This window comes from Melozone crissalis, unplaced genomic scaffold, assembly GCF_028551555.1.
Source record: "Melozone crissalis strain CALT ecotype California unplaced genomic scaffold, PUWL_Pcris_2 ptg000231l_1, whole genome shotgun sequence".
Lineage (NCBI taxonomy): Eukaryota > Metazoa > Chordata > Aves > Passeriformes > Passerellidae > Melozone > Melozone crissalis.
The window spans coordinates 917,742-1,060,356 of NW_026535993.1; the positions used below are offsets into that span (position 1 = coordinate 917,742).

The window sequence follows — 142,615 nt, forward strand, 5'->3', positions numbered from 1 at the left end:
CAGTGCAGGACCCCATGGAACCAAAGGTCCATGGGGACATTGTGGGGCCTCATGGAATCCTGGAGGCCGTGATGACACTTGGAGGCCTCGTTGAATCAAGGGGCTCTGCAGGGCCTCATGGAACCAAGGGGACCTTTCTGACACTGTGAGTCCCCATGGAACCAAGGGTCCATTGTGACACTGCAGCACCAAGGAGACCCCTGTGACACTGCCAGGCCTCTTGGAAGCAAGTGACCATTGTGACACTGGAGCCCCATGGAAACAAGAGGCCAGTGTGACACATCTTGGCCTGATGGAACCAAGGATCCAATATGACACCACCATCGTGATACTGCAGGGCCCCATGAATCCTAAAGAACAGGGAACAGGTCTGGTTGGCTTGGCCTGACTTGTCCAACTGCCCTTGGCATGTCGAGGGTCTCTTCTCATGTAGCCCTGAAACCCTGGGGTCTGAGCTGACTTTCAAATGGAAAAGAGCTGCATTTCTCATTCAAGCATCTACAGCCAGAACAGGATTCCCTCTCCAAAATTCCCAATATCCAGGGATTGCTGCCAGAGAAAAGCTTCCATTACCAACGAATCTGGCAGCCCTTGGTCTCCTCAGGGCCAGCTCTCACCTGCCTTCCAAACACAAGGGCTCTGTGCTTTCCTTTCTGTGGAAAAGGACTGACCTTCTTCTCCTCCAGGCAAAAAGGACTGAAATTGGGATTCCACATATAAAATTTCAAATATCCAAGAGTTGCTCCCAGAGAAACCAGCCAGGACAAACAGGTCTGCCTGTCCTAGGCTTCTAGTGACTGCAGTTCAACAGACCCTGAAATACTGGGGCTCTGTGGTTTCCTTCCTGGGGTGAAACTGTAGGAACCTGTGGAATCATGGACACCATTGTGACACTGTGGGGCCTGGTGAAATGAAGGGGCCACTGTGACACTGTGAGGACCCCGTGGCACCAAGGCCATCACTGTGGCTCTGCTGGGCCGCATGGTCCCAAGGGCCCAGCGTGAAGCAGCAGGGCTTTGTGGAACCAAGAGGCCATTGCTGCATTTCAGGGCCTTGTGGAACAAAAGGGCCGTTGTGTTCCTGCAGGGCACCGTGGATCCATGGAGAGCACTGTGGAATTTCAAGGCCCCATGGAATCATGGAGACCATTGTGACACTGTGGGGCCCCAGGGAACCAAAGGGCCACTGTGACCCTGCAGGGCCTCATGGAAGCACGGGGCCATTGTGACATTGCAGAAGCAAGGAGAACATTGTGACACTGCAGGGCTTCATGGAACCAAGGGGAGATGGAACAGGTCTGGCTGGTTTGGCCTCCCAGGAGCCACCTGACAGGTCCAGCTGATCTTGGCATGCTGAGGGCTGCCTCTCATCAGCCCCTGGAGAACTGGGGCTCTGTGCTTCCCTTCCCATGGAAAAGACCATCGCTCTTTCCAGGTGTCCATGGACAAAACTGATATTCCCTCTGAAAAATTCCCCATATGCAAGGGCTCTCCCAGACAAAAGCTGCCAGAACAGAGAGCTCTGGTCGGCCTTGGCCTCTGGTGGTCACCTCTCATCTCGAGGAAGTCCTGAGAAAAGAATTTGAACAGGTTTGGCTACGGGAACATCAATGAGTGTCTCCTCCTCTGAAAAACTCAGATGATCTTCTGATCATGTGTCTCTTTTTTTCTCATTGTGTATTTCGCATGAAACATTATTTTCAGCTAAATAATATTATTCTTCTCACTGTACCTAACACTCTACCAGTGTTATATGACACAAAACACCTCCTCTACATATGGATTCAGGTCACCTGTATAAGCAGATACACAAAAGAATGCAGCAGGAATGATTTGTCTGTGCTCCCATCTGTCCCATCTCCTCTGGAGCTGGAGGTGCAGCCCCAGCCCTTGGCAGGGCTCAAGGGCTCCCAAGCTCAGCTCCTACCCAGAGAACGTGCAGGCCCTGGCCTGCTCTTCTTGGCCCCTGCACGCTCAGCCAGGCTGAGATGGACACTGATGGTTTCTGGACCAGGCACGCTGAGCCCAGCCCAGCTCCCTGCAAGCTCTGTCAGCTGCCCTGAGCTCTGGGCAGCACCAAGGGCCTCTCCCCAGCCCAGCCCAGCCGGCTCTGGCCCCACAGCTCTGCTCAGGCCAGGCTGCTCTGGGCACTGCCCCACGGCCTCAGCCCCTGGCAAGGGCACAGCAGCAGCTGCAGCTGCCACAGGACTCAGCCCCAGCATGGGGGAATGTGCCTGGCCAAAGGAAAGGAGGCTCCCTGGGTGCCCTGCTCTCCTCTGCAGGAGATGCTGAGAGCTCTGCAGCCCCTGCTGCCATCCCATCTGCCCAGGGCAGCACAAGAGCCCCGGCCTTGGGGCCCTCAAGAGCTGCTCCTGCTCCAGGCCCAGGGCCCATCCCAAAGCTGGGGCAGCCACAAAGCTGTGCCCATTTCTGTTCATTCCTGCTCTGATGGGGATGGATCCTCGCCACTTGCAGGTTGGTGATGAATTTTACTTTGCCAGAGGCCTCATCTTTCTTTATCTCTTCAGTTCAGAAATTCAGTGACAAAGGCTCATAAAAATTTGTTCAAAACACCCAAACAAGACAAGCCCATGGGAATAATTCAAATCTTCCCTTCTTCTGTGGTTAATTAGACAGATTTCAGAAGTGTATTCAAACTGAATCTACGATACTGAAAACAATGCAGGCAGAATTATTTGTCCTGTTAAGTTCTCTTTTCCTGTTTATAGATTGCTATTAGCAATCCCCAGTTGATATTGATCCCCAGCACCTCCTCATGCAGACTGAACACATACGAAAGTCAAGACCCTTCATGGCTGACAATCAATCAAACTTTGTCCCTACCCCCTCCCCACCATTTCCCCCATCCAACCCCTGGCACTGAGAGCAGCTGAGGAATGGAGTCACATCCAGGGGTGTCCCCAGGGCTCAGGATTGGGGCCAGGTCAGTGAAATCTCTTTATTGCTGATGTGGATGATATCGCCAGCTGGGGGCTATGTACAAATCACAAATGGGAAGGGACTGCTGTGGAACGTGCCTTGAGCTGTTTTATTTTTCAGCATCAGTCTCATTTACATGGTTATGACAATGGGAAGATGCCAGCAGCTCACATCCCAAGCAGCAGACCAAGAACGTAATGTTACAACTTACTTTATAAGTTTTTTGACCAATCAAAAAAGGAAAAGCATATTGACAGTAGTTCTGTCCAACAACTATAAGCACATGTATCTTTGGTTAAAACAATGATTGCTTTTTTTGAATACAATACCTGCTTGTAAGCCTTAAAACACAATGCACAGAGCCCCATTATTGAGCTTCAAACTTCCTAATATCTCGCTAGATATACTTTTCTTTAGCTTAGGGAGTTATTCTAGACAAGCGTTAATACACACACCATTGTTCTGTTTGTCCTTGTTTTCTACTTTTTAAATAATTTTTCTGCTGACCTATCTCACGGCTGCTGCTTAGCCTTGCTCACAGTTTGACTGTCTCTGAGGCCTGCCTTTTGCAGCTTTCCCAAAACCCTCTGATTTTGTGGATTCCCCCAGATGAGGCCATCGAGGGCACCCTCAGTCAGTTCTCAGGTGAGCCCAAGCTGGGTGGCAGTGTGGCTGTGCTGGAGGGCAGGAAGCTCTGCAGAGGGATCTGGCCAGGCTGAAGCCATGGGACCAGGACAATGGGATGAGGTTCCCCAAGGCCAAGGGCCACGTCCTGCCCTGGGCTCACAACCACCCCAAATCCCTGGCTGTGCCCTGCCCCTGATCCCTACAGCCTGTCCTGTTTCCTTCATCCCTGCATTGCCAGGGACTCTCTGGGACAAGGGAGCTCTGCTCTGGGGATGGAGCGATGTGCAGGTGCCCCCATTGGATTGGGAACCAGAACTCACCAGGTTTGTGTCCTTTGGGGGTCAGGAACTGGTGGGACTCAGAGGCACAGGAAGTTTCTCTTCATGGCCAACAGACCATGGCTGAACAGGATACAATTCAATAACAACCACGCTCTTCCCTGAGCCATGTGCAATGTCTATGCAGCATCTGACATGTCCACCATCCACAAGTGATTTCCATACTAAAATTAACTTGAGAAAAATATGGTTCTGTGATAGATGTAAATAGAATTAAGTTGTTGTATCAGGATGCCCATCCTGGAGTTGCGGCAAAGCAGCCTGAACAGTTCCTGATTTGCAAAGCTGTCAGTGGTGGATGGAGAAGGGGCTCAGGCTGCTTTTGGTGTTGAGGAAATGCTGAAACCAGCCTGACTCATTTCATCTCCTCCTGTCCTGGCTGATCTCCCCTCTTTCCCCTTCCACCCATTGGCTTTTGTCTCCCCCCAGGCCCCCCGATGAAGAGCCTGGCTCTGTGTTCTCCATCCCCTCCTGGCTGGCACTGCCAGGCTGGGATGAGGAGCCCCTCAGCCTTCCCTGCTCCAGGCGGGACAAGCCCAGCTCCCTCAGCCTCTGTTCACAGCCCAAGGGCTCCAGCCCCACCTTGGAGGCCCTTCCCAGGCCCTGCTCCAGCTGCCAGACATCTTTCCTGCCTTGAGGACCCCAAACCAGGCCCCAGTGACCTGGATAATCCCCGTCCTTGATGTCCTGGTCATACAACCCAGCCCCTTGTCCCCGTGTCAGGTTATGGGGTTGATCCTGTGGAACATCCTTGAGGGAGGCTCTGGCTCCAGGTGGGCTGGGGGGATCCCAGGTTAATGAAGCCTTAATTGGTCTTATCCTAAAGCAAGCTATCACAGTTCCAGAGCTCATCCCCACAAGCGGACGGAGTGCCAGAGGCCAGCTCGCTCAGACCAAGGCTGCAGGTCAGCCCCTAGCAAGCAGGGGGATATTCAGCTCTTATAGTGATTAGCCAGCTCTTATGATTTCAGCTTTGCTTGCTAGGCAGCTTCCCTTGGCTTGAGGCTTCAGCAGATGGAGAGAGAGGAGAAGGAAGAAGACTCTGGCTGTTCCACAAAGATGGCTTTATTGGAGGGGTCCGTGAAGGGTCTCAGCTCTTCTTCTTTTAAGTTATTAGGGGTAAAGTATGCTACTTTTATAGCCTTGGCCCCAATCCAATCTTGACCAATGGCAAAGGTTACAGGGACCATAAGTGACCAATAGTAGGGTTAACAAGATATTGACTTACATGGCTATAGGGATAGGTTATAGGGCAGATGTCCATGGAGTCAGGAAGCTTCTTTGCTGCTGTGTCTGCATTCCTATTGTTCAGATCCTTCCATGGCGCCTTTGCTAAACCTGTGGTGTTCACTACACCGGGGGACAGGGACCCTGCTGGGCATGAGCAGCATTGGACTTCTGGGGGGAAACTGTGAGGGGGAGCTGGGGCAGAGCAACCAAACCAGTGACATCACACAGCACTCCTGTGATGTCACAGCCTGCTCTGTGATGTCACACTGCCAACCCCCGTGATGTCACAGCCTGCTCTGTGATGTCACAACTCATTATCAATGTCACACAGATGGTCTCTGATGTCACAGCCAACTCTGTGTTGTCATTATCGCCTCTATGATGTCAGACCTCTGCCTTGTGATTTCAGAGCCGGCTCTGTGATGTCACAGAGGCAGTCTATGATGTCACAGCTGCTTGATGACCTCACATAACCCACTCTGTGATGTCATAGCCCACTCTGTGACCTCATGTTACCAGATGATAAATTGTCTACACCAGGTGAGCACACACAATGCTGGTTCTCCAAAACCCCAGACCTATGGAAACCACAGAATGCCCATTGTGTGAGAAGGAGAACTGAAATTCACCAGCCTCAGTGTCCTGCCATCTCAGCCAGGCCCACTGGAACATTGGGGTCCACAAGCACCAGGGACCACCAGAGACCCCCAGGACAGGAGAATGCATGGGTAAAGTGGAGAGGAAATATGTTAATGATTTGGGGGAAATGATTATCATATGTGTGTTTAGTTCAGGACAATCAATGAATATGTGTGCAAAATACCGAATATAAACAGAAACCTTCCAGCACTCAGCATGCACAGCTTTGGGAGGAGCTCTCCCCCTGTGCATCTGGCCAAATAAAGAATGCTGCTTCTTAATGCTACATTGGGATTATGGGTTTTTCTATTTTACTGAATTTTTGGTAACAGTCCCACTCCCAAGGAAAGCTCAGTCTCCTGCTGGTCACAAACAGAGAAGGGCTGGTGGGAGATGTGGTGGTTGGAGGCTGCCTGGGGCACAGTGGCCAGGAAATAACAGAGTTTTCAACATCCTGTGAAAGAAGGAGTGGCATCAACAAAATGTCTACACTGGAATGAGAGAGGGCAGACCTTGGCCTGCTTGGGATGCAGATTTGGAGAGTACTCAGTCAGGTACTGATTTTTAAAGAGAAAACAGCCTTTAAAAACAAAGGTGTCCAGGAAAGATGGACACACTTAAAGAATCTAATTATTAAGGGGAAGGAGCAGCCTGTCCCTCTGTGCCAAATGATGAGCAAGCGAGGAAAATGACTGTCCTGGCTGGGCATGGAGCTTTTGTGGAAACTCAGTGGAAAAAAGAGGGGGCATCACCTTTGGAAAAAAGGTCTGGCAACTCAGGGTGCGTTTTAGAATGTTGTTAGGCCAAGCAGAAAGAAAAGCGGAGATGTGAAACGTCAATTAGAGGTTAACCTGAACACTTTGGTGAAAAATAATAAAAAATATTTGTATAAATAAATTAATAGCGAAAGGAAGTGTAAGGAGAACCTCTATTCATTGTTGGATGCAGTGGGGAATAGAGCAACTAAAGACAAGGGAAAGGCTGTGGTACTTGAACCCCTTCTTAGCCTCAATTTTCAACAATAAGTGAAGTTGTCCTCAGGACAAGTGCACCCTGAGCTGCTAGAAGGGCACAGGGAGCAGAACAGCCCCCCTGTAAGCCAGGAGGAAGCAGGTGGGGACCTGCTGAGTCACTCCGATGCTCACAGGTGTCTCTGGGAGCAGATGGGATCCATCCCAGGGGGATGAGGGAGCTGGTGGATGAGCTCCCCAAGCTGCTCTCCATCATTCACCATCAGTGCTGGCTCAGCAGGGAGGTCCCAGAGGACTGGAGGTGCCAATGTTATGGCAAGGTTATGGAGCAGATCACCTTGAGTGCTATCATACAGTGCTCACAGGATGGCCAAGGGATCCTGACCAAGCTGATCTCTTGTATGACTAGGTGACCCATCTGGTGGAAGACGAAAAGGCTGTGGATGTTGCGTACCAGGAATTCAGCACTGTGAGCCACAGAATTCCCTGGAAAAGCTGCAGCCCACAGCTTGGACAGAGTCACCCTTCCCAGGATTATGAGGTTGCTGGAGGCCAGGCCCAGAGAATGGAGGGAATGGTGCTGCATCCAGTCACCAATGGTGTCCCCCAGGGATCAGAGTTTGGTCCAGTCCTGTTTAACATCATCACTAATGGTCTGCATGAGGGGACTGAGTCCAGCATCAGCAAATTTGCAGCTGACACCAAGCTGGGTGTGAGTGTGGATCTGCTGGAGGGTAGGAGGGCTCTGCAGAGGGACCTGGACAGGCTGGATCCAGGGCCCAACTCCAACAAGATGAGGTTGAACAAGACCAAGTGCCGGGTCCTGCACTTTGGCCACAACAACCCTGGCAGTGCTACAGGCTGGGGACAGAGTGGCTGGACAGCGGCCAGGCAGAAAGGGACCTGGGGACACTGATGGACAGCAGGCTGGACATGAGGCAGCAGTGTGCCCGGGTGGGCAAGAAGGCCAATGGCTGCTGGCCTGGATCAGGAATGGTGTGGCCAGCAGGAGCAGGGCTTCTGTACCAGCATTGATCTGCCCCCAGCTCTGCACACAGGCATTGTTCCTGCAGCTCCAGAGCAGGGAACAAAACAAGGGTCTCTGGTGAAAACTTTGCTAGGAGATCCTTTACTTCATTGAAAGCCACTGGAGCTCAGCTCCTCATTGACACAGCTTGGGGCCACAGCAAAGGTGAAAAGAAACAAAATGAGAAATGGCAAAAGGAATGGACTTTCTTTCTGGACAATATTGAAAGACTAAAACACAGGAAAATAAACGTCACAACCAAATCAACAGGAACAATCAAAGATTACTTTTATTACAAATGATTTGTGCAAACTGGCCAGCCTTTTAATGTTTCTGAAAGCGTCCAGTCATCAGTGTCCGCACTGCAGCCGTGAACTCCGGGTTCCTCAGGCTGTAGATGAGGGGGCTCAGGGCTGGAGGCACCACCGAGTACAGAACTGACACTGCCAGATCCAGGGATGGGGAGGAGATGGAGGGGGGCTTCAGGTAGGCAAAAAATGAGGTGCTGACAAACAGGGAGACCACGGCCAGGTGAGGGAGGCAGGTGGAAAAGGCTTTGTGCCGTCCTTGCCCAGAGGGGATCCTCAGCACAGCCCTGAAGATCTGCACATAGGAGAAAACCATGAACACAAAACAGCCAAAAGCTAAAGAGGCACCAACCACAATGACCCCAAGTTCCCTGAGGTTGGAGTGTGGGCAGGAGAGCTTGAGGATCTAAAGAACTTCACAGAAGAACTGGCTCAGGGCATTGCCATGGCACAGGGGCAGGGAAAATGTATTGGCTGTGTGCAGCAGAGCATAGGGAAAGGCACTGGCCCAGGCAGCTGCTGCCATGTGGGCACAAGCTCTGCTGCCCAGGAGGGTCCCGTAGCGCAGGGGTTTGCAGATGGACACGTAGCGATCGTAGCACATGACGGTCAGGAGAGAAAATTCTGCTGAAATGAAAAATACATACAGAAAGAGCTGTGCAGCACATCCTTTGTAGGAGATGTCCCTGGTGTCCCAGAGGGAATTGTGCATGGCTTTGGGGACAGTGGTGCAGATGGAGCCCAGGTCGCTGAGGGCCAGGTTGAGCAGGAAGAAGAACATGGGCGTGTGCAGGTGGTGGCCGCAGGCTACGGCGCTGATGATGAGGCCGTTGCCCAGGAGGGCAGCCAGGGAGATGCCCAGCAAGAGGCAGAAGTGCAGGAGCTGCAGCTGCCGTGTGTCTGTCAATGCTAGCAGGAGGAAGTGCCTGATGGAGCTGCTGTTGGACATTTGCAGCCCTATGTATGGTAATTTATAAAGGATTAACACCTGTCAGAGAAGGAAATGGCAGTGCCAGATTGGAAATTTTTTTACTCTGGGAATCATGGACTGTTAAATGAAGACTTGAATAACTGGACCAATTTTTTGAGTCAATCCTATGTGTTTTGTTTGGAATTCCCTCAAAATTACTTCTCTTCCTGTGGGAGAATTTTCCTTAACTTTATTTGAGTTTGGGTTTGTGCTGCTTAGTTACTGCCTCCTGTTAAGCATTGCTCTCAGCCTGAACAATGCGGAGCTCAGAGGGAAAAAAGGGCTCCCTGTGCCCCAGTGCAGTCAGACCTGCTGGAAACACACAGGTTCACTTTGTTCCTTTTACCACTCTCTATTTCAGCATAATCACACTTAAAACTTTCTTGAAAAGTAAAGTGGACTTAGTAAATTCTGTGGTTGAAAACTAATTTTCTCCAAACCCTTTCCTCTTTCCCTGTGCAGCTGGACAGGATGGGATACAAAAGGCTGACGTGGCTCTCTGCTGCCTGGAGTTGTGCCTATTGGGAGCTGTTTTTCTTTACCCAAGCCTTGTTCTGCCACTGCTGCCAGAGCCCAGCCCAGCCCTGGGGTCTCAGCTCTGCCCTGCAGACCCCTCCCAGCACAGGGCACTGCCCAGGGGCATCTCCCTGGCAGCAGGGCCTTAAGGGCAGGCCAGACAAACAGAGATGCTGCAAGCCAAGGTGCTGCTGCTGCTGTCTGTAGGGAGAGGAGGCTGAGGAGGCACTTTCTGAGGGAGATCTGAGACCCATCTGCTGATGCCCAGGGTGACAGTGCAGGAGTCTCAGTGACACAGCCAAAGCTGACAGCCCCTTTCCCTTCCCTTGAGGAGGAAGCTGAGAGCAGCCCTGGCCATGCAGCACCATCTCCAGAGCAGGAGGAATCTGCCCTGATGGGGGTGGCTCCTTCCACCTCCAATTTCTTCCCTGCAGCATCCATGGGGAGCTGGCAGGCAGGCTGAGAGCTGCCCCTTGCAGGTAGCCCATGCCCTGGGCTGGCCAAGAGCCCTGAGGGCTGCAGGAGCTGCTCTGCAGGACAGCCCTGGGCAGCCCTGGCTGCATCCCCAGCTTCAGCCCCTGCAGCCATCCCTGGCAGCAGGAGCCATCCTGCCCTGTCCCTCTGACAGTGCCCAGGGCAGCCCCGCTCTGCAGCACATCCTCCTCCTCCTCCTGCTCCTGTGTCACAGAGAAACTGGGAGGGTCCTCCTGACACATCCCCCAGGCTGTGGGGTGTGCTGGCTTCAGGAGATCCCCCCAGGAGCACAGGGGACATTGCCCTGCACCCACACACTCACCATGCACAGGGCTGTGAAGATCTTTCCCCAAGTGAAGTCTCAGCTCAATGTCTTCCCAATCCTGATTGCCTTCAGCCTGTCTCTGCCTGGCTCCTGTCCCCTCAGTGCCTGCAGGCAGAGCCCTCAGCCCTGCTGGGCTGGGAGAGGAGATGGGCCTGGGAAGAGCTGTTCCTTTAAAGCTCAGCAGCACAAACACAGCACAAGGAATTTAATGAGCCCCTCAGTGATTTGGTGTTGTTTACATCAGACTCAATCTCTGAGAGAGTGTTCAAAAAACTTCTCAAGAACTCTAAGTTAAATTGAAACTCTGAAGTTTCTAAAAGTTTTATAAGTCTCCCTGAGAATGTGTCCCCAGGTTCCAGGTAGAGCAGAACACTGGAGGCAGTGATGACAGCTGGGCACAAACAAGGCAAAGGTGTCTCTGGTGCTGAGCAAAGCTGGATGTGTTTGAGGAATGCAAAGGGCCAAGGCCTGAGCCCCAGCCCCTGGCCAGGCAGATGCTGTCCCTCCCTCCTTGCTCAGGGCTCTTGCCGGGATGGGCACTGGCATGTGGGAATGTGCAATGGCAAGGGCAGGAGCATGGGGCGGTCCCTGCCAGGCTGCTGAGCAGGGACAAGGAGGCAATGAGGCCCCAGGCCTGCAAGGGTCACTTGTCTCCTGCTCCTGGCTTAGTGCTTTCCTTTTTATGGAAAAGAATCCTCCCTCCTTCCCAGGCAAACAGGGCTCCCATACTACTAACCAGTATGATTAAGCAGAAGCCATTTATTGTTTACATTATGCACCTATTTATACATTCTAACCCTACTGCATACACTGATCACGCTCTTCTTCATTGGAGCCTCTCTCTTGTCCTTGTGTTCTGCACTCGCTTCTCAGAGTATGTGACTGGTTACAGTTCAGGTGGTTCACAGCCTTCTGTTATCGAGTTCTTGTGGTCTTGGTATTCTGTTTCTCAGCCTTTTCTTTCTTCATTTAGCACAGTTTCTGTCTTAGTAACCTTGATGAAATCCAGAGGGCTCTGATAAGAACGACTACCAGCAACATGGCTCATGCACAGTGTGGCCCAAGTTGTTCAGATACATTGCTACAATTCCCCCTTCTTCTTCTTCTTCTTCTTCTTCTTGCACCAGCCAAATCCTTTTCACTGTTTTTTCTACCAAGCAGGTCACCAATTTCACTATGAATGGAATAATACAAAGCAATATAATAATAACTACTAGTAATAACAAAGCTCCCTTTAAGGTATCTTTCAATCACCCAGTTATTCCCCATCCTTCAAACCATTCATCCAAGCCCAAATCATTCACAGTTAATTTCTTCATGTTGTCTTCTAGTTGTTTGAGTTTCCTGTGAGTGGAAGAGAATAGGTTCATAAAACACATTCCTTCAAAATTCTCACACCTGTGTCCATGTGCTAACAGCAAAAAATCTGTAGCAGCTCTATTTTGCAGTGTGCCATGTCTAATACTATCTGCATCAGTGAGCATTTGATTTAAAATAGCTGAACTTGTGTTCAGTGTGGGAATCCACAAAATCAGAGGGTTTTGGGGAAGCTGCAAAAGGCAGGCCTCAGAGACAGCAGAACTGTGGTTGGAGCTAAGCAGTAGCCATGAGATAGGTCAGCAGAAAAATTATTTAAAAAGTAGAAAAGCAAGGAGATATAGAACAATGGTCTATGTCTTAACGCTTGTCTAGAATAACTCCCTAAGATACAGAAAAGTTTATCTAGCAACATATTAGGAAGTTTGAAGCTTAATAATGGAGCTCTGTGCATTGTGTTTTAAAGCTTACAAGCAGGTATTGTATTCAAAATAAGCAAGCATTGGTTTTACCAGAGGTACATGTGCTTATAGTGGTTGGATAGAACTGCTGTCAATATGCTTTTGCTTTGTGGGATTGGTTAAAAAACTTATAAATTAAGTTGTACTATTAAGTTCTTGGTCTGCTGTTTGGGATGTGAGCTGCTGGCTTCTTCACATTGTCGTAACCATGTAATGAGACTGATGCTGAAAAATAAAACAGCTCAAGGCACGTTCCACAGCAGTGCCTTTCCCGTTTGTGATTTGTACATAGCCCCTGGCTCTCTCCATACAAGAGACTCTGCAAAGTACTTTACATTATTCAAATTTCATTAATTCTAATGTCATATACCTTTCATGAATTGCTCTCAAAAAGAACCAACCCCCCCTGTCTTAAGGCACTTTCATAACAACATGTACACACACCTCAAAGAAGGACCACCAGTACTTGACCAGAATCAGGAATCTGAAATTGTTGAAGGGCCATAGCCTCTCATTATGTGGGTGACAGAATATGCTTGTGTTTCTACAGATACAGGACCCCAGTGGATTCCCAGAAGATTTATCAGTCCCTATGTAGAACACAGATCTGAAGACAATCCCTTGAATGAACACAAAGTCAGCTCCCTCTCCCACCATGCCACAGAAGCAGCTTTGTCTTGGAGATGAAGAAAAAAGAAATTCACATATCCAAACATTGTGGCAAGGACACTCATCACACGTAGATATATCCCACTGATTATGTCCATGTCAATCTCTAATGCAGACACACCCCTCCCTTTTCCATCCCTCTACCAGTGACCCTTTATCCCTACCCCTCCCTCTTTCCCCTCTTGAAACTACTCCTTTTTCCCTGCCTCAAACTTCCCTTAAAAAAGAGAAGGGAGTGATTGGGAGGAGTTGGTAAGAACTATAGAGGGAACTTAAGAATATTTAAGAATGTCTTAAAATAAGTCAACTAATGTGTGGTTTTACCATCCACAAGTGAAAACTACCCAGTGGGAAAGAAGAAGTATGATTCTTCCTGCGTTACCCTCCAGGGCACCCCGCAGCAGTACCAGTGCCACCGTTGCCATCGTCTTTAACAGCGCCCTCATCCATATCCAAGTGACCACCAGCTGGATCATCCCTCAGCCAAATCAAAACATCTGGGTCACTTTGGCAAAGTCATTAAAGCCAGACAATCTTTGCATGCCCATGGAAAGCGTAGACGATACGCTCTTAACATTCTAGGTGGGAGTACCCCTGTCACCAAATGACTGCCTGGACGTAGGTAAGAAACCCAACTCCATGGACATCTGGACAAATGGACAAAGATCCTCCCACACCAAGTCTCCACAAAACTTGCTTTTCAAGGCCCAGGATTGTGTTCCGGGCCGTAGCATGAGACACAGGGTAGGTTTCCAACCATCCAGTGGTGGCTTCCACCATGGTCAGCACGTAGCGCTTGCCGTGGCGTGTCTGGGGCAGTGTGATGGAGTCAATCTGCCAGGCCTCCCCATACTTGTACTTGGACCACCACCCACCATACCAGAGGGGCTTCACTCGCTTGGCCTGCTTGATTGCAGCACAGGTCTCACAGTCATGGATAACCTGAGAAATACTGTCCATGGTTAGATCCACCCCTCAATCTCGTGCCCACTTATAGGTGGCATCCCTGCCCTGATGGCCTGAGGCATCATGGGCCCATCGAGCTAGGAACAACTCTCCTTTATGTTGCCAATCTAAGTCTTTCTTTGACACCTCTATCTTTGCAGCCTGACCTACCTGCTCATTGTTTCAGTGTTCTGCATTAGCCTGACTCTTGGGGACATGGGCATCTACATGGCGGACATTCAGAGATAGATTTTCTACCCAAGAGGCAATGTCTTTCCACTCACCAGCAGCCCAGATTGATTTTTCTCTACACTGCCAGTTGGCCTCTTTCCACCTAACCTGACAGAGCATTTGCAACCATCCAGAAATCAGTATAAAGGTAGAGCTTTGGCCACTTCTCTCTTTCAGCAATGTCCAGGGACAGCTGAACAGCCCTGAGTTCCTCAAGTTGACTTGATCCACCTTCTCCTTCAGTAGCTTGTGCAACCTGGCATTTGGGGCTCCATATGGCTGCTTTCCACCTCCAGTTCATCCCTACGATGTGATAGGAACCATCAGTGAAAAGAGCATGGTGCGCTTCCTCTGCTGGTAGCTAATTGTATGGTGGAGCTTCTTTAGCCTTCTCACTTACTCCTGATTCTCTTCATCAGTGAGACCAAAATTTTCACCTTTCAGCCAGTTTGTAATTATCTCCAAAATTCCAGGGTGATTCAGCTTTCCAATACGGGTGCGCTGTGTGATCAGACCAATCCATTTGCTCCATGTGGGGTCAGTGGCGTGATGGGTGGTGGGAACCCTTCCTTTAAACATCTGCCCCAGCACCAGTAGTTGCGGTGCCAGGAGGAGTTGTGCTTCTGTGCACATCACCTCTGAGGCCCCTTGGACTCCTTCATAGGCAGCCAAGACTTCCTTTTCTGTGGGAGTGTAGTTGGCTTCGGATCCTCTGTAGAATCCCAGTAGTTGGCCTTGAGCATCCCCAGGCACCTTCTGCTCCAGGGATGCAGGCTCCAGGACAAGCCATGGTTCCCAGCTGCAGAGGAGAGCACGTTCTTCACCTCTGGTCCTGTCCTGACTGGGCCAAGGGCTACTGCATGAGTGATCTCCTGCTTGATCTGGGCCAAGGCTTGTTTCTGCTCAGGGCCCCAGTGGAAATTGTTCTTCTTGCAGGTGACGAGGTGGAGAGGGCTCACAATCTGGCTGTGCTTGGGAATGTGCATTCTTCAAAAACCTTTGGCATGCAGGAAAACTTGTGTTTCCTTCTTGTTTGTTGGTGGAGACTTTGCGGTGCTCCTGTTGATGACCTCAGTGGGAATCTGATGCTATCTGTCTTGCCACTTTACACCCAGGAACTGGATCTTTCGGGAAGGTCCTGTGATTTTGCTCTTCTTGATGGTGAAGCCAGCTTCCAGTAGAATCTGGATGATTTTCTCTCCTTTCTCAAACACTTCCATTGCTGTGTTCCCTCACACAATGATGTCCTCAATGCACTGCAGGTGTTCTGGAGCTTCACCCTTTTCCAGTGCAGCCTGGGTCAGTCCATGGCAGATGGTGGGGCTGTGCTTCCACCCCTGGGGCAGTCAGTTCCAGGTGGACTGCACGGCCCTCCAGGTGAAGGCAAACTGAGGCCTGCATTCTGCTGCCAAAGGAATGGAGAAAAACGCATTGGCAATATCTATAGTGGTAAAGCACGTTGCTGCCTTGGACTCCAGCTCGTACTGGCGTTCCAGCATGTCTGGAATGGCAGTGCTCAGCAGTGGAGTCACTTCATTCAATGCACGATAGCCCACAGTCAATCTCACTTCTCTGTCAGATTTGTGCACAGGCCAGATGGGGCTGTTGAAGGGTGAGTGGGTTTTGCTGACCATCCCTTGGCTCTCCAGCTCATGCATCATTCTGTGGATGGGGATCAAGGCATCTCAATTTGTTCAATACTGCTGGCGGTGCACGGCCAGGGTGGCAATTGGCACTCATTGCTCTTCCACCCCTCAGGAGTCCTACTGCAGATGGACTTTCTGATAGTCCAGGCAAGGTGTTCAGCTGCTTTATGTTCTCTGCCTCTACAGCAGCTATTCCAAACGCCCACCTGAGTCCCTTTGGGTCTTTGTAAAGTTGTTCCAGAGGAAATCCCTGCCCAGAATTCACGGGGCCTCTGGGCCAGTCACAATAGGATGTTTCTGCCACTCCTTCCCAGTCAGGCTCACCTGGGCTCCCCACAGGGTCAATTGCTGTGATCGCCCCATCACCCCAGCAACGGAAACAGGTTCTGCCCCCACATGTCCCGATGGTATCAGGGTACACTGCACACCTGTATCAACAAAGGCGTTGTGTTTTTGTGGCTCTGATGTGCCAGGCCATTGGATCCACACCGTCCAGAAAATCCCATTTTCCTGTGCCTCTTCCTGACTAGATGTCGCTGCGGAGGCAGTCATGACACAAAGCAGAGACCACAAGCAGTCTCAGGTGGCAACTCTTAATTATTGAACAGGGCTGACCTTCTATACATTTTCCAATTTTTTATGCTTCTTCTATCCTAACTATTGGCCACAATAAGTCAACATAACACTATTGGTGAAAAGTTACAGTGATTTCAACTAACTTTCTAAAAATACTTCGTCCAGCTGCAAAGTTCTCTTATCTTTCTTCCATTCCTCACTTCTCTTGGTCCCCTTGGTTACAGCCTTGGAGAGAGCTCCTTATCAGCTTCTTCTTGCTTCTCAGCTTCTTCTCGCTCCTTTAGCTAACAGGCCTGCTGTTAGCCCCTTCCACAGCTAGAGGCAGGACACCCCTAGCCCTTGTTATTATTTCTTTCCTGGGCATACATGGTAGAGGTTCCTTCAAGGGGATCTGACAGATCACACCTGGCAGCTCGGTCACGGGAGGTTGAGGCTACTTTCACTTTAGAGGAACTCCCTCAGTTAGTGTTTCCCTCCTTGAGTTGATGCACCCATGCTGCCAGGACAGAAGTGGGTTTCCCACCCCACCTTCCCATGTCTTCCCCATGGTCATGCCAGAAGAACCACAGGTCAGTCCATGGGGTGTACCCTCTCTCTCTGGCTGGGGGATGTTGGGCTCTGACTTCGGGGCCTGTGACTTGCACTGGTGCCATATGGGAACTGTTCTTCCTCCCTCCACCCTCATCTCTTCTTGTAGGCTCTTAATCACAGCAGAGACATGAGCCTGCATTGGGCCATTGATCACACTCTCACAATTTCTAAGCTTGTTGGTGACAGAACCCACTGTCTCTCGGTTGTTATCAGCATTAATCATTGCAATGAAGGTGGTGTATTGAGATGGCCCCAGATTTGCCAGACTCCACAGCATTTACCCTGTGCACCTGACCTTGTCTGGGTCATTATCATGCTGTCCATCCCTCCCAAAGAGTACCTCCAACATTGCCAATTCTCTCAGTTCTTGGATCCCTTCCTTGAGGGTCTTCCAGAATATTCTATGGTGGTGCTCCTGCATTCTCTCCCTGTGGACAAACCTCTCTCTGACACTCATTAAAAGCCGCTCCCAGAGAGAAAGGGACCCTGACTCCCTTACAAAAATCTGATTCACACCTGACTCCTGGGTCAAGGGTCCCAAATTTCTTGCCTCATCACCATCCAGTTGCACACCTGTACCCATAAGGTCCCAGACACGGAGTAACCAGGTTGTATAAGCCTCACGTCCCCATTGTACAATGTCTTTGTGCAGATTACAGAGACTTTTGTACATCAGGGACTCGGTGATGATCTCAACCATTGGCTCCCCTGTGGCAACCATTGGCTCCCCTGTGGGTTATGGGGCCCTCCTTTCTTATCCTTATCTGGGTGCTCTGATTTCATCTTAGAACTCCTTGTTTCCACAGGGGCGACTGCTGCTGGCTGTGACTGCCCTTGCAGTTCAGCTGGAACCTGGACGGTTGTAACATCTGTGGGTTCCACTGCTGCACCATCAGACTCTCCCTCTTTGGGGCAGGGGGAGGGTTTCTCACCAGCTGGGGAAATGTGCTCCTTCAGCATCTGGCCCATCTCCTTCACCAGAACCCCCACCCAGTCTGGGTGGTTCATTTCTGAGGTGGGCTGTGGGGCAGGGTCAGGCTCTGGGGCAGCAGCATCCCTTGTCTCTGGGGTAGGTGCCAGCATGGTTTTATCCAGGTCAATCTTCCCTTATCTCTGAATACTAAATAGAACAGACCTATCAGCAACACCAACCACTGTATGATATCATTAGCATTTAGAGTGGGTCTGAACCCTTTGAAAACTGGTGGGGCAGACCCAAAGAGCTGGGTGAAGGGTTGGGAGAAAAGTTCCCCAGTGTCATTTCCTCACAGCAAGTACCATTATTAAAGTAAGCCCAAAAACACACTAGTAGTGTGTGATAGCTCTGAATCCATGTGCCTGCCTTCCAGCAGAAGTTAAAGATCCATTAATTCCTCACCTTATTGTGATATATGTTATGGAATAATTCGTGCCTGTGTAAAATATATGTGAAATAAGTTGTGCTTGTACAAAAAAATTCTTAAAGATTTAAAACCACAAGCTGCAGCCGCTGACGAGATTGCTTCACAAATTGAGAAATCACAGATGGCAGTGGAGAGAAAAAACTAATTAGCAAACAAAAAGACATGGCTCTGTGCAGAGATGGGCCCTTTCCCAGGACAGTCCAGAGACACCCAAGCAATGAATCCTCAGTAAGTATCTATGATCAAGATAGTCAGAGTCTTCAAGGGTGTGAATCCCAATGCCATGTTCCCGTAACTCGACGATCAGCATTCATCACTACCCAGAAACAGTTCTGTCCAGCCCAGCACACAGAAAAGGAAACTACATAAATATGGGAAGCGACAAGAAGAATAAGAGAAACTCTGCCCTAGGTGGAAAAAGCTGTACAAAACCAACCTGAAGGAGACAACATTTGTAAGCAGAGGGGATCCAAAGCGATAGAGTTTAGATCAGTGTTCACCCAGCGCCAGTCCTGGGCTCGAAGCTGTCCCTTTGATTGTGGCTATCGGAGACCGAATCTTGGTTGCGAAATTAAAAAAAAAAAATTTATTGATTATTGATTTGCTTTATAATTTACTACGTATAACATTATTAAGCCATAAAACAAACTGAATTGCTGATGGGGAAGATGAAACAGGAAAGCCTTATAAATATGATTGCCTTTCAAAAGATTTTGAGGATATAGAAACTATAAGCAAGATTGAAATGAAAGCAAGCTTTGAGATACCTCAGTTACTGAACAACTGGAAAACAATGGTATGGCCAACTGAAGGTAATCCCCTTTTGATAAAACAATTCCCCCTGCTTGCAGACAGCTCCAAGGGTCAGAGCAGACCCCACTAGCTTGGCAGAAGGGGTCCAAAGAGGAGTTTTTAGGGTTTAAAATGTAACACAGTATGGTGATGTAATGATTCTTATAGGCTGTATGTAAATGCTATAGGATTTGTATCTTGTACTAGATTGGTTAGTGAGAATTAGAATATTCAACACAGAAGATGATTTATTGTATTGTAACGAGAATCTCGCTCTCTCATCCTCTCTCTCTCTCTCTCTCTCTCATCTCTTTACCACGCTCTTGCCTTCTCTCTTTACCACTCTCTTTACTTCTCTCAGGCCTGCTCCAGCTGCATCTGGCAGCTCCAAGCAGGGCCCAGGCCCCACACACTTTGCAATAAACTGCAAGTTCCACAGCCTGGCTTCAGAGGTCTCTCCAGATCCCTTGGAAGGTGAGACCACCTGGAGACCAGAGGACACCAGCTGGAGCTCCAGGCACAGCTGATGATTGGCACAGCTGAGTCTGTGGGAAGCTCCCATAGCTCCTGCCTTCTCCCTGCCTGTTGACAGCTCCCTCCCTCCAGCCCTAGAACCCTACCTGTGGTAGTTGGTGTTCTACAGGTATTTTAACGTAAAAGTTAGATTTCCTATGTTAGTCAGTTATAATGGTTTCTCCCATGTACCCCAATGGTTTCTCCCATGTACCCCATTTTGTTCTCCCTAATGGTTCAGTCCCAACTTGTTTACCACAAAGTTTTCCCACCACTTGTCTGCCCATCAGTGTGTCAGTCTCCCTGCTCCTCCCCTCATTCCCTTATAAGCCTTGTCAATCTCAGTTCTACTACCCCTTACTCTTGTCAGTCTCTGTAGTCACTCCCCTTGTATTCTCGAATGTTCTGTGTCAGTTAGCTATGTCTCGATGGTTGATTGCTTTGTGAGGCTTCTTCCCTCCCCTGAATGATCCTTATTGGAGTTGCTATGTGATCTGCTCCGCCCCTAAGATCCCCTCATTGGGTGAGAGTAGTATCCACCCCTTGCACCATCCCCTCTTGAAAAATGCTAGTCAGACCCATTTTCTTTGTGACTTGCACCTGACCCCTTTAAGGAATAAAGCCTCCTTGGAAACTCAGACAAAGCCTCCTTGGAAACTCAGACAAGTGATCCTTCCTTGTTTCCTTGACCTCTGATTTCTGCTGTGTCACCCACGCTGTAGAGATTACCGCCACCCTAGACAATCTCGGCAGAGATCAGGGGGCGGCCGCTCTCGTGTGTGCCCTCGGCCACCAAGGGTGTGCCAGCCAGAGAAACTCCATCCCGTGGCTGCAGAGCATTTCCACACCTGCCCATCCCCTTTCTTCCCTTCCAACTTATCCCTTTGCTTTGCCTTCCATTAATAAACAGTTTGGCTTCTTCACCTTACCTGCATCTCTGTGGAGCTGGAGCGATGCAAATCTGGGGCCCCGGGACACACAGGCTCCTCCTGCTGTTCTCTTCCACGCCGTGTTTTGTGCACAGACACAGAGGAACGAGGACAGATCAGGCTGGAAAGGTCGCTGTGCTGAAGGTCCAGTTCCACAACACTGTGCAGTTACAGATCTTGCTGAGCACTCTGGAGCCCCTGGACATTGGAAGAGCCAAGCTGAGAATGGATGCTCTGAACCCAGCTGTGAGGGATTCCATGGCAAGCATCCACGGAGGGCAAAGAGCTTGGAGTGCTGGAAGAATTCAAGAACAGCTGCCTGAAAGCACAGCAGTGCTCCATCCCTGCACAGGATCAGGAAGAGGGCAGAACCAGAGAACATTCTGGTTTAACAGAGAGCTTTGGCTGTGCCTAAGAGCAAATGAAGCAGCAGCATTGTGCCCGAGACTCAGACGCGCGACCGTGCCAGTGCCCGGAGCGCTGTCAGGCAGTGCCGGGATCCCGGCTGTTCTTCTGGTCCCCACAAGCGAGGAATGGCAGCCCCAGGCTCAGACCCAGCCAGAAAGCCAAGTGAGACCAGAGGGAGGGCACCCTTCCAGTTTCTCTTGGGCATGGCCGCAAAACAGCCCCTGCTGCTTCTTCCTCTGCCTGTGTTTGGGCTGTGCTGGTGGCAGAGCCAGCCAGGTTGTCCCAAAGCCTGTTGGTAGCGGGCGTGAAAAGCTCTGAGTGCACAGCAGAGTCCTGGAAGGCGCTGGCAAGAGCGTCCTGTGGGGACAGGGCTCTGGGCTCTGGCTGGGAACAGCCTGGTTTTGCTGCTGTGAGCGCAGGCAGGAGTTGAGGCAAGTGAAGAGGCAGCGGGCAGGTTGTGTTTGTAGAGGGCCTGGGGCTGCACCTCTGAACCTCCACCTGGAAACACACTTGGGGGAATATGAGCTGGAGCTGGAGTGCCTGTCCTGAAAGGACCTGGAGTCATTCAGCCTTGCCAGGTTTTCTTAAGGGTGTGTTGGTGTTTCCCTGGAAAGCCACACATTTGGGGAAATGCCTTTGGAGGAAAGGGGCTTGCTTCTCAAGGAAAGTGCTCCACAGGGAGCTCCAGTGAGGTAGGTGCAAGTGTCCCCCTTTGGCTCGCTGTGCTCCTTTCAGTCCTTGAGGCCTGTTGCACTTGGCAGAGGGGCAGGGCAAGGGAGAAGGCTGTGAAGAGCAGGTTTGGCATCCACCTGGACCTGCAGAGACCAACCCAAGCACCTGCAGTAGGGTGTGTTCCCCTCTTTGGACAGAGGTGTGAGCAGGAGCATCTCTGTCCAGCCATGAGCCCCAAAGCTCTCCTTGAGAGCTGTGAATTAAAAGGCCTTTACACACACACTTTTCACATTTTCCCTGTCTGTTGTGCTTCAACTCTTGGCAATATGCATTTGCCTCCTACCTGGTGGAAGCTGCTGTGGCCCAGGGCCAGCACAGAGCTGGGCTGTGTGAGCCAGGCAGCGTGGAGAGCCTTGGCTGATCTTGGTGTGTCCCTGGCCTCAGAAAAGGCTTGGAAGGATTGCCTCCCAAGGCATCCTGCTCATTGGCTCTCCCTGTGCATCTTGGAGAGAACAAGGTGGGCATTTCTGGCAGCTGGGCATCAGCAGGCCGTAAAATGGGGGCGTGTTGTGTAGCAAGGCCAGCTGAGATACCCTGACAGGAAGCCAGTGCTCCTTGCTCCCCTTTGCTGACACGTGAGTGTTTGTCTGGTTTTGGGATGGCCCTGGCTGTGTCAGGGGTGCTACATGGACACGAGACAGCCGGTCCTGTCCCTCTGGGTCCCAGCAGTGCCTCGCAGCAGCCCTGCATCCACGTCAGGATGCTGGCCAAGAGAGGTCCTGGTAGCTGAGGCAGCTGATTTTAAGTTTGTGCAGGTGCCTACAGGTCAAGGCCAAGGGTGTTCCCTCAGGATACAGCAGTCCTGAGGGCTCTCCCTTATTCAAAGAAATCAGCAGACAAATGCATTGTCTGCAAGAAGCCCTTTTATTGACCTGGCAGGAGTGCAGGAGTCTGCACCCCACTAAAATGTTTTTCCACCATGTATACATTTCAGTGGGTTAATGTAGGAATTGTATCAAAAATACCATCTATCTTTACACTGCTGAGGTGATTCGATAGGCAGGGGGTTAGAAATACATTGTGTCAGATTCCTAGACTTGAAGCTGATGTCCAGGCACTGGCCAGGAGCGGTCTCCATGCCCTAAAGCAGCACAAAGTCTTCCTCAGGGCTTCCCTGCACTGGGCTGATTCCCTGCTTGCCCTTAGTTCTTCTGGCAGACTATATCTAAAGGTTTTTGTCAAGTCACTGTCATGTCAAGTTAGGCCAGCCAGGTTTTTCTTATGCTAACTGGTGCTTAGCACTTACGTCTGTCTGCACTAAGCACTTGCATACTATTGTGAATTGCTTGTGCTTACTAATGTAAAACAAAGGCCTTGTTCCATTGCCAAAGGTGCCTGAGGCCCCCTGCTCCTTGTGGCACCAGTTGCTTTCCTGTGGGATGTTCTACCTGCCCGGAGAGTAAAGAGGGAGCTGGAGAAAGAGCTGGCCAGGCTGCTCTGGATCCTTTACCAGCAGCCCTGGCTGAGTGGAGCAGTCCGAGCTGAGCGCAGAGGTGCCAATGGAACAGCCGTGCCCAGGAAGGCTCAGTGGGAAGGGTGATCCAGGAAACACCAGCCTGAGCTGCCCCCGGGGAAGGCCTTGGAGCAGATCCTCCTGAGTGCCATCCCACGGCATGTGCAGGGAACCAGGGCATCTGCTGGAGGGGGGAAAGCTCTGCGGAGGGACAGGGACAGCTGGGGGTCCTGGTGGGGTGTTGAGGGCTTCTGTGGGGGAGTTTGGGGAGGTTGGTGTTGGTGGGCTGTTGGAGGAGGAGTTGTCTGGAAGGTGAGAGGTCTAGGCTGGAATTTGAGTCAGTTTGAAGGCAGCATCTGTGGTTTGGCACAGCTTTGATTACGGAGGGCAGAAAGAATATCTGTGATTTTTCCTGTTCATGGTCCTGATTCTTCTAAAGGTCATAAGAGAGGAGAGCTGTACTTTACTGGCCACTTGGATATCTGTACCAGGGGGAGGATTAGCCCCTTCACCATCTACTCATTTGTTTGGGCTACTTTTGTAACACTGAGTGGACTTTCATTTCTTGAGAGCTTTTATCCTTAAGAGAATTAGGATATTATCATCCCTTCACAGAAAACCATTTGCAAACCAAAGAATGGCCTTTTCTTGCCTCTGTGCAGTGTTATGTTCTGTAAAGTGACTCTCAGAGGATGACATTAAGGCAAATGAGTTGCTGCTTTGAGAAGGGAAGCAAAATTCCAACTCTTCACCTTCCCCATCCCAATGAATTTGGGAAGTTTGCAACTTTTTGGAACTATGTGAGTTGACCAATGGGAAGTAAAACTTCCCTGAATTGAGGAGTGTTAAATGACAGGTCCTTCTGTGCCTTTGCAACTAAGGTGTTTTTGTGCTGCAGGAAATTACTTCAATGAGAAAATAATTTCAGCATGGAGTAAGAGCTTCTGACAGAAACCAAGCGTTGCCAGCAGTTGCTCCAGGTGCTGCTGCCAACAGCCCCTGCAGGAAGGAGCACAGCCCCCAATGCACGTGGGCTTTGGCTCCCTGTGGCACAGAAGCCCCCCGGGGGCACAGGCCTCTGGGGCAGGAGATGGGCACCAGCGCCGCCAGGGCTCGGGGGTGGCCGCTCTGCTTGGGCAGGGACTCTGCCACACCTGCTGATGTGAGTGCTCCCCAGGCCCCAAAGGGTCAGAGCACCGTTGGTGCCCTGGCCCACACGTTCCCTGTCTGTGTCACACCCGTGGGTTTAGGATGTTCGCCAGCTGGGACGTGTCCCAAGGAGGCCATGCCAGCTTCTGTAGAAGGTCCTGTGCCCTTCCCAGTGCGGCTGCGTCGGCAACCCTGGGGCTCCTTCTGCTGCACTGAGCCCACAGAGCAGGGCAGCATTTGCTGATGGACTGAGCCATTCCTAAAGACCCTGTTGGGCTGTCTTAGACACTTGGGGTGAGAGATTCCTTCCAAGCTGGGCCATTTTGGGTTGGCTGGGGGCAGCCCCAGGGCAGGGCAGGGTGTGTGCAGGGGCCCTTTGTGACATGGTGCAGCACGGTCACTGTGGCATGGAACGGGTGTCCAAGGGCCCTTTGTGACACATAGGAGCTGGTGGTGACAAGACCACGCCACAGCGCTTGGATCACACGACGGGGCAGAATGGGACAGAGCGGTGCCGTGAGGAGGCCCCGCACAGCGCACTCGTTCCTGTCTGACCCGGAGCCTTTCCGAGGCGTCATTCCTGCAGCTGACCTCGAGGACAGACCACAGAACTTGGTGCCCCAGAGGCATCTCCCATCCCTGCCTCCAGTGCCCTCGAGGCCAGACCACAATCCTTGACAGGAGTCTCCTGTCCTTGTGGCAGGAGCCCTCGAGACCACAGTGCAGGACTTTGTGTCCTGTAGCCTTTCCAAGGCTTCTGTCTTGAAGGTGCCTTCCAGGCAGGACTGCAGGACTTGCTAACTTGGAGCTTTTCCGAGGCATCTCTCCTGCAAGTAGCCACAAATCCAGTCAGTGACATGGAGCAAAGACCCCCAAGAGTGCCCAAGCTGGCCTGGCTGGAAGAGGAGGAAGAAGGCCCTGGAGTTGCCCCAGCACATCAAACCAAAGAGGTGGTGCCACTTGAGCTGCCGCAGGAGGGTGAGTGCCAGAGCTGGGCCACAGGGTTGGTGCCTGCACCAGCTTGGCGCCTTTGCATCCCATCCCATCCCATCCCATCCCATCCCATCCCATCCCATCCCATCGCATCCCATCCCATTCCCTGGGGACATGCCCATGGACAGGACAGAAGAGGGGCCAGGCAGACACCCCACAGGGGCCTTGCTCCATCCCCTGAGCCATCCAGGGGCTGTCCCTGCCTGGGGAGTGCAGGGCTGGGCTGTGTTCTCCGGCCTCTCCCGCAGCCCCTCAGCTCTGGCTGCGCTCGCTCTTTGCCAGGTGCAGCCCTGCAGCGCACACAAGAGCAGGACCCCGCCCGCGGCCTCTTCCGCAGAACAGCCCAGGTACCTGCAGCCATTCCCACCTGGGCTGGGCCTGCTGGCACCGTGCTTGGAGCATTCCCTGCAACATCCATGGCTTCTTGCTCTTCTCCTACAGCTGGTTTGCCAATTCATGAGGAGAATTCGGGAGGAAGAGGCCAGCCCCATGGGCACTGGGCTCAGAGCATATTCGCACATCTTCAAAACCAAGACCAGTGCTGCCCTGCTGGATATGCTCGTAGAGGAGGGCTTTACCAATCCAAAGCAAGTAAGCCACCTGTGGCCAGGGTTTGATCCTCCCAGCAATTGCTTGACCACACCTGCAAGTTACTGGAAGCCTTTGAGGCCATGGCAGTGTGGTGGGAAGGGAAGCATTTCGCTGGGGACATTCCTCCCTCTGGCAGCTTTCCAAGTCTCCCCGTGCCTTCTCCAGGTTCCTGCCCTGGTCAGGTACATCCACCAGTGGCTCCTGGCCAATCAGTTTGCTGAGCACAGGCTGAACAGGACCCTGCTGGATCTCACCGAAGCACAGCCCGCTGACGTGGTCATGACGCTCCTGCGTGTGGCCCCGTCCTGTGACAGGTATGGGCCCCACCTGCCCAGAGGGCTCAGGGCTCACCAGCCCATCAGCCTGTACAGCCTGGCCCAGGTGTCTGACCAACAGAGAGTTCCAGGGCCCTCTAGCTGCTCCTTTAGCCAGCCCTAGCACGTCAGTCCCCGAGCCTGCTGCCGTGCTCCCTCGCTGCCCCTCAGGGGCCTGTCCCCACAGGGCTGGGCTGCCTGGGTGCTGCTGGTGAGTGGCAATGGGCAGAGGCAGAGCTAGCAGCCAGCTCAGGCCCCCACTGCTGCCCAGGCCATGGTGCTATGTCTGAGACCCCCCTGAGACAGAGCTCTAACCCCACAGAGCTGCTTTGACCATGTGGAAGAGCATCATGTGCTCGCCCAGGACTGCAGAGCCGGCACTGCTCATACTCCTGGATGTCCTGGGGAGCTGGCCAGAGCACAGCACGTGCACCTCTGATGGGGACAAAACGGGTGTCTTTGTCCTGGCTGTGAGTTTCTGTAACGGCCTTTGCTGGCCCCAAGGCTGCCTCTCCAGCAGCTCTCCATCCTCCTTCCCCCAGTGCATCTCCCTGCCTCAGGCGCTGGGTTGAAACCCGGCCCAGGGGCAGCTTCAGGCCCACCAGGCCCCGTGCTCCCCCTGCATGTCTCTGGGCCTCTCCCTCCCCTGCTCAGGCCCTGCCACACGGACACCTCGGCACTGAGCCCTGTCTCGGGGTCTTTGTCCTTTGCAGGCAACTGTGGTGATGTGGAAGATCCTCCAGGTGCCCTGTGTCCCACATATGGTGACGGTGTATTTCCCTCGCTTCTTTGTACATCTGCTCTCCCAAGTGTTCTTGAGCACTCTGGATATTCCAGAGGAAGTTGATGCATTCTGGAAGGAATGCCAGGAGGAATACGGCCTTGCCACCAGCCCCAACAGGTGCTCCATCCTACTCCTCCTGTCTCTGCCATGTCCCTGGCCAAGAGCCAGTGTTCCCAGCATGACCTGGGCTTTGCTGTGCACACAGATTTGCAGTGAGGACCCTGAAGTCCCTGCTCTGCCGAATGCAGCACGAGGATGTGGTGGTGGCAATGGAACGCAATTGTGGCTGGGACACGCTGCTGTGTGCTGACACCCACCACTATGCCGTGGCTCTGCTGGCCAGGTGAGACCCCCTTCTCCCCACTGCCTCTGACATTTGTGCTCCGTGCCCGGGGAGCTCCACACAGTCCCCGAGGTTGTGGGCCAGAGGGCCTTGTCACCGAGGGATGGCCAAGCAGACTGGAAAAGGCTGGGAGAGGAGGGTGCCCACCAGGAGCTGCCTCCCAAATAGCCCAGGGCCCCTTGCAGGATGCTGGGGAAACACCAGACCTCTGTGTATCAGTCCTGGCAGAGGCTTGTCCCTCTGGCCCACAGTCTTGGTTCCTTTTCCTCCTGCCAGGGAGATGTGCTGTGTCTCCATCCCCTTGTGTTCCCGGATCGCTCGCTACCTGCTCCGGCTGCTCAGCACACAGGAGCCACGCTGGGAGCTGCCTGCCCTGGCGTTCCTTGTGGAGGTGAGCCTGATGGCCAGCGCTGCCTGGCTGAGCTGCCTCCCAGCTCTCTGCCCTCTCGGAGCCGCAGCTGCCTGGCACGGTGCCCGCGCCCTGTGCTGCTGCCTGGGCCCAGCCCCGTGTGGCTCTGGGCTCCTGCCGGCCGGGTCCCTGTCACTGCCCTGTGCCTTTCAGGTCCTCGAGTTCCTGGACTTGAGTGAACATGGTGCTAACAAAGTCCTGCAAATCTTGTCAAGGCAGCTGCAGAGCAAGTACAGGGAGAGGCGTCGCCTGGCGCTCAGGGCCCTTCTCGAGCTCATTGAGGAGCCCTCAATGGTGAGAAGGGGGCAGCGGCTGAGGCTGAGCTGGGGAATGCACTCGCTTGGGCTTGGCAGGGCTTTGAGTGCTGGGGCAGCTGCTCCCAGCTCTCCTGGCTTCCAGTTCAGCTGCCCGAGTGCTTCGGGACAGGCCTTTGGCCTCTGGGCCCTGCGGCAGCAGGATGGCGTTTCTCAAACTTGTGTTCCACACAGACCGAAAAAATGTGGAGCCTGACTGAAGGTCTTGTGGAGTTCCTGTGGGATGCAGATGGAGAGATAGTTTTCATGACAGTCATGCTACTCAGCTTTATCATCTTGGACAATGACATGCTGATGCCCAGCCCCATCACACTGCAGCTGCTTGAGGCGCTCCTGCCACTCTTTGACCATGTAAGGCTCACTGCTTCCAGCCACAGCCACTGGGTGTTGCCCGGACACTTTGTGCCCTGTGGATTTGCAGGCCTGCGCCAAGCTGAGCCCCGTGCAGCCTCAATGCTGAGGTCTTTCTTTCTTCCTTCCATACAGAACAATAGCCAGGTGCAGCTGCTCTCCATACTGCTCTTCCGAACACTGGTGACTCTTCCAGAAAGGGAAAAGGAAAAAAAGGCCCTGATGACACTCCTGCGCAAGAGCCTGCTGCCCCTCTTCTTCCACTGCCATGATGAGAATCGGCTTGTGGCACAGGTGAGGATTCGTGGGCTGCTGCTGTCCCCATGGCAGGAGGCTCGGCTGCCTCCTGCCCTGGCACCTGCCGGGCTGCAGCCTCCTCCAGGCCTTGGCACAGGGACACAGGTTCTGCGCCATGGGCTGTGGGGCCATCTCTGCCTTTCTGCTCTTCTCCAGGCTTCTCAGGAAACGCTGCTATGTGTGGCCGAGTTCCTGAAGAGAAGGGATCTTGAAAGACTGGTGAAGAACCAGAATCTGTGGAAGTTCAGCGAGTGCCTGGTAAGGACAGCATGCAAGCCCCAGCCTCAGCCCGGAGAAGCTCCCTAAGCGCGGCGCTCAGTGTGCGGGCCGGGCAGCTGTGCCCCTGCACCCAGAGGCCCTGCGGGCTCTTCTCCAGGCTCCCGATGGAGCCCCGGCCCGGCGGGGCTGCGGAGCTGCGGGCCGGCACCGCGGCTCCCCGGGCAGCAGCCGGCCCTCTGCCCCTCCCTTTCGGGAGCCCGGCGCCGGCGGCTGCTGGACGCGCCTCAGGGCTCTGCGGGCAGGGGAGGCCGGGGCTGGATGCAGGCAGCGCCCGGCCTAGGAGCTGAGCCCGCGCCAACCCTTCCCTCCTGCCGCTCTCTCCAGCTGGCAGAGAACAGGAGCAGAGCGGCCGAGCACCTGCGCCAGGCCCTGCCCTACCTGCAGAGCCCACAGGAACCCCTGCGAGAGGCGGCCATCAGGTTCATCGGTGAGCAACGAGCCCGGGCTCCCTCCCCGGCCCGCCGCAGCTCCGTCTCAGCCCCGCCTGCTGCCCCGGCAGCGCCAGCCGGGCCCGGCGCCGTGGAGCGGAGCCCCGCCTGGCCTGGGCATTGCTGCTTCTGCCCTCTGGCAGCCGTGCCCTGGGGCAGCAGCGTGCGGCAAGGGCCAGGATGAACCCTACCGGGCCAGCAGCCCGTGTGGCCACAGCGCCGGCAGCGCCGCTGGCAGGGAGCTGTGCCGCTGGTGCCGTGACAGGCTCTGTGTTCACAGGGATGGCCGCGCAGCACCTGAGGGGGAAGAAGGTAGAGCTCTGGCTCATCTGCAACGGTGAGTGAGGGCAGCGGGCTGGCAACTGGGGCTGCCGGGGCAGCTGCAAGCCCTGCCCCGGCTGCGGAGGGCTCTGCTCCCTGTGCGGACCAGGGGCGGCGTGGGCAGAGCACACAGAGATCTCAGGGCCACCTGGGCGATTCATGGCCAGCAGCTTCGGGCTGCTCCCGTTGGTCCCTGCTCCCTCCTGGCCATGGCTAGAGCCGGCTGGGATGGCCCTGGCAGGGGGCCCTCCTCGGCTCCGCGCAGATCCGGGATCTGACCATGGCTCTGTTCCTTTCTCTTTCAGCCCTTGAACACCTGACAGAGGACACCAGCAGTGCCGTGTCAGATCTGGCACTTGAAACATTGTATGTCCTCCAGGCGCTGCAGAGTGAGCGTTATTCCATCTTCCAGAGGGTGCAAGATCAGCTCTGCTGGGCATGGAGGACACGGCCTCGTCTGTCCGGGCTCAGCTGGCTGCGCTGCTGGAGCTCTGCAGAGAGCTGATACCTCTGTCTGCTGAGGCCACCTGAGCCAGCGGGAATTTTCCATTTCTTAAAGATTTTTCTTTTTGTTTTCTTCTATTTGTTTTTTCTTTAGTATATGAATATAGAGTGTGTTATAATACACAGACCCCCAGGAGCTTTCTTTTGCTGCTCAGGGTCTGCAGGGCATAGGGGAAGAGGGGGAAAAGGGTCCTTGTGCTCAGAAAGCTGCCCAGGCATGCAGTGTTGAAGGGAAAATGGCCAGAAGCCCCTTAGCCTGTGGTGGTTCTGCTGAAGCCTTTGTGCTGGTGACAGAGCGGCTGGGCAGGGGCCAGGGCTGCGGGGATCCCTGTGAGAGCAGTGCCTGGAGATGGCCACAAGCCCTGTGCCAGGCAGGAAGCGCCATCCGTGTCCTCCTGCCCGTGTGCTGCTGGCTGGATTGCTGAGGGCTCCCAGGTGCCTCTGGATGGGGCTGCTCTGGAGCTGCTGTGGGGCTGCGGCGCTGCTGCCGGGCAGCTTGGCCGGGCTGGGGCAGAGCCTGAGGGGACGGGGCCAGGAAGGGAAGAGGGGCTGGGAAGCCCTGACAGGACACGGCAGAGGGAAGGCACGGGGGGGATGTGTGAGGGAGTGGGTGGCTGTAACATTGGCTGGGGGGCAGTGGGTTGGAGACAGAGAGAGCACTCACCCCATTGTTCATGTGGCAAACAGAGAGCGTTTATTCTCAAGCCCTTCCTTCTAAAGGGCTTTTGAAAAACCCAGTCTGGAGAATTTCATTGCTCTGATCTCTATGCCTTGTCAGATTCTGGCCAGTGAAATGCTGCAGCCCTGGGAGAGATGTGACTGGGCAAGGCCCCTGGCAGTCAAACCAGGGCTGGTACATTCACACAGCATGAGCCAGCCTGCACTGTGACACATGGCCACAGAGTGCAAGGCACAGCTCCGGGTGCTGCCCAGAAACCTCAGCTCTGGGAGCACTGTCTGCCCCAAGCTCCAGGGGCTGCAGTGGGAGCCCGGCTGGGCTCTGCCCTGGGGCCATCCTGCAGGGACAGCTGGAAACAAGGAGCATTCCCTTGCCACAAACAGCCAAGCCAGGGCTGCAGGGCAGCTGCTCCAGCCCGGACTGCACTGTTGTGTGCTGTGCTCTGGGGCTGGGGCTCCCTGCACAGGGCACTGGACTGATGTGCCACAGGAGACAGAGAAGCTTCAGCTTCACCCTAACTGAGGGAGGTGCATGGGCTGGGAAGAGTGGGGAGGCTCAAGGGGATTCACAGAGCTCATCCTGCTGCAAGGATGAGGAAAAGGGAGTGGGAGCTCAGCAGTGAGGAGAGCTGAGGGCTGGAGAGTGGCTCTGAGTGACACTAAAATCCCACTAAAATCCCACTGGACCTCTGAGACATTGCTGCTCCTCAGCCAGTGACAGGATGAGTCCCTAAGCCTGGGGCTCTGCCTTCCTCGTGGAGAGGGGCACCAAGGAAGGCAACAGTGTGATGGAGACTGCAATGGGCTGGGGAACTCACTGCTGGAAAAGAGGGAGCAGTTGGGAAGTAAAAGGCAGGTGGGGGGTAGAGAACTGTTCAGAGAAGGGCTGAGCTACAGCTTCAGCAAGCTGAAAAATGTCATTTGGGGTCCTCCCAGATTGATTTCATTTCAGAAGTTACTGAACAAGTTTATTTTTTGAGGGGTGTCATGTTTTCCCTTGGAGGTGTACACTCTGCAGACTTGAGCTGTGCTGCCAAAATGCTCAAGCAAGTCTGTGCTGCAGGTCACACCATTTCTTCTTTGGCTGATTCCGGCCCGGTGCTGAGCTCCAGCAGAGCCCTGGCAGAGCCCAGAGCAGCCTCAGCACCCACAGAGCCCGGCTGCAAGGAGAGAAAGCAGAAACTGCCCATCAGCTGAAGGCTCCTGTGCCCTTGTCCCAGCCACCCGCGGTGCCCAGACCGTGCTGGCCGTGCTCAGAGCGGTGCCCAGAGCTGCCCATCCCTGCTGCCTTTGGCACCGAGCAGGAGGGCAGGACATGTGCCCAGCCTGCAGCCAGCCAGGGCACATGTGACGGTGGTCAAAGGGGTCTTTGCATGCAGGAAGAGATGAGGATTTGACTCCATATTTCAGAAGGCTTGATTTATTATTTTATTATATATATATGTCATGGTTTGACATTGGCACAAAGCCAGTGCCCCCATGAAAATACACTCTCCCTGGTTTCTGCTGTGAGATGTGACCAGGAATAAGCAAAGCAGGGCCGCACTTAGAAATAAAGAAAAGAAAACTTTATTAACGACACTACAAGTAAAAAGAAACACACAGGGAAAATGAAAACCTTCCAAAAACATTTCCTCCTCCCCCCACCAAATTTCCAATACATCCATCCCTCAGATCACCAACTCTCGGTCCATCACCACCCTTTAGATAATCAATTCTCTGTTCATCAAGAGGAGAGGAGTCCTTCTTGTGCCATAAGTTTCCCCAGGAAACACCGTCAAAACCTCATGTTTGGTACGCTGGCAGTTTATATACAGACGCAAACAGGATGGGGCTGCTTTGATCAGTGTCTAGAGCTTTTTATGTTTTCAGCATCAGTCTCATTACATAGTTATGACAATGGAAAGATGCGTACAGCTCGCTGACCAGGCAGCAGGCCAAAGAAACTTAATGTTATAACATACCATAAATGCGTCTCAGCCAATTACATAGAGCAAAAGCATACCAACAGTAGTTCTATCCAATCATCTTAAACACACGTAGCTTTGCTTAAAACGATAGGGGCAAATTCTCCAGAACAATGGCTTGTTTATAAGAGACAACAAATAAAGCTGTATTCATAAGCACAACCTTCTAGATATATACTAAATAAACTTGTTGCAACTTATCAGGCCCATTACACAGCCCTGTTGTCTTCGCTACAGCTTATATATCTTTTTCTGCTGCTTTAGCACTTCACAATTCTTGCTGTTTCTGCAGCCTGTCCTTTTTACAACCTTCCTAAAACTCTCCGATTTTTATGGATTCCCACACATGTGTTTCCATGTCACTGGTGGCACCACCAGGAGAACATCTGCCATCGTGACCTCTTCCTTCCATGTCCAGTGCTCTCACCACTGCACATGGACCAGAGCTGCTTCTAGAGTTTTCCTTTTAAGGATGCTTTGTCCCGGTCCAAAAAGAGCACAATCTCTCACTTTCGGGACACCTGTCCCCCCCAAATTTCACCCCCTGGGGCCAAGGTATCTCATCACTTAACCCTCTTGGCTTTGAGCCATTGCCTCCCCCTGGATGCAGTCTCTGTGTCACAAGAAACATGGTTCTGTCCAGGGCTATAAAAGAAAAGTCCAGCTAAGGCCACTGCATCATCTCTTCTCACCTAAGATTCTTCCCCACTCTTCTGACATCTTTCACTTGCAGGAACTTTCATCACACTTGCCCATTTCTTCCTCTGTTTCATCTCTATCTCTCTTCTAGGAAGGTTACTGTTCTGCAAAGTTTTCATTGTCCAAAATAAGGGTTAAAATCTCGGGCTCTGCCTGCCCGGAACTCCCATAGCAGCCGGACACCTTTTGCTGCACCCCCTGCTCCCTCCCTTCTCCTTCTCATCTGTGCTGCGGGCACACGTTATCAAGTTTCAAGGTAGCACAGGCACAGACACAGGCTGGCGTGCTCTCTCGCTCTCTCTCTCTCTCTCTCTCTCTCTCCTGGGGGTGGGTGGCTGCCCGATGCCTCTCGGTGCTCTTCCACTCTTCCACCCTTCCATCCTTGGGGCCAGACCTTCCTCACCTGGCTGCATGGCTTCCCCTACCCCGCCCAGCAGGAAGCTGGGCATGGGAGCTCAGACCTGCTTCCCTCGCCGGAACCCAAGAGAGCTTCCCCTGGGAGTTCTCTCTCTGCTTTTAACTCCTGTGTTCTCAGAGATGTATCCATGTCCACAGTGGCCACACCAGGTGCCAATATTCAATCTGAGCACCCATTGGTTTGACCACAGCATCCCAAAAACCTCACTTCCTCTCAAACCACGACCACGACGTATGACTTAAAGTTTGTAAAAACTATATTTTAGCATTGATCTATGATCCTTCTAATAAGCTGTGTTCACACCCTTGGCATACAGAAGAGAAAGTTTAGTGGGACCAGAACTTACGTTTCTCCTTCTAATGTCTTTATCTGTTCACTTTTAGGCCACCCAAGCCTCCAGATACTACATCAGCTCAAGTCAGAGGATGCTGCCGTTTGTTGCCGCTGCCGCGGGAATCTGGATGCTCCTCCCTGAGCCGCGTGCCTTCAGCTGGGTGCTTCCACAGTCAAGCCCTAATTTCTTGTCCATGGCCATGGCTGTCAGGCATTTGAAGGCATGTGTTTTTTCAACCTGCTGTCACAGAGGGAGTCAATATACCAGAGCATCCAGCTGATAGAAGATCAAGGAAACAAGATCCAGATGGAAAGCAACAACGACTGGTTCAGTGGACTTTTCAAACACTGGGGGATCAAAAGCTGGCTCTCATCTCTAGTTAAGACTGTTTTGTGGGCTTTCATTATTGTATTCATTGCGCTGGTTATTGTATTCATTTTTGCTAAATGCCTGCAAAACTCTATGGCAGAAGCCTTCTTGATAGAAAACAAAAAGGAGGGAGAGGTGAGGGCCCAGGGGCCTGCCATTGGAACTGTAATACCTCAGGGGAAAGTGACCAAGGTAAAAGAGAGACACCGCTCTGAATGCAATGGTGACACCCATGGGCATTTGCAGGCTCATGCTGATGCCGCACGTTTTGCTGGTATCACCCAGTTCAACTGCTGAATTTTCCTTATATGTACTCCCTCTAGAATGTTCCCCACTCTCTTATACCCTATTGGTCCTGGCTTACTGTAATGCTCTGCTGCCGTTCCCCTCCCCCATATAAAACGCTGTGACCCCAGCCCCATTTTGTCTCCCTGGACCCTCTTCATCGCAATACACAATGTTTGGAGTTCCACACAAAGATCCCTTTAGATCCTCATTCACCAGAAGTTTGAGCAAGCGTGCTCCCAGCTCTGGGAGTGCAGGTCACTCACTGAGGCTGGCTGTGGGCAGGCCACCACACAGGAACTGAGTGCACCAGGGAACATGGCCTCCAATAAAAGGCATGAATCCCACAGCCCACCCAAATCAATGCCTTGCATGTGTCTACTTTTTCCTCCTACTCTCATCTCTCTTGTCACGGGAAAGAGAGATTTTCTCTGAGTGGGAGCTTGGCTTCTCTCTCCTGTCTGCAGGTTCAGCCACACGTGTGACCCTGCAGGAACAGCCTGACCCACAGGGAAGTGGGAGAGGACTCTTTGTCAGGAACTGTAGTGACAGGACACGGGGGAATGGAATCAAACTGCAAGAGGTGGAAGAGATTTGATGATGGGAAGAAGTTCTTTCCTCTCAGGGTGCTTGTCCCGGACACCGGGACCAGTGCAGAGAGGCTGTGGATGCCCCATCCCCAGCAACATCCAAGGCCAGGTGGGACAGGGGCCACAGAAACCTGGTGTGCTGGGAGGTTGCTCAGCTTGGAACCAGATGATCTTTAGAGTCCCTTGCAAGCCAAACCATTGAAGGATTGGATCATTCTGCCATCCCCATCTCCCACTGCGCAGCAGCCCTGAAATTTCAGTGACATCACAGCTCCCAGAGGGTTCCAGGTGGAACGTCCAGGACCTGGAAACGAGCAGAGCAGGCACTTCACTGGCTGCCAAGCGTCAGTTGCCACTCGCTGTGTGCTCTGCCCCTGACTGCTGAGCTGTTGCTGCTGACTGGGCTTTTCCCACTGCCTGCTCAGGAGCATCGATCCAAGCAGGATGTGCACTGCTGGGACAGTGGAGGTACAGTGCCATTCCCGGCAGGGGGGCACCCGGCTTGGGCAGGCTGCAGCCATGTGGGAATGGATGGTGTGGGACAGGAAGCCCACTGGGAGATTGTGCTGCCCCTTGCAGAGTGCCAGAGACTCTGTGGAGGAGATGGAAGTGGACATGGTGCTGGAGAGGGAAGAGAAGATGGAGGTGGACGAGGAAGACCCTATTGAGGAGATGGAAGTAGAGGAGGAGGACAACATGGAAGACATGCAGGTTGATGAGGAGGATAACACCGAGGAAATGGAGGTCAATGAGGATGATGAGGAGGAGCCCATGGTCCTTGGATGAAGATGGAGCCCCACAGGTAAGACAGGCAGCTGCTTCCCATGCCCTGCCCACAGGCACACTGGGTCCCCTGGCGCCAGGCTGGGGCTGGGCTGGATGGCCCCGCTCAGGGACACGGTGCCCGCAGGGGGCCTGGATTGTGGGGGCACAAGCACCAGTCCTGGCCTGCCCTGCGCTTGCCTGGGGCCACGCCAGCCCTGCCAGCCCCGGCCCAGCCCCTGGGGCCCAGCTCCCAGCCCTGCTGGGCCCCGTGCTGGCAGCTGAGTCCAGCTCTGCTGCTTCCTTTCTTCCAGGACTGATGCAGACGATGGCACAGATGCCACGCCTTTGTAAATATGTTTGAAAGCTTCAAGTTTCTTGTAGATATGTTCACTGCCTTTAAGATTTCTGTAAATATGTTTTGAAGATTGTTAGTCCATCGGATCCCATGTAAATATCTTCTGTACATTGTTGTGGTTATAAGGATTTTTAAAATGAAACAGGTTCCATAAATTTGACCGTTTGCCAATCTTTGGCAAATAAATACTGCTTCTTTTTAAGACCTCACTTCTCTTTGCCATTCCTTTGAGCGCAGGCAGGGTTTGCACACTTGTGGGTTCCTCTTGACCCGAGTTCGCAGGGCTGGAGGTCCCTGGGGGTGCTGGCACAGCCACCCTGGGGCTGGGGGTCCTGTGCACAGGGGCTCCCACTGATATCACTACTGGCACTGGGCACTGCTGCTCTTCCAGGCCTGGGGCACAGCGCTGTCCCCAAGAGCTCAGCTGTCACCAGCTCTCACCCAGGGGGCTCTCACAGCACTGGCCCCTGCAGCCATGCCACCAAAGCAGGCAGCAAACCTTCAGCCACCCTTCCTGCTGGAGCCACTGGGAATCCTGGGCCCAGAGCCGGCAGCAGCCCACAGCCATGTAAAATCCCCCCGCAAACTCTGAAGGCCACCACAGCCTTGGCAACTGGGGCACCTGCATCTGGGCTGCTGCAGGGGCTGATCTTTAAGGCTTGCAGCCTCCAAATGCTCTGGCCTCTGCTTCCCAGCCTGCTCTGCACTGCCCTGAGCTTGCATTGTTCAAGAGACAAAAGCCAAGCCAGGGCATCCTCACCCTGCCCGCATTCCTGCTGCTGGCAGCGGCCACTGGTCCTGGGCCCCACTCGGGTGACAGCTGCAGGGACAGGGCAGGCTGTGCCGGGCAGGGGGCACGGGGCTTTGGGCCCCGGGGCTGCTGCTGCTGCTGCTGGGGACCATGGGCCCAACAGGGGCCCGGGCTCAGCCCCTGCGTGGGCAGCTGCCCCCAAAGCCCCACACTCCCCAAGCATCCCCATCACAGCTGCCAGGGGGAAATCCCACGCGCTTCAGGAAAGAAATTCCCCATACTGACTAAACCAAGGGGTCCAAGGGGAAAGTCAGCACCAGCTGATGTTTACAGCACATTTATAAAGGTGGGTGCAGAGCAGGCAAGATCTCCAGGGCGTCTGGCAGTGCCTGCTCTGCAGGTGAGGCTGTGGGGCTGCTCCCAGTGGGACACAGCACTGTGCTCAGGCCAGCCCTCAGCCCCTTGCAGCTGATCCCAAGGAGCAGGCTCAGAAAGCAGTTTCAGACCACTTGCTGCAGATATTTCAAAGGACTAAATGTCATTCAAAGAAGCCACCTTGCACATTTAGTTTTGGTGTTGTGGCATGAGAAGCCATGTAGGTACATCTGAATGTGTACTCAGCGCACTTCCACTGCCATCCCAAAGGGAACAAAAAGGACAGGCCTCTGCTTTCAGCACTGCTGAGCTCCTCCCCCAGCAATGAAATCTAAAGAAGAGGCAGGAATTGAGTGCACCAGGGAACCTGGACTCTAATAAAAGGCATAAATCCCACATGCCACTAAACCAAAGCCTTGCATGTCGATACGTTTTTCTCCTTCTCTCATCCCTCATGTCACTTTCCCCAAAACCTACCATTGCACAAATAGTTGAGGCATGCACCCTTAGGGCATCCTAACACCTTTATGCCAGCCTAGATAAGCCTATCAGTCAGAGTGTATTTGTGGTGCTAGTAGCCTCCCAAGTTATTTCCCAACCTATACATGAAAAATGACCTTGCATAAAACGTGGGGAAATGAGGCATTTTCAACAGAATTGTAAAAATACAGGCTATTACCAGGGACCTTCTAGGTGTCACAACCACTGTCCTCACTGCCCCCCGCATCCACATGCTTTCCAAAACCAGCAAAACCAGTGGTCTGCAGGAAACCCCACACAGACGTGGAAAGGCCCCGCGCAGTGACACCAAATGCGAGGCTGTTCAGCCCTACTCTCCCCAACATCGTGGAGAACCAGCCCAGTGACCTTCTCAGATCCATCGGGACAGCTCAATTGCTGCAGAAACTCGACAGAAGACAGCTCTGCCCTGGAACCCAAAGGCAGCTGGTTAGAGCCTTTTCAATTCCAATCCACAATATTTATGTTCAACATATTCCAACAGGCAAATACGGGCCTGAAGAACGGTGCAGAGACATTTTGATTTAAACCAACACCAGGGAAGAGATGGGGACACTCACTATATTATCTGATATAGTCGCCTTTACATCTTTGCAGGAGATAACTCTCCAGGCTCTATGCTTAGATCCTCCCCTTTTCATTCCAAAAGGAACAGTTATAGGCAGAGCCTACCTCCTACTGGACAAGATCACTACACCAGCTCATCCAATGGTGATGTGGGCACAGATTACAGGCTGAAATAGACCCGTTCTAAAGCGTGCTTTGTCGTGTAAGGGGAGAAAGAGATGTCTTTCAGGATTATTAGATACAGGACCTGACATCATGATAATTTCCCGCTCTGATTGGCTAAAGGATGGCCCCTGGTTCCAGCTGCTGGGGAAATTTTAGCCATCGCGAGAGCCACTACCAGCTTCTGGAGTCAAGACACCATCTGCATGGAAAGTCCTGAGGGCACAGTTGCTGCAGTAAGATCATTCATCACCTGGGCAATAATAACACTTTGGGGAAGAGACCTCTTGTCCCAGTGAGGGACAAGGCTAGAGATCCTATCAACACCTCAGGGTTTCTAGACGGGGCCACTGAGCAGGGCGCCACCCTACAGTTAACCAGGAAGACCAACGACCACACATGGGTGGATCAGTGGCCCCTCCCAGGCAGAAAGTTAAAGGCCCTGCAGTCCCTCGTGCAGGAGCAGCTTTCTGTGGGCCACATTATACCGTCTACTAGCCCATGCAATGTGCCTGTCCTTGTCATACCAAAGCCTGGCAAAGACAAGAAGCGGCTCCTGCAGGACCTTAGGAAAATCAATGAGGTCATTGAGGACATGGGTCCCTTCCAGCCCAGCCTGCCTTCAGCCTGCATGACACCCCAAGATTGATAGACGGTTGTTATAGGACTAAATGATTGATTTGTTGACTACCCCTTGCACCCTAATGACAAATCTGGTTTGCCTTTTCCATCCCTCAACCGACAAGCACCTTTACAGAGGTACCAGTGGACCGTATTTCCTCAAAAAAGGAAGCAGAGCCCTGCTATTTGTCAATGGCTTGGAGCCCAAATTCCCTCGCCCATCCGGAAAAGACATCCTCACACTATCATTTTTCATTATATGGACGATACACTCATTTGTGCAGAGGCTCAAATAATTTTGGACATTGCAGTAGATGACGTCATCGCTGCAGTACAGGAGAAAGGTTTTGAGATTGCAGCAGATAAATTCCAATAGACAGCCCCCTGAAAGTACCTCGGTCTAAAGACCACAGAGAGACCCCTCTCACCCCAAACACTGCACCTCAAGACAGCCCAAGGACTTTGCGAGAACTACACCAACGCTGTGGAAGCAGTTTTGTTATCGTGGCATGGGAAGCCATGAAGGTTCCTCTGAATGTGCACTCAGGACACTTCCACTGCCATCCCAAATGGAACACAAAGGACAGGCCTCTGCTTTCAGCACTGCTGAGCTCCTCACCCAGCAATGGAGTCTCAGGAAGAGGAAGGAATTGAGAGCACCAGGGAACCTGGCCTCTAATAAAAGGCATGAATCCCACAGCCCACATAACCCAATGCCTTGCATGTCTGTACCTTTTCCTTCTTCTCTCTTCTCTTGTGCCACTTTTCCCATTTTCTCTGTCTGGGAGCTTGGCTTCTCTCTCTCCTGTCTGCAGGTTCAGCCGCATGTGTGACCCTGCAGGAACAGCCTGACCTGCAAGCAAAGTTACATTGTTTCAGAGCACTGAGCGGCTCCTGCTTGAGGAGGAGCTGGGAGCTGGAGACACATGCTCCTCCTTGGGAGGAGCTCCTCCCCATCCCACACAGTGAGGAGTGGGATATCCACCACTGACCCCCCTCCCATCCAGCAGCACCCCTAAAGTGCTGCTTTTCCCTGCCAGAAATGCCACCCTGAGCTACAAAAGGTGTCCCTCTGCTGCCCGGCTGGCTCTGATCCACAGTGGAGGTGTAACCCTGAGCCCAGCTGACACTGGTTCCTTCCTCCCTTCTGGCCCAGATCCTAGCAGAGCACTAAAACTCCACACCAGGAGTGGATTTGGAAGCTACATGGAGAAAGGGGAATTGTTGTTGATTGGGGCAGACAGAATAAAATGCAGCTGCCAAAGAGAAATCAAAGCATCCCACAGGGTACAGCCAGGTATGCTGCACATCAAGGCTGTGTTGGTGTGGAAATACTGTATTAAAAGGAATTTAAGATCACTACTATCTGCCAACAAAAATACACAGAATACATTAAGCTTCCGTTTTAAGTGCAGAAAAGATAAGAAATTCAGAGTGGTTTTCATCAGTTCACCACAAACACATCTCAGTGGCCAGCCCAGCACTGGGGTGAAGGGGAGGCAATATTTGGTTGCTACCTCTTTATGGCCTTTCTTCTTCTCCTAATGCAGGAATTTTGCCTGCCCAGGACAGTGAGTCTGCAGGTGAACGGCCACAGAGCTGCTCACAGATGGACAGACAGACCAAAGCTGCTCACCCTCCCCCCTTATGTGGAGGATTCCTTATTTAGCTTTTCCTATCTCTCTTCCTTTTACCTAAAAAGATACCTGGGATAGAGTAACAGCTTGCAGGAGACAGGGAGCATCTCCTACCAAAGGGAAGTGAAGGCAAGGGTAATTATTTTATAGAATAAATACATGTACTCAGAGATAAAAACTCTGGTCTTGGGAACAAATGGATCGATCCCTCCCTGTTCAAGACCAAAGAGACATTTCCCTGATCAACGGACCTGGTCCTTCCTGTGTAAGACTGGGATGTTTGTCACAATTCAGACAGAAACATTTCAAAGTCTGTAGTTATCCAATAGGTATAAATGCATTTGGAAAGTGCAGGAAAATCCATCTTGGAGGATTTCCTATTAAAACAAGGTTTGCATTTCTGGAAGACTCTCTTTCTCGCCATCAGTCCTGTCCATTGGAAGTTGCATTGGTTGGATATGTGAGAGGACAGGTGTGATTATCTCCCTATTTTAGGGGAGAATAGGCTACATGTGCCTCCTCCACACTTGGAATGCTTTCCATGGACAGATCCCAACCTCCTCCTGCTCTTTACATTTGTGATACACAGGACCTTTAATCTCTGTCTATCTATGGGAGCATCCTCCCATGCTGAGAAGCTTGGCTCTGCAGGAATATGGTGCCATCACCAATCTGTGCCCCTTGCTGGTGGTGGAGTGCTGGTCAGAAAGGAGTTTGTAGGATCTCCATGAAAAGAGCAACATCACATCTCCTGTCCCTGGCTCGGGCAACACGAGGACAGGGCTCTGCCAGCAAGGAAAACACGGCCAATGCCAAACCTGCTCTAGTGGGAGACGTCCCTGCCCACGGCAGGGAGGTGGAACAAGGTCAGCTGTGAGGTCCCTTCCAGGCGAGGCTCTGTAGGATGAAATGCCATCGCGGGCTGAACGGGAGGCGGGAGGACGATCCCCTCCTCTGCAGACACCGCCGGGGCTGGGCTGCCTCCCCCTAAAGCCCAAAGCTTTCCTGACTGTGCCACCAGCGCTGGGCAGGCCAGGTCACAGCCCCAGCAGTGGCTGTGGCAGCTCTGGGCTGTCACGCAGCCGGGAATGGCCCCTGACAGGGAGCACAGCACAGCTCCAGCTGCATCCTGCCAGGGGAGAGGAAGGAGGGGGATGGAATCCCATCGAGGGAATCACCCAAAGGGAAAGCACAGGAGCAGGCTCCAGAAGGGTGGGGGGCTTGGGGGCCCAGCCCTCTATTCTCAGTGCGAGAAATGCTACTCACTTCCAAAAACTTTAAAAGGTTTATTAAAACCCTATCAAAAATACAACGGAAGACTGAATAGAGAAAATATGACAGTGCTGGGAGCAGAGGATTTTCCCCATCATGTGCTCACCCACACCATGGAGGTTTCACCTTTTAACCCTTTAGCCCCCCCAAAGTTCTGTCCATCGACTCCTCCTTCCCTGCCCAGGGGTGGAGATCCCTTCCTGACACCTTGAGTGGGGGTCAGGTGCTGCCACAGCAACAAGTGACCCTCCCAAATGTCCCAAACCCAGGGCACCCCTGATAACAACACAAGGGGGTAAAACACAACTATAAAACTTCTCTTAATATTTTCCTTTTAATTGTGAGAGTCAACCATGGCATTACTCATCCTTCTCATCAGCATGCAGGAAACAAAATGAAATCCAGGCCTGGTGCTCATGAGCTGCACCCCCAGCACAGCCAAATCCCCAAGGCTGCATCAGCCAAGGCACAAACCCTTCCTGCTCCTCCTTTGCACACTAAATGGGATTTAACCAGGAGCATCCAAACCCCAGAGCAAAACTCACAGCCCTGATGTGTTTAAGCAGCTCTTGGTGCTCCAGGGATTTCCCCTCTCCACCCAGCACAGCAGCCCAGGTTCATTGCACAGCAGGACAAATATGCTGCTTTAATAAATAAACCATGAAAAACATCTCTGTTTTCAACAAAAAGATTGACACTGACACTTAAAAATGTTATAGCTGTTCAAGGAAGGTCTTCTGTCTTATTTAGTTTGGGGTATTTTGAAATCAAAAGTGTGTTTTAGGGTGGGTTGGCTTGAATAATGTGATTAAAATTGCTGATTTAGACGAGTAAGCTGGAAATCTTGAATTTTATTCATGTTTCAGTATGTAGCTTCTAGACATTTCCCTTAAAAATAGTTGATTCTCTTTGATTCCTATAATTTGATACTATTCAACAACTGGGAGCACACACTGGAGCAATACATGTGTAAACAATTACACAGCTTCACATGCTGCTAAAACAGAGCTATTCTGTTAATAGCTCTTTCCCGAGAGAAATTATTTTTTACTTATTGTTTGCATTAAGTTGCATTTGGGAAATGAAACTCAATTAAAAAAGTACGAAACCACTTTTTCATTTAAGCCATTTCGTAACATTTTTTCTCCTTGACACCTCAGACAAATAAAATATGTGTATCCACAGGTAGGTACTGCATAGATGTGTTACTGAATCATCCCTCTTCCCTGAGAGCTGCAAATCCTACAGCTGCCAGACCTCATCCCTTGCTCCTCATAAAGGGAAAGAAGAGTTTCCATTCTAGTTAATTTCCCAGCTCTAAATCAACTACCCAGTGAGCAGAAATAGCTGTGAAATCCCCTCCACAAACCTGCGAGAAGGGTTCCAGCTGTGGAGGGGGAAGCAGCAAACTCCTGCTCCCACAATTGGTTTGGAATCCTTACCAATTAAAAAATATCCCACTCTTGGGATTTTTTTAACCACAACTAAAATAAATTAAAATCAATTAAAAATAAGATCACAGAATCACAGAATGGCTTGGGTGGAAAGGAACCTTAAAGCTAATCCAGTGCCACCCCCTGCCATGGCAGGGACACCTCCCACTGTCCCGGGCTGCTCCAAGCCCCATCCAGCCTGGCCTTGGGCACTGCCAGGGATCCAGGGGCAGCCACAGCTGCTCTGGGCACCCTGTGCCAGGGCCTGCCCACCCTCCCAGGGAACAATTCCTCCCTAATATCCAATCTGAACCTGCTCTCTGTTTGAATAGGTGTTATTGCATTGCCTTGGGATGATGGATCAGGAGAAAGCCCCAGGGCGTGAGCAGAGCTCCCAATGCTTTTGCTGGGGACGTGCCACCCACCTGCCCCTCAGTCACTCAGCTGCCTCACAGCCAAAAAGACAGTGTCCAACAGGAAAAGTACTCCCAGAGGATGAAACCCTTGTCACTGCACAAATGACAGGTCTTTATTGGAAATAAATGTCAAAGCAGAGCGACAGCGTTTATTTTCCAAGCAGGAGACACTGATCCTTTGGCGACACTGCAGGGATGGTGTTATTCCTGTTCCTGGTTTAATCCCTTTATCAGCTGCAGAAGCACCAGGACAGGCTTTGGTCTCCCATGCCAGCTCTGACTGACTGTCCCCACAGGCTGTCCCCACCCCTGGGTGCTGCCTCTGCAGCCCAAAGCACCTGGAGGTCCCTCTGAGCACCGGCACGTCTTCATTTGGATGCGCGCTGTCCATAAAGATCCTTAAAGAGACGCTGAGGAAGACTTTAATTTATAGCCCCATTCTTTTAATCTCAGTCAGCCAGATTTTTTCAGACATCTGTTTTATATCTCCTTATAATATATTGGCTGGAGCAGCAGCACCAGGGAGCAGCTCCCTCGCAGGGGCTCTGCTGGTATTTATAAACCAAAGCGATTTCTATCATGTGCTTTATGTTATCAGCTAAACCTGTCCACTTAAATTATTGCCTTGTAACCAAATCACAACTGTTACTCTGCTCTGTGCACCTTTCCCAGGCCCTATACCAATATCAAGCTTTGCAGAGGCTGAAAACAAGATGATAAATTAATGAACAAATGGAAAACAGGACATGTTTTCACTAGGCTCACAACTGAGGGAGGATCGGGCACGTTGTGCACCACATTAGTAAAAGCAGAGGGCTGCTGTGTGGAATATGCAGCACGCAGTGATAACCAAAGAACCCCATCTCTCTTCTCCTAGAGCAACCAAATGACCAGCTGTGTTTCCTCACTAAAGGAGAAAGGGCTCATCCTGGGCTCCTTTCTAGCACATCATTCCACATTCCACAAGTGGGTTTGTGTTCCAGCATGGGGACAGGGCTGAGCCCCAACTCACTGCACAGCTACAGGCTGGCAAGTTGTACATCACACACTGACCTGCAAACCTCCCACCAAGATTGTGCAGTAACTCACTGCACTCCTGGCAGTGGCTTCCCCATGCCATGCCATGCCATGCCATGCCATGCCATGCTATGCCATCCCATCCCATCCCATCCCATCCCATCCCATCCCATCCCATGCAATCCCCACCCCTTAACAAAGCTGCCAGCCACTGACTGCCCATCAAGAGGAGCCCAAGAGGGACAGCAGACTCTCCCCTGCAGCACCACCCTGTCCCCCTTGGCACAGAAATGTCCCCTGGGAAGGCTGGAGCAAGCAGAACAAAGGTGATCCAGCTCACTGAGGCAGATTCCTGGCTCGTCCCCAAGTGTGCATCCTTGTTTGCCATTGTAAAAGAATTCAAAATCTATCAAGGGTTTGAAAACAAGCCCCAGTTATGAGTCAGCAAGTGGCTCTGCAGCTCTCAAAAATTATCTCAGTGTGTGAGCAAGCCTCAGATAACATCTACCTTCCTTTACTCTTTTTTTCTCTCCACGCAGGGAGTGAGGGAAAAGCGACTTTCTTTCTAGTACCGGCAACAAAGGAATTTGGAATCAATATGTGAATGTTCCAGAAAAACACACTGGCAGTGCTGCAGTACTGAAATAATCACACTGCCAGAGCATCCATAATAAGTTCTCTGACGGCACCACACCTTCTCCCTTAATAAAATAATTATTAAAAACTACCAGGAGACAAATCCCAGCAAGCAGCGGAGCTCCCCACAGCTGCATCCCCAGCTCCAGGAGCCACCAGTGCCAGGGCTGGGGACCTGGCTGAGGCTGGGGCATCCTGTGCTGGTGGCACACAGGGGACACTGTGCCTGACTCCAGCACTGTGCCTGGGTGGAGGGGATGTCCCACACCAGCGTGCTCAGAGGAAAACAGAGGAGCCAGGCCCAGTCTGGGGGGCTCAGCTCACACCCTGACCCCAGACTCTGGTTAGAGCTGCTGAGCAAGGAAGCAGCAAAGCCTGCCTCCATTTTTCTTTCCTTTCTTTCCTACAAAGGCAAGTCTACCACTCTCCAGATTGTTTGTTACTTCAAAACAAAGCATTTTTACACACAAAAGGAAGACATGTAACAGACACAGGTAAGAATGAGATGGATTACTGATGGGAAGAAGAGGCCCAGAGCCTGAATCTCATTTTACTTCTTTCTGTCCCTTCTTCACTCAGCCTTTTCCATTAGTTCACTGTCTGGCATTTACTGCTCCTCCCAGTTAAGTGCCACTGGAAAATGTCATTAATATGCTCTATGTCACCTCCTCCTGATAGCTGATGGAGAGGTTTCACAGCACCAGGCCTGGAAGCTCCCCCAGCAGCTGCCCCAGCACCCCAGCATTCCCCACCTCAGGCAGGGAGGAAGCTCAGACACCTCACAAGTGTGAGTGCACATCCCAAGTACAAACTCCTGTGACAAACTCCTCTTCCTGGGGAAGAAATGCTTTACAAATGCACTCCCTGGGCAGCTTTTCCTCCCACGGTACTGCTGGGGAGCCAGAGCTGCCTGCTGAGTGCAGCATCTCCTCAGAGCAGCACCAGCCTGGGCACTGCCTCTCCATTGCTCAGGTAACCAGGGACAGCAGGGGCTCTGCAGGGGATGGGATGCAGCAGGAACCCCTGGGGTGATGCACCATGCCCAGTGCCATGGTGCCACCTCTCCCAGGCGCTGCTCAGCTCGGGCTGCATGAGCTGGGCTGCCTCTGCCTGCGAGTGACCAGCCCTGGTGCTGCCAGCCTGTTTCATCGCTGTTCTGTCTGATCATTGCCTAGAGGGATGACAAGGACAGACATGTCCTTCTCTTCCTGGGATTGCAGAGGAAACCCTAAGAGAGGAGTTTTGTCCTTACAGCATGAGCAAACAATTGGCACTGCTGCTTCCTTCTGCCTCCCAGGGCACCCAGATGGAGCAACACAGGGGTTTAGATGGTGGATGCTGCTGCCTATTTCCCAATAAGCATCTCCTGTGGAAAAGCTGCTTGGGTAAACATTTAAGGAGAGCAGCCAAGTCCACACACCAGACTCACCATGGCCAGTTCAGCCACGAGAGGCAGAAGGGCCTTTTGTATGACAAATTCCTGCAAAGGTTTATTCCAGCATGCCAAAGGGGAATCGGAGACAAAAGAGCTGGCCATGTGGTGTGCACAGGGTTAATTAGGGGTCAGTGGCCAATGGTCCAAAGGCACTGGGGTGGCACAAAGGGCAGGGCAAAGGGCAGTGCCCTACAGGGAAGACACAGAGCCAGGCACCAGGGATACCACAACCAATGAGGGAACAGGGAAAGGAGAAACTACCAGAATTTGGGACATATGGGGAAAGGAATTGGGGTGGTTCATAGTGTTGTGCAAGGCTCCATGGGGAAGTTTTCCCTTTCAGCCTAGGTGGAGACTCTATAGCATATTCTTTCAGGGCAAGGCCCTGGGGATTGCCCTGAGGGATTCAAAGGATTCTACACCCAGACACACAGGGAGCAGGCAGGGCCTGATCCCCCAGCCACAGACCTTGCAGAGGCTCTTCCAGAAAGGCCTGAATGAGATGAATTGTTGAGAGACTAAATGAAGAGTTCAAAGCACCTCAATAAAACCAAGGAAGTCTCACATAAGAACTTCAGTTGGCTAGTTTATCTGACAAACCTTTCTGTGACATTCCAAGCTATGTTAATAAACATCCTGAAAATCGACCTGTCAGAATGGTGATGTCTAAGTATGACATCTTCTCCAACATCTGATTTTATTCTGTGCTGCACTGGAGCAGGGACAGAAGCCATCTGAAATGCTTTCAAGCTTGCCAGGGGTGAATCTGTCCCCTGTCCAACATCCAGCACAGCTGCTGGCAGCAAAGGCATTCCTGGGAAAGCCCGAAAGCCACCCTGTTCTGATACATCCCAACAGCAGGTGTGTTCCTGCCCAGGTTCCTCACAGGTCCCAACGCAGCAGCACTGCTTTCTGCTTGAACCCCACTTGAACAGGGGCAGGGAAAGAATTATGGAATGGTTTGGTTGGAAGGGACCTTAAAGATCATCCAGTTCCAGCCCTCCTGCCACAGTGATGCCACCCCAAAAGGGCTGATCCCGTTGCAGTTCCTCATTTATCGAGAGAGAAGTGACCCACTGGTGCTTGCTGTGCTACTGCTCTCCCGTGGCTGATGCCACAGAGCTCACTGGGTGGACTCAGGGTGTTAAGGGCTGCTCACACCAGGATTACAGGGAGACAACCTCCACAGTAACCCCTGGGAGAACTTTCTTGCACCCAGTGATTTTTACTGCCAACCTTGCTGCAGTGGCCACATCTTTAAGCACCATCCATCAGGCCTTCAGCTCAAACATTTGTTTGGCTGAAAAGGGTTTTAGAGCCACTCTTTTGTCACAGTGCTGAGAGGTCTTCTCTGCAATTTGTTCCTCTTAGCAAATAGAATAAAAACGCTTTTAAAATGATGTCAGAATCCAATCCCTCCTCCTGTGATTCAATCCACAGCTAGCAGAGAACAAAGCCTCACAAGGAAGGGGCTCTCCACTAAGTAACCCTTGATTAGAGATGTGAAAGCACCATTCCATTTGGACACTGGGCTGGACAGCGCTCACAACTGGTCCTTTTCCCTGAGCCAAGGCTCTCCTGTGACACTGGGATTTATGTTCTCCCAGCTGATCAGCCGGTGCCGAGTGCTCTGAACACTGCTATTCAAACAGAGGCGCCCCTCTGGGTGAGGCTGGGCTGGGCTCTCTCCTCACACCGTCTGCCCAATCCACTTGGCTTCTCCTGCAGCTCCTGCAGCAAGAGGGAAGGAGGGGCAGGCGAGCCCCTGGGACAGGCAGGGCCGTGGGGACAGGCAGGCCATGGCTGGCAGTGCCAGAGCAGGTCCCTGTGACTGCCACCCACCCTCCATGGCAGCCAAGGTGACGATGATGGTGGTGGCACACCAGGGGGCCCAGCCTCATGCCCAGAGCTGAGCCTGTTGAACACACACCAAACCTCATCCCTCCCGTGCAGGGGAGCCACAAGGACAGGAGGGGTGTCTGTCACACACAGGGCACAGCGTGGCCCTCCCTTGAGGTGCCTGGGCCCCCTGGGAAGTCTGGAAGTGATGGAATTGAAGGTGGAGGCCAGCGAGGAGCCTGCAGAGGAGGGATCTCAGGGAAGGAGGGGTGACAGGAGGGCTCCAGGGGCAAATACAGGGCCTCTGATGGAGGCACTGCTGCAGCATCTGCTGATGTACCTGCTGCTGCTGCTGCTGCAGGAAGGAAATGCTTTCTGTGGCAAAGAGCTCATACAACAAGTGCTCCATTCTCCACCTCCCTGCTGGGAGGGCTGCTCTGCCTTCAGTGCAACAGCAGCAAACACACCAGGAAAAAATAACCACAGGGCAGGAATAAGAAGGGGTGCCCTTTTTTAGAGTGAGGTCAACATGTTTTCACTTTGCCAGCAAACCCTTCTCCCTAGTTTCAAGGCAGGCACTGCAGTGAATTAGGGTGCAGCAGGAGCCATGTGCTGAGGATTTAATACCAGGCATTTGATTTATTTTTTCTTTTGATACTGGGCTTGAAGTCTGTGAACTGCAGCAGTTTAGAGAGTTTAATCCCACAAAGGTCCGAGCAGAAGAAACAGAGAGCCCAGAAGTATTCAGTCACACTCTGATATCCCATCTCTCAAATGGCACACCAGGCTGCACAGACACTGCAGCGACCTTTGTCTCACCATGTCCCCAAGTCAACATCCATGAGAAGCTTACTTACAAAAGCCAGTTTTAATCCCTTTCAAACTCACTACCTTATTTATCCCCAAGCCAATGCTACAATCCATTCAGTAATTGTCATTCCTCAGGTCTATTTGTTACTCCAGAAAGACCATCTGGGATGCTGAAGACTTAGCTATGTTCAGAGAAGATCAATGCAGGATGTAGGCAGAGAAGAACAAGGCAGCTGACCAGGAGAATTGAGAACCTGACAAAAGGAACCGAGGATGATATTAATTTTGTGGAATTTTAGGCATCTAACACCTTTTGAGAGAGGCTTCTTTACTATGATGGAGGTTAGCACCTCCAGAACATCATCAACCATCATGTCTCCCACATGTGTCACTCTCAGCCTCTCCTCCTCTCTCAGCGATTCAGGAGAGGGCCACCAAAGAACCTGGCAATATGGAGGCACAGAAAGGACACAATAGGGGGAGATATTCCATCAGGACCAACACCAGTGTGAGAACCAGGAGGTTTAAAACAGCCATGGTTAATCTGTTGTTGGAAATGTGGAGTTCAAGCCCAAAAGGGCTCAACTTGAGGAGGGCAAAAGAGCAAAAAAGGAAACTATTTTCCAGAGGAGGGCTGGGAAGCTCAAGAAGGGAATTCATGATGAGGCCTCAGCACTCTCTGTTTCTGTCCTCAGGGTCTGAGTCTGTAACTCAGTGCTGAAATTGCAAGGATGAGACACGCACGACACAAACTCCCTTCTCCCAGCTCCAGCTCCCAGTGGGAGCGATTCAGGACACGCTGTGCCGCTGTCAGGGCGTGCAGCTGACTGCCTTGGATCCCTCTGTGCTCGATGGGTGTCAGCTGCCTCCCCTCACCCAGGCCCCAGCCCCGTCCCAACAGTGGTGCCCCCGAGCCCGGAGCCTCCCCGGGGCCGAGGGCTCCGCAGGGCTTGGCCAGCACTGCCCGGTCCAGCCTGGGAGGTGCTGCTCCCACCCCCTGGCTGCCAGACCAGCAGGATGGATGGGAAGAGTTGCCTGCCTGCCCTGCTGCCAAGGCAGAGTGAGAACAAATTTGGATAATAAAAGCTGGAATAAGGAGATGCCTTGGAGAGGGCGTTGGAATAGAACTTTGCAAAGCTTCAATTTAAAGCCTTGTTTCTATAGCTAACGCAGTCATAAGGGACATTAGCCTAATTTCTGTCAAGAGAACTTGTCAACACTGCAGTATTTAAGATAGACACTAAAGATGTGTTTTATCTCACAGATAGATCACCGGGGAAGGAAGGAGCTGTGTCACACTTGGTTCACAGGAAAATAAATTGACGTTCTCCCTGGGCCTAATTGGTGGATGCTGTTTTATAACACCACAGGCACGAGCAGCCTCCCATTTTATCAGTGTGCAGCTGAGGTTGGTGCCAAATCCACTAGATAGTGGGGTTAGATACAGGAACCCACAGGGACGTGCTTCAAATGGGCACCCAAAGACACAGAGCTGGGCATTTTTCAGCCACAGAGTATCTGAAACATTGGGCCATGTCCTGAAGGGTCAGGTCCTTCTACTGATGGTGCTCACCAGCTGAGCCACAGCTAGCGGGGTGGAATTTCAGGGTCAAGGGGAGAAAATTGTGATAGAAGAAGAGAACTGTCTTGGCTTCCTCAGGACCACCAGCAGGAACTCACCTGGCCTGGTTTTCAGAGACGGTCCATGGTGAGTCGATAGAAAGCAAAGAAAAGAGAGGTTGTACCCTGCAGCTTTAGGAGAGCATGCTCCTGCTCCCATCATACCCCACTTTGGGGAACTAAAATATTCCCAGGAGTCCGAGTGTATTAAGGCTGGCATGGCTCCACATGTCCCACGTGCCAGCCTTGGAGCTGGGTTTGAGACATGCCCAAGATGATGCTGGTGCCATGGCACAAAGGCTTGTCCCAAACTTGCAGCTTCTGCAGTGGAAAGTTGAAAATGCCCTTTTATTTGCAGTTGTTACACGGAAATAACAGCCATGTAACCTTGTCTCAGCCTTGGAACAGAAATCAGCTTGCAGAGGAAGCCTGAGGGAGCGCGACCCTGAGCTGCAGGCTCGAGGGCAGGAGGGTGGCTCTGCTCTGCCACGGATTCTGCCCTTGCAGGAGAACTAAATCACTACAACAGCCAGAAATGTCCCTCGGGAAAGAAATCCTCTCAAAGATAAATCAATAACTCAGTGTAATTTTAGCAGCCAGAAGAGTTTACATTGCCAGGAAGGCTGAGAGCTCTGCCACAGAGACAGAAGCACAGCATCATCAAACAGCCCTGCAGCAGACTCGGCACAGAGCTCGGGCTCTGGGTGTTCACTGCCAAGCCACGAGGCGGGGCTCTGCATTTTGGGACCCCACAGACCCAAATCACAGGGAGAGCAGCAAGGATATGGTCCAGCCAAACTCCCTTGGGACAAACCCACCTTTCCCTTTTCTCCTCTGCGACAGCAAGGCTGCAATCATGGCAGTGCTGGCAAACACTCCAGATCCTGCAGGGTGAGACACACAAAGCTCAGCTAAACCAGGCTCAGGAGCAGAGGGGGAGTGCTCCAGCCACAGCTTCCACCCCTGGCCAGGGGGTTCCCACCAGCCAAGCCACCCGGGAAACAGCACAACAAGGATGTGCCGCAGCCCCCGGTGATTACTGAGACTGCAATTTATGTAATTATATTAATGCTAAGTACACTTGGAGCAGTAAGTTCAAGGGAACTGATGACACTATAGAGGACAGTTTAACACTGAGCAGTAACTCCAGCAAAAAGTGGGAGAAAAAAAAGTCCCTAATTATTCAGTAGCTCTTCTCCCAGATTCTCAGGGTCAGCTTGGAGGAGAAGGTGGCCTGAATTATATTTTCGTTTCCAGAACATCAACAGAATTGCTAAGTGAGTTCCAGCAGCAGTGTCAAAGCCTGCCCATTGGTATGCGTGCCAGCCCTGTCCCCTCCCCGGCTCTGCAGGGCCAGGCAGGTCTGGGCTGCCGTGTCCCTGCCAGCGCTGCCACCACCAAGCCCTGCTATCCCGGGGACACAGGACCAGCTCCTGTGCCAGTGTTTGTCCTGGTCCCCAGCACGGACAGACAAACTGCAACAACCAATTCCTCAGAAGCCAGGTGTAGCCTGCATGTCTGAAGGTGCAGGAGCCTGTCCAGGATAAGCCTGAGGAGCAAACAGCCCAGTCCAGCCAGCAGAGGTTTGTGCACACCCAGCCCTCTCCAGAGTGCCTGTTGGCACAGCCACAGTCCCTGGCAGATGTGGAGCCTGTGCCAGGGCATGCAGAGCTGGGAAGGACTGTGCCCACACATAGAGCTCTTCCCCTGCATGCCCACCTGGAGCCACGGAAGCATTTTGGAGCCCCCGTGCTGGCCACAGTCCTGTCACTCCTCACAGGTTCCTTTGGTGCCAACAAGCTCTCACACAGATTGTGCCATCAGTGCTGATGTGCTCCAAGAGCCTCAGTCTGCAAATCCAGCTTTACAGCAGCTACCAATGCACACTGGGCTTCTGCATTGCTCCATTGAGACTTGAACCTTTACAGGGGCCTGGAGTGCAAGGACACAGGGAATGGTTTCCACTGCCAGAAGGCAGGGATGGATGGGATATTGGGAATTAGGAATTGTTCCCTGGCAGGGTGGGCAGGCCCAGGCACAGGGTGCCCAGAGCAACTGGGGCTGCCCCTGGATCCCTGGCAGTGCCCAGGGCCAGGCTGGACATTGGGGCTTGGAGCAGCCTGCGATGGTGGAAGGTGTCCCTGCCATGGCAGGGGATTGGAATTGGATGAGTTCAAGGCTCCCTTCCAACCCAAACCATTCTGGGATCCAATGACTCTGCACCTCTGAAATGCTGAGATCTGCCTGCAGAGCTGCCCCACGGGCCAAGGTCAGTGCTGGAAGCTAAAGGTGCATTATGACCACTCCACACAAAGCCAGGACAATGACTTGTTTTGCTCCTACATCACAGAACACAAAGCTGCCGGAAAAGCCAGGGCAGAAGAACTCTGCAAAGACTACACAAAAGAGGAGACCCCACAAGCCTCATGTGACCCCTGTGTCTGATTGAAAACCAAACCCAAATTAAATGAGCAGTCACAAGTTTGGTGTCTCAGGATTGCCCTCAGAGCTCTCCTGGTGCCTTCCAAGATCAGCAGCCGCATCCAGCAACAGGGAACATGCAGAAGGCAACTCAGTGATGATTAGGAAGACACATATGAAGTTATCCATCACAGAACAACCTGTGTGCACCTACATGTCCTGCAGTACAATCAGAAATCAATAGCAAGATGCAGAAACCCTCAACCACTCAGTAAAATATAAAGAACAATTGTAATATTGATTTTAAAAGCACCTCTGTAAAGACAGTTGAGAAGAAGCCTGAGAAAGCAAAGCAAAATGCCTGAATTGAAACCTTTTTTTTTTTCCCCTCAGAAAGACATTAATAATGGATTTTCAATGCAAGAAGAAAAACTGAAACCCACACCAGATTCTCCTGGTAATACCAGCTCTCTGCAAAGCCCAGCTATTAATGTAACAGGGACGTCCATCAATCAAGCACACAGAAAGTACTTTGAGAGCTAAAAAAAGAGCATGCAAACATCTGCTTTTGGCAACTTAAATTTTGTCCTTAAGCATAAGGAGCATAATAAATTATCAGGAGGTTGGGCTTGAACTTGTTTTCCTCCATCCTGGGCCTAAATGCTGAGGATAAGGATGAAGGTACACAACATGCTGCTGCTGAGATTTGTCATGACAAAAAGTGGGCAAAAGGAGCACGATTTCATTTGTGTTTTCATCTGAAAACACTGGTGCAAGAGGACACCAAGCAGGGGTGTAGCATCTCCCTGTCTGCAGTTCAGGGAGCTCCTGTGAACCCTTTTCCACCTCCAGCATCCTCAGCACATCCAAGACTTCTGGAGTGGTCCCACAGTGGAGTGACAATGTGCCAGTGTGCTCCAAGGTGCCCATGGCTCCCTCCTCGCCCAGCTCCTTCCCTGCTCCCTGTGGAGCTGTGGTGATTTTGGCAGCTCCTCAGTCCCTCAGTGTTCTCTTCAACCATCAAATCACACTTGGGGTCCATCCATGCAGCCAAGCACTGCCTGGGGTGTCCCAGCAACCCCAGAAAAGCTGGATTGGCACCAGGGTAATGGCTGCAGAAAGCAGCTGGGGTGTCCCCACGCCTCCAGTGTCTCCCCCCTTTAAAACACAGCAGGTCAGAGCAAGTGCTGGAGAAAATGAACACAATTTACGGATTCCAGCACAGGAGGCTGCAGGCATGGCTGCAACTAAGTCTTCATAAATTCTGAAGAGTGACAACATAAAATGGCATTATGGAAGGCTGTATTTATTGTCTCCCCCTGCTTCCATCTCCAAGGTGCCACGTTACACTTAATAACAGTTTTCTCCCCAGCTGCCAGTGTTGCAAACCCTGACAAGCTAATGGTCGGGCCAGCCCTCCCCAAACACACACATCTCACCCAGTACGCAGCTTCCATGGGAAGAACAGGCAAAAAGGATTAAACCAGTGCTGCCCAGCCTGTCCCCTCCGTGCTGGCTCTGCAGGTCTCCATGCCACACAGCTGGACAGGACTTTTGCCCCTGGAAGTGATGCAGAGGAGGAGCAGCTGCTGTGGGGTGGTACCTGCATGCCCAGTGTCCTGCTGGGACAGGAGCATCCCTGCCCTGCCCTGCTGGGAACACCAAGGCCCTGCCAGCAGAGCAGCCCCACCTGAAACTGCTGCCTGCTGTCACAGCAAGCTCTGGGCAAGGCACCAGCACAGCCCTGGGGGGAACCATGGGGAACCACGGATCCTCATGGAGAACCAGAGATCCTCATGGAGGACCAGAGATCCTCATGGAGGACTATGGGGAACCAGAGGTCCTCATGGAGAACCATGGGGAACCAGAGATCCTCATGGAGAGCCAGACGTCCTCATGGAAGACCATGGAGAACCAGAGGACCCCTGGTTCCTCGTGCCAGAAGGACAGGAAGCCTCACCATTCAGCATTCCCAGCTCCACTACAACCGCAGTGTGCACTTCCATGGTTCCATATTTAGCTTTTGGACCGTGGATACAGTTTTTCTGGAGCATAATCTCCACTGAGCTTCTTGTTCTCCCTGCTGGTGTAGTGTTCAAAGCCTGCAACAAAATCACTTTGAGCTTCAGGCTGAGCCTTGGGTGTGGATGGAGACTTGACAAGTATAAAGATGCTGCTGTTCCATCCCTGCCTGCATCGCCTGCACTGCAGAAGGCACAAAAAAAAAAAAAAATGTGAACCATCTTTAGTTCTCTTCAGAATACAAAAAGGTAACCAAAATCCCCAAACTCACATATATCAGTTTATCAAGTACAGCAAACAGTACAAACAGGAGTGCAGGTGTGTTTGGCCTGAGAAAACTCGCAGTGGATGGAGATGAGTGTGAACATCTCCTCACCCAGTGTCCCCCCCTCTGGCCTCCGTGTCCCTCCACTCTTGCCAGCTGACAGCGACCACTCTCCTCAGCAGCCTGGCTCTGCTCCTCCTCCAGGACAAGTCCTTTCCCCTTCAGAAAGCAAACCAAACGTTTAGAGCATCTGAAGAGATCAGTGTGTGGAAGGATGATGAAACAGGAGTCAAGTGAAAAGTGGTAGATAGGGACAGGCGATCGGAAGACCACACGATGTGACGGAAAGTGGTAGGCCTCCTTTTCCCCTAATCTCTTAAGATAAGAGATCACTTTAGGAATGTAACTAGGAATGTAGCCCCCCTAACGATAGTAATGCCAGTAACTTTCCACTCCTGGTAACTTTCCACTTTTTACTAACCATAGATGGTATTGCAGACCCCCTCTGACGTAGAGAAGCCCTTAGACTATAAAACCCCAGGAGAAGAGATAATAAAGGCCTTTGACCGGCTACCACATTGGTGTCTGCGTGCTCTTTGGCCCGAGCGACCCTGGAGAGTTTGGTCGCCGTGCTGTTCCTCGAAACCAGGTCGCCTTGCCTTGTATCAGAAGGCAACAACTGGTGCCGACACCCGGGAAGAGGCTCGGGTAACAGGAATTCGCCTGGACAGGGGACGGCGGCTGCAGCAGCGGGACCGTCTGCAGCGGGGGGGACACCCCCGGACCAGTGTGGATCATGGAGGCCATAGCGAAGGTCGTAACTCAGATGCATGCGCAATGGGGTATTGAGTGTAAGATTAAAGATTTAAGTCTTGCATTGCCGAGACTGATTAAGCTTGGGGCTATAGAAAGCCCGATAGATATCCTCCATTCAGGGGTTTGGGATAATTGTACAAAAGCTCTGGCCGAGGAAGCTATGTCCTCAGGCTCAGGGAAAGCCCTAAAATCGTGGGGCAGAGTTATCCAGGCTCTGCAAAAAGCTCAACAAGAGCAAGAAACCTGGAAAGTCGCGCGAGCTTGTTTATTGACCACCCCTCAGTTGGGGGTGGGCGCGGCGACGCAAACTGCGGAGGATTTTGACTCGGGCGAGCACACGGAGGCGCGAACGTCGGAACCCCCTCAGCGAGCGGACTCACCATCGGGGGCGGGGGGAACACGCGCAGGCGTTCTGGCAGGGGCTCACGGAGGAGGCGCGGAACACGGCCGGATTGTCAGACCCCGTAGGGATCGATAAAAATGCCCCCCCCACCCTATGCGTTTGAAAATGGCGCCGAACCGCATGGTCAGGGCGGAAAAGAAGACACGGAGGGTGGAAATGCAGTCAGCCTGCTTAACAACGCATGCACGGGCAAGCGGGGAGAAGGGGCGGCCCCCGCGGAGGAGCATAAGACCAATCAGAGCGCTCTATTAAAATTAGGTCCTTATAGGGCAAGGACCTCCCCCAGCAGGAGGCGGGGGGACCCCAGGGAGAGGGTACGGCCCAACCCCCACAAGAAGGGGCAGGGTCGGAGCCCGAGAAAACAGGTGAGCAGCCCGGAAACGTCCGGCCAGTCGACTTCCGGCTCAGACTCGGACTTGACCTCCGAGCTCGAGAGGGAATTGGAGGATTCTGATTCGGATTCTAGTTTTAACAGAAAGAGAGCAGCGGCATGTAAGGTCACTAGTCACAGCGCTCCCGCGTGGGTGAAGGGGTTATCAGAGAAAGACTGAACCCCACTTACAGACTGGCGGAAAATAAAAATAGCGTGCGCGGAGTGGGCTCAGTCTGCCACACTGGTGTTCCCGGTCCGTGTGGGGCGGCAGGCGGAAATCAAAGGACCTATTCCCCCGTAAACCCGAAAGACGTGCAGGCAATTAATAAAGCGATTGCAGACAAGGGAATTAATTCTGCCATGGTTTCCACACTCATTGATGGTGTTTTTGGAGGGGACGACATGTTACCCTTTGATATTAAGCAGACCTGCAGAATGATTTTCAATAGGTCAGAGATGATCGTTTTAAAACAAGAGTGGGAGGACGACTGCATAAAGCAGCTAGCCTTGGTAACGGGAGCTGACCATCCACTGCACAGCTCCAGCATACAGAGGTTAATGGGAACAGACCCCACTATGATCACCCCCCAGGCGCAGGCTGAGGGCTTGCAGGCCCATGAGGTTATGACAACAACCCGTGCTGCCCGAGAAGCCATCCGTGTTGCTTCCAAAGTAATAGCCAAAACCTCCCCATGGTCATGTATAAAACAGAGTGAGAGTGAGAGCTTCACTCAGTTTGTGGACCGTCTTCAGGCAGCATTAGATTCCTCTGCATTACCCTCAGAGGCGAAGGGTCTTGTGGTAGCAGAGTGCCTACGCCAGCAATGCAACTCAGCCACCAAGGACATTTTAAGATCACTGCCGCAGGGGTCTAATATAGCTGCCATGATCAGACACGTTGCAAAGGAAGAACACCTAGCTCCCATTCAAGCAGCAGTTCACACTGCAATAACCAGTGTGATGGCGTGCCTTAAGTGTGGCCAGGCAGGCCACTTGGCAGTAAACTGCCCCCAGCCAAGACGCTCATCAGCAGCTGCTCCATCACGCCAAGGGGGACTTAGGGGACCATGCTGGGCATGTGGAAGGAAGGGGCATTTAGCTAAGGAATGCAGATCTAGACCTCAGGAAAATGGGAGAGGGAGGGGGCAGCCGGGCCGTATCCAGCCTCCTCCCACCTGGAATATGCAGCGGCCCGGCTACAGCAACCCCCAGTGGGGCAGGGGACCCTCATACCCCATGCCCCCATAGGGAGCAGTCAGTTTTGCATCCCCGCCAGCAGCACAATGGCAGAGTTGTGCAGCACCGCCAGTAATACTTTCGCACCCTCCACCGCCACAAGCCGCGCCGGTGCCACAGGGCCAGCAGGGGACGCCCCAGAGCGGGACCCCTGGGTGGCCCTTGCCATGAAAATAGGGAAGGAACCCCTGATGGTGTGGGGGACATGCTGCCTTTATGGCAGTCAAGATCCCCACGTCATAGGGTTTCAGTTTTGGACGGACACGGGATCAGACTGCACAATTTTTCCCCAAGCGCATTGGCCCGGACATTGGCAATTCAAAGAAGTCCCTCCAGTGAACGGAGTGGGAGGGCAGTCCTGGGCATGGAAAAGCACCCAGCTGGTGGCTATAACACTTCACACGAAAAAGGGACCAGAACAGACAGTAGCAATCTACCCCTACATTTTGCAAAATTCTCCACCCCTGATAGGAAGGGACGTCCTTGCTATGCTAGGAGTCAGGATTTCAAATTTATCATGAGGGCCACTGCCGTACACCCTCCGCTGCCAATCACATTGACTTGGAAATCATCAGACCCCGTATGGGTCAAGCAGTGGCCCCTGACAGAGCCTCGAGCGGCAGCCTTGCTGGAACTGGTCGACTGCAAACTGCAAAAGGGTCACATAGAACCCTCCATCAGCCCATGGAACACCCCTGTATTCGTGATCCCCAAAAGGTCCGGAGAAGGTTATCGCCTCATCCACGACCTGAGAGAAGTGAACAAGACAATCTGACCCATGGGTCCAGTTCAGACACTGCTACCCACGAACACAACCATCCCCGCAGGGCAGCCATGCGCAGTGCTGGACATCAAAGACTGTTTCTTCTCGATACCCCTGCACCCTGAGGACAGAGAACGATTCGCCTTTTCCGTGGCATTTCGGAACGGCGAGCGGCCCAACCTCCGCTTCCAATGGCGAGTATTACCACAAGATCTGGTAGACAGCCCCACTATATGTCAAATCACCGTGGACAAAGCATTGATGCCAGTCCAACACTCCCACCCCACCGTGACCATCATTCAATACATGGACAACATCCTAGTCGCAGCACCATCGGCAAGCTAAGTAGATCACCTGGTGTCCACAATCATGGAAACCCTTCAGGCCAACGGCTTCGAGATCGCAAGCGCAAAGATCAAGACAGGACCCTGCATGACCTTCTTGGGAGTGGGGACCACAAGCTCCTACGTGACACCCCCCAAGGCGAAGGTCAGTCGAGACATCAAGACGCTCCATGACATGCAACGCCTGATGGGATCGCTGCAGTGGCTTCGCAACATCATCCTGATTCCTCCCGAGGTCATGGACCCTTCATATGACCTCCTGAAAGGAAAGCACCCCTGGGAACCCAAGGAGTTGACGCCGCAAGCAACAAGCTCCCTCGACTTCATCGAAAGCCAGATGACCACTGGCACACTTGCCAGGTGGAATCCAGCCATGCCCCTGGACCTATACGTCCACTTTACACTGAAGGGGGGAGTGGGAACACTGGCTCAAGGAGTTTCCGAAAAGGCCCAACCAATCCAATGGGTGGTCCTCGGAAGACCTGCTCGTGCATTCTCCCCGGGAATCGAATGCATCGCTAACCTCATCATGAAAGGCAGGAAACTTGCCTTGAAACACCTAGGAACCGAGCCGACAAGCATCCACCTTCTGTTTCGCGAGCAACCGACCACGGAGTCAGCCACAATATCGGAGTACCTGGCCCTTGCTCTCACCGGCTTCGGAGGAGAAATCTCCTATTCTGCCACACCGCCCTGGACTCAGCTGCTGACCGTAGTCGAAATGGACATGCCGCCGAAGGTCAAGGACCGACCGCAGCCAGGACCAACGGTCTTCACAGACGCTTCCTCCACGACCTCAACTGTAACGGCAGTGTGGCAGGCAGGAGAGCAATGGCATTGCGTCAAAGTGTGTGACTCCACACTGTCAGTGCAACAACTGGAGGCAGCAGCAGTGGTTTTGGCGTGCGGACTCTTCCAAGAAGAACACCTCAACATAGTAATGGACTCTATATTCATGGCAAGGCTTTGCCTAGCCATGGCAGGACCAGGAGTGTCAACATCTGCAGCAGCCCTAATGCTGGAAGAAGCACTCTCCTCGCGACAGGGCACCGTGTCAGTCATCCACATCAACAGCCATGACCCAGTCAAAGGTTACTTCCAGATTGGCAACGACAAAGCGGACGCCGCAGCAAAAGGCGTATGGACCTTGCAAAGAGCTCGTCAACTGCACGAGTTGCTCCACATCGGAGCCAAAGCACTGGCCAAGAGATGTGGAATCCCAACAGCGGACGCGAAACATGTGGTAGCCACTTGCCCTCATTGCCAGAAGTCACCCCTATGGACCTGCGGGGTCAACCTGAGAGGTCTCAAGCCTTCAGAGATCTGGCAGTTGGACTTCACCTGGTGTCAACTGCTGAAGCCCCGAGCATGGCTTGCAGTGACAGTAGACACTTATAGTGGAACGATCATAGCCACACAGCACCACAAAACAAACTCCAAGGCCACAATCCAGTGCTGGCTGACAGCCATGGCTTGGCTCGGTATTCCCAAGCAGATAAAAATGGACAATGGTTCCAATTTCACCTCCAAACCAGCACAAGAATTCACCTACAAATGGGGCATCACATTAGTGCAAGGTATCCTGTATAACAGTACCGGGCAGGCCATAGTTGAGGGAGCAAATCAGACGCTGAAAACCAAGCTAGAAGTGTTGGCGAAAGCAGAGGGCTTTGCCAATTCCATTCCCCCAGGAGATCAGGCGCGTATACTGGCAACTGCTTTGCTAACACTGAATCAATTCCCTAGGGGAGATGAAACAAACAGTCCCGTTCAAAAGCACTGGGCCACCCGAACGCTAGAGGAGGGCCCGCAGGTGGTGATCAGAAACGAGCTGATGCTCACGGGGCGAGGGTACGCAGCTATCAAAAAGGACGGCAAAATCAGGTGGTGTCCACTTAAGTCAATCAAGCCCGACCTTCACAATGAGCGGAATGAGACTGATGAGAGTTGCGAGTTTCTGTTTACAGGACATGCTCGTGGGACGTCCTCGTGATGCGTACATCCCCATTCCAGAGGAAAGTGACAGACCACCAAGCTGCCAGGCAGCGCCCGAGAGACCCGCACGGGTGGGACCCAAGCATCAAAGGTGTTTCTGTGTGATTTTGCTGTTGGGGCTTGTCGCCAGAGGGCAAGCCAGCCCAAATCACTACCCCCATCGGCCATTCAGGTGGGTCATGCGACACCTTAGTAGTGACAAAGTGCTCAAAGAAATCACCCCACCGAATGCCCCATTCTTCGTGCTCCGCATCACCGACCTGTTTCCAGGACAGCCAAAGGTACACCCCTATTCCCCACACGCCACACACATGTACCTATCCTGCTGGTGTCCAGCTTCAAACCCTGGGAAAAGCTACTGCAATCACCCAGGGTGGCGACATTGTGGGCACTGGGGCTGCGAAACCATTGTCACAGATGCCAGACCGTCAGGGCCTGGGTGGGATCCACAAGAGCCTGACAAATTCTTACAGTTCACCTGGGCACCCACCAGTTGCAAAACACCCATCTTCCTCCACGGAAACTTTTATCGAAACTGTCATAAAATCCCCAAATTTCGGAAATGCACAGACTACAACATGACAGTTTTGCAGCCAGATCACCCTAGCTGGGCCATAGGCAAAACGTGGACAGTAGTCCTTCAAGGGTCAAAAGAGAGGGTGAATGTGCGAATTATTAGGCTCCAACCTTCACCACCCTGAGCAGTCGGACCCAACAAAGTGATTAAAAGCGTGCCGAAAGGGAGAAACGCGACCCACCCCAAAGCCTTGCCCACAAGGGTCGCTGATATCCCGACCGGCCATGCGGAAGCCTTTCAGATAGGCCATTCAGCCGAGTCAGACTCAGACCCAATCCTTCATCTGTTAGAAGCTACATTCCTATCCCTGAACGAATTTAACCCTAACCTAACCGAATCCTGCTTGCTTTGTTACGATGTCAAGCCTCCCTTTTACGAAGGAGTCGCTTTAAACACTCCCTTCAGTTACTCCACAGCAGATGCACCCAACCAATGTAGATGGGACACCCCCCACAAAGGAATCACCCTGAGTCAAGTCACAGGCCGGGGCAGATGCTTTGGCAATGCAACCCTAGCTAGGCGGAAAGGCAACGTCTGCACCAAAGTTGTCAAACCCAACAGGAAAAACAATAAGTGGGTAGTCCCATCCGCATCTGGGATGTGAGTTTGCCAGTGATCTGGAGTGAGTCCGTGTGTGTTCCTTGCCAAATTCGATGACTCTAACGACTTTTGTGTCCAAGTTCTGATTGTTCCTAGGGTCCTGTACCACACAGATGAAGAAGTGTATCACCTTTTTGAGGAACCCAGCCGGCTCCACAAAAGAGAAATAATAACAGGTATAACTATCGCAATGCTGCTCGGCCTGGGAGCAGCCGAGACGGCCACAGGAGTCTCAGCCTTAGCGACACAGCACCAAGGACTGTCACAGCTGCAGGCAACAATTGACGAGGACCTGCAAAGGATCGAGAAATCCATCTTCTTTCTAGAGAAGTCAGTCTCCTCACTCTCAGAAGTAGTCTTGCAGAACAGGCGAGGACTAGACCTCCTGTTCATGCAGCAAGGGGGCCTGTGTGCCGCCTTGAAGGAGGAGTGCTGCTTCTATGCAGACTACATGGGAGTCGTGAGAGACTCCATGGCAGAAATCCGAAACAGACTGGCTCAGAGACAGAAAGACAGGGAAGCCCAACAGGGTTGGTTCGACTCCTGGTTCAATCAATCACCATGGCTAACCACCCTAATTTCTACCCTAATAGGTCCATTGGCAATGCTACTTTTAGCTGTCACCTTCGGACCATGCCTGCTGAACAAGCTAGTCTCATTCGTTCAGACCCGCCTAGAACGGGCCAACATCCTGTTCATAGGCCGGCAGCAACTGCTGTGAATTCGACCAGGGAACACTGCCAGTCACAAGATCTTCTAAACTTGCCCGGCAAAAAACTTACCCAGGTTTACCAAACCCCTTTCTTTGTGAACAACCTCATGCCTCATCTCAGTACCTATGTATATGACTACCTCGTTCATTTGTGAAAAAGGGGGGGGGAGATGTGGTAGATAGGGACAGGCGTTCGGAAGATCTCGCGATGTCACGGAAAGCAGCAGGATTCTTCTCCCCCTAACGCCTAGTGATAAGGGATCACCCAAGAATGTAGACCACCCTAACACTAGTAACTTTCCACTCCTTATTAACCAATCACAGTAAGGTAAGACCCCCTGACGTAGAGAAAAACCTCCCAGATTATAAAACCCCAAGAAACGGGGCAATAAAGGCCTTTGGACCGTCCACCATATTGGTGTCTGCATGCGCCTTTGGCCCGAGTGACCCTGGGCAGTGGGTCGCCGTGCCGTTTCCTCAGAACCAGGTCGCCTTGCCTTGCATCAGAAGGCAACACCTTTCAGGTTAGTTTCTGTGTGTCTTCTATTGGGGTGGCTGTTGCCTCTATCACTTGCACACAGGCTGGCCACCCTCTGGCTACTGGATCTGGTAACTTGGAGAGAGATGCGACCAGCTTCCTGCATCCTCCCTAGTCCTGTGTAAGAACTCTGCAAGCTATCCCCTCTTCCACGTTTACCAATAGGTCAAAAATCTTTTAAAGGTCTGGTAGGCTCAGTACAGGGGCAGAGGACAATTTAGTTTTCAGATTCCGAAGCTGTTCCTCGTCATTTGAGGCCCAGGTTACAGGCTCTGAGTCTATCAATTTTTCATATGGAAATTTAACGCTTTTAGTGATTTAATACTGATCAAGCCATAATCTGCAATACTCAAACAAACCTAATAATTTTCTAACATCTCTTTTGGTCTTTGGGGCAGGGATGGACAGAATTCCCAAAATTCAGGAGGCCACGAAAGGCTTAGACAAAATGAAAATGATTCACTATTGTATCGAAGTCTGGCCTAAGTTAAACCTGCAGGGGGAGTGGCCATGGTATCGGACAAGAGATCCATGGATGTGTTCCCAATTAAACCAACACCTGAAAACCCAAGAGAGTCCCAATCTTCAGCAGTTAACATATGCTGCATGTTCGCAGAGGCATACCACCAGCAATGTATAAAAATCTGTAAACTACAAAAACAGAAGGAAAATAATGAGGGGAGAGAAGAGGTTAGTGTTAAGTGGGACCCCCTTGATTGCTTACCTCCTCCTCCATTCCCTCCTATTTACCTGGCAAGGCCCCACGCTCCTCTCCCAGATCTCCCGATTTTACCTCTGGCCTCTCCATCCTCAGAATCAGCAGCTGCTCCGATCCCATTACCACCTCCGATTAACACTCCTATGGTTATTACTCCTACCCTAACCACAACTCCCTTACCTGCTCCAAACACTACTGTCCCACCTCCCTCTAACCCAGTTATTTCTCCAGTCTCCCCCTCAGCCTCTTCAACTGTCTCTCCAGCCCCACCTCCAGTGTCCCTTTCTACAGGTTCAGTCTCTTTCCCCTTACCTACTGCTATACCATTACTCCCTCCTAACTGGGAGGTGAGCACCTCCATCTCTAACCCAGTTAGTATAAGTCAACTAGCCCCACTCCTCCTGTTTCTTCCCACAGGGGTAACCTCATGGAGGGACCTTACTGTAATACAAGATCTAAAACATCTAAAGTGGAGAAGCTTTTTCCTCTTAGAGAATTCCCCATGGGTGGGATAGTGGGGGACTTGGGTTTGTGAATGCCCCATTCACAGCAACTGAAATTCGAGGCTTTGAAAAGGAGTTAGGGAAGTTAGTGGAGAATCCGGTAGGTATATCGAACCAAGTAAATCTATTTCTAGGCCTTAACATTTACACCTGGGGAGAGCTGAACTCTATTTTTAAAATTTTGTTCAGCGCTGAAGAAGTGAGGATGATTAGGGCCACAGGAATGCGGATCTGAGAGTGAGAAAATCGTTCAGGAGATCCCAGTGACCAGAAATTACCCTTACAGGATCCTGAGTGGGACCCTAATGAAGAGGAAGATAGAAGGAACAGGGAAGAGTATAGGTCCCTGATGGTTAGAGGAATAAAGAAATCAGTTCCCTGAAGTAATAACACAAAACTAGCTTTTGATAACATGCAAGAAAAGGATGAAACCCCAGATACTTGGCTTAACAGATTAAAGAGGAAATTCCAATTATAATCCAATATAGATCCTGATAGCTCTGAAGGCCTAGTACTTCTAAAAGTGCAATTTGTTACAAAATTGTGGCTGGACATAGGGAGAAAGTTAGAGAAAATGGATGACTGGCAGGAGAAGGGAATAAATGAACTGTTAAAGGAAGCTTTAAGGATATATTTAAGGAGAGAAGAAGAGAAAACTAAAGCTAAAGCTCAAATCATGGTAGCTGTAGCCAGGGAAATGATAGGGGTAACCAGAGATCAGCAGGGACAACCATCGAGAATAAGTGAAAATGGACAAAAGTCCTCCTTTGAAACACCCAAAGATAAACCTATACTACCTCCATGGGTGGATACAAACAAGAGACCAGGGACACCACTGAGCGACAGAAAACGTTATTATAGTGGAGAGATAGGACACATAAGAAGGGATTGCAATAAACTCTCTTTGGATGAGGCAATGGTAAAAGAACAAGAGGCTCTTGAGAGACTCCTGAGGGATGACAACAAGGGGTGTCAGGGGCTTTACATGCTAGGGGACCCAATGTACCATCAAGAAGAGCCTCTGGTAAACTTTGAAGTCGGTCCCCAAAGTGAGGAATTTGAAATTTTAGTTGATACCGGAGCAGATAGATCAAGTATAATGGAATTACCTGCAGGAGTGACGACTGGGAGAAAGGTCTGTGAGGTGATGGGAGCAGAGGGAAAACCATTTAGAGCCTCCATAGCTGAAAACGTAGAAATTAAAGGAAACGGAAGGCAGTGTGTGGCTGACTTGATCTATTTACCTAATCTAGAACGTAATTTACTAGGAAGGGACCTACAAGTCTCATTAGGAGTGGGGATTATCCCAAAGGATAGGAGAATGATAGTCCAGATCATGAAATTGACATCAGGAGATACAGAGCAGATAAACCCAGAGGTTTGGGCAGGAGAAGGAAAGAGGGGCTATCTAGACATCCCACCAATAAGAATTGAAATGCAAAAAGGAATTCCTCCCGTTCAAGTAAAGCAATACCCAAGGTCTACTGAGGGAAAAAAGGGACTGACCCCTGTGATTGAGCAGCTATTAGAGGAAGGTATCCTGGAGCCGTGTATGTCTCCCCACAAAACCCCTATTTTAGCAATCAAGAAGGCAGATGGAAAATAGCAATTGGTCCAAGACTTAAGGAAGAAAAATAAGAGAACTATAACCAGGCATCCAGTGGTCCCAAATCCCTACACCCTCTTGAGTCAGATCCCAAGGAAGCATGCCTCGTTTACTATTATAGACTTAAAAGATGCATTTTGGGCATGTCCTCTTGCTGAGGAATGTAGGGATTGTTTCGTGTTTGAGTGGGAACATCCAGAGAAGAGGAGGAAACAACAATTAAGGTGGACGCGGCTACCCCAAGGATTTACCGAGTCCCCAGATCTCTCCGGGCAGGCCTTAGAAGGGCTTTAAGAACAATTCAACCCTGAGAGCGAAGTACAAATTCTACAATATGTAGATGACTTATTATTATCTGGAGAGGAACAGAATAATGTCAGGGCAACAAGTATACGCCTTTTAAATTTCCTAAGAGCAAAGGGTTTAAAAGTATCTCAGAATAAATTGCCATTTGTGGAAGCGGAAGTTACTAATCTGGGACACATAATTGGGAAAGGATATAAAAAATTAAGTCCTGAAAGAATTTCACGCATACTATCCATATCAGCACCAAAAACGAAGAGAGATGTCAGAAAACTATTAGGCTTTTTTGGGTACTGTAAGGTACGGTTAGACCAATATACCCAAAGTGTAAAATTTTTATATGACAAATTAGTAAACGCTGACACCATAGAATGGAGAAATGAGGATGACAAAAAACTAAATAATTTGAAAGATAAACAATCCTCAGCACCTGTCCTAAGTTTGCCCAATCTGGAAAAAGAATTTGACCTATTTGTAAATACCGAAAAAGGAATTGCATATGGGGTGGTAGCCCAAGAGTGGGGAGGGTGTAAGAAACCAATAGCTTACATCTCCAAACTGCTAGACCCGGTAGCTAGGAGGTGGCCCACCAGTATTCAAGCAGTTGCTGCAGCAACCACCTTAATTGAAGAGACTCAAAAACTGACCCTGCGATGTAAAATAAGAATCCATACACCACATGATCTAAAAACAATATTAAGGCCAAAGAGCCCAGAAGTGGCTTACTGACTCCAGAGTATTAAAATATGAAATAATCTTAATAGATGCTGATAACCTAGAGCTGGTAACCTCTAAAACTCTAAATCCAGGGCAGTTTCTCTCTGGAGAGCCATTATTAGAACTCGAGCATAACTGCTTGGAACTAGTGGACTTTCAGACAAAAGTTAGGGAAGATCTAGAAAAGATACCTCTACCTTATGGAATAAAATTATTTACTGATGGGTCTTCGAGAGTAGTGGAGGGAAAAAGGATGTCTGGATATGCAATAATTGAAACTACAGAAAAGGAAGACATGAGATTTACCAAGAAGGGCAAACTGCCTTCTAATTGGTCAGCTCAGTGTTGTGAAATCTATGCCTTAAAGAGGGGACTTGACTTATTGGAAGGGGGCCAAGGGACAATTTACACTGACTCACGGTATGCCTTTGGAATCGTTCATACATTTGGAAAGATTTGGGAGGAACGTGGGTATCTGAACTCCAAAGGAAAAAAACTTAGTGCACACAGAACTGATAAGATCAATATTAGAATGTCTACCTAAACCTGCAGAGATCGCAGTGGTACATGTTAAGGGACATCAGAAAGGGGATACCATCGAGGAAAAAGGGAATCAGTTAGCTGACCAAGTGGCTAAGGAGGCAGCATTAGACCCAGGGGAGCCAGTGAAATTGCTCAGGTTAAACAAAGTGTTAGGCGAAGAAAGGAAAGGAAAACTAGTATTCAGTGAGAAAGAACTAAAAGCAATAAAAGAATTAAAAATGCATCGGGGGAACCAAGGGGAGTGGTTGACACCAGATGGGCGTAAACTTTTAAATAAAGCCCTAGCCCAGAAAATGTTAACAGAGATACATGAATTAACCAATTTGGGGAGTCCAAGGGTTATGTGATCACTATTTAAGAGAAAACTTATGTATCGGAATACATGAGGCAGCAAAAGCAGTAACTGAGGGATGGTTAATTTGCCAAAAACTAAATCAAAAAGTGATGAGGCAGACCATACGAGGGGGAAGAGAACTAGCCCAAAGACTATTCCAAAACACTCAGACTTTACTGAAATGCCCCCTGTACAGAGTTGCAAACACTTATTGGTAATAGTTGACCACCTAACTAATTGGGTAGAAGCCTTTCCAACTAGAAAAGAGACCGGAAAAGTGGAAATAGTAGCCAAGATTATCTTAGAATTCTAACATCAATCGCCAATACGGGTTGATGAAGAATATTGATTCAGATAGGGGACCACACTTTATCGCACAAGCATTACATAAAATAATTGAGGCTTTAGGAATAAAAAGGAGATTACATACCCCATGGCATCCCCAGAGCTCTGGGAGGGTAGAAAGAATGAATAAAACCCTCACAAATATATTAACAAAATTATTTGCAGAAGCGTGGATGAACTGGCTCACATGTCTACCCCTTGCCCTTTTAAGGACCACGACAGGACCCTGATCAGATATAGGGGTTCCGCCCCATGAAATGATGTTTGCACTCCCATTTTTAATGACTCCATATAGTAGTGGGGACTATTTAGAAGGGGAAAACACTACCTGAAAGTAAATAGAAACCATTGGAAAGACCCTAGAGAGTCTGAGAAAAAGAGGAAATCTTCCCCAAACTTCCCCCCTTGAGACAGATGTGCACCCAATAAGTCCGGGAGATTGGGTACTAATGAAGTCATGGAGCAATACGCCATTAACTCCAAAATTTGAAGGATCCTTCCAGGTATTACTCATGATGCACACTGCAGGAAGGACACAACAAAGAGGCTGGACTCACATCACTCGAGTCAAAGGACCGGTACCACCCCCCCCAAACAGCAGACTGGATCCAACAGCACCAGCTACAGACGCTTCCACGTGGGTTGCAATCCTGAACTCGGACAATCTCAAAGTTACCATTAGAAAGAGACCAAAGGTTGCTTAGAAAGACTGATAAAAGTACAAGAGACTAATATATTACAATTGTTATAGTTTTTATACAAGTCATCATCATTTATTGTTTTTGTTGTTGACTTTTGAATGTAGAATTTTTAGTTTGTGTTGGAGCCTTCATTTGTTTTGGAGTATATTATGCTATCATTGGATTAGAGATTAGAGTGAACATTTTGTTAACTGTTTGGTGTAAAGATTTCATATATTATCTTGAATATAGAGAATGGGTTCCTCCATCTCTTTTAAACTGTTCAAGGTTACAAGCTGAAGAGTTATAAGAATTAAATGTTAGTATGATAGTTAAGTTCAAAAGGTTCAATAGAGTTCTAATAATCTATTTTTCTCCAAGGAAAACCCTGGGGGTTTCAAACCTACTCTCCTACAGAACATTCCTCAGGAGCTATTAAATTGATAGAAAGTGGGAGGAAAGAGAAGGGAGAAAGTTCCCCAATCCTAAGAGGCAAGGCCGGGTGAGATCATGGCAATGGTTCATACTGGACTCTTGGGAGGACTGGTGTTATTCCTGTTTAAGGAAAGTCTAGGGAGTAAGGAAAATCCATGTACTATCACCCCCTACACGATGGGGAGAACCTTGGGTCACTGATAAGGCTTCACACCAATGTAAATCCTTATTTTTTAACTACTCCCAGTTATTTACCTGTCAAGAGGACGGGAAAGTCTATTGGACTGCGAGAAGCACTGCCTCATTGAGGCAACGCTTACTTGGAGAATGCCCTGTAGGAAAAACTTGATTTTGTTTTGAGCCTGAAAGTAATCAGGAAGGACTGAAAGATCTAATACAGGAAAGAAAATTAACAGTAACCACCAAAAAGGATGAAATAGAAATGCCCTTAGGGAAGGAACTATTCCTAGACCTAGTTGAAAGAATTAGTAAGGAACTAAATCTAACCAACTGCTGGGTCTGTGGGAGTACTAAAATGACAGAAATTTGGCCATGGGAGGGAATTAGTTTAGGACCATTAGAAATTCTAAGGTGGGAACAATCAGGACAGAAACCTCACATTTTAAGACAAAGAAGGAAAGAACAATGGGACTTAAAATCTAAAGTAATTGGGGAAGAATGCATAATAAGGGCAGGGAAGAGATATAATACCCCAGTGGGAAAGATGGCATGCAAGAGGTATCTAAAGATTGAAGACTTAAATGCTAGATGGATTCCCCAAGAGCCAAATCAATAATGGTCCACTGGGAAAAAGGAAAAGGCGTGCATTTATCCTGAAGGCTATAGGCTGCACAAATGTGCAGAAAAAGGGGTAAACCCCTTTTGGGGAATAAGACAAATATGTAAATATTGAGAATACCCTTGGGAAGTCCAAGATATCTTCTGGAAAGCCCCCGATCATCTATTTTGGATTTGTGGCAACACAGCCTACACTACTCTTCCAGGAGACTGGATGGGAAGCTGCACTATAGGTGTCATCAAACCTGCTTTCTTTCTATTGCCAAAGGAATCAGGGTCAAGTTTAGGGGTTCCATTGTATGACAATTTGAGAAAGATTAACCAGAAAAAGAGGAATATAATTGACCTGGGGGGGAAACAAACCTGGAAGGGAACAATCTGGACAGCAGAAGAGACAATTAACACATATGGACCTGCAACTTGGGCCCAGGATGGATCCTGGGGATATCGTACTCCAATTTACATGCTCAGTAGGATCATTCGACTCCAGGCAGTACTACAAGTAGTGTCCAACAGAACATCACTTGTCCTTGACCATATTAATTACCAATTGGCCCAAACTAGAACTGTCATGTACCAAATTTTACTTGCAGTTGATTACTTAGTAGCCGATGAAAGAGGGATATGTGTAAAATTTAAATCATCAGTTCTGCCTGAAAATCGATGATAGAAGTGAGGTAATAAGAAACATCTCAACAGAAATACGAAAAATAGCCTATGTGGGAAATCAGGAGTGGACTCCCCTAATAGGCACCAGTTGGTGGGATGATTTTTGGTCTTTTAAAGGGAAATGGTGGAAGAAAGTAATCTTTATAGTAGTGGCAGCATCATTAAGTTTAATAGTCTTACCTTGCCTACTCTCATGTTTAATTAAGATTATATCATCTACAATTCAAGCTAGTACAGAGGTTTCAGAAACAACTGCTCAAGCCAAAATCAAAATAATGATGATTGAAAGTCAAGAAGAAGAACATAAAACAGCTAAAAGTGTTTATGTCCAGTATCAGAAGTTACGTAATTTTATGTCCACGAAACAGAAATTACAAATTGATGCGGGCTTAAACTCGATCAAAAAGAAAGAGGGGAGATACTGTGAGGAATGAAAATCCTGGAGATGACAGCTCATTTTCAGAGTAGTAATTGGTAGTTGATGTTAATGAAGTTGATAAGGTCTTAATTTGAAGTGTTTGGTCTGTTGTTAAACATTGAATGTTAGAGTTCTAGGACTTGCCTTTAGTTGCCGTTGATAAATGTTGCTATTTTACCCTCTATTTGTATATCTCCTCGTCATACTCTCTATGTGTACCCCATGTTAGTCTGCTGCTAAACACTGAATGTTAGAATTCTAAGACTTGCCTTTAGTTGCCGCTGTTAGATGTTACTATTTTACCCTGTATTTGTATCTCTCCCCGTCATACTCTTTATTTGTACTCCTTTCCCTCTCACCCGGGATTTGTATCCATTCCCATCGGGAACCACTTCCCCTGCTCCCCTGCTCCCCAGAGGATGTGCACCCGGACTGAATTCAAATGAGAGGCTGTGGGAACTATATGAACCCTCTCAAAACAACAAACCAGCGCATAAACTTTGACTTTAACCCACCAGAACCACACTAAGTCACCCACTCTAGACCAGAGCTGGATTCCGTCCTGTCACCATAATTTTGATAGTACCCAGCTTGAAAGATACCCCTGGACTACGAGCCAACATCACCTTCCTAAGGACTCTCGTGAGGACGGAAGCCCCAGCTGTGCCGAAAGACAAAGCTGCACTCCTCCTCCTCAGCGTTGTCCAGTGGGAGCAGTGGCGGTGTGCACAACCCCTCGGGTTCCCCACCCAGAGCTGACTTTAATAAAGGCCCTTTAAAGGAGCTGGTCTCCTGGCCCTATTTATCACAGCTGGCAGGGTCTGCAGGTTGATGCCATTTGTCCTTGCTGCCCCTCACATCCCCCTGGCCCACCAAGAGCCCCGAGGCAGCCGTGAGGGACAGGCCCTGCTGGCCCAGGCTGGGCTCAGGGCTTGGCCTTTCTGCTTCCTGCAGCCAAGCCAGGCCTTGCTCAGCATTGCAGTTCCCTGCTCACAGCCTTGGGCTCCCTGCAATCCTGCCCTCAAGGATCTGCTCTCGCCAGGCCCTGGGCAGCCTTTGGCACTGCCTGCCCTCACTGGGGTCCAGCCATGCTCCAAGGCACTTGGAGTTTTGCTGCTGACTCCTTGAGCAGCTTCTCCATCCTTCTCTGTGTGCCTGAGGCTCCTGGAGCCAGCCCCAAATCCAGCGTGGTGCTGATTAAAATACAGAAAGGCCTCAGGAGCTCTTTGTCTCCCTTCCATTGTCTTTGAGTCTCCAGGGCTTGTGCAGTGATTGGGGTCAGTTTGGAGTTGTCTTCAGGAGGGAGATTCCAAAATGCACCTCCTGATTGGTTTTTAATCAAGGGTGCATTTTATTGTTTTTCAGTTCATTGAAGAGGTGACAGAAGTGTTCCCCAAGTGATCTTGATGCTGACTGGTTCCTTAGGAGGTCTGGGCATGGATAAGAATGAGCCTCTTGCAGGCTGAGCCTGTTTGGAAAACCTGGTCCGCACCCCCAACCTCACTGAGATCCCAAAACATCCAAAAATGTTCATGCAATTTATTAATTTTTATTCTATAATGCAGTATTTAATGTTACTATTTTAGTATTTATATATTTATTATATTTATTGATATTTATAACTACACTATTGGTTTTTATTATCTTGTCTTTATATTTATATAGAAAAAATCAAGGCATTTTTAGTAGCCAAGAAAATTAATGCTCAATGTTTTTAAGTAAGACAATTCCCTGTATTAAAAGTGCATATATATGGCTGCATGCAGATATTTACCACATGTATTTTGATTTCTTGATTAGTAGTGCTGTATTAACATTTTAATACTAAATGTAGTCTTGTAATTAAAAGGTAGCTTTTGTAGTTAAAATGGGAACTATGTTAGTGGGATTTTTAAGAACGGAATGAGGCACTCACAGCAGATAGCAGCCCCAGGACACCTAAATATTTCAGAGAAAAAGAATTTTTTGCCCTCTTATCAGAAGAAACAAACTTCTTCCCGCCTCAAAGGCACTGTTCCGATTCGAAGGAAGAATTTGATGATGACCAGAAAGAATCCTGTGTTTGAATGGAATTTATGCATCATGTATGAAGTCTATGACTATGCAACGGGCTATTGGTTTAAGGGTTAATCCTTTGATAATGGGTGTCCTTTACTGGGCTCGTGCTGCCCAGAAAAAGGTACATGGATGTCCGTAACTCTTTCTCTTTATTCTCTCATATTATCCTAATTCAAAGTGTCCAAATTATTATCACTCAAATTGTATTACTATTTTTATAACCATTCTATTATTATTAAACTTTTAAAATTTTAAAAACAAGTGATTGGGGTTTTTCACACCTTCATTAATTATTAAGTTCTAGCAGTAATTTATTTATTCCTCTTTCTGGTAATCAGATACATTTGTACTCTTTTTGTCATCTTTTTAAAATTCTTTTTACAATAGAGGGCCGGGGGGGAGGGAGGGTGAAGGAACCTTGGAATCCATGGAGACGTTTCGGGAACACATTTGGGACAGTTTTGGGTCTGGGGAGGGAATTCAGAGAGAGCTTGAGGGTCTGGAGGACACTTGGGGGAGCCGGGTGGGCAGTTGAAGGGGCACTCAGGGATTCTGACGGACAGTTAGGGGTTCGGGGCAGCACTTGGGGGTCCAGGGGGGCCCTTGGGGGACTCGAACGGGGCTGTCTGGAACGCGGGGGGTGATGGGAGTTGTAGGCGCGGGAATCATACGGTTTAAAGGGGCCACGGAGCATCACGGGAGTATGAGGCGCAGCTGCAATGGCTCTCGGTGGGGCGCGGGGCACGACGGGAGATAAAGTCCCGTCTAGAATAGCGCCGGCGGTTCGCCGCGGAGCATGATGGGAGCTGTAGTCCCGAAAGTGGCTCGAACACGCTATTTGAAGGTCAGAGAAGGCTCTTGGGGGACACTTTTCTGTCCGAGCCGCGACTTGAGGGCCTCGAGGGGAACTTAAACGTCTTTGGAGCCCTTGGGAGGAGGTCTGGGATCTCTAACCGGGCTCTTTAGGGCACGGGTCACAGCAGGAGTTTTAGGCGCGGGACTGTGTTCTGAGGGGCTCTGGGGCCGCGGGGGATGAGAGGAGATGAATTCTCAGAAGTGGCTGTACCGGGGATCTGTGGGGTTGGGAGCACTCAGGGAATCCGGGGACGCTTTTGGGGGAGTCCCAAATGGGCGCTGAGGGGGCACTGAGGAATCCTGGAGGGTCTGGGAGACACTTATGGGACAGATGGGGGCGGATCCCGGGGTTGTTTGGAGCGCACGGCATTAAGGGAGTTGTAGTCCCGGCTTCAATGGGGCTGTATCCGGCCGTGGGACATGATGGGAGATGTAAGCAAAAAGAAATATGGTGCCACTCTAGGCACCGCCCCCAGACCCGAATCCCAGGTGCTGATTGGCTGCAACGGCTGATGGGCGGGAGCCTCGGCAAGTAGGATGCGTTGTAGGTGGGAACAGCCAAATCACCCTCCTCCAGTCCCTCCCAGTACAGCCCAGTTCATTCCCAGTACGGACAAGTATAACCCCAGTAAAGTCCATTTCATCCCAAGTAGAACCCAGTTCAACACCAGTGCCCCTCCAGTTCCTCCCAGTGCAGCCCAATCTATCCCAACACACCCGAGTTCATTCCCAGTTGTTCCCAGTTCCTCCCAATGTCATCCACAGGATGCCGCAGTGTCCCCCAGTCTTCCCTGCAATATCCCCGGTGTCCCCAGTTTCTCCCAGTATCACCCAGTGTCACTCCCAGTATGTCCCAGTGTCTCCCACAGCGTTCCCAGTGTTCCCCAGTATGTCCCAGTCCTCCCCAGTGTTTCCAAGGACAGTTTAATTTCTCTCGGCGGCCGTGGCAGCCAAACCCAGCAGTGGGGTCAGTGCAGTGCCCATGGCCACAGCCCCTTGCAGTGGCCCAGTGCAGCTTGGGCTGATGATCCACCCTCACAGCTGGCCCAGGGCAGCTCTGCAGTGGCTTTGGTGGCACCTGGGGCTGGCACACACCTGAGCAGTGTGTCTGTTTGCAGTGGGGAAACTCAGGAGGTTCAGATTGCTTCAAAAAATCCCAAAAAGTGAAAACGCCTCTTAGGCTGAGTGCAGCCAGCTCTGCAAGCACAGCAGGTCCCAGGGGAGTGAGGACAGACAGGATGGGGCTGGGCAATGTGGAGCAAGGTTGTCACCACTGGGTCAGAGCTCAAGGCACAGCTCCTGTGAGCAGGCCAGAGCTGCTGAGGAGAGACCCTGGGTCAATATCAATCACAGAATGCTGCAATCATCTCTGATGTAAAGAGAAATAAATTAAAATACTTCATTTCAAATAGGAATGTGTATTTCCTACAAGTTCTTTGAAATCTTTCCCAATAACATGACTAGCAAAAATTTAATGATCCTCACAGGGCATTGATGTTGTTTACATCAGACTCAGTGACTGAGAGTGACTTCAAAAAACTTCTCAAGAACTCAAAGTTGAATTGAAACTCCAAAGTTCCTTGAAGTTTTAATGGGTCCCACTGAGGGACATGACTGAGAAAGTGTCCCCAGGTTCCAGTTAGAGCAGAACACTGGAGGCAATGATGACAGCTGGGGACAAACAAGGCCGAGGTGTCTCTGGTGCTGAGCAAAGCTGGATGTGTTTGAGGAATGCAAAGGGCCAAGGCCTGAGCCCCAGCCCCTGGCCAGGCCGATGCTGTCCCTCCCTCCTTGCTCAGGGCTCTTGCCGGGATGGGCACTGGCATGTGGGGATGTGCAATGGCAAGGGCAGGAGCATGGGACGGCCCCTGCCAGGCTGCTGAGCAGGGACAAGGAGGCAATGAGGCCCCGGGCCTGCAAGGGTCGCTTGTCTCCGGCTCCTGCCTCAGGCCCAGGCCCAGCAGCCATGGCCAAAGTGCTGCCCAAGTTGGCTCTGCCAGGGCTGTCTTGCAGCTGCTGCACATGCCTGTGCCCTGTGCAGCCCAGGCTGTGCTACGGTGTCCCTGCCCTGCGCCTCTGTCCCTGCAGGCTGTCGGCATCCCCCGGCTGCCCCACCTGGCTGGCCCCTTCCTTTGCTGACAGCTCTGCCTCCTGCCTGCCTCTGCCTGCCCACACAAAGCCTGGGGCTGATACCAAAAGGGTTCATTCCATGTTGACCCTGCCTGTGAACTCTCAGCACAGGAACAAGTCATGCAGGGGCTGCTTCCCCAGCAAGGATGGTTGGAAGAGAAGAAGAAGACATCTGGCTCAAGGGTGCAGGGATAGAGAAAACAAGGAGTGAATCTGGGAACTTGGAGTGGGTTTTTTGGAAGTGGGTAAATTGTAATTCATATTTAGGGTCTGTATATAAGGAACACCCTGGTACAATTACATGTACACATGTGGTTAGGAGTTATCCCATGTTGCACCTTAAGCCTGAATAAATGATTCCCTCTGAAATAGCAAATTAGTGGTCGGGAGCCTTATTCTGATATTTCAGAGATTTGGTGATAGTGGTCCCTCACAGACCCAAGGAGTCAGCTGTGACACTGTGCAAACTCATGGAACAAAGGGTCCATGGTGACACAGCAGAACCCCACAGAACCAAAATCCATTTTGGCACCTTGGGGCCGCATTAAACCAATGATCCATTGTGATGCTGTGGATCCAAGGAGACCATTGTGACCTGAGAAACCTCTTGGAACCAAGGGACCATTGTGACGCAGGAAGGCCTGGTGGAACCAGGAGCCAGGAGCAGGAGACAAGTGACCCTTGCTGGCCCGGGGCTTCATTGCCTCCTTGTCCCTGCTCAGCAGCCTGGCAGGGGCCGCCCCATGCTCCTGCCCTTGCCATTGCACATTCCCACATGCCAGTGCCCACCCTGGCAAGAGCCCTGAGCAAGGAGGGAGGGACAGCATCTGCCTCGCCAGGGGCTGGGGCTCAGGCCTTGGCCCTGTGCATTCCTCAAACACATCCAGCTTTGCTCAGCACCAGAGACACCTTAGCCTTGTTTGTCCCCAGCTGTCATCATTGCCTCCAGTGTTCTGCTCTAACTGGAACCTGGGGACACTTTCTCAGTCATGTCCCTCAGTGGGATCCATAAAACTTCAAGAAACTTTGGAGATTGATTGTGACTTTAAATTCTTGAGAGATTTCTTCAACTCTCTCTCAGGGACTGATGTTCAGGGACTCAGCACACAACCCACAAGAGAAGTCCTTGTGCAGTGTCTCTGCTGCTGGGCTGGACCAGGCTCCTGGCACAGAGGCAGCTCCTGGCAAGGGCAGCAGAGCTGCAGAGTGACAGCTCTGGCCAGGAGGAGCTCCTCTCCCAGCCCAGCAGGGTTGGGGCTCTGCCTGCAGCCACCCGGGCACAGCACAGAGGCACAGAAAGAGCAGAGGCAGCCTGGGCTGGGAGGGTGATTGAGCTCTTGCCAGGGGACAAATTTTCCCAGGGTTTGAATGAATAATTCTCTGCCTCTAGGAAAGTTAAACTTCCATTCCTGGAGGCTTCTCCTAAGGCTGGCACATCCCACAGTTTCCATGATCTTTTGCAAGCCCTCACCCAGTTCTTCCTCCTCTGCAGAGGAGGCGGCCATAGGGCAGACAGGGCAGTACCTGCAGGCGGCAAGGGCAGGCAGCACAAGTGACAAAGAGGTTAAAGGGGTGGGGTGGGCGGACAGGAGAGACCACATCAGGGGAGAAATCTGCACAGCCCCTGGACACGGTGAGTCTCTGGCTGCAGAGCAATGCAGGTGAGTTCCTGGAAGTGTCTGTGACAATGCCAGCACTGACAGGACCTGTCAGGATGGCTCTCCTGGATGTCCTGGTATGGAGCAGAACAAGCTCCAGAGCGAGGCTTCCCTGCTGCCCCCTCAGAGGCACAGGACAGGTCCCTGCAGGGACAGGCAGAGCTGCCCCAGGGCCGTGGGGTGGAGATGGGCTCTGTGAGCCCTGGCAGGGAGCGGAGGTGGGCACAGCGAGACGCTGCTGGCAGCAACAGCCCCACTCAGCAGAGACACGGGCAGGGAGGGACAGGGAGCTGCTGCCACAAATGCTGGCCTGGGGGATGTGGCACCTCCCTGCTGTCCCTGTGGCTCAGGCACCTTCCCCCAGCAGCTCCTCCCTGGGCTCCTTTCCCATCCTAAACAGAGCTCCTGCCCTCATCCCACAGGGGCTCGGCTGTGCAGAGCCCCTGCAGCAGCCAGAGCCCAGGGAAGGAAGGACAAGCCCCTGATTTCCATCAGTCTCTATGTCCCTGCTGTCCCCTGGCAGGAGCATTGTGACATTTCTCTGCCATCTCCAGGTGCCTGTGCTGTCCTTGTTGCCACCATTGGGGTTTCTGAGGCAGAGCCAGGGTTTGGGGCTGGCAGGTGCCCGTCCAGGCAGGGACCCTTTGGATCCTGCTGCAGAGATGTGTCTGTGGGAGCAGAGTGCCCAGGTGCCCTCAGGGCCGTTCAGCTCATTCCCTGGGTGTCCTGCAGGGCTGCAGGATGCTCTCCAGAAGGGCACAGCTCTCCTGTGCTGTTTCTGGGCTGCCTGGGATCCCCATGGAGGAGACAGCTCAGTGGCAGGGCCAGGGAAATGCTGCTGGGCAGCTGCACCTGGGCACTGCAATGATCCCTCTGTGCACCAGCCTGGCAGGAGACAGCTGAGATCCTCATGAGGCACTCTGGGAGAAGGCGAGGGCTCTCTCCATCTGCTCTCTGCCCAGAGCCCTCTGCCCTCAGCACTGCCCTGTTTCTCTGAGGGGAACTCCTCTGGGTGCCTCTCCTTCAGCTCCAAGCTGCCAGCAAGGGGCAGCTGAGAACAGCCCTGATGGGCAGAGCTGCTCTCTTGTCCCTGCACTGAGAGTCCATCCCTGTGCCTCTCACACCCACACGGTTTCATCTGCAGTGCTTTAGAAATGTCAGGGATTTCAAACACTCACAACCACTCCTAACTGTGGCAGGTGCAACTGGATGAAAAAAGACAAGGAATTTCCTCAGCTCAGTTCTTCAGACGGGCAAATTGCAAACAGCAGGACTGAAAAGCTTTCTGGTGTTTCAGGAGTCCATTTAATTGGTGATCACCCAGCCTTCTCAGTTGCCTCTCACTGAACAAAAAGAAGGAATCCTCTGGAGCCTGTTTGGGAGCCCCTGGTCTCAATGCCTGAAAAACCCAGGTCCCAGGTGAGGAGAATGCAGAGAAGTGGTTCCAAAAAGAGAGATCCTGAATGTTGAATTGCTGTAGGATATGCAATATATCTTGCTCTGTGTTGAGCCCGGCTCTGTCCTGCCTTTTCCTCCTCAGCAGAAAACCATTTCCTAAGGCAGCAAATGTTCAACAGCAGCTCCATCAGGCACTTCCTCCTGCTGGCATTGGCAGACACGCGGCAGCTGCAGCTCCTGCACTTCTGCCTCTTGCTGGGCATCTCCCTGGCTGCCCTCCTGGGCAACGGCCTCATCATCAGCGCCGTAGCCTGCGGCCACCACCTGCACACGCCCATGTTCTTCTTCCTGCTCAACCTGGCCCTCAGCGACCTGGGCTCCATCTGCACCACTGTCCCCAAAGCCATGCACAATTCCCTCTGGGACACCAGAGACATCTCCTACTCAGGATGTGCTGCACAGGTTTTCTTCTTTCTCTTCTTTATCACAACAGAATTTTCCCTCCTGACCATCATGTGCTACGACCGCTACGTGTCCATCTGCAAACCCCTGCACTACGGGACCCTCCTGGGCAGCAGAGCTTGTGCCCACATGGCAGCAGCTGCCTGGGCCAGTGCCTTTCTCAATGCCCTGTTGCACACAGCCAATACATTTTCCCTGCCCCTGTGCCATGGAAATGCCCTGGACCGGTTCTTCTGTGAAATCCCACACATCCTCAAGCTCTCCTGCTCCAAATACTACCTCAGGAAAATAAAAGTTTCTGTTTTCACTGTCTCCATAGCTTTTGGTTGTTTTGTGTTCATTGTTTTTTCCTATGTGCAGATCTTCAGGGCTGTGCTGAGGATCCCCTCTGAGCAGGGACGGCACAAAGCCTTTTCCACCTGCCTCCCTCACCTGGCTGTGGTCTCCCTGTTTTTCAGCACTATCGTGTTTGCTCACCTGAAGCCCCCCTCCATCTCCTCCCCATCCCTGGATCTGGCAGTGTCAGTTCTGTACTCGTTGGTGCCTCCAGCCCTGAACCCCCTCATCTACAGCCTGAGGAACCAGGAGCTCAAGGCTGCAGTGTGGACACTGATGACTGGATGGTTTCAGAAACAATAAACTGCTGGCCAGTTTCTGCAAGTCACTCCTCATAAGAGTCATCTTTGATAGTACTTGGGTTTGGTCGTTTGTTCTTTTTATTCCTTTGTTTTAGTTTTTAAATATTGTCCACAAAGGCATGCCATTGTTTGTGCCATTTCTCATTTTGTTTCTCTCCATCTTCCCTGTGGCCACAGATTGTACCAATAAGGTCCTGTGCTCTCAGTGGCTTTAAATAAACTAAAGGATCTCCCAGAAAAGTTTTCTGCAGAGATACCCATTTCCTTGCCTACTATGGACCTGCAGCAGCAATGTCTGTGTGCAGAGCTGGGGGTATGTCAGGGGCTGCACAGCAGCTATGCTCCTGCTGGCCACACCACTCCTAATCCAGGCCAGGAGCCATTGGCTTTCTTGCCCACCCGGGCACAGTGCTGCCTCATGTCCAGCCTGCTGTCCATCAGTGCCCCAGGTCCCTTTCTGCCTGGCCGCTGTCCAGCCACTCTGTCCCCAGCCTGTAGCGCTGCAGGGGTTGTTGTGGCCAAAGTGCAGGACCTGGCACTTGGTTGTGTTCAACCTCACCTTGTTGGATTTGGGCCCTGGATCCAGCCTGTCCAGGGCCCTCTGCAGAGCCCTCCTACCCTTGAGCAGATCCACACTCGCACTCAACTTTTGATATCCCTTGCTTCATGGGCCCCTGGAGTGTCACAAGGGTCTCCATGATTCCAGGAGGTTCCACAGAGTCACAATGGCCTCTTGATTCTAAAGGGCCCCTCGGTTTCACAGTGTTCTGTGTTCTCCCTGGACCCCGCAGTGTCACAATGGCCTCTTAGTCCCAAGGGGCATCACATTGTCAAAACTGTTTCCTTCATTCCATGAGTGTGCTCAGTGCAAAAATGGGCTCTTTGTTCCATGGGGCCCTGCATTGTCAGAATGGCCCCATTGTCACACAAGGCCGCACAATGTCACAACAGTCTCCTCATTTCTACAAAGCCACACAGTGTTACAACAGTCTTCTGAATTCCATGAGGCGGCAGAGTCCCAAAATGGACTCCTTGGTTTGATTTAGCCCTGCACTGTGAGAAGAGACCCTTGGTTTTATGATGCCACGCAGTATCACAATCATCACAGAATCACAGGCTGCAAAAGACCTTGGAGATCAGCAACTCCAACCTGTGACCCAACACCACCTTGTCACCCAGACCATGGCACTGAGTGCCACATCCAGTCTTTCCATAAACACCTCCAGGGACAGCTCCAGTGAGTCCATCAGCTCCCTGGGCAGCCCCTTCCAATGGCCAATCGACTTTTCTGTGAAGAACCTGTTCCAAATGTCCAGTCTAACCCTCCCTTGGCACATCTTAAGCTGTGTCCTCTTGTCCTGTCACTGTTCCCTGTCAGAAGAGCCTGATCCCCCCTTGGCTGCGCCCTCCTGTCAGGGAGTTGCAGAGGGTGAAGAGGTCTCCCCTGAGCCTCCTCTTCTCCAGGATAAACAACCCCAGCTCCCTCAGCCACCCCTCATAGGACTTGTGTTCCAGACCCCTCACCGGCCTTCTTGCCCTTCTCTGGACACGCTCCAGCCCCTCCATGGCCTTCCTAAATTGGGGGCCCAGGAATGGACACAGCAGTAGAGGTGTGGCCTCAGCAGTGCTGAGTGCAGGGGAAGAATCACTGCCCTGCTTCTGCTGGCCACACCATTCCTGATCCAGGCCAGGAGCCATTGGCCTTCTTGCCCATCTGGCTCAGCAGGTCCCCAGCTGCTTCCTTCTGGATTTCAGGGGGGCTGTTCTGCTCCCTGTGCCCATCCACCAGCTCAGGAGAACACTTGTCCTGAGGGCAACCTGTCCTAATGTTGAAAACTGGGGCAAAGAAGGTGTTAAGCAGCTCAGCTTTTCCTTATCCTTAGTTACTCTACTCCTCACTGCATCCAATAAAGATTAGATGTTCTACTTATCCGTCCTTTTGCTATTAATTTATTTTTAAAAACATTTTTTAATATTTTTCACAGAAATGGCCTGGTTAAGATCTAATTGACCTTTCACCACTCTACTTTTCCTTCTGCATGACCTAACAACATCCTTAAACACTTCCTAAGATGCCTGATCTTCTTTCCAATGCTGATTCACCCTCTTTTTTCCTGAGTTCCCACAAAAGTTCATGCCCAGCCAGGACAATAATTTTCCTCTCTGGTTCAACTTCGGCACAGAGGGACAGGCTGCTCCTTCCCCCTTAAGATTCCTTTCTTGAGGTGTATCCATCCTTCCTGGACACCTTTGTTTTTAAGGGCTGTTTCCCGTATAAAATGAGTACCTGATTCAGTACTCTCCAAATCTGCATCCTGAATCCAAGGTCTGCCCTCCCTAATTCCAGTGATAAAGTTTTGTTGCTGCCCCTACTTCTTTCACAGAATATTGGAAACTTGATTATTTCATGGTCACTGGACGGAGGCAGCCTTCAACCACCATATCTCCCACCAGCCCTTCTCTGTTTGTGAACAGCAGCAGACAGAGCTTTCCTTGGGAGTGGGATTGTTACCAAAAATTTGGCACAATAATATAACTCCATTATCCCAGTGTAGCATTAAGAAGCAGCATTCTTTATTTGGCCAGATGCACAGGGGGATAGCTCTTCCCAAAGCCATGCATGCAGAAGGCAGGAAAATTTCTGTTTATATTCTGTATTTTGCACACATATTCATTGATTTTCCTGAACTAAACAAACGTATGATAATCATGTCTCCAAAATCATTAACATATGTCCCCTCCCCTTTTGCATGCATTCTCCTGTCCTGGGGGGTCTCTGGTGGTCCCTGGTGCTCATGGACCCCAATGTTCCAGTGGGCCTGGCTGAGATGGCAGGACACTGAGGCTGGTGAATTTCAGTTCTCCTTCTCACACAATGGGCATTGTGTGGTTTCCACAGGCCTGGGGTTTTGGAGAACCAGCATTGTGTGTGTTCACCTGGTGTAGACAATTTATCATCTGGTAACATGAGATCACAGAGTGGGCTATGACATTACAGAGTGAGTTATGTGATGTCATCAAGCAGCTACGGCATCATAGGCTGTCTCTGTGACATCACAGAGCCAGCTGTGAAACCACAGGGCAGAGGTCAGACATCATAGAGGAGATAATGACAACACAGAGTCGGCTGTGACATCAGAGACCATCTGTGTGACATTGATAATGAGTTGTGACATCACAGAGCAGGCTGTGACATCACGGGGAGGGGGTGGGAGCGTGACGTCACAGAGCGGACTATGACACCAGAGGGTTGGCTGTGACATCAGAGACCATCTGTGTGACATTGATAATGAGTTGTGACATCACAGAGCAGGCTGTGACATCACAGGAGATCTGTGTAAAGTCACTGGGTTGGTCACTCTGCCCCAGCTCCCCCTAACAGTTTCCCTCCAGAAGTCCAATGCTGCTCATGCCCAGCAGGGTCCCTGTCCCCCCGGTGTAGTAAACACCACAGGTTCAGCAAAGGAGCCATGAAGGATCTGAACAATAGGAATGCAGACACAGCAGCAAAGAAGCTTCCTGACTCCATGGACATCTGCCCTATAACCTATCCCTATAGCCATGTAAGTCAATATCTTGTTAACCCTACTATTGGTCACTTATGGTCCCTCTAACCCTTTGCCATTGGTCAAGATTGGATTGGGGCCAAGGCTATAAAAGTAGCATATTGTACCCCTACTAACTTAGAAGAAGAAGAAGAAGAAGAGCTGAGATCCTTCACGGACCCCTCCAATAAAGCCATCTTTGTGGAATGGCCAGTGTCTTCTTCTTTCTCCTCTCTTTCCGTCTGCTGAAGCCTCAAGCCAAGGGCAAGCTGCCTAGCAAGCAAAGCTGAAATCATAAGAGCTGGCTAATCACTATAAGAGCTGAATATCCCCCTGCTTGCTAGGGGCTGACCCGCGACCTTGATCTAAGCGAGCTGGCCTCTGGCACTCCGTCCCCTTGGGGGCTGAGCTCTGGAGCTGTAATACCTTGCCCTAGGATAAGACCAATTAAGGCTTCATTACCCCGGAATCCCCCCAGCCCACCTAAAGGCACAGCCCCCCTCAAGGATGTTCCTAAAGATCAACCCCAAAAGCTGACATGAGGACAAGGGGCAAGGGCCGGGTGACCAGGACATCCGGGATGTGGATTATCCAGGTCACTGGGGCCTGGTTTGGGGTCCCAGGACAGGAAAGATGTCTGGCAGCTGGAGCAGGGCCTGGGAAGGGCCTCCAAGGTGAGACTGGAGCCCTTGGGCTGTGAGCAGAGGCTGAGGGAGCTGGGCTGGTCCAGCCCAGAGCAGGGAAGGCTGAGGGGCTCCTCATCCCAACCTGGCAGTGCCAGCCAGGAGGGGATGGAGAACACAGAGCCAGGCTCTTCACCGGGGGGCCTGGGGGGAGACAAAAGCCAATGGGTGGGAGGGGAAAGAGGGGAGATCAGCCAGGACAGGAGGAGATGAAATGAGTCAGGCTGGTTTCAGCATTTTCTCAACACCAAAAGCAGCCTGAAACCCTTCTCCATGTACCACTGACAGCTTTGCAAATCAGGAACTGTTCAGGCTGCTTTGCCCCTACTCCAGGATGGGCATCCTGATACAAGAACTTCACTGTGTTTATATCTATCACAGAAACATATTTTTCTAAAAGATATTTTAGTATGGAAATCACTTGCGGATGGTGGACATGTCAGACGCTGCTGAGACCATGTACATGGCTCAGGGAAGAGCATGATTGTTATTGAATTGTGTCCTGTTCAACCATGGTCTGTTGGCCATAAAGAGAAACTTTCTCTGCTCTGAGTCCCACCAGTTCCTGACCGCCAAAGGACACAAACCTGGTGAGTTCTGGCTCCCACTCCAGTGGTGGCACTTGCACCTCCCTCCATCCCCAGAGCAGAGCTCCCTTGTCCCAGAGAGTCCCTGGCAGTGCAGGGATGAAGGAAACAGGACAGGCTGTGGGGATCAGGGGCAGGGCACAGCCAGGGATTTGGGGTGGTTGTGAGCCCAGGGCAGGACGTGGCCCTTGGCCTTGGTGAACCTCATCCCATTGTCCTGGGCCAATGGCTCCAGCCTGGCCAGATCCCTCTGCAGAGCTTCCTGCCCTCCAGCACAGCCACACTGCCACCCAGCTTGGGCTCACCTGGGAACTGACTGAGGGTGCCCTCGATGGCCTCATCCAGATCAGCAATAAAGAGATTTCACTCACCTGGCCCCAATCCTGAGCCCTGGGAACACCCCTGGATGTGACTCCATTCCTCAGCTGCTCTGAGTGACAGGGGTTGGATGAGGGAAATGGTGGGGAGGGGGTAGAGACAAAATGTGATTGATTGCCAGCCATGAAGGGTCTTGATTTTCATATCTGTTCAGACTGCATGAGGAGGGGCTGGGGATCAATATCTACTGGGGATTGCTGATACCAATCTATAAACAGGAAAAGAAAACTAAACACGACTAAATAATTCTGTCTGCATTGTTTTCAATATCGTAGATTCACTTTGAATACACTTCTTAAATTTGTCTAATTAAGCACAGAAGAACTGAAGATTTGAATTATTCCCTCGGCCTTCTCTTGTTTGGGTGTTTTGAACAAATGTTTATGAGCCTTTGTCACTGAATTCCTGAACTGAAGAGCTCAACAAAGAAGAGGCCTCTGTAAAAGTAAAATTTATCACACGCCTACAAGGTGCTGAGGATCCATCCTCATCAAAGCAGAAATGAACAGAAATGGGCACAGCTTTGTGGCTGGCCCAGCTTTGGGATGGGCCCTGGGCCTGGAGCAGGAGCAGCTCTTGAGGGCCCCAAGGCCGGGGCTCTTGTGCTGCCCTGGGCAGATGGGATGGCAGCAGGGGCTGCAGAGCTCTCAGCATCTCCTGCAGAGGAGAGCAGGGCACCCAGGGAGCCTCCTTTCCCTTGGCCAGGCACATTCCCCCATGCTGGGGCTGAGTCCTGTGGCAGCTGCAGCTGCTGCTGTGCCCTTGCCAGGGGCTGAGGCCGTGGGGCAGTGCCCAGAGCAGCCTGGCCTGAGCAGAGCTGTGGGGCCAGAGCCGGCTGGGCTGGGCTGGGGAGAGGCCCTTGGTGCTGCCCAGAGCTCAGGGCAGCTGGCAGAGCTTGCAGGGAGCTGGGCTGGGCTCAGAGAGCCTGGCCCAGAAACCATCAGTGTCCATCTCAGCCTGGCTGAGCCTGCAGGGGCCAAGAAGAGCAGCCCAGGGTCTGCAAGTTCTCTGGGTAGCAGCTGAGCTTGTGAGCCCTTGAGCCCTGCCAAGTGCTGGGGCTGCACCTCCAGCTCCAGAGGAGATGGGACAGATGAGAGCAGGGACAAATCATTCCTGCTGGATTCTTTCTTGTGTTTGCTTGTACAGTGACCAGGATCCATATTTAGAGGAGGTGTTTTGTGTCAGATAACACTGGTAGAATGAAAAGAATAATATTATGAACCTGAAAATAATATTTCATGCATAAGACACACTGAGGAAACAAAAGACACATATGATCAGAAGAGCAGCTGAGTTTTTTAGAGGATGAGAGACCCATTGATGTTCAAACCTGTAGTCAAACCTGTTCAAATACTTTCCTCAGGCCTTTCTTGAGATGAGAGGTGACCAACAGAGGCCAAGGCCAGCCAGAGCTCTCTGTCCTGGCAGCTTTTGTCATGGATTCCCTTGCATATAGGGAATTTTTCAGAGGGAGCATCAGTTTTGACTGTGAGAACCTGGGAAGACAGATGGTTCTTTTCCACATTAAGGAAAGCACAGAGTCCCAGTTCTCCAGGGGCTGATGAGAGGCAGCCCTCAGCATTCTAAGATCAGCTGGACCTTTTCAGTGGCCCCTTGGAGGCCAAACCAGCCAAACCTGTTCCATCTCCCCTTGGTTCCATGAGGCCCTGCAGTGTCACAATGTTCTCCTTGCTTCTGCAGTGTGGCCCCGTGCTTCCATGAGACCGTGCAGGGTCACAGTGGCCCTTTGGTTCCGTGGGGCCCCACAGTGTCACAATGGTCTCCATGATTCCATGGGGCCTTGCAATTCCACAATGCTCTCCATGGATCCACGGTGCCCTGCAGGATCACAACGGCCCTTTGGTTCCACGAGGCCCTGAAATGCAGCAATGGCCTCTTGGTTCCACAAAGCCCTGCTGCTTCACACTGGCCCCTTGGGACCATACGGCCCAGCAGAGCCACAGTGATGGCCTTGGTACCACGAGGCCCCACAGTGTCACCATGATCCCCACAGGAAGGAAACCACACAGCCCCAGTGTTTCAGGAGCTGATGAACTGCAGTCACCAGAGGCCAAGGCCAGGCCTGTCTGTCTGTCCTGGCAGCTTTGTCTTGGAGGAGCTCTTGGATATTGGAAATTTTGAATGTGGAATCCCAATTTCAGCCATTTCTCCCTGGAGGAGAAGGCCAGTTCTTTTCCACAGAAAGGAAAGAATGGAGCCCCTGTGCTTGGAAGACAGGTGAGAGCCAGCCCTCAGGAGGCCAAGGCCAGCCAGACCTGGCTGGACAGGCAGCTTTTGTGTAGAAGCAATCAATGGATATAGGACTTTTGCAGGTGGAATCCCAATTTTAGCCATGAGCACTTGCAAAAACATAGTTCTTTTCCATAGGAAGGAAAGGGTGGAGCCTCAGTGTTTGAAGGCAGGTGAGACCGAAATTTCAGGAAGACCAGGTCAGCCAGACTTGCTGGCAATGGCAGATTTTGTCTGGGAACAATCCCTGGATATTGGGAATTTTGGAGACGGAATCCTTTTTTGGCCATGGATGCTTGAATGAGAAGGGCAGTTCTTTTCCAATTGAAGGAAAGCCCAGAGCCCCAGGGTTTCAGGGGTACAAGAGAAGAGACCTTCAACATGCCAAGGGCAGTTGGACCAGTCAGACCAAGCCAACCAGACCAGTTCCCTGTTCCCTTGTTTCCATGAGGCCCTGCAGTGTCCCAGTGGTGGTGTCATATTGGATCCTTGGTTCCATCAGGCCCAGATGTGTCACACTGGCCTCTTGTTTCCATGGGGCTCCAGTGTCACAATGGTCCCTTGCTTCCATGAGGCCTGGCAGTGTCACAGGGGTTTCCTTGGTGCTGCAGTGTCACAATGGACCCTTGTTTCCATGAAGACTTGCAGTGTCACAGGGGTCTCCTGGACCCATGAGGCCCTGCAGAGCCCCTTGTTTCAATGAAGCATCAAATTGTCAGAATGGCCTCCAGGATTCCATGAGGCCCCACAGTGTCCCAATGGACCGTTGGTTCCATGGGGTCCTGCAATGTTCATGGATCCTTAGTTCCTGCAGTGTCACAATGGCCTCCTTGGTTCCATGGTGCCACACAGTGTGACAACTTCCCCTTGGTCTGCCAAGACTCCAGAGTGTCACAATGGTTCCTTGCTTGCATGAGGCCTTCTAGTGTCACAATGGTCTCCATGATCCCACAAGGCCTTGCAGTGTCACAACAGACCATTGGTTTCATGGAGCCCCAGAGTGTCACTATGGTCCCCTTGATTCCACAAGGCTCTGAAGTGCCACAATGGCCCTTTGGTTCCACAAGGCATCCAAGTGTAAAAATGGCCTCCATGGTTCCATGTGGCCACGCTGTGTCACAATGGACCTTAGGTTCCATGATGCCCCAGAGTGTCACAACGGTATCTTGGTTCCACAGTGTCAGAATGGACACTTCATCCCATGGACACCCACAGTGTTCACTGCAGTCCCCTTGATTCCACCAGGCCCTGCCATGCTCTAATGGCCCCTTGGTTCCACTGGGTCCCAAAGTGTCAGAACAGTCTCCATTGTTCCATAAGGCCCCGCAATATCACTGTGCTCCCCTTGGTTCCACAGGGCCCCACAGTGGAACAATGGACTCTTGGTTCCATGAGGTTCCTCAGTCCCAATGGTCTCCTTGGATCCGCAGTGTCACAATTGCCCCTTGGCTCTGTGTGGCCACTCTGTGTCACAATGGCTCATGGTTCCATGAGGCTACACAGTTTAAAAAAGGACCCTTGGTTCCATCAAGCCTTGCTGTGTCACAATGGACTTCTGGTTCCATGAGCTCTCACACTGCCAGCAGCAGTCTCCTTGGTTCTGCAGTGTCACCATGGACCCTTTGTTTCATGATGTCCCGCAGTAGAACACGGTCACTATGGTTCCGTGAGGTTCTGCAGTGCCACAATGGACCCATGGTTCCACCAGGCCTTGCTGTGACACAATGGCCCCTTGGTTCCAAGAGGTTTCTCAGGGTCACAATGGTCTTCTTGGATCCGCAGGATCACAATGGACCATTGGTCCAATGTGGCCCCAATGTGCCCAAATGGATTTTGGTTCCATGGGGTTCTGCTGTGTCACAATGGACCCTTTGTTCCATGAGTTTGCACAGTATCACAGCTGACTCCTTGGTTCTGTGAGGAACCACTGTCACCAACTCTCTGAAATATCAGAAAAAGGGTCCTGAACACTCATTTGCTATTTCAGAGAGTGTCATATATTCAGGACTGAGCTCTAGTGAGGGATAAATGCTAATCTTACTTGGACATGTAATTCTACCACTGTGTTGCCTATAAACAGTTAGTGAATGCCACTTAGAATTTACCCACTTCCATAAAATCCACCTCAAGATCCCAGATTCCCTCCTTGTTTTCTCTATCCCTACACCCTTGAGCCAGATGTCTTCTTCTTTTCTTCCAACCATCCTTGCTGTGAAAGCGGCCCCTGCATGTCTTGTTCCTGTGCTGAAAGTTCACAGGCAGGGTCAACATGGAATGAACCCTTTTGGTATCAGCCCCAGGCTTTGTGTGGGCAGGCAGAGGCAGGCAGGAGGCAGAGCTGTCAGCAAAGGAAGGGGCCAGCCAGGTGGGGCAGCCGGGGGATGCCGACAGCCTGCAGGGACAGAGGCGCAGGGCAGGGATACCGCAGCACAGCCTGGGCTGCACAGGGCACAGGCATGTGCAGCAGCTGCAAGACAGCCCTGCCAGAGCCAACTTGGGCAGCACTTTGGCCATGGCTGCTGGGCCTGGGCCTGAGGCAGGAGCAGGAGACAAGTGACCCTTGCAGGCCTGGGGCCTCATTGCCTCCTTGTCCCTGCTCAGCAGCCTGGCAGGGGCCGCCCCATGCTCCTGCCCTTGCCATTGCACATCCCCACATGCCAGTGCCCATCCTGGCAAGAGCCCTGAGCAAGGAGGGAGGGAAAGCATCTGCCTGGCCAGGGGCTGGGGCTCAGGCCTTGGCCCTTGGCATTCCTCAAACACATCCAGCTTTGCTCAGCACCAGAGATGCCTTGGCCTTGTTTATCCCAGCTGTCATCAGGGCCTCCAGTGTTCTGCTCTAACTGGAACCTGGGGACACCTTCTCAGTCATATCCCTTAGTGGGACCCATTAAAACTTTAAGAAAATTTGGAGTCTAAATTTAACTTTGAGTTCTTGAGAAGTTTTTTGAAGACACTCTCAGGTACTGAGTCTGATGTAAACAACACCAAAGCCCTGAGAGGGTTATTAAAGTTTTCCTAGTCCACTTATGGAGAAAGATTTCAAAGAAGTTGTAAAAAAAACGCATTCGTATTTTAAAGGATGTATTTTATTTTTATTCTCTTCAAAGCAGAGGTAATTGCAGCATTCTGTGATTGATATTGACCCAGGGTCTCTCCTCAGCAGCTCTGGCCTGCTCACAGAAGCTGTGCCTGGAGCTCTGACCCAGTGTGGACAACCTTGCTCCACATTGCCCAGCCCCATCCTGTCTGTCCTCACTCCCCTGGGACCTGCTATGCTTGCAGAGCTGGCTGCACTCAGCCTAAGAGGAGTTTTCCCTTTTTGGGATTTTTTGAAGCAATCTGAAACTCCTGAGTTTCCCCACTGCAAACAGACACACTGCTCAGGTGTGTGCCGGCCCCAGGTGCCACCAAAGCCACTGCAGAGCTGCCCTGGGCCAGCTGTGAGGGTGGATCATCAGCCCAAGCTGCACGGGGCCACTGCAAGGGGCTGTGGCCATGGGCACTGCACTGACCCCACTGCTGGGTTTGGCTGCCACGGCCACCGAGAGAAATTAAACTGTCCTTGGAAACACTGGGGAGGACTGGGACATACTGGGGAACACTGGGAAGGCTGTGGGAGACACTGGGACATACTGGGTGTGATACTGAGGAGGAGTGGGACAACCTGGGAATACGAGGAATACTGAGGGGGAATCTGGGTGGAGGGGGATGGACTGTGGGGGTACACTGGGACATACTGGGAGTGATACTGGGGCAAACTGGGGACACTGGGGACATTGCGGGGAAGACTGGGGACACTGGGGCATCCTCTGGATGAAATTCAGGTGAACTGGAAGGGACTGGGAATAAACTCAGGCGTATTGGGAGGGACTGGGCAGTACCGGGAGGGGCTGGAGGAGGGGCTGAATGGGCTGTTCCCGCCTCCTCCACATCCCATTTGCCGAGGCTCCCGCAAATCACCTACTGCAGCCAATCAGCACAAGGGACCCGGTTTTGGGGGTGGTGCCTAGATTGGCGCCTTTCCTTTTTGCCTACAACTCCCATCATGCCCCACGGCCCGATTGAGCCCAATTAGAGCCGAAATTACAACTCCCGTCATGCCCGACGCTCCACAGAACACCGGGATCCGCCCCCATCTGTTCCATAAGTGTCCCCCACGCCTTCCAGGATCCCGCAGTGCCCCCTCAGCGCCCATTTGGGACCCCCCAAAAGCGTCCCCGGACCCTTGAGTGATCCCAACCCCACAGATGCCTGGTACAGCCACTTCTGGGAATTCATCTCCTCCCATCCCCCGCGGCCCCAGAGCCCCTCAGAACACAGTCAGGCGCCTAAAATTCCTGCCGTGCCTCGCGCTCTTAAGAACCTGGTTAGAGCTCCCCGAGCTCCCCCTAAGGGCTCTCGAACCATTTAAGTTCCAGCGAGGACCTCAAGTCGCGGCTCGGACGCAAAAGTGTCCTCCAAGCGTCTTCCCGCACCCCCATTGTGTTCGAGCCACTCTCGGGACTACAGCTCCCATCATGCTCCGCGGCGCAAGTCCAGCGTTATTCCAGCCGGGACTTTATCTCCCGTCATGCCCCTCGCCCCACCGAGAGCCATTGCAGCTGCGCCCAGAACTCCCGTGATGCTCCGCGGCCCCGTTAAACCGTATGATACCCGCGCTACAGGAGTCTCTGAAGCATCAGAGCCTCCAGCCAGGCTGGTGGTCGCTGCATTTATGCACAAGAATCGGCCCGGGCACAGCAGGATCTGCTCATCCCGAGGGCTGCCCCGAGGCCCCACCTGGAGAGCTCCCAAACATTTCAGTCCCACAGTTAATTTCGAAGGTGACTAATTTTTGTTCATTTTGGAGCTGGTTCATTTTGAGGGCTCTTGACTGAGCTCAGTCACTTGGTTTCAAGTTGATGGCCTGTCTCAGACCAGCCTCTGCTCTGCTCTGTGTGGACAATGAGATGGGAGAGTCCTTGGGCCACCCAGGGGTCCAGTGACTTCGGTGCTCTGGTTGTCATCAACAGAGCTTTGTTTCACTGCTTCAGACCCTCCCTCTCCTCTTCTCCCCGGCATTTTAAATAATCCTATTTTCAAAGTCACCTGCTCTGCTCTTCATGTCTAAAAGCAAACCAAAAAACCTGAAAGGGAAAATACGTTTTTCTTAGACATAGCTTTATTTTAGACTTTATTAGAAAATACAGTCTTTATTGCATATATTTTTCTCATGTATCTTTCCTTAGCTGTGCATTTTGATTTCAAAACAGAGTAACTTAATTACTTAATTAATCCAGCATTTGAGACTTGAAAAGTGAGTTTAATCTATTCCCTGCAGGCACCCAGGAGAATTTGTTGTCTTGAGGCTCCCTCTGTAACCAGTAGAGACAAGAGAACATTTGGAGGCTGGGTGCTCCCATCTGGCACACAAAGCAAAAATTACAAATCTCTCACTCTGCACTTGGGTTATTTGCTATCAATGGCAATGAAGGACTGCATGGGAACAGGTGCATTTTGGTGCAGGCAGGAGACAGCTCAGATTGTGACACTCTGTGTGGATCCATAATAAATTCCAGTCCTCATTTGGAGCACTCAAAAACCAAGTTATAATTGGTCCCTATTCTGCCCTCCCCACTCCTTTCCTGACGAGCCAGAGAGGGAAAAGCTGTGGAAGAAAGCAGAGGGTTGCAAAAGAGATACTTGGGATTGCTTATTTTGGAATCAACAGATCCTCAGGGACTCCTGTCCAAAGGCAGGTACTGAAAAGTAGAAACAAGGAACTTCAATGTACAGATTGGATGTAATTTCACAGTTTAGTGTTTGCGCTGTAGATGAGAGGTGTTTGGCACATGGGTGTGACAGATTTTGCAGTAGGTCTGAGTGAGCTGGGAATTTCCCACGAAAGGGGGGAAATAGCCAAGAACTCTTTAGAATCCTCTGTTCTGGTGAAAGAACTTTTTGGGAGTGTTTGGAAAAGGTAGAAAGAACATAATAAACCCCTGGCATCTCTACCTGAAATGGTAAACAGAACAATCAGGGTGTGAGAATTGTTTGAAGCACGATCTCTGTGCTCTATAGCAAGACTGCAGGAAAAGAAAAAAACAGAGAAGGAAGGATAGAAATGTTTGTCCAGACTGTGAAATTTTCCCACTTGTTTTTGCCATGTTCCTGTCTCAGCAGGATGAGCTGGAATTCAGCATGGGACCAGAAAATGAAACAGCAGTTACTGAGTTCATCCTAGAGGGTTTTCCAGAGCTGGATCCAAGGCTGCAGGTATTTTTCTCTCTGGTCCTTCTGCTCACGTACCTGACAACAGTGATGGGGAATGCAACCATCATTTTCCTCGTGTGTGTGGATCACCACCTGCAAACTCCCATGTACTTTTTCATCAGCAACATGGTCTTCCTGGAAATCTGGTTTACATCCTCCACAAGCATCAAACTGTTTGTGATGCTGAGTTCTGGTCAGAACACTCTCTCACTTAGCAGCTGCTTTGCCCAAAACTATTTCTATTTTGCTATGGGCTGCACAGAGTTCATGCTGCTCGTTGTCATGTCCTTTGACCGCTATGTTGCCATCTGCCAACCTTTGCTCTATGCTGCCATCATGAAGCCTCAGCTCTGTGTCCGCCTGGTTGTTGCTGCTTGGATCCTCAGCTTTGCCCTGCTGAGCTACCGGCTGCTCTTCCTCTCTGAGCTGTCCTTCTGTGGCTCCAAGATCCCCCATTTCTTTTGTGACAACTCCCCCTTGTTCAAACTGTCCTGCTCTGACACCAGCCTGCTCTGGAAAATAGACTCTGTCTTCATATCCTGTGTTGTGCTGGGTTCCTTGTGTTTGACTCTGGCATTTTACATCTGCATCCTTTTCTGTGTTCTGTATCTTCCAGCAGCCTCTGGGAGGAAGAAAGCTTTGACTGCGTGTTCTTCCCATCTCATCACCTTATCCATTGCCTACGGGAGCTGCATTGCTCTCTACACATGTCCTGCAGAATCTATTTCCTTGAGCACCAACAGAATTGTAGCTCTGCTGAATACAGTCCTGTACCCATTCTTAAACCCATTCATCTACAGCCTTCGGAACAAACGTGTGATCCTGGCCCTGAGCAAATCCATTGCAAGGGCAAGAACAAAGCTTTTCCCCTAACCATGGTGCATTTCTGGAAAGCCATCCCAAGAATCTGGTGTCATCTGTTACACAATAGCAGTGCCTGTGAGTGCAGCCTCCAAACAGGGCTGCCTCAGGTCAAGAGATAAGAGACTCATCTGCACACCCAGACATGGCACCGACAATGGCAAGAGGAGAAACTCAGTTCATTCTCTGCCCTGGCTGCTCCCAGGACCATTTACTGGAGAGCCACCAGCTCATTAAGGGCCAATCTGCGTAACAGAGAAGAGTTCAGAAGAACAGCGGCAAGTGACAATCCAAATTACAGCTCCTGGGCAAAGGACATCTTGTCCAGCTCCTTCCCTGGGACAGCCAGCAGCCCCAGTGTCTAGGTTTGGAATCGCAAAGTCACTGAGAGCAGGTGGGGAAGACTGGGGGGAATTGGAAAGGGACCGGGAACGAACTCAGGTGTATTGGGAGGGACTGGTCTGTACTGGGAGGGACAGGAGAGGGTGCATTGGCTGCTCCCGCCTCCACCGCCTCCCATTTGCCGAGGCTCCCGCCCATCACAGCCTGCAGCCATTCAGCGCCAGAGGCCGGGGCCTCGAGAGGGGTGCCTAGGGTAGGCGCCGTATTTTCTGGTTTTGCCTACAACGCCCATCATGCCCCGCGGGCCGATTGAGCCCAATTGCAGCCAAAACAACAACGCCCGTCATGTCCCGCGCTCCACAGAACCTGCAGGATCCCACAGTGCCCCCTCAGCGCCCTTTCGGGACTCCCATAAGCACCCCCGAACCCCTGAGTGCTCCCACCCCCACAGATGGCCGGTACAGCCACTTCTGGGAATTCATCTCCTCTCGTCCCCCGCGGCCCCAGAGCCCCTCAGAACACAGTCCCGCGCCTAAAACTCCGGCCGCAACCCGCGCCCTAAAGAGCCTGGTTGGAGCTCTCCGAGCTCCTCCCAAGGGCTCCCGTGCCGTTTACGTTCCCCCAGAAGATCTCAAGTCGGGGCTCGGACACAAAGGTGTCCCCCAAGAGCCGTCCCGGACTCCCAAACATTTCGTTCCAACCGCTTCCAGGACTACAGCTCCCATCATGCTCCGCGGCGCACGACCAGCGCCATTCCAGCCGGGACTTCATCTCCTCTCATGCCCTGTGCCACACCGAGAGCCATTGCAGCTGCGCCCAGAACTCCGCCGATGCTCCGCGGCCCCGTTAAACCGTATGATACCCGCGCTTACAACTCCCATCACCCCCCGCACCCCAGACAGCCCCGTTCGAGGCCCCCAAGGGCCCGCCCGGATCCTGAAGGGCCCCAAATTCCCCTCCGTGACCTCCAAGGGTCCCCCTGGACCCCCAAGTGCTGCCCCGGACCCTGAACTGTCGCTCAGAATCCCTGAGTGCCCCTCCAAGTGCCCACCCGGCTTCCCCAAGTATCCTCCAGACCCTCAAGTTCTCTCTGAATTCCCTCCCCAGACCCAAAACTGCCCCAAATGTGCCCCAGAAATGTCTCCGGGAACCTCGAAGTGCACTGCCCCCCAACCCTGTCTGAGAAAAAGATGATAAAAAAGATGACAAAAAGACTACAAATATACCTAATTAACGTAAAGAGAAAGAAATAAATAGCCAATAGAAATTAATTAATTAATTCATGAAGGGAATTGTGTTACTTGGAACCAATGATGAATAATTTTCTTGGTTGCTAGAAATGTATCAAATTTTATTATAAATATACAAATTAGGTAATAAAAATATTTTCTAAGACTATCCTAAATAAAAATAATATAACTAGAATTTTGTTATTAATGAATTTTATTTATAAGGAAAAATGCTTAAATTTTTCTTTTTTTTGGGATGTCAGTCCCAGGTGGGCGTTGTCAGACATGGTGAGACTGGGGGTGAGGAGCCGATTGTCCAAACAGGCTCAGCCTGCAAGGGGCTCATTCTTATCCATGCCCAGACCTCCTAAGGAGACATTCAGCATCCAGATCACCTAGGGAATGCTTCTATCCCCTCTTCTCATAACTAAAAAATAAAAAAATTCTGATGTGATTAAAAAAACAAAAATCATGAGGTGCATTTTGACATCTTCCTCCTGAAGATAACTCCAAACTGACTCCAATCACTCTACAAGCCCTGGAGACTCAAAGACAATGGAAGGGAGACAAAGAGCTCCTGAGCGCTTTCTGTATTTTAATCAACCCCACGCTGGATTTGGGGCTGGGTCCAGGAGCCTCAGGCACGCAGAGAAGGATGGAGAAGCTGCTGAAGGAGTCAGCAGCAAAACTGCAAGTGCCTTGGAGCATGGCTGGGCCCCAGTGAGGGCAGGGAGTGCCCAAGGCTGCCCAGGGCCTGGTGAGAGCAGATCCTTGAGGGCAGGATTGCAGGGAGTCCAAGGCTGTGAGCAGGGAACTGCAATGCTGAGCAAGGCCTGGCTTGGCTGCAGGAAGCAGAAAGGCCAAGCCCTGAGCCCAGCCTGGGCCAGCAGGGCCTGTCCCTCACGGCTGCCTCGGGGCTCTTGGTGGGCCAGGGGGATGTGAGGGGCGGCAAGGACAAAATGCATCAACCTGCAGACCCTGCCAGCCTCTGCAGGGAGGCCGAGGGAGAAGCAAAGTGCAGCCCCTGCTAGGAAAGTTCCTCCTGTGGGGCCTCCAGAGGCGCTGCCCGAGGCCAGGGCACAAAGGCCTGGGTGCCTGTGGCCCTGCCAGCCCTGCCCAGCCCTTGGCCATCTGTCCTGCAGGCTGTGCCCCCTGGGCGTGCTGCTCCTCTGCCCTGGCCGGCTGCACTCGCCCATCTCGCTGTGCCCCAGCATTTCTCACCCATTGTTGCTGTGCCCTCTCTGGGCTCCCTGCACCCAGTGCTGCCGGCTCCTGGCACACAGAGCCCGGCCATGGCCCAGCCTCACGCTGCCACACCTCCAGCACCAACATTCTGCCCTGCGAGGGACTTTGCTTTCTTCTCAGTACCAGGCTGAACCTTCCAAGGTGCACTTTGGGGAGGTTTCCTGCAATTCCCACTGCCAAGGACAGCTCTGTCTCTTGCTGGTCACAAACAGAGAAGGGCTGGTGGGAGATGTGGTTGTCAGACGCTGTTTGGGGCACAGTGACCATGAATTTATTGATTTTTTAAACATTCTGAGAAAGGAGGGGCATCAAAGAATCTTGTACGTTGGAGTTACAGAGAGCAGACTTTGGCCTATTCAGGACTGGTTTGGGGAGTACGACCTCAGGTACTGATTTTTAAAATCAGCCCTTAAAAACATAGCAGCCCTTAAAAACAAACGTGTCCAGGAAGGATGGACACCTTTCAAGAAAGAAATTTTGAAGGAACAGAAGCATCCCAAAAGTGATATGCCAAGGAAAATGAGTGGTCTGGCTGGGTAGGGAGCAAATTAAATTATACCCCTTAAATGACAAAATCATTATGTAGCCAAATGCAGGACAGGCAGGCAACTCAAGAAATGTTTGAGGATGTTCCTAGGTAATGCAGAAAGAAAACTGGAGAGGTGAAAGCTCAATTAGGACTTAACGTGGCCACTTCTGTGAAGGTTAATAAAAATGATTTTATAAATACATTAATGGCAAAAGGAGGGGTAAGGAAACCTCCATTCCTTGTTGGGGGGATATTGTTACCCATCATTTACCACCTGTCCTGGCTCAGCAGGGAGGTCCCAGAGGACTGGAGGTGCCAATGTGAGCCCATCCCCAAGAAGGGCTGGAAGGAGGAGCTGGGCAACTCCAGGCCTGTCAGCCTGACCTGAGTGCCCAGCAAGGTTATGGAACAGATCACCTTGAGTGCCATCCCAGGGCACCCACAGGATGGCCGAGGGATCAGAGCCAGCCAGCGTGGATTTCAATATCTGCACTGATGATCTGCATGAGGGGACTGAGTCCAGCATCAGCAAATTTGCAGATGACACCAAGCTGGGTGTGAGTGTGGATCTGCTGGAGGGTAGGAGGGCTCTGCAGAGGGACCTGGACAGGCTGGATCCAGGGCCCAACTCCAACAAGATGAGGTTGAACAAGACCAAGTGCCGGGTCCTGCACTTTGGCCACAACAACCCCTGCATTGCTACAGGCTGGGGACAGAGTGGCTGTGATAGTGGAAACCTGGAAAAAGTTAAAGATAGAATCTAAAATGTTAGGCTTTGTGCTTTCCCAGATCAACTGCACCTGCGTAAGCAGTATGATAAATTATATAATTGTTAGATGTGATGATTGTTTAGTAATTAAATGTAATTATTATATAACCATAAGAAGAATAGTGAGAAACTATGTTGGAAATTCAGAGAGGGGCTAAATTTATGTATACAATAGAACAATATAAGTTTAATAATTAACATGAAAGTTATGTAACGATAGAGTATAAAACATGATCATTTCGGATGTATGGTCGGAGTCAGATTTGGGTTGAATATACCCCGATTCCCAGAGCTCTTAATAAAAAGCACCGCATATAATTGCTCCGTGCTTATGTGTTTTTGAACGCTAACAGCTGGACAGCAGCAAGCCAGAAAGGGACCTGGGGCACTGATGGACAGCAGGCTGGACATGAGCCAGCAGTGTGCCCAGGTGGGCAAGAAGGCCAATGGCTCCTGGCCTGGATCAGGAATGGTGTGGCCAGCAGGAGCAGAGCTGCGCTACCGCCCCTTACCTGCCCCCAGCTCTGCTCCAGACATTGCTGCTGCAGGTACAGAGAAAGGAAGAAAAGAGGGATTTCCAAGGAAAACTGCTGGGAGATCATTTAAAGCCACTGAGAGCACAGCTCCTTATTGACACTGTCTAGGGCTACAGCAATGATGGAGAGAAACCAAAAATCAGAAGTGGCATCAACAATTATTTTGTGGACAAGATTAATAGACTAAAACAAAAGTAAAAAAAATGCCTCAACCAAAAAAAAAAAAGAACTATCAAAGATGACTTTTTTTACAAGTGATTTGCAGAAACTGGCCAGCAATATAACGCTTCTGAAACCATCCAGTCATCAGTGTCCACACTGCAGCCTTGAGCTCCTGGTTCCTCAGGCTGTAGATTAGGGGGCTCAGGGCTGGAGTCACCACTGAGTACAGAACTGACACTGCCAGATCCAGGGATCGGGAAGAGATGGAGGGGGGCTTCAGGTAGGCAAAAAATGAGGTGCTGACAAACAGCGAGACCACGGCCAGGTGAGGGAGGCAGGTGGAAAAGGCTTTGTGCCGTCCCTGCTCAGAGGGGATCCTCAGCACAGCCCTCAAAATCTACACATAGGAGAAAACAATGAACACAAAACAGCCAAACAACAGAAAAGCACTAACCACAATAAGTCCAAGTTCCCTGAGGTAATGTGAGTGTGAGCAGGAGAGCTTGAGGATCTGGGGCACCTCACAGAAGAACTGGCCCAGGGCATTGCCATGGCACAGGGGCAGGGAAAACGTATTGGCTGTGTGCAACAGGGCATTGAGAAAGGCACTGGCCCAGGCAGCTGCTGCCATGTGGGCACAAGCTCTGCTGCCCAGGAGGGTCCCGTAGTGCAGGGGTTTGCAGATGGACACATAACGGTCATAGCACATGATGGTCAGGAGAGAAAACTCTGTTCCAATCAAGAAGACAAGCATAAATAGCTGAGCAGCACATCCTGAGTAGGAGATGTCTCTGGTGTCCCAGAGGGAATTGTGCATGGCTTTGGGGACAGTGGTGCAGATGGAGCCCAGGTCGCTGAGGGCCAGATTGAGCAGGAAGAAGAACATGGGCGTGTGCAGGTGGTGGCCACAGGCTACGGCGCTGATGATGAGGCCGTTGCCCAGGAGGGCAGCCAGGGAGATGGCCAGCAAGAGGCAGAAGTGCAGGAACTGCAGCTGCCGCGTGTCTGCCAATGCCAGCAGGAGGAAGTGCCTGATGGAGCTGGTGTTGGACATTCCTTCACTCTGGGCATGGTGGACTGTTGAAACAAGATATTGACAACCGGAGACCAAGCTCTTGGAAACAATCCTATGGGGTTATTTTAGAAATTCCCTCAAAACTATTTCTCTTCCTGTGGGGAAGCTTCTGTCAATATTTTATTCTTGATCTTGGGTTTATGCTTCTGAGTTACTGATTCATCTTAAGCACTGCTCTCAACCTGAACCCCGTGGAAGGCCACAGGGAAAACAGGGCTCCTTCTGCCCCATTGTAGTCAGACCTGCTGGTCCCCACACAGGTGCCCTTTGCACATTCCACCTACCTGTAGTTCAGGGTGATCAAGCTTGAAAAATGAAGTCGAGTTTTTAAAGACTCCAGTTTAAAAGTAAATTTCTCTAAGCCCTTTTCCCTCTCCCTGTGCAGCTGGACAAGATGGGATACCAAGGGTTTTTCTGGCTCTCTGCAGCCTGGAGCTGTGCCTACGGGGGAGCTGTTTCTCTCTATCCAAGCCTTGTGCCTGCCAGTGCTGCCAGAGCCCAGCCCAGCCCTGGGGGCTCAGCTCTGCCCTGCAGACCCCTCCCAGCACAGGGCACTGCCCAGGGGCATCTCCCTGGCAGCAGGGCCTTAAGAGCAGGCCAGACAAACAGAGATGCTGCAAGCCAAGGTGCTGCTGCTGCTGTCTGTAGGGAGAGGAGGCTGAGGAGGCACTTTCTGAGGGAGATCTGAGACCCATCTGCTGGTGCCCAGGGTGACAGTGCAGGAGTCTCAGTGACACAGACAAAGCTGACAGCCCCTTTTCTCTTCCCTTGAGGAGAAAGCTGAGAGCAGCCCTGGCCATGCAGCACCATCTCCAGAGCAGGAGGAATCGGCCCTGATGGGGGTGGCTCCTTCCACCTCCACCTTCTCCCCTGCAGCATCCATGGGGAGCTGCCAGGCAGGCTGAGAGCTGCCCCTGGCAGGTGGCACATGCCCTGGGCTGGCCAAGAGCCCTGAGGGCTGCAGGAGCTGCTCTGCAGGACAGCCCTGGGCAGCCCTGGCTGCAGCCCCAGCTTCAGCACCTGCAGCCGTCCCTGGCAGCAGGAGCCGTCCTGCCCTGTCCCTCTGACGGTGCCCAGGGCAGCCCCGCTCTGCAGCACATCCTCCTCCTCCTGTTCCTGTGCCCCAGAGAAACTGGGAAGTCGTCCTGACACATCCCCCAGGCTGTGAGTTGTGCTGGCTTCAGGAGATCCCTCCAGGAGCACAGGGGACATTGCCATGCACAGGGCTGTGAAGATCTTTCCCCAAGTGAAGTCTCAGCTCAATGTCTTCCCAATCCTAATTGCCTTTAGCCTGTCTCTGCCTGGCTCCTGTCCCTCAGTGCCTGCAGGCAGAGCCCTCAGCCGGGCTGGGCTGGGAGAGGAGCTGGCCCTGGGAAGAGCTGTTCCTTTAAAGCTCAGCAGCACAGACACAGCACAAGGATGTTAATGAGCCTCTTGGGGATTTGGTGTTGTTTACATCAGACCCAGTCCCTGAGAGTGTCTTCAAAAACTTCTCAAGAACTCAAAATTAAATTGAAACTCTGAACTTTTTGAAGTTTTAATGGGTCCCACTGAGAAAGTGTCCCCAGGTTCCAGTTAGAGCAGAACACTGGAGGCAATGATGAGGAGGAAAACTTTACTTATATGGTGGGATAAGGGAGGAGCAGTTATGTAACTTGGGAGATTGACAAATAACGGGGGCAGGGGTAACCGTGGTAACATAAGTGCCAAAGACACTGTGGCGGGAAAGCTGGAGAGGGAAGAACCGTCTTACAAAGAACAGGGGGGGAATAATACATAAAATGGGGGAACAAAACAAGAAACTTAAAAACACACTACAACAGCAATCAATTAATTATTTAATATGGTAAATATGAGCAATACAGCACTGGGTACAGTGGGGGAAATTTTCCCTCCAACTGCACCCCAACAGTTGAGGCTTACAGGTATTTATAGGGCTATTCATCAACTTTCTCAGCAGTTTCTTTTCCAATTTTTACTCATCAGCACTTTCTATTCCCAATTTTGCTGTCGCAATTCTATACACTATTGTGATTAAATTTTTCTCAGTATGTATCCCAAAAAGGAGTATGCCCAAATGGTAGTGGTCCAGTTTCTGAAAGAAGAAAGACGGATCCCTTCTGGTCGAGTCCAGTTCCCCAGATGTGGCTCCACCTTTTGATTACAGAGACTATAAATCTAACAGTGATGTCAAGCTTCCCTTGGTCAAAAATGTAAATCCTCGAGTTTATGTTCATCTTCCTTTCTCAAGCTGCTTTTCTCTGTTTTGTTAAGGTGTGAGATAAGCAGGTTTCCTTTATATATATTCCAAAGCTATAGTTTCAAGGATACAAGCAATATTCTAAAATTACACTTCAAAAGGTTATTATTGCGGAGCTCTTTATCGATTAACTACAAGCTCAGAGCAACATCCTTAACGCTTTAATTCAAATGCTCCTCAATCAACCAAGGTTAATTGCAAACAAAAGATAGGTTCAAAGGCCTTCTTCCATGCTTTATTTTTCTCAGTTATTATTAGAATTTGCAACCCTCCCATTGTTGGTCTCCACACGTATCGCAATCACAAATACACACATTGCCTGTTTGTACCTGACAGGAAACACAGCTTTGTATTTCACACGTGTCACAGCTGGCACTTGAAACACTGCATGTCCCCTGAGCAATACAGCATGGGTGATATTCCACCATCTAAAGGCTGCAAGATCAGCTGCACAGGGCATGGAGACTCAGCCTCGTGTGTGGGGGCTCAGCTGGCTGTGCTGCTAGAGCTGTACAGAGAGCTGATGCCAGAGGCTCTGTCTGCTGTGGCCACCTGAGCCAGTGGAATTTTCTGTTTCTTTAAGATTTTTCTTTTCTTCTTTTCCATTTTTTATCTCTATTGTAATAAATAAATTACAGCGTATATCAAATTCTACCTATTATTATATATTATAGGTTGCTGTAAATAAATAAATTCTAGAATGTGTTATGATACACAGACTGCCAGTGATAATGGAGCCCTGGAAAAATTTAGGGATAGAATCTAAAATGTTAGGCTTTGTGCTTTCCCAGATCAACTGCCAGTATGATAAATTATATAATTGTTAGATGTGATGATTGTTTAATAATAAATGTAATTATTATATAACCATAAGAAGAATAATGAGAAACTATGTTGGAAATTCAGAGCGGGGCTAAATTTATGTATACAATAGAACAATATAAGTTTAATAATTAACGTGAAAGTTATGTAGCGATAGAGTATAAAACATGATCATTTTGGATGTATGGTCAGAATCAGATTTGGGTTGAATGTACCCCGATTCCCAGAGCTCTTTATAAAAAGCACCGCATATAATCCCCCGTGATTATGTGTTTTTGAACACTAACACTGTCAATATGCTTCTGCTTTGTGAGGTTGGTCAAAAAACTTATAAAGTAAGTTGTACTATTAATTTCTTGGTCTGCTGCTTGGGATGTGAGCTGCTGGCATCTTCGCAATGTCACAACCACGTAATGAAACTGATGCTGAAAAATAAAACAGCTCAAGGCACGTTCCACAGCAGTGTCTTTCCCGTTTGTGATTTGTACATAGCCCCCGGCTCTCTCTATACAAGAGAGACTGTGCAAAGTACTTTACATTATTCGAATTTCATTAATTCTAATGTCATATATATTTCACAAATTGCTCTCAAAAAGAACCAACCCCCCCTGTCTTAAGGCACTTTCATAACAACATGTACACACACCTCAAAGAAAGACCTCCAGTACTTGACCAGAATCATGAATCTAAAATTGTTGAAGGGCCATACCCTCTCATTATGTGGGTGACAGAATATGCTTGTGTTTCTACAGATACAGGACCCCGGTGGATTCCCAGAAGATTTATCAGTCCCTACGTAGAACACAGATCTGAAGATGACCCCTCGAATGAACACAAAGTCAGCTCCCTCTCCCACCATGCCACAGAAGCAGCTTTCTCTTGGAGATGAAGAAAAAAAGCAATTCACATATCCAAACATTGTGGCAAGGACACTCATCACACGTAGATATATCCCACTGATAATGTCCATGTCAATCTCAAATGCCTCAAACACCCCTCCCTTTTCCATCCCTCTACCAGTGACCCTTTATCCCTACCCTTCCCTCTTTCCCCTCTTGAAACTACTCCTTTTTCCCTGCCTCAAACTTCCCTTAAAAAAGTGAAGGGAGTGATTGGAAGGAGTTGGTATAGGGGGAACTTAAGAATATTTAAGAATGTCTTAAAATAAGTCAACTAATGTGTGGTTTTACCATCCACAAGTGAAAACTACCCAGTGGGAAAGAAGAAGTATGATTCTTTCTGCGATACCTTCTAGGGCACCCCGCAGCAGTACCAGTGCCACCGTTGCCATCGTCTTTATCAGCGCCCTCATCCGTATCCAAATGACCACCGGGTGGATCATCCCTCAGCCAAAACAAAACATCTGGGTCACTTTGGCAAAATCATTAAAGCCAGACAATCTTTGCATGGCCATGGGAAGCGTGGATGATCTAGTCTCAACATGCCTGGTGGAAGTGCCCCTATCACCAAATGAGTACCCATACCTAGGTAAGAAACCCAACCCCGTGGGCACCTGGGACAAATGGACGACGATCCTTCCACACCATGTCTCCACAGGATTTGCTTTTCCAGGCCCTGGATGGTGTTAGGGGCAGTGGTGTGAGGCACAGGGTAGGTCTCCAGCCATCCAGTGGTGGCTTCTACCATGGTCAGCACATAGCGCTTTACTTGAAATGTCTGGGGCAGTGTGATGGAGTCAATTTGCCAGGCCTCCCCATACTTCTACTTCGGCCACCGCCCACTGTACCAGAGGGGCTTCACTCGCTTGGCCTGCTTGATGGCAGCACACATCTCACAGTCATGGATAACCTGAGAAATACTGTCCATGGTTAAATCCACCCCTCGGTCTCGTGCCCACTTATAGGTGGCATCCCTGCCCTGATGGCCTGAGGCATCATGGGCCCATCAAGCTGGGAACAACTCCCCCTTATGTTGCCAATCTAAGTCTATCTTTGACACCGATATTTTTGCAGCCTGACCTACCTGCTCATTGTTTTGGTGTTCCTCACTGGCCCAACTCTTGGGGACATGGGCATCTACATGGCAGACATGCACAGACAGATTTTCTACCCATGAGGCAATGTCTTTCCATCCATCAGCAGCCCAGATTGATTTTTCTCTACGCTGCCAGTTGGCCTTTTCAGCCAACCTGACAGAGCATTGGCTACCATCCACAAATCAGTATAAAGGTAGAGCTTTGGCCACTTCTCTCTTTCAGCAATGTCCAGGGGTAGCTGAACGGCCTTGAGTTCCTCAAGTTGACTTGATCCACCTTCTCCTTTGGTAGTTTGTGCAGCCTGTCATGCGGGGCTCCATACAGCTGCTTTCCACTTTCAGTTCATCCCTACAATGTGACAGGAACTTGAAAAGAGCATGGTGTGCTTCTGCTCGTAGTTGGTTGTACAGTGGAGGTTCTTTAGCCCTTGTCACTTGTTCTTGCTCCTCTTTGTCAGTGAGACCAAAGTTCTCAACTTCTGGCCTGTTTGTAATTATCTCCAAAATCCCAGGGTGATTCAGGTTTCCAATATAGGCATGCTGTGTGATGATGGCAATTCATTTACTCCACGTAGCGTCAGTGGCGTGGTGGGCAGAGGGAACATTTGCTTTAAACATCCACCCCAGCACCGGTATTCAGGGTGCCAGGAGTTGTGCCTCCATGCCAGTCACTCTGAGGCCCCTTGAACTACTTCAGAGGTGGCCAAGATTTCCTCCTCTGTGGGAGTGTAGTTGGCTTCGGACCCTCTGTAGCTTCGGCTCCAGAATCCCAGTGGTCAGCCTCGAGTCTCCCCAGGCACCTTCTGCCAAAGGCTCCAGAACAAGCCATGGTTCCCGGCTGCAGAGTAGAGCACGTTCTTCACCTCTGGTCCTGTCCTGACTGGGCCAAGGGCTACTGCATGAGTGATCTCCTGCTTGATCTGGGCAAAGGCTTGTTTCTGCTCAGGGCCCCACTGGAAATTGTTCTTTTTGCAGGTGACCAGGTGGAGAGGGCTCACAATCTGGCTGTACGCACGAATGTGCATTCTCCAAAAACCTATGGCACCCAGGAAAGCTTGTGTTTCCTTCTTGTTTGTTGGTGGAGACTTTGCGGTGTTCCTGTTGATGACCTCAGTGGGAATCTGATGCTATCTGTCTTGCCACGTTACACCCAGGAACTGGATCTTTCGGGAAGGTCCTGTGATTTTGCTTTCTTGATGGTGAAGCCAGCTTCCAGTAGAATCTGGATGATTTTCTCTCCTTTCTCAAACACTTCCATTGCTGTGTTCCCTCACACAATGATGTCCTCAATGCACTGCAAGTGCTCTGGAGCCTCACCCTTTTCCAGTGCAGCCTGGGTCAGTCCATGGCAGATGGTGAGGCTGTGCTTCCACCCCTGGGGCAGTTGGTTCCAGGTGGACTGCACACCCCTCCAGGTGAAGGCAAACTGAGGCCTGCATTCTGCTGCCAAAGGAATGGAGAAAAATGCATTGGCAATATCTATAGTGGTAAAGCACGTTGCTGCCTTGGACTCCAGCTCGTACTGGCGTTCCAGCATGTCTGGAATGGCAGTGCTCAGCAGTGGAGTCACTTCATTCAATGCACGATTGCCCACAGTCAATCTCCATTCTCTGTCAGATTTGTGCACAGGCTAGATGGGGCTGTTGAAGGGTGAGTGGGTTTTGCTGACCATCCCTTGGCTCTCCAGCTCATGGATCATTCTGTGGATGGGGATCATGGCATCTCAATTTGTTCAATACTGCTGGCGGTGCACGGTCAGGGTGGCAATTGGCACTCGTTGCTCTTCCACCCTCAGGAGTCCTACTGCAGATGGGCTTTATGGTAGTACAGGCAAGGTGTTCAACCGCTTGATGTTCTCTGCCTCTACAGCAGCTATTCCGAACGCCCACCTGAGTCCCTTTGGGTCTTTGTAGAGTTGTTCCAGAGGAAGTCTATGCCCAGAATCCACGGGGCCTCTGGGCCAGTCACAATAGGATGTTTCTGCCACTCCTTCCCAGTCAGGCTCCCCTCAGCTCCCAACAGGGTCAATTGCTGTGATCGCCCCATCACCCCAGCAACGGAAACAGGTTCTGCCCCCACATGTCCCGATGGTATCAGGGTACACTGCAAACCTGTATCAACAAAGGTGTTGTGTTTTTGTGGCTCTGATGTGCCAGGCCATTGGATCCACACCGTCCAGAAAATCTGGTTTTCCTGTGCCTCTTCCTGACTAGATGTCGCTGTCGAGGCAGTCACAACACAAAGCAGAGACCACAAGCAGTCTCAGGTGGCAACTCTTTATTATTGAACAGGGCTGATCTTTTATACACTTTCCAATTGTTTATGCTTATTCTATTCTAACTATTGGCCACAATAGGTCAACATAACACTATTGGTGAAAAGTTACAGTGATTTCAACTAACTTTCTAAAAATACTTTGTCCAGCTGCAAAGTTCTCTTATCTTTCTTCAGTTCCTGACTTCTCTTGGTCTCCTTGGTTACAGCCTTGGAGAGAGCTCCTTATCAGCTTCTTCTTGCTTCTCAGCTTCTTCTCGCTCCTTTAGCTAACAGGCCTGCTGTTAGCCCCTTCCACAGCTAGAGGCAGGACACCCCTAGCCCTTGTTATTATTTCTTTCCTGGGCATACATGGTAGAGGTTCCTTCAAGGCGATCTGACAGATCACACCTGGCAGCTCGGTCACGGGAGGTTGAGGCTACTTTCACTTTAGAGGAACTCCCTCAGTTAGTGTTTCCCTCCTTGAGTTGATGCACCCATGCTGCCAGGACAGAAGTGGGTTTCCCACCCCACCTTCCCATGTCTTCCCCATGGTCATGCCAGAAGAACCACAGGTCAGTCCATGGGGTGTACGTACCCTCTCTCTCTGGGTGGGGGACCTTGGGCTCTGACTCTGGGGCCTGTGACTCACACTGATGCCATATGGGAACTGTTCTTCCTCCCTCCACCCTCATCTCTCCTTGTAGGCTCCTAATCACAGCAGAGACATGAGCCTGCATTGGGCCATTGATCACACTCTCACAATATCTAAGCTTGTTGGTGACAGAATCGACTGTCTCTCGGTTGCTATCAGCATTAATCATTGCAATGAAGGTGGTGTATTGGGATGGCCCCAGATTTGCCAGACTCCACAGCATTTGCCCTGTGCACCTGACCTTGTCTGGGTCATTATCATGCTGTCCATCCTTCCCAAAGCGTACCTCCAATACTGCCACTTCTCTCAGCTCTTGGATCCCTTCCTTGAGGGTCTTCCAGCATATTCTATGGTGGTGCTCCTGCATTCTCTCCCTGTGGACAAACCTCTCTCTGACACTCATTAAAAGCCGCTCCAAGAGAGACGGGGACCCTGACTCACTTACAAAAATCTGATTCATACTCGAGTCCTGGGTCAAGGGTCCCAAATTCCTTGCCTCATCACCATCCTGGTGCACACCTGTACACATAAGATCTCAGACCCAGAGTAACCAGGTTGTATAAGCCTCACGTCCCCATCGTACAATGTCTTTGTGCAGATTACACAGACTTTTGTACATTAGGGACTCGGTGATGATCTCAACCATTCGCTCCCCTGTGGGTTATGGGGCCCTCCTTTTTCATCCTTATCTTGGTGCTCTGGTTTCATCTTAGACCTCCTTGTTTCCACAGGAGTGACTGCTGCTGGCTGTGACTGCCCTTGCAGTTCAGCTGGAACTTGGACAGTTGTAACATCTGTGGGTTCCACTGCTGCACCATCAGACTCTCCTTTTTGGGGCAGGGGGAGCGTTTCTCACCAGCTGGGGAAATGTGCTCCTTCAGCATCTGGCCCATCTCCTTCACCAGAACCCCCACCCAGTCTGGGTGGTTCATTTCTGAGGTGGGCTGTGGGGCAGGGTCAGGCTCTGGGGCAGCAGCATCCCTTGTCTCTGGGGCAGGTGTCAGCGTGGTTTTATCCAGGTTAATCTTCCCTTATCTCTGAATGCTAAATAGAACAGGCCTATCAGCAACACCAACGACTCTATGATATGATTAGCATTTAGAGTGGGTCTGAACCCTTTGAAAACTGGTGGGGCAGACCCAAAGAGCTGGGTGAAGGGCTGGGAGAAAAGTTCCCCAGTGTCATTTCCTCACAGCAAGTACCATTATTAAAGTAAGCCCAAAACCACACAGGTAGTGTGTGATAGCTCTGAATCCATGTGCCCTCCTTCCAGCGGAAGTTAAAGATCCATTAATTCCTCACCTTATTGTGATATATGTTATGGAATAATTTGTGCCTGTGTAAAATATACGTGAAACAAGTTGTGCTTGTACAAAAAAATTCTTAAAGATCTAAAACCACAAGCTGCAGCCGGGGACAAGATTGCTTCACAAATTGAGAAATCACAGATGGCAGTGGAGAGAAAAAACTAATTAGCAAACAAAAAGACGTGGCTCTGTGCAGAGTTGGGCCCTTTCCCAGGACAGTCCAGAGACACCCAAGCAATGAATACTCAGTAAGTATCTATGATCAAGATAGTCAGAGTCTTCAAGGGTGTGAATCCCAATGCCACGTTCCTGTAACTTGACGATCAGCATTCATCACTTCCCAGAAACAGTTCTGTCCAGCCCAGCACACAGAAAAGGAATCTACATAAATATGTGAAGTGACAAGAAGAATAGGAGAAACTCTGTCCCAGGTGGAAAAAGCTGTATAAAACCAACCCGAAGGAGACAACATTTGTGAGCAGAGGGGATCCAAAGCGATAGAGTTTAGATCAGTGTTCACCCAGCGCCAATCCTGGGCTCGAAGCTGTCCCTTTGATTGTGGCTATCGGAGACCGAATCTTGGTTGCGAATTCAAAAACAAAACAACTTTTTTATTGATTATTGATTTGGGTTATCATTTATTACTTATAACATTATTAAGCCATAAAACAAACTGGATTGCTGGGGAAGATGAAACAGGAAAGCCTTATAAATATGATTGCCTGGCCAAAGATTTTGAGGATATAGAAACTATAAGCAAGATTGAAATGAAAGCAAGCTATGAGATACCACAGTTACTGAACAACTGGAAAACAATGGTATGTCCAACTGAAGGTAATCCCCTTTTGATAAAACAATTCCCCCTGCTTGCAGACAGCTCCAAGGGTGAGAGCAGACCCCACTAGCTTGGCAGAAGGGGTCCAAAGAGGAGTTTTTAGGGTTTAAAATGTAACACAGTATGGTGATGTAATGATTCTTATAGGCTGTATGTAAATGCTATAGGATTTGTATCTTGTACTAGATTGGTTAGTGAGAATTAGAATATTCAACACAGAAGATGATTTATTGTATTGTAACGAGAACCTCGCCCTCTCATCCTCTCTCTCTCTCTCTCTCTCATCTCTTTACCACGCTCTTGCCTTCTCTCTCTTTACCACTCTCTTTACTTCTCTCAGGCCTGCTCCAGCTGCATCTGGCAGCTCCAAGCAGGGCCCAGCACCCACACCCTTTGCAATAAACTGCAAGTTCCACAGCCTGGCTTCAGAGGTCTCTCCAAATCCCTTGGAAGGTGAGACCACCTGGAGACCAGAGGAGACCCGCTGGAGCTCCAGGCACAGCTGATGATTGGCACAGCTGAGCCTGTGGGAAGCTCCCATAGCTCCTGCCTTCTCCCTGCCTGTTGACAACTCCCTCCCTCCAGCCCTCAGACCCTACCTGTGGTAGTTGGTGTTTTACAGGTATTTTAACGTAAAAGTTAGATTTCCTATGTTAGTCAGTTATAATGGTTTCTCCCTTGTACCCCAATGGTTTCTCCCATGTACCCCATTTTGTTCCCCTTAATGGTTCAGTCCCAACTTGTTTACCACAAAGTTTTCCCACCACTTGTCTGCCCATCAGTGTGTCAGTCTCCCTGCTCCTCCCCTCATTTCCTTATAAGCCTTGTCAATCTCAGTTCTACTACCCCTTACTCTTGTCAGTCTCTGTAGTCACTCCCCTTGTATTCTCGAATGTTCTGTGTCAGTTAGATATGTCTCGATGGTTGATTGCTTTGTGAGGCTTCTTCCCTCCCCTGAATGATCCTTATTGGAGTTGCTATGTGATCTGTTCCTCCCCTAAGATCCCCTCATTGGGTGAGAGTTGTATCCACCCCTTGCACCATCCCCTCTTTAAAAATGCTAGTCAGACCAATTTTCTTTGTGACTTGCACCTGACCCCTTTCAGGAATAAAGCCTCCTTGGAAACTCAGACAAAGCCTCCTTGGAAACTCAGACAAGTGATCCTTCCTTGTTTCCTTGACCTCTGATTTCTCGTGCTGTGCTCCTGCTGTATCACCCACGCCGTAGCGATTACCGCCACCCTAGACACCTCTGCCGAGATCAGGGCACAGCCACTCTCGTGTGTGCCCTCGGCCACCAAGGGTGTGCCAACCAGAGAAACTCCATCCCGTGGCTGCAGAGCATTTCCACACCTGCCCATCCCCTTTCTTCCCTTCCAACTTATCCCTTTGCTTTGCCTTCCATTAATAAACTGTTTGGCTTCTTCACTTTACCTGCATCTCTGTGGAGCTGGAGCGATGCAAATCCGCGGCCCTGGGACACTCAGGCCCCTCCTGCTGTTCTCTTCCACGCCGTGTTTTGTGCACAGACACAGAGGAACGAGGACAGATCAGGCTGGAAAGGTCCCTGTGCTGAAGGTCCAGTTCCACAACACTGTGCAGTTACAGATCTTGCTGAGCACTCTGGAGCCCCTGGACACTGGAAGAGCCAAGCTGAGAATGGATGCTCTGAACCCAGCTGTGAGGGATTCCATGGCAAGCATCCATGGAGGGCAAAGGAGCTTGGAATGCTGGAAGAATTCAACAACAGCGTCCTGAAAGCACAGCAGTGCTCCATCCCTGCACAGGATCAGGAAGAGGGCAGAACCAGAGAACATTCTGGTTTAACAGAGAGCTTTGGCTGTGCCTAAGAGCAAATGAAGCAGCAGCATTGTGCCCGAGACTCAGACGCGCGACCGTGCCGGTGCCCGGAGTGCTGTCAGGCAGTGCCGGGATCCCGGCTGTGCTTCTGGTCCCCCCCCACAAGTGAGGAATGGCAGCCCCAGGCTCAGACCCAGCCAGAAAGCCAAGTGAGACCAGAGGGAGGGCACCCTTCCAGTTTCTCTTGGGCATGGCCGCAAAACAGCCCCTGCTGCTTCTTCCTCTGCCTGTGTTTGGGCTGTGCTGGTGGCAGAGCCAGCCAGGTTGTCCCAAAGCCTGTTGGCAGCAGGCATGAAAAGCTCTGAGTGCACAGCAGAGTCCTGGAAGGCGCTGGCAAGAGCGTCCTGTGGGGACAGGGCTCTGGGCTCTGGCTGGGAACAGCCTGGTTTTGCTGCTGTGAGCGCAGGCAGGAGTTGAGGCAAGTGAAGAGGCAGCGGGCAGCTTGTGTTTGTAGAGGGCCTGCGGCTGCACCCCTGAACCTCCACCTGGAAACACAATTGGGGGAATACGAGCTGGAGCTGGAGTGCCTGTCCTGAAAGGACCTGGAGTCATTCAGCCTTGCCAGGTTTTCTTAAGGGTGTGTTGGTGTTTCCCTGGAAAGCCACACATTTGGGGAAATGCCTTTGGAGGAAAGGGGCTTGCTTCTCAAGGAAAGTGCTTTCCAGGGAGCTCCAGTGAGGTAGGTGCAAGTGTCCCCCTTTGGCTCGCTGTGCTCCTTTCAGTCCTTGAGGCCTGTTGCACTTGGCAGAGGGGCAGGGCAAGGGAGAAGGCTGTGAAGAGCAGGTTTGGCATCCACCTGGACCTGCAGAGACCAACCCAAGCACCTGCAGTAGGGTGTGTTCCCCCCTTTGGACAGAGGTGTTAGCAGGAGCATCTCTGTCCAGCCACGAGCCCCAAAGCTCTCCTTGAGAGCTGTGAATTAAAAGGCCTTTACACACACACTTTTCACATTTTCCCTGTCTGTTGTGCTTCAACTCTTGGCAATATGCATTTGCCTCCTACCTGGTGGAAGCTGCTGTGGCCCAGGGCCAGCACAGAGCTGGGCTGTGTGAGCCAGGCAGCGTGGAGAGCCTTGGCTGATCTTGGTGTGTCCCTGGCCTCAGAAAAGGCTTGGAAGGTTTGCCTCCCAAGGCATCCTGCTCATTGGCTCTCCCTGTGCATCTTGGAGAGAACAAGGTGGGCATTTCTGGCAGCTGGGCATCAGCAGGCCTTAAAATGGGGGTGTGTTGTTGAGCGAGGCCAGCTGAGATACCCTGACAGGAAGCCAGTGCTCCTTGCTCCCCTTTGCTGACACGTGAGTGTTTGTCTGGTTTTGGGATGGCCCTGGCTGTGTCAGGGGTGCTACATGGACACGAGACAGCCGGTCCTGTCCCTCTGGGTCCCAGCAGTGCCTCGCAGCAGCCCTGCATCCACGTCAGGATGCTGGCCAAGAGAGGTCCTGGTAGCTGAGGCAGCTGATTTTAAGTTTGTGCAGGTGTCTACAGGTCAAGGCCAAGGGTGTTCCCTCAGGATACAGCAGTCCTGAGGGCTCTCCCTTATTCAAAGAAATCAGCAGACAAATGCATTGTCTGCAAGAAGCCCTTTTATTGACCTGGCAGGAGTGCAGGAGTCTGCACCCCACTAAAATGTTTTTCCACCATGTATACATTTCAGTGGGTTAATGTAGGAATTGTATCAAAAATACCATCTATCTTTACTCTGCTGAGGTGATTCGATAGGCAGGGGGTTAGAAATACATTGTGTCAGATTCCTAGACTTGAAGCTGATGTCCAGGCACTGGCCAGGAGCGGTCTCCATGCCCTAAAGCAGCACAAAGTCTTCCTCAGGGCTTTCCTGCACTGGGCTGATTCCCTGCTTGCCCTTAGTTCTTCTGGCAGACTATATCTAAAGGTTTTTGTCAAGTCACTGTCATGTCAAGTTAGGCCAGCCAGGTTTTTCTTATGCTAACTGGTGCTTAGCACTTATGTCTGTCTGCACTAAGCACTTGCATACTATTGTGAATTGCTTGTGCTTACTAATGTAAAACAAAGGCCTTGTTCCATTGCCAAAGGTGCCTGAGGCCCCCTGCTCCTTGTGGCACCAGTTGCTTTCCTGTGGGATGTTCTACCTGCCCGGAGAGTAAAGAGGGAGCTGGAGAAAGAGCTGGCCAGGCTGCTCTGGATCCTTTACCAGCAGCCCTGGCTGAGTGGAGCAGTCCGAGCTGAGCGCAGAGGTGCCAATGGAACAGCCGTGCCCAGGAAGGCTCAGTGGGAAGGGTGATCCAGGAACCACAGGCCTGGCAGCCTGAGCTGCCCCTGGGGAAGGCCTTGGAGCAGATCCTCCTGAGTGCCATCCCACGGCACGTGCAGGGAACCAGGGCATCTGCTGGAGGGGGGAAAGCTCTGCGGAGGGACAGGGACAGCTGGGGGTCCTGGTGGGGTGTTGAGGGCTTCTGTGGGGGAGTTTGGGGAGGTTGGTGTTGGTGGGCTGTTGGAGGAGGAGTTGTCTGGAAGGTGAGAGGTCTAGGCTGGAATTTGAGTCAGTTTGAAGGCAGCATCTGTGGTTTGGCACAGCTTTGATTACAGAGGGCAGAAAGAATATCTGTGATTTTTCCTGTTCATGGTCCTGATTCTTCTAAAGGTCATAAGAGAGGAGAGCTGTACTTTACTGGCCACTTGGATATCTGTACCAGGGGGAGGATTAGCCCCTTCACCATCTACTCATTTGTTTGGGCTACTTTTGTAACACTGAGTGGACTTTCATTTCTTGAGAGCTTTTATCCTTAAGAGAATTAGGATATTTTCATCCCTTCACAGAAAACCATTTGCAAACCAAAGAATGGCCTTTTCTTGCCTCTGTGCAGTGTTATGTTCTGTAAAGTGACTCTCAGAGGATGACATTAAGGCAAATGAGTTGCTGCAATGAGAAGGGAAGCAAAATTCCAACTCTTCACCTTCCCCATCCCAATGAATTTGGGAAGTTTGCTACTTTTTGGAACTATGTGAGTTGACCAATGGGAAGTAAAACTTTCCTGAATTGAGGAGTGTTAAATGACAGGTCCTTCTGTGCCTTTGCAACTAAGGTGTTTTTGTGCTGCAGGAAATTACTTCAATGAGAAAATAATTTCAGCATGGAGTAAGAGCTTCTGACAGAAACCAAGCGTTGCCAGCAGTTGCTCCAGGTGCTGCTGCCAACAGCCCCTGCAGGAAGGAGCACAGCCCCCAATTCACGTGGGCTTTGGCTCCCTGTGGCACAGAAGCCCCCTGGGGGCACAGGCCTCTGGGGCAGGAGATGGGCACCAGCGCCGCCAGGGCTCGGGGGTGGCCGCTCTGCTTGGGCAGGGACTCTGCCACACCTGCTGATGTCAGTGCTCCCCAGGCCCGAAAGGGTCAGAGCACCATTGGTGCCCTGGCCCACACGTTCCTTGCCTGTGTCACACCCGTGGGTTTAGGATGTTCACCAGCTGGGACGTGTCCGAAGGAGGCCATGCCAGCTTCTGTGGAAGGTCCTGTGCCCTTCCCAGCGCGGCTGCGTCGGCAACCCTGGGGCTCCTTCTGCTGCACGGAGCCCACAGAGCAGGGCAGCATTTGCTGATGGACTGAGCCATTCCTAAAGACCCTGTTGGGCTGTCTTAGACACTTGGGGTGAGAGATTCCTTCCAAGCTGGGCCATTTTGGGTTGGCTGGGGGCAGCCCCAGGGCAGGGCAGGGTGTGTGCAGGGGCCCTTTGTGACATGGTGCAGCACGGTCACTGTGGCATGGAACGGGTGTCCAAGGGCCCTTTGTGACACATAGGAGCTGGTGGTGACAAGACCACGCCACAGCACTTGGATCACACGACGGGGCAGAATGGGACAGAGCGGTGCCGTGAGGAGCCCCCGCACAGCGCACTCGTTCCTGTCTGACCCGGAGCCTTTCCGAGGCGTCAATCCTGCAGCTGACCTTGAGGACAGACCACAGAACTTGGTGCCCCAGAGGCATCTCCCATCCCTGCCTCCGGTGCCCTCGAGGCCAGACCACAATCCTTGACAGGAGTTTCCTGTCCTTGTGGCAGGAGCCCTCGAGACCACAGTGCAGGACTTTCTGTCCTGTAGCCTTTCCAAGGCTTCTGTCTTGAAGGTGCCTTCCAGGCAGGACTGCAGGACTTGCTAACTCGGAGCTTTTCCGAGGCATCTCTCCTGCAAGTAGCCACAAATCCAGTCACTGACATGGAGCAAAGACCCCCAAGAGTGCCCAAGCTGGTCTGGCTGAAAGAGGAGGAAGAAGGCCCTGGAGTTGCCCCAGCACATCAAACCAAAGAGGTGGTGTCACTTGAGCTGCCGCAGGAGGGTGAGTGCCAGAGCTGGGCCACAGGGTTGGTGCCTGCACCAGCTTGGCGCCTTTGCATCCCATCCCATCCCATCCCATCCCATTCCATCCCATCCCAGTCCCTGGGGACATGCCCATGGACAGGACAGAAGAGGGGCCAGGCAGACACCCCGCAGGGGCCGTGCTCCATCCCCTGAGCCATCCAGGGGCTGTCCCTGCCTGGGGAGTGCAGGGCTGGGCTGTGTTCTCCGGCCTCTCCCGCAGCCCCTCAGCTCTGGCTGCGCTCGCTCTTTGCCAGGTGCAGCCCTGCAGCGCACACAAGAGCAGGACCCCGCCCGCGGCCTCTTCCGCAGAACAGCCCAGGTACCTGCAGCCATTCCCACCTGGGCTGGGCCTGCTGGCACCGTTCTTGGAGCATTCCCTGCAACATCCATGGCTTCTTGCCCTTCTCCTACAGCTGGTTTGCCAATTCATGAGGAGAATTCGGGAGGAAGAGGCCAGCCCCATGGGCACTGGGCTCAGAGCATATTCGCACATCTTCAAAACCAAGACCAGTGCTGCCCTGCTGGATATGCTCGTAGAGGAGGGCTTTACCAATCCAAAGCAAGTAAGCAGCCTGTGGCCAGGGTTTGATCCTCCCAGCAATTGCTTGACCACACCTGCTGGTTACTGGAAGCCTTTGAGGCCATGGCAGTGTGGTGGGAAGGGAAGCATTTCGCTGGGGACATTCCTCCCTCTGGCAGCTTTCCAAGTCTCCCCGTGCCTTCTCCAGGTTCCTGCCCTGGTCAGGTACATCCACCAGTGGCTCCTGGCCAATCAGTTTGCTGAGCACAGGCTGAACAGGACCCTGCTGGATCTCACGGAAGCACAGCCCGCTGACGTGGTCATGACGCTCCTGCGTGTGGCCCCGTCCTGTGACAGGTATGGGCCCCACCTGCCCAGAGGGCTCAGGGCTCACCAGCCCATCAGCCTGTACAGCCTGGCCCAGGTGTCTGACCAACAGAGAGTTCCAGGGCCCTCTGGCTGCTCCATTGGCCAGCCCTAGCACGTCAGTCCCCGAGCCTGCTGCCGTGCTCCCTCGCTGCCCCTCAGGGGCCTGTCCCCACAGGGCTGGGCTGCCTGGGTGCTGCTGGTGAGTGGCAATGGGCAGAGGCAGAGCTGGCAGCCAGCTCAGGTCCCCACTGCTGCCCAGGCCATGGTGCTATGTCTGAGACCCCCCTGAGACAGAGCTCTAACCCCACAGAGCTGCTTTGACCATGTGGAAGAGCATCATGTGCTCGCCCAGGACTGCAGAGCCGGCACTGCTCATACTCCTGGATGTCCTGGGGAGCTGGCCAGAGCACAGCACGTGCACCTCCGATGGGGACAAAATGCGTGTCTTTGTCCTGGCTGTGAGTTTCTGTAACGGGCCTTTGCTGGCCCCAAGGCTGCCTCTCCAGCAGCTCTCCATCCTCCTTCCCCCAGTGCATCTCCCTGCCTCAGGCGCCGGGTTGAAACCCGGCCCAGGGGCAGTTTCAGGCCCACCAGGCCCCGTGCTCCCCTTGCATGTCTCTGGGCCTCTCCCTCCCCTGCTCAGGCCCTGCCACACGGACACCTCGGCACTGAGCCCTGTCTCGGGGTCTTTGTCCTTTGCAGGCAACTGTGGTGATGTGGAAGATCCTCCAGGTGCCCTGTGTCCCACATATGGTGACGGTGTATTTCCCTCGCTTCTTTGTACATCTGCTCTCCCAAGTGTTCTTGAGCACTCTGGATATGCCAGAGGAGGTTGATGCATTCTGGAAGGAATGCCAGGAGGAATACGGCCTTGCCACCAGCCCCAACAGGTGCTCCATCCTACTCCTCCTGTCTCTGCCATGTCCCTGGCCAAGAGCCAGTGTTCCCAGCATGACCTGGGCTTTGCTGTGCACGCAGATTTGCAGTGAGGACCCTGAAGTCCCTGCTCTGCCGAATGCAGCACGAGGATGTGGTGGTGGCAATGGAACGCAATTGTGGCTGGGACACGCTGCTGTGTGCTGACACCCACCACTATGCCGTGGCTCTGCTGGCCAGGTGAGACCCCCTTCTCCCCACTGCCTCTGACATTTGTGCTCCGTGCCCAGGGAGCTCCACACAGTCCCCAAGGTTGTGGGCCAGAGGGCCTTGTCACCGAGGGATGGCCAAGCAGACTGGAAAAGGCTGGGAGAGGAGGGTGCCCACCAGGAGCTGCCTCCCAAATAGCCACGGGCCCCTTGCAGGATGCTGGGGAAACACCAGAGCTCTGTGTATCAGTCCTGGCAGAGGCTTGTCCCTCTGGCCCACAGTCTTGGTTCCTTTTCCTCCTGCCAGGGAGATGTGCTGTGTCTCCATCCCCTTGTGTTCCCGGATCGCTCGCTACCTGCTCCGGCTGCTCAGCACACAGGAGCCACGCTGGGAGCTGCCTGCCCTGGCGTTCCTTGTGGAGGTGAGCCTGATGGCCAGCGCTGCCTGGCTGAGCTGCCTCCCAGCTCTCTGCCCTCTCGGTGCCCGCGCCCTGTGCTGCTGCCTGGGCCCAGCCCCGTGTGGCTCTGGGCTCCTGCCGGCCGGGTCCCTGTCACTGCCCTGTGCCTTTCAGGTCCTCGAGTTCCTGGACTTGAGTGAACATGGTGCTAACAAAGTCCTGCAAATCTTGTCAAGGCAGCTGCAGAGCGAGTGCAGGGAGAGGCGTCGCCTGGCGCTCAGGGCCCTTCTCGAGCTCATTGAGGAGCCCTCAATGGTGAGAAGGGGGCAGCGGCTGAGGCTGAGCTGGGGAATGCACTCGCTTGGGCTTGGCAGGGCTTTGAGTGCTGGGGCAGCTGCTCCCAGCTCTCCTGGCTTCCAGTTCAGCTGCCCGAGTGCTTCAGGACAGGCCTTTGGCCTCTGGGCCCTGCGGCAGCAGGATGGCGTTTCTCAAACTTGTGTTCCACACAGACCGAAAAAATGTGGAGCCTGACTGAAGGTCTTGTGGAGTTCCTGTGGGATGCAGATGGAGAGATAGTTTTCATGACAGTCATGCTACTCAGCTTTATCATCTTGGACAATGACATGCTGATGCCCAGCCCCATCACACTGCAGCTGCTTGAGGCCCTCCTGCCACTCTTTGACCATGTAAGGCTCACTGCTCCCAGCCACAGCCACTGGGTGTTGCCCGGACACTTTGTGCCCTGTGGATTTGCAGGCCTGCGCCAAGCTGAGCCCCGTGCAGCCTCAATGCTGAGGTCTTTTTTTCTTCCTTCCATACAGAACAATAGCCAGGTGCAGCTGCTCTCCATACTGCTCTTCCGAACACTGGTGACTCTTCCAGAAAGGGAAAAGGAAAAAAAGGCCCTGATGACACTCCTGCGCAAGAGCCTGCTGCCCCTCTTCTTCCACTGCCATGATGAGAATCGGCTTGTGGCACAGGTGAGGATTCGTGGGCTGCTGCTGTCCCCCTGGCAGGAGGCTCGGCTGCCTCCTGCCCTGGCACCTGCCGGGCTGCAGCCTCCTCCAGGCCTTGGCACAGGGACACGGGTTCTGCGCCATGGGCTGTGGGGCCATCTCTGCCTTTCTGCTCTTCTCCAGGCTTCTCAGGAAACGCTGCTATGTGTGGCCGAGTTCCTGAAGAGGAGGGATCTTGAAAGACTGGTGAAGAACCAGAATCTGTGGAAGTTCAGCGAGTGCCTGGTAAGGACAGCCTGCAAGCCCCAGCCTCAGCCCGGAGAAGCTCCCTGAGCGCGGCGCTCAGTGTGCGGGGCGGGCAGCTGTGCCCCTGCACCCAGACGCCCCGCGGGCTCTTCTCCAGGCTTCCGATGGAGCCCCGGCCCGGCGGGGCTGCGGGGCTGCGGGCCGGCACCGCGGCTCCCCGGGCAGCAGCCGGCCCTCTGCCCCTCCCTTTCGGGAGCCCGGCGCCGGCGGCTGCTGGCCGCGCCTCAGGGCTCTGCGGGCAGGGGAGGCCGGGGCTGGATGCAGGCAGCGCCCGGCCTAGGAGCTGAGCCCGCGCCAATCCTTCCCTCCTGCTGCTCTCTCCAGCTGGCAGAGAACAGGAGCAGAGCGGCCGAGCACCTGCACCGGGCCCTGCCCTACCTGCAGAGCCCACAGGAACCCCTGCGAGAGGCGGCCATCAGGTTCATCGGTGAGCAACGAGCCCGGGCTCCCTCCCCGGCCCGCCGCAGCTCGGTCTCAGCCCCGCCTGCTGCCCCGGCAGCGCCAGCCGGGCCCGGCGCCGTGGAGCCCCGCCTGGCCTGGGCATTGCTGCTTCCGCCCTCTGGCAGCCGTGCCCTGGGGCGGCAGCGTGCGGCAAGGGCCGGGCTGAACCCTACCGGGCCAGCAGCCCGTGTGGCCACAGCGCCGGCAGCGCCGCTGGCAGGGAGCTGTGCCGCTGGCGCCGTGACAGGCTCTGTGTTCACAGGGATGGCCGCGCAGCACCTGAGGGGGAAGAAGGAAGAGCTCTGGCTCATCTGCAACGGTGAGTGAGGGCAGCGGGCTGGTAACTGGGGCTGCCGGGGCAGCTGCAAGCCCTGCCCCGGCTGCGGAGGGCTCTGCTCCCTGTGCGGACCAGGGGCGGCGTGAGCAGAGCACACAGAGATCTCAGGGCCACCTGGGCGATTCATGGCCAGCAGCTTCGGGCTGCTCCCGTTGGTCCCTGCTCCCTCCTGGCCATGGCTAGAGCCGGCTGGGATGGCCCTGGCAGGGGGCTCTCCTCGGCTCCGCGCAGATCCGGGATCTGACCATGGCTCTGTTCCTTTCTCTTTCAGCCCTTGAACACCTGACAGAGGACACCAGCAGTGCCGTGTCAGATCTGGCACTTGAAACATTGTATGTCCTCCAGGCGCTGCAGAGTGAGCGTTATTCCATCTTCCAGAGGGTGCAAGATCAGCTCTGCTGGGCATGGAGGACACGGCCTCGTCTGTGCGGGCTCGGCTGGCTGCGCTGCTGGAGCTCTGCAGAGAGCTGATACCTCTGTCTGCTGAGGCCACCTGAGCCAGCGGGAATTTTCCATTTCTTAAAGATTTTTCTTTTTGTTTTCTTCTATTTGTTTTTTCTTTAGTATATGAATATAGAGTGTGTTATAATACACAGACCCCCAGGAGCTTTCTTTTGCTGCCCAGGGTCTGCAGGGCATAGGGGAAGAGGGGGAAAAGGGTCCTTGTGCTCAGAAAGCTGCCCAGGCATGCAGTGTTGCAGGGAAAATGGCCAGAAGCCCCTTAGCCTGTGGTGGTTCTGCTGAAGCCTTTGTGCTGGTGACAGAGTGGCTGGGCAGGGGCCGGGGCTGCGGGGATCCCTGTGAGAGCAGTGCCTGGAGATGGCCACAAGCCCTGTGCCAGGCAGGAAGCGCCATCCGTGTCCTCCTGCCCGTGTGCTGCTGGCTGGATTGCTGAGGGCTCCCAGATGCCTCTGGATGGGGCTGCTCTGGAGCTGCTGTGGGGCTGCGGCGCTGCTGCTGGGCAGCTTGGCCGGGCTGGGGCAGAGCCTGAGGGGACGGGGCCAGGAAGGGAAGAGGGGCTGGGAAGCCCTGACAGGACACGGCAGAGGGAAGGCACGGGGGGGATGTGTGAGGGAGTGGGTGGCTGTAACATTGGCTGGGGGGCAGTGGGTTGGAGACAGAGAGAGCACTCACCCCATTGTTCATGTGGCAAACAGAGAGCGTTTATTCTCAAGCCCTTCCTTCTAAAGGGCTTTTGAAAAACCCAGTCTGGAGAATTTCATTGCTCTGATCTCTATGCCTTGTCAGATTCTGGCCAGTGAAATGCTGCAGCCCTGGGAGAGATGTGACTGGGCAAGGCCCCTGGCAGTCAAACCAGGGCTGGTACATTCACACAGCATAAGCCAGCCTGCACTGTGACACATGGCCACAGAGTGCAAGGCACAGCTCTGGGTGCTCCCCAGGAACCTCAGCTCTGGGAGCACTGTCTGCCCCAAGCTCCAGGGGCTGCAGTGGGAGCCCGGCTGGGCTCTGCCCTGGGGCCATCCTGCAGGGACAGCTGGAAACAAGGAGCATTCCCTTGCCACAAACAGCCAAGCCAGGGCTGCAGGGCAGCTGCTCCAGCCCGGACTGCACTGTTGTGTGCTGTGCTCTGGGGCTGGGGCTCCCTGCACAGGGCACAGGACTGATGTGCCACAGGAGACAGAGAAGCTTCAGCTTCACCCTAACTGAGGGAGGTGCATGTGCTGGGAAGAGTGGGGAGGCTCAAGGGGATTCACAGAGCTCATCCTGCTGCAAGGATGAGGAAAAGGGAGTGGAAGCTCAGCAGTGAGGAGAGCTGAGGGCTGGAGAGTGACTCTGAGTGACACTAAAATCCCACTGGACCTCTGAGACATTGCTGCTCCTCAGCCAGTGACAGGATGAGTCCCTAAGCCTGGGGCTCTGCCTTCCTCGTGGAGAGGGGCACCAAGGAAGGCAACAGTGTGATGGAGACTGCAATGGGCTGGGAACTCACTGCGGGAAAAGAGGGAGCAGTTGGGAAGTAAAAGGCAGGTGGGGGGTAGAGAACTGTTCAGAGAAGGGCTGAGCTACAGCTTCAGCAAGCTGAAAAATGTCATTTGGGGTCCTCCCAGATTGATTTCATTTCAGAAGTTACTGAACAAGTTTATTTTTTGAGGGGTGTCATGTTTTCCCTTGGAGGTGTACACTCTGCAGACTTGAGCTGTGCTGCCAAAATGCTCAAGCAAGTCTGTGCTGCAGGTCACACCATTTCTTCTTTGGCTGATTCCGGCCCAGTGCTGAGCTCCAGCAGAGCCCTGGCAGAGCCCAGAGCAGCCTCAGCACCCACAGAGCCCGGCTGCAAGGAGAGAAAGCAGAAACTGCCCGTCAGCTGAAGGCTCCTGTGCCCTTGTCCCAGCCACCCGCGGTGCCCAGGCCGTTGTGGCCGTGCTCAGAGCGGTGCCCAGAGCTGCCCATCCCTGCTGCCTTTGGCACCGAGCAGGAGGGCAGGACATGTGCCCAGCCTGCAGCCAGCCAGGGCACATGTGACGGTGGTCAAAGGGGTCTTTGCATGCAGGAAGAGACGAGGATTTGACTCCATATTTCAGAAGGCTTGATTTATTATTTTATTATATATATATGTCATGGTTTGACATTGGCACAAAGCCAGTGCCCCCATGAAAATACACTCTCCCTGGTTTCTGCTGTGAGATGTGACCAGGAATAAGCAAAGCAGGGCCGCACTTAGAAATAAAGAAAAGAAAACTTTATTAACGACACTACAAGTAAAAAGAAACACACAGGGAAAATGAAAACCTTCCAAAAACATTTCCTCCTCCCCCCACCAAATTTCCAATACATCCATCCCTCAGATCACCAACTCTCGGTCCATCACCACCCTTTAGATAATCAATTCTCTGTTCATCAAGAGGAGAGGAGTCCTTCTTGTGCCATAAGTTTCCCCAGGAAATACCGTCAAAACCTCATGTTTGGTACGCTGGCAGTTTATATACAGACGCGAACAGGATGGGGCTGCTTTGATCAGTTTCTAGAGCTTTTTATGTTTTCAGCATCAGTCTCATTACATAGTTATGACAATGGAAAGATGCGTACAGCTCGCTGACCAGGCAGCAGGCCAAAGAAACTTAATGTTATAACATACCATAAATGCGTCTCAGCCAATTACATAGAGCAAAAGCATACCGACAGTAGTTCTATCCAATCATCTTAAACATACGTAGCTTTGCTTAAAACGATAGGGGCCAATTCTCCAAAACAATGGCTTGTTTATAAGAGACAACGAATAAAGCTGTATTCATAAGCACAACCTTCTAGATATATACTAAATAAACTTGTTGCAACTTATCAGGCCCATTACACAGCCCTGTTGTCTTCGCTACAGCATATATATCTTTTTCTGCTGCTTTAGCACTTCACAATTCTTGCTGTTTCTGCAGCCTGTCCTTTTTACAACCTTCCTAAAACTCTCCGATTTTTATGGATTCCCACACATGTGTTTCCATGTCACTGGTGGCACCACCTGGAGAACATCTGCCATCGTGACCTCTTCCTTCCATGTCCAGTGCTCTCACCACTGCACATGGACCAGAGCTGCTTCTAGGGTTTTCCTTTTAAGGATGCTTTGTCCCGGTCCAAAAAGAGCACAGTCTCTCACTTTCGGGACACCTGTCCCCCAAATTTCACCCCCTGGGGCCAAGGTATCTAATCACGTAACCCTCTTGGCTTTGAGCCATTGCCTCCCCCTGGATGCAGTCTCTGTGTCACAAGAAATATGGTTCTGTCCAGGGCTATACAAGAAAAGTCCAGCTAAGGCCACTGCATCATCTCTTCTCACCTAAGATTCTTCCCCACTCTTCTGACATCTTTCACTTGCAGGAACTTTGATCACACTTGCCCATTTCTTCCTCTGTTTCATCTCTATCTCTCTTCCAGGAAGGATAATTTGCTGCAAAGTTTTCATTGTCCAAAATAAGGGTTAAAATCTCGGGCTCTGCCCGCCCAGAACTCCCACAGCGGCCGGACACCTTCTTGCTGCACCCCCTGCTCCCTCCCTTCTCCTTCTCATCCGTGCTGCGGGCACACCTTATCAAGTTTCAAGGTAGCACAGTCACAAACACAGGCTGGCGCGCTCTCTCTCTCTCTCTCTCTCTGTCTCTCTCTCCTGGGGGTGGGTGGCTGCCCGATGCCTCTCGGTGCTCTTCCACTCTTCCACCTTTCCATCCTTGGGGCCAGACCTTCCTTACCTGGCTGCATGGCTTCCCCTGCCCCGCCCAGATGGCAGGGGAGGTCTGACCTTTTTTCCCTGCCAGAACCCAAGACAGCTTCCCTGGGAGTTCTCTGCTTTGAACTCCTGTGTTCTCAGAGGCGTATCCATGTCCCCAGTGGCCACACCAGGTGTCAATATTCAATCTGAGCACCCATTGGTGTGACCACACCATCCCAAAAAACTCACTTCCTCTCAAACCACGATCATGATGTATGACTTAAAGTTTGGGAAAACTATATTTTAGCATTGATATATGATTCTTCTGATAAACTGTGTTCACACCCTTGGCTTACAGAAGAGAAAGTTTTGTGGGACCAGAACTTACCTTTCACCTTCTACTCTCTTTATCTGTTCACTTTTAGGCCACCCAAGCCTCCAGATACTAAATTAGCGCAAGTCAGAGGATGCTGCCGTTTGTTGCTGCTGCAGCGGGAATCTGGATGCTCCTCCCTCAGCCGCGTGCCTTCAGCTGGGTGCTTCCATAGACAACCCACAATTTCTTGTCCATGGCCATGGCTGACAGGCATTTGAAGGCATGTGTTTTTTCAACCTGCTGTCACATGGGGAGTCAGTATACCAGAGGATCCAGCTGCTAAAAGATCAAGGAAACAAGATCCAGATGGAAGGCAACAACGACTGGTTCAGTGGACTTTTCAAACACTGGGGGATGAAAGCCTGGCTTTCATCTCTAGTAAAGAATGTTTTGTGGGCTTTGTCTATTGTATTCATTATGTTGGTTATTTTATCCATATTTTTGCTAAGTTCCTGCAAAACTAAATGACAGAAGCCTTCTTTATAGAAAACAAAAAGGAGGAAGAGGTGAGGGCCCAGGGGCCTACTATTTGAACTGTAATACCTCAGGGTAAAGTGACGAAGAGACGCATCCCTCTGAATGCAATGGTGACACCCATGAGCATTTGCAGGCTCATGGTGCTGCAGTAGCTTTTGTTGGCATCACCCAGTTCAACTGCTGTTTTTTCCTTATATATACTCCCTCTAGAATGTTCTCCCCTCTCTAGTCCCCTATGGGTCCTGGCTTACTGCAATGCTACCCTGCTTTCGCACCCCATTTAATACCCTGTGTCCCCAGACCCATTTTATCTCCCTCTCTGGACCCTCTTCAGCAAAAAGCACAGTGTTTGGAGTTCCACACAAAGATCCATCTCTCGCCTCATTCACCAGCAGTTTAAGCAAGTGTGCTCCCAGCTCTGGGAGTGCAGGTCACTCACAGAGGCTGGCTGTGGACAGGCAGCAACACAAGAACTGAGTGCATCAGGGAACCTGGCCTCCAATAAAAGGCATGAATCCCACAGCACACCCAAACCAATGCCTTGCATGTCTCTACTTTTTCCTCCTACTCTCATCTCTCTTGTCACTTTCCCCATTTTCTCTGAGTGGGAGCTTGGCTTCTCTCTCTCCTGTCTACAGGTTCAGCCACACGTGTGACCCTGCAGGAACAGTCTGACCCACAGGGAAGTGGGAGAGGACTCTTTGTCAGGAACTGTAGTGACAGGACACAGGGGAATGGGACAAACTGCAAAAATTGGAAGAAATTTGATGATGGGAAGAAGTTCTTTACTCTCAGGGTGCTTGTCCCTGATACGGGGACCAGTGCAGAGAGGCTGTGGATGTCCCATCCCCAGGAACATCCAAGGCCAGGTGGGACAGGGGCCACAGCAACCTGGTGTGCTGGGAGGTTGCTCAGCTTGGAACCAGATGATGTTTAGGGTCCCTTCCAAGCCAAACCATTGAAGGATTGGATCATTCTGCCATCCCCATCTCCCACTGCGCAGCAGCCCTGAAATTTCAGTGACATCACAGCTCCCAGAGGGTTCCAGGTGGAACGTCCAGGACCTGGAAACGAGCAGAGCAGGCACTTCACTGGCTGCCAAGCGTCAGTTGCCACTCGCTGTGTGCTCTGCCCCTCACTGCTGAGCTGTTGCTGCTGACTGGGCTTTTCCTGCTGCCTGCTCTGGAGCACCGACCCCAGCAGGATGTGCACTGCTGGGACAGTGGAGGTACAGTGCCATTCCAGGCAGGGGGGCACCCGGCTTGGGCAGGCTGCAGCCATGGGGGAATGGATGGTGCAAGACAGGAAGCCAAATGGGAGATTGTGCTGCCCCTTGCAGAGTGCCAGAGACACTGAGGAGGAGATGGAAGTGGACATGGTGCTGGAGAGGGAGGGGAAGATGGAGGTGGATGGGGAAGATCCTGTTGAGGACATGGAAGTAGAGGTGGAGGACAACATCAAATACATGGAGGTTGATGAGGAGGATAACACCGAGGAAATGGAGGTCAATGAGGAGGATGAGGAGGAGCCCATGGTCCTTGGATGAAGATGGAGCCCCACAGGTAAGACAGGCAGCTGCTTCCCACGCCCTGCCCACAGACACACTGGGTCCCCTGGCGCCAGGCTGGGGCTGGGCTGGATGGCCCCGCTCAGGGACACGGTGCCCGCAGGGGGCCTGGATTGTGGTGGCACAAGCACCAGCCCCGGCCTGCCCTGCGCTTGCCTGGGGCCACGCCAGCCCTGCCGGCCCCAGCCCAGCCCCTGGGGCCCAGCTCCCAGCCCTGCTGGGCCCAGTGCTGGCAGCTGAGGCCAGCCCTGCTGCTTCCGTTCTTCCAGGACTGATGCAGATGATGGCACAGATGCCACGCCATTGTAAATATGTTTGAAAGCTTCAAGATTCTTGTAGATATGTTCTCTGCGTTAGAAGATTTCTTTAAATATGTTTTGAAGATTGTTAGTCCATCGGATCCCATGTAAATGTCTTCTGTACATTGTTGTTGTTATAAGGATTTTTAAAATGAAACACGTTCCGTAAATCCGAGATTTTGCCGATCTTTGGCAAGAAAATACTGCTTCTTTTTAAAACCTCACTTCTCTTTGCCATTCCTTTGGGCGCAGGCAGCGTTTGCACCCTTGTGGGTTCCTCTTGATCCGAGTTCCCAGGGCTGGAGGTCCCGGGGGTGCTGGCACAGCCACCCTGGGGCTGGGGGTCCCTGTGCACAGGGGCTCCACTGACACCACTGCTGGCACTGGGCACTGCTGCTCTTCCAGGCCTGGAGCACAGCGCTGTCCCCAAGAGCTCAGCTGTCACCAGCTCTCACCCAGGGGGCTCTCACAGCACTGGCCCCTGCAGCCATGCCACCAAAGCAGGCAGCAAACCTTCAGCCACCCTTCCTGCTGGAGCCACAGGCACTCCTGGGCCCAGAGCCGGCAGCAGGCCACAGCCATGTAAAATCCACCCGCACGTTCTGAACGCCACCACAGCCTTGGCAACTGGGGCACCAGCATCTGGGCTGCTGCAGGGGCTGATCTTTAAGGCTTGCAGCCTCCAAAGGCTCCGGCCTCTGCTTCCCAGCCTGCTCTGCACTGCCCTGAGCTTGCATTGTTCAAGAGAAAAAAGCCAAGCCAGGGCATCCTCACCCTGCCCGCATTCCTGCTGCTGGCAGCGGCCACTGGTCCTGGGCCCCACTCCGGTGACAGCTGCAGGGACAGGGCAGGCTGTACTGGGCAGGGGGCACGGGGCTTTGGGCCCTGTGGCTGCTGCTGCTGCTGCTGCTGGGGGCCATGGGCCCAACAGGGCCCTGAGCTCAGCCCCTGCGTGGGCAGCTGCCCCCAGAGCCCCACACTCCCCGAGCATCCCCATCACAGCTGCCAGGGGGAAATCCCACGCGCTTCAGGAAAGAAATTCCCCATACTGACTAAACCAAGGGGTCCAAGGGGAAAGTCAGCACCAGCTGATGTTTACAGCCCCTTTAAAAAGGTGGCTGCAGAGCAGGTGAGATCTCCAGGGCCTCTGGCAGTGCCTGCTCTGCAGGTGAGGCCGTGGGGCTGCTCCCAGTGGGACACAGCACCGTGCTCAGGCCAGCCCTCAGCCCCTCACAGCTGATCCCAAGGAGCAGGCTCAGAAAGCAGTTTCAGACCACTTGCTGCAGATATTTCAAAGGACTAAATGTCATTCAAAGAAGCCACCTTGCACATTTAGTTTTGGTGTTTTGGCATGAGAAGCCATGTAGGTGCGTCTGAATGTGCACTCAGGGCACTTCCACTGCCATCCCAAAGGGAACACAAAGGACAGGCCTCTGCTTTCAGCACTACTGAGCTACTCCCCCAGCAATGAAATCTAAAGAAGAGGCTGGAATTGTGTGCACCAGGGAACCTGGCCTCTAATAAAAGGCATAAATCCCACATGCCACTAAACCCAAAGCCTTGCATGTCAGTGCGTTTTTGTCCTTCTCTCATCCCTCATGTCACTTTCCCCAAAACCTACCATTGCACAAATGGTCGAGGCATGCACCCTTAGGGCATCCTAACACCTTTATGCCAGCCTAGATAAGCTTACCAGTCAGAGTGTATTTGTGGTGCTAGTAGCCTCCCAAGTTATTTCCCAACATATACATGAAAAATGACCTTGCATTAAACGTGGGGAAATGAGGCATTTTCAACAGAATTGTAAAAATACAGGCTATTACCAGGGACCTTCTAGGTGTCACAACCACTGTCCTCACTGCCCCCCGCATCCACATGCTTTCCAAAACCAGCAAAACCAGTGGTCTGCAGGAAACCCCACACAGACGTGGAAAGGCCCCGCGCAGTGACACCAAATGCGAGGCTGTTCAGCCCTACTCTCCCCAACATCGGGGAGAACCAGCACAGCGACCTTCTCAGATCCATCGGGACAGCTCGATTGCTGCAGAAACTCGACAGAAGACAGCTCTACCCTGGAACCCAAAGGCAGCTGGTAAGAGCCTTTTCAATTCCAATCCACGATATTTATGTTCACCATATTCCAACAGGCCAATACGGGCCTGAAGAACGGTGCAGAGACATTTTGATTTTAAGCAACACCAGGGAAGGGATGGAGACACTCACTATACTACCTGATGTCGTTGCCTTGACATCTTTGCAGGAGATAACTGTCCAGGCTCTATGCTCAGATCCTCCACTTTTCATTCCAAAAGGAGCAGTTATAGCCAGAGCCCACCTCCTACTGGACATGATCACCACACCAGCTGATCCAATGGTGATGTGGGCACAGATTACGGGCCGAAATAGACCCGTTCTAAAGTGTGCTTTGTCATGTAAAGGGAGAAAGAGATGTCTTTCAGGATTATTAGATACAGGACCTGACATCATGATAATTTCCTGCTCTGATGGGCTAAAGGATGGCCCCTGGTTCCAAGTGCTGGGGAAATTTTAGCCATCAGGAGAGCCACTACCAGCTTCTGGAGTCAAGACACCATCTGCATGGAAGGTCCTGAGGGCACAGTTGCTGCAGTAAGATCATTCATCACCTGGGCACCAATAACACTTAGGGGAAGAGACCTCTTGTCCCAGTGGGGGACAAGGCTAGAGATCCTATCAACATCTCAGGATTTTTAGATGGGGCCACTGAGCAGCGCGCCACCCTACAGTTAACCAGGAAGACCAACGACACCACATGGGTGGATCAGTGGCCCCTCCCAGGCAGAAAGTTAAAGGCCCTGCAGTCCCTCGTGCAGGAGCAGCTTTCTGTGGGCCACATTGTACCATCTACTAGCCCCTGGAATGTGCCTGTCCTTGTCATACAAAAGCCTGGCAAAGACAAGAAGCGGCTCCTGCAGGACCTTAGGAAAATCAATGAGGTCATTGAGAACATGGGTCCCCTCCAGGCCAGCCTGCCTTCAGCCTGCATAATACCCTGAGATTGATAGACGGTTGTTATAGAACTAAATGATTGATTTGTTGCCTCCCCCTTGCACCCTAATGACAAATCTGGTTTGCCTTTTCCATCCCTAAACCAACAAGCACCTTTACAGAGGTAACAGTGGAGCGTATTTCTTCAAGGAATGAAGCAGAGCCCTGCTATTTGTCAATGGCTTGGAGCCCAAATTCCCTTACCCATCCGGAAAAGACATCCTCACACTATCATTTTTCATTATATGGACGATACACTCATTTGTGCAGAAGCTCAAATAATTTTGGACGTTGCAGTAGAAGACGTCACCACTGCGGTACAGGAGAAAGGTTTTGAGATTGCAGCAGATAAAGTCCAAAAGACAGCCCCCTGGAAGTACCTTGGCCTAAAAAGCACAGAGAGAATCATCACACCCCAAACACTGCAAATCAAGGGCAACCCAAAGACTCTGCGAGGACTCCACAGGCTCTGTGGAAGCATCAGTTGCGTACATTCACTGCTGGGAATCACCACAGAAGATCTCGCGCCACTGTTCCTGCTGCTCCTTAAACACAGTGAAGAACTCAATTCCCCGTGATCACTGACACTGGCAGAGGAAGCAGCTGTACAAAAGGTACCCCAGGTGATTCAAACTAAACAGGCACACAGATACCACCGTGTTTTTCCTTTCTCCCTGGCAATCCTTGATGTAAGTCCAAAATTCCATGCATTCATGTTTCAGTGGTTCTCAACTACCTCAGATCCCCTGACAGAAATGCAATGTGTTTTCAGAGCACACCAACCTACTAAAACTATTACAACACCACAGAAAGTTACTGCAGAACTGATCAGGAAAACTAGAGAGCGTCAGTGCTCCCTTGCAGGAACAGACCTTGTGAATATGTACATACTTCTCACTCAAAAACACCTCAATTGGCTACTTCAAACATCTGAACCACTGTAATATGCCTTAGATGGTTTTGGAACAGGCTAGGATCAGCCATCACTTCGATCATCAAAATATTCCTGTGCTGCTTAGGATCTTCAAAATTACCTGAGACCAGGCAAGATCAGCTGGAGCCACCTGCCCAAATGGTCAGGAACATGGCCTTGCTTCTGTCAGAGCTGGAGCCAATCCAAGTGGACGAGAGAGTCTCCACATCTGGCCATCAGACATCACACACTAAGGCGCTTTGGCAGACTAAAATACATCCGCGTCTCAATCGATGCCTTTTCCAGCGCGGTTTTTGCCTCTGCCCATTTTGGTGAAGAAATCAAAAATGCCATAAAACATCACTTTTTAATTTTATGCACCTTAGCAGTTCCACAGGAAATTAAAACTGATAATGCTCCTGCTTATATCTTGTACTGATTCCAACACATTTCTGACCACTGGGGTATAAAATATTTGACAGGCATACCACACTCCGCCACAGGACAGTCCCACGTGAAGAGGGCTCACTGATCCATCAAAAGGATCCTTGATCACCTGGGTGGGGAGTCCAGATATTATCTCCCTTTGAGAGACTGGCCAAGGCTCTTTAGGTATTCAACATTTTGAACAACTCATTGATGGAGAAAACGCCCCCAATCATCAGGCATTTTGCTAATTCAACTGAAGCCCAATTAAAAGAAAAGCCACCTGCGTTGATCAAAGAACCTGAATCTAAAGAAATTATGGGCCCGTTCCCATTAATTACTTGGGGAAGAAAATACACTTGTGTCTCTCCAGCAGCAAACCCAAGACGGACCCCAGCAAAATCATAAAACCATTTCTGGGAATGGCGAGGCAAACACCAGAGCCACCATCAGAAGAACAGAATGAAAGCGGAAGAGTGAGAGCAGCAGCCTGGGAAAGAGAAAGGATAAAAGGACAGACGAAGATCTCCTAAGCAGCGTTGACCACCCACACCAAGACCAAGATAGCTCACACACAACTAACCAGGATATATGATATGAGTATTGTAAAAACTATATTTTAGCATTGACATATGATCCTTCTAATAATCTGTGTTCACACCCTTGTCATACAGAAGAGAAAGTTTAGTGGGACCAGAACTTACGTTTCACCTTCTAATGTCTTTATCTGTTCACTTTTAGGCCACCCAAGCCTCCAGACACTACATGAGCTAAAGTCAGAGGACGTTGCAGTTTGTTGCCACTGCAGCAGGAATCTGGGTGCTCCTTCCTGAGCCGCGTGCCTTCAGCTGGGTGCTTCCACAGTCAAGCCACAATTTCTTGTCCATGGCCATGGCTGTCAGGCATTTGAAGGCATGTGTTTTTTCAACCTGCTGTCACAGAGGGAGTCAATATGCCAGAGCATCCAGCTGCTGAAAGATCAAGGAAACAAGATCCAGATGGAAGGCAACAACGACTGGTTCAGTGGACTTTTCAGACACTGGGGGATCAAAAGCTGGCTCTCATCTCTAGTTAAGACTGTTTTGTGGGCTTTGTTTATTGTATTCATTGTGCTGGTTATTGTATCCAATTTTGTTAAATGCCTGCAAACCTCTATGGCAGAAGCATTCGTTATAGAAAACAAAAAGGAGGGAGAGGTGAGGGCCCAGGGGCCTACCATTGGAACTGTAATACCTCAAGGCAAAGTGACCAAGGTAAAAGAGAGACACCGCTCTGAATGCAATGGTGTCACCCATGGGCATTTGCAGGCTCATGCTAATGCCGCACGTTTTGCTGGTGTCACCCAGTTCAACTGCTGTTTTTTCTTTATATGTACTCCCTCTAGAATGTTCCCCACTCTCTTGTGCCCTAGTGGTCCTGGCTTACGGTAATGCTCCGCTGCCGTTCCCCCCCATAATAAACGCTGTGTCCCCAGCCCCATTTTGTCTCCCTCCCTGGACCCTCTTCATCGCAATACACAATGTTTGGATTTCCACACAAAGATCCCTTTAGAACCTCATTCACCAGCATTTTGAGCAAGCGTGCTCCCAGGTCTGGGAGAGCAGGTCACTCACAGAGGCTGGCTGTGGACATGCCACCACACAGGAACTGAGCGCACCAGGGAACCTGGCCTCCAATGCAAGGCATGAATCCCACAGCCCACCCAAATCAATGCCTTGCATGTCTCTACATTTTCCTCCTACTCTCATCTCTCTTGTCACTTTCCCCATTTTCTCTGAATGGGAGCTTGGCTTCTCTCTCCTGTCTGCAGGTTCAGCCACACATGTGACCCTGCAGGAACAGCCTGACCCACAGGGAAGTGGGAGAGGACTCTTTGTCAGGAACTGTAGTGACAGGACACAGGGGAATGGGACAAACTGCAAAAATTGGAAGAAATTTGATGATGGGAAGAAGTTCTTTACTCTCAGGGTGCTTGTCCCTGACACAGAGATCAGTGCAGAGAGGCTGTGGATGCCCCATCCCCAGCAACATCCAAGGCCAGGTGGGACAGGGGCCACAGCAAGCTGGTGTGCTGGGAGGTTGCTCAGCTAGGAACCAGATGATGTTTAGGGTCCCTTCCAAGCCAAACCATTCAAGGATTTGATCATTCTGCCATCCCCATCTCCCACTGCGCAGCAGCCCTGAAATTTCAGTGACATCACAGCTCCCAGAGGGTTCCAGGTGGAACGTCCAGGACCTGGAAACGAGCAGAGCAGGCACTTCACTGGCTGCCAAGCGTCAGTTGCCACTCGCTGTGTGCTCTGCCCCTCACTGCTGAGCTGTTGCTGCTGACTGGGCTTTTCCCATTGCCTGCTCTGGAGCATCGATCCAAGCAGGATGTGCACTGCTGGGCCAGTGGAGGTACCTTGCCATTCCAGGCAGGGGGGCACCCGGCTTGGGCAGGCTGCAGCCATGTGGGAATGGATGGTGCAAGACAGGAAGCCCACTGGGAGATTGTGCTGCCCCTTGCAGAGTGCCAGAGACACTGAGGAGGAGATGGAAGTGGACATGGTGCTGGAGAGGGAGGAGAAGATGGAGGTGGACGAGGAAGATCCTGTGGAGGACATGGAAGTAGAGGAGGAGGAAAACATAGAAGAGATGGAGGTTGATGAGGAGGATGATGATATCGAGAACATGGAAGTCGATGACGATGATGAGGAGGAGCCCATGGTCCTTGGATGAAGATGGAGCCCCACAGGTAAGACAGGCAGCTGCTTCCCACGCCCTGCCCACAGACGCACTGGGTCCCCTGACGCCAGGCTGGGGCTGGGCTGGATGGCCCCACTAAGGGACACGGTGCCCGCAGGGGGCCGGACTGTGGTGGCACAAGCACCAGCCCTAGCCTGTCCTGCGCTTGCCTGGGGCCAGGCCAGCCCTGCCAGCCCTGTCCCAGCCCCTGGGGCCCAGCTCCCAGCCCTGCTGGGCCCAGTGCTGGCAGCTGAGTCCAGCTCTCCTGCTTCCTTTCTTCCAGGACTGATGCAGACGATGGCGCAGATGCCACGCCTTTGTAAATATGTTGGAAAGCTTCAAGTTTCTTGTAAATATGTTCACTGCCTTCGAAGATTTCTGTAAATATGTTTTGAAGATTGTTAGTCCATCGGATCCCATGTAAATGTCTTCTGTACATTGTTGTTGTTATAAGGATTTTTAAAATTAAACATGTTCTGTAAATCTGAGCTTTTGCCTATCTTCGGCAAATAAATAGTGTTTCTTTTTAAACATCTCTACTTTTTGCCATTCTTTTGAGCGCAGGCAGGGTTTGCACACTTGTGGGTTCCTCTTGATCCAAGTTCGCTGGGCTGGGGGTCCCTGCGGGTGCTGGCACAGCCACCCTGGAGCTGGGGGTCCTGCGCACAGGGGCTCCCACTGACACCACTACTGGCACTGGGCACTGCTGCTCTTCCAGGCCTGGAGCACAGCGCTGTCCCCAAGAGCTCAGCTGTCACCAGCTCTCACCCAGGGGGCTCTCACAGCACTGGCCCCTGCAGCCATGCCACCAAAGCAGGCAGCAAACCTTCAGCCACCCTTCCTGCTGGAACCACAGGCACTCCTGGGCCCAGAGCAGGCAGCATGCCACAGGTATGCAAAATCCACCTGCACGCTCTGAACTGGGGCACCTGCATTTGGGCTGCTGCAGGGGCTGATCTTTAAGGCTTGCAGGCTCCAAAGGCTCTGGCCTCTGCTTCCCAGCCTGCTCTGCACTGCCCTGAGCTTGCATTGTTCAAGAGAAAAAAGCCAAGCCAGGGCACCCTCACCCTGCCCGCATTCCTGCTGCTGGCAGCGGCCACTGGCCCCTGGGTCCCACTCGGGTGACAGCTGCAGGGACAGGGCAGGCTGTGCTGGGCAGGGCGCACGGGGCTTTGGGCCCTGGGGCTGCTGCTGCTGCTGTGGGGGCCATGGGCCCAACAGGGCCCCAAGCTCAGCCCCTGCGCGGGCAGCTGCCCCCAAAGCCCCACACTCCCCAAGCATCCCCATCACAGCTGCCAGGGGGAAATCCCACGGGCTTCAGGAAAGAAAGTCCCCATACTGGCAAAACCAAGGGGTCCAAGGGGAAAGTCAGCACCAGCTGATGTTTACAGCACCTTTACAAAGGTGGCTGCAGAGCAGGTGAGATCTCCAGGGCCTCTGGCAGTGCCTGCTCTGCAGGCGCGGCTCTGGGCCTGCTCCCAGTGGGACACAGCACTGCGCTCAGACCAGCCCTCAGCCCCTCGCAGCTGATCCCAAGGAGCAGGCTCAGAAAGCAGTTTCAGACCACTTGCTGCAGATATTTCAAAGGACTAAATGTCATTCAAAGAAGCCACCTTGCACATTTAGTTTTGGTGTTGTGGCATGAGAAGCCATGTAGGTGCGTCTGAATGTGCACGCTGGGAAAGTCCACTGCCATCCCAAAGGGAAGACAGAGGAGAGGCCTCTGCTTTCAGCACTACTGAGCTCCTCCCCCAGCAATGATATCTCAGGAAGTAGTAGTTTTGTGGAGGTCCTGGGGCCTACCACTGGAACTGCAATACCTCAGGGCAAAGATAATGAATTAAAGTGAGACACTCCTCTAAATGCAATGATCTTGCCCAATGGCTTTTGCAGGCTAATGGGGATTCAACAGGGTTTCTTGGCATCATGAATTTCTTTTTTTCCTTATATGTACTCCACCTAGGATGTTCTCCCCTCTCTTAACCCCTATTGGTCCTGGGTTGCTGCATGTAAGACCCTTTTATCCCCCATATAAACCCTGTGTTCCCAGCCCCATTTTGTCTCTGGCCCTGGACCCTCTTCAGAACAATCCATAGTGTTTGGACTTCCACAGAAAGACCCCTCTCTTGCCTCACTCACCAGCAGTTTAAGCAAGCGTGCTCCCAGCTCTGGGAGGGCAGGTCACTCACAGAGGCTGGCTGTGGACAGGCCACCACACAGGAACTGAGCGCACCAGGGAACCTGGCCTCCAATAAAAGGCATGAATCCCACAGCACACCCAAACCAATGCCTTGCATGTCTCTACTTTTTCCTCCTACTCTCATCTCTCTTGTCACTTTCCCCATTTTCTCTGAGTGGGTACATGGCTTCTCTCTCCTGTCTGCAGGCTCAGCCACACGTGTGACCCTGCAGGAACAGTCTGACCCACAGGGAAGTGGGAGAGGACTCTTTGTCAGGAACTGTAGTGACAGGACACAGGGGAATGGGATCAAACTGCAAGAGTTGGAAAGGAAATTTGATGATGGGAAGAAGTTCTTTACTCTCAGGGTGCTTGTCCCGGACACAGAGACCAGTGCAGAGAGGCTGTGGATGCCCCATCCCCAGCAACATCCAAGGCCAGGTGGGACAGGGGCCACAGCAACCTGGTGTGCTGGGAGGTTGCTCAGCTTGGAACCAGATGATCTTTAGGGTCCCTTCCAAGCCAAACCATTGAAGGATTTGATCATTCTGCCATCCCCATCTCCCACTGCGCAGCAGCCCTGAAATTTCAGTGACATCACAGCTTCCAGAGGGTTCCAGGTGGAACGTCCAGGACTTGGAAACGAGCAGAGCAGGCACTTCACTGGCTGCCAAGCATCAGTTGCCACTCGCTGTGTGCTCTGCCCCTCACTGCTGAGCTGTTGCTGCTGACTGGGCTTTTCCTGCTGCCTGCTCTGGAGCACCGATCCCAGCAGGATGTGCACTGCTGTGCCAGTGGAGGTACAGTGCCATTCCAGGCAGGGGTCACCCGACTTGGGCAGGCTGCAGCCATGTGGGAATGGATGGTGTGGGACGGAAAGCCCACTGGGAGATTGTGCTGCCCCTTGCAGAGTGCCAGAGACACTGAGGAGGAGATGGAAGTGGACATGGTGCTGGAGAGGGAGGAGAAGATGGAGGTGGACGAGGAAGATCCTGTGGAGGACATGGAAGTAGAGGAGGAGGAAAACATAGAAGAGATGGAGGTTGATGAGGAGGATGATGATATCGAGAACATGGAAGTCGATGACGATGATGAGGAGGATCCCATGGTCCTTGGATGAAGATGGAGCCCCACAGGTAAGACAGGCAGCTGCTTCCCACGCCCTGCCCACAGACGCACTGGGTCCCCTGACGCCAGGTTGGGGCTGGGCTGGATGGCCCCACTAAGGGACACGGTGCCCGCAGGGGGCCTGGACTGTGGTGGCACAAGCACCAGCCCTAGCCTGCCCTGCGCTTGCCTGGGGCCAGGCCAGCCCTGCCAGCCCCATCCCAGCCCCTGGGGCCCAGCTCCCAGCCCTGCTGGGCCCAGTGCTGGCAGCTGAGTCCAGCTCTCCTGCTTCCTTTCTTCCAGGACTGATGCAGACGATGGCGCAGATGCCACGCCTTTGTAAATATGTTGGAAAGCTTCAAGTTTCTTGTAAATATGTTCACTGCCTTCGAAGATTTCTGTAAATATGTTTTGAAGATTGTTAGTCCATCGGATCCCATGTAAATGTCTTCTGTACATTGTTGTTGTTATAAGGATTTTTAAAATTAAACATGTTCTGTAAATCTGAGCTTTTGCCTATCTTCGGCAAATAAATAGTGTTTCTTTTTAAACATCTCTACTTTTTGCCATTCTTTTGAGCGCAGGCAGGGTTTGCACACTTGTGGGTTCCTCTTGATCCGAGTTCGCTGGGCTGGGGGTCCCTGCGGGTGCTGGCACAGCCACCCTGGAGCTGGGGTCCTGCGCACAGGGGCTCCCACTGACACCACTACTGTCACTGGGCACTGCTGCTCTTCCAGGCCTGGAGCACAGCGCTGTCCCCAAGAGCTCAGCTGTCACCAGCTCTCACCCAGGGGGCTCTCACAGCACTGGCCCCTGCAGCCATGCCACCAAAGCAGGCAGCAAACCTTCAGCCACCCTTCCTGCTGGAACCACAGGCACTCCTGGGCCCAGAGCAGGCAGCATGCCACAGGTATGCAAAATCCACCTGCACGCTCTGAACTGGGGCACCTGCATTTGGGCTGCTGCAGGGGCTGATCTTTAAGGCTTGCAGGCTCCAAAGGCTCTGGCCTCTGCTTCCCAGCCTGCTCTGCACTGCCCTGAGCTTGCATTGTTCAAGAGAAAAAAGCCAAGCCAGGGCACCCTCACCCTGCCCGCATTCCTGCTGCTGGCAGCGGCCACTGGCCCCTGGGTCCCACTCGGGTGACAGCTGCAGGGACAGGGCAGGCTGTGCTGGGCAGGGGGCACGGGGCTTTGGGCCCTGGGGCTGCTGCTGCTGCTGGGGGCCATGGGCCCAACAGGGCCCCGAGCTCAGCCCCTGCGCGGGCAGCTGCCCCCAAAGCCCCACACTCCCCAAGCATCCCCATCACAGCTGCCAGGGGGAAATCCCACGGGCTTCAGGAAAGAAAGTCCCCATACTGGCAAAACCAAGGGGTCCAAGGGGAAAGTCAGCACCAGCTGATGTTTACAGCACCTTTACAAAGGTGGCTGCAGAGCAGGTGAGATCTCCAGGGCCTCTGGCAGTGCCTGCTCTGCAGGCGCGGCTCTGGGCCTGCTCCCAGTGGGACACAGCACCTGGCTCAGACCAGCCCTCAGCCCCTCGCAGCTGATCCCAAGGAGCAGGCTCAGAAAGCAGTTTCAGACCACTTGCTGCAGATATTTCAAAGGACTAAATGTCATTCAAAGAAGCCACCTTGCACATTTAGTTTTGGTGTTGTGGCATGAGAAGCCATGTAGGTGCGTCTGAATGTGCACGCTGGGAAAGTCCACTGCCATCCCAAAGGGAAGACAGAGGAGAGGCCTCTGCTTTCAGCACTACTGAGCTCCTCCCCCAGCAATGATATCTCAGGAAGTAGTAGTTTTGTGGAGGTCCTGGGGCCTACCACTGGAACTGCAATACCTCAGGGCAAAGATAATGAATTAAAGTGAGACACTCCTCTAAATGCAATGATCTTGCCCAATGGCTTTTGCAGGCTAATGGGGATTCAACAGGGTTTCTTGGCATCATGAATTTCTTTTTTTCCTTATATGTACTCCACCTAGGATGTTCTCCCCTCTCTTAACCCCTATTGGTCCTGGGTTGCTGCATGTAAGACCCTTTTATCCCCCATATAAACCCTGTGTTCCCAGCCCCATTTTGTCTCTGGCCCTGGACCCTCTTCAGAACAATCCATAGTGTTTGGACTTCCACAGAAAGACCCCTCTCTTGCCTCACTCACCAGCAGTTTAAGCAAGT

The 142,615-nt window shown here is 51.8% G+C and overlaps 2 protein-coding genes and 2 pseudogenes across 2 annotated transcripts; 2 read left to right on the forward strand and 2 right to left on the reverse strand.

Moving 5' to 3' along the window:
• Positions 1-6,810: 6,810 nt before the first annotated feature.
• Positions 6,811-8,647, reverse strand: LOC128949386 (olfactory receptor 14J1-like; annotated as a pseudogene).
• A 27,439-nt stretch (positions 8,648-36,086) lies between these two features.
• LOC128949387 (olfactory receptor 14J1-like) lies at positions 36,087-86,042 on the forward strand. Its single transcript, XM_054294249.1, has 3 exons — positions 36,087-36,191; positions 81,460-81,921; positions 86,034-86,042. The coding sequence occupies exons 1-3, from the start codon at positions 36,087-36,089 to the stop codon at positions 86,040-86,042; spliced, it is 576 nt and encodes a 191-aa protein (XP_054150224.1).
• Positions 86,043-95,633: 9,591 nt separating this feature from the next.
• On the forward strand, positions 95,634-96,578 carry LOC128949438 (olfactory receptor 6M1-like). The gene has a single exon (XM_054294298.1). It carries the CDS (start codon positions 95,634-95,636, stop codon positions 96,576-96,578), a length of 945 nt encoding a protein of 314 aa, XP_054150273.1.
• Positions 96,579-97,632: 1,054 nt separating this feature from the next.
• Positions 97,633-102,051, reverse strand: LOC128949388 (olfactory receptor 14J1-like; annotated as a pseudogene).
• Positions 102,052-142,615: the final 40,564 nt, after the last annotated feature.

Excerpts from the sequence above, each read along its gene's own strand:
- LOC128949438 (XM_054294298.1), top strand. The coding sequence starts at position 95,634 with ATGGGACCAGAAAATGAAACAGCAGTTACTGAGTTCATCCTAGAGGGT.
- LOC128949387 (XM_054294249.1), top strand. The coding sequence starts at position 36,087 with ATGGAGGTGGACGAGGAAGACCCTATTGAGGAGATGGAAGTAGAGGAG. Across the intron at positions 36,192-81,459 it reads ATAACACCGAGGAAATGGAG|CTGCACTACGGGACCCTCCT; the intron begins GTCAATGAGGAT and ends ATCTGCAAACCC.